Raw genomic sequence first — 123,815 nt, forward strand, 5'->3', positions numbered from 1 at the left:
TGTAAAGAAATAATAGTTAAATAATGTTAGGTTAAGTCAGGAGAGCCTTAAAATAAGGAATGTGGATAGAAATGGAGAGAGGCTTCTAGTCCTTCACCTTTTCATATGTATACTTCCACATTCAATACTGACTTCTATTTGCTTTAAAGGAAACAATCTAAATTTTGATTATTTCTCTTCCATGAAATCATCCCCAATTTTCTTCTTTCTTCTGAACACACAAAACAGTCACCCATCTGACTGACCATTGATTAAGTTCACTAAGCACCCTTCTTAAACCACAGTGCTCAGAGAGGTCTCTTTTCAGTTTGGAAAAGATGAGGTGCTTTCTGAAATGTCACTCCTTGCATCTAATGTTTCTGCTCTCCTTCTGTGCCCATTATTAAAGTTAATATTGTGAATAATGTTCTCAAACTCTTGTCCATTCATAAATGTAAATATGAAGTTCTTAGGACAGCTCTGTGGATAAGCTTCCCAGTGCTGCCTAAAACAAGAACCTTATACATCAGTGCTCATGCTCAGTTTCCTTTTATAAATAATTCTCATCTCAATAAATTCTGGACTAATAGTGAGGGACTAAGAGATTATGAAGAATGAAGTTCATAGAATGAGGTATAAAATACTGAAAGTTCATTTAACTTAAAGTCCAGAATGGTAAGATTTAATCAGTTCTCTTCCACCAGTGAAGTGTGTAATGTCCAGTAAACACTTTAACTTTTCCAATCATTACTGAACTTATCTGTATAATGGGCAAATAGAACTAGTTTTGTTTTCAGATCCTTTCTTGGCTTGAATGTTAAATGCCTTCTTGGCTCACAATATGGTTGATCATTTTCCCTGATGATGATGACAAGAGTGAATTTATTAAGTCACTAGAGAGTTAAACCGATCTAAGAAAATCTAGTTTAATTAATATCCCAGTTGATCATTAGTTGCCTGATAACAATTTAACTTTTCTTAGTCACAATAACCTCCAGTGTAAATGGAAGTTATAAGAACATCTTCATTATGAGTTTGTTGTGAAGATCAAAAGAAATACATTTGTAAAACATTTAAAAATTTTTTTAAAATATATACATAACTGCATTTTATTTTACTGCTGCTGCTCCTGCTACTTCTACCACCAACACAACTGCTGTGACTCCTAGGTTGTACAGAAGAACAGAAAATGTATTAGGTACTCTCTCATTCACCTGGGGTAAACGGTAGAGGTCAAGCAGGGTCCCCATCTGAACAGAGAGAGCTGATGTGGCTCCTCCAATGGCAGCCACAATCTTTCCTGGCTCTCTGCAGTTGTAATTAGGGAGGGGTTGGTATGTTCCAGACAGCCACCACAGGTAGTGCTCCAAGGTCCGTTCTTCACTGGAATAGCAGTTGTACACACGGTATCCCAGGGAAATGTTGGGCAACAGTTTGGGATTCCTGTTAATCTCATGCAGGGTGAAGGCAGCCATGTAGAGTTGCTGGTAATTTTTTTCAATGTTTCTGGTGAATTAATGGTAGATGTTATAGAACATTGATGCAAACTTCACACAGAATTCATTTTAGAAGAGGGACTTTCCCAAGATTTAGACACAAGTAAGAACTGCAATAGCTGTTTAGCTCCTTCCATTTGAATTCAAAATAACCTCTCTCCATACACATTGTTCCAGTATTCTTTTTTTGGTAATTTCTTAAAGGGTGAGGACTACTGGTTTTATGTCCTAATGAAACTCTGCTTGCTTGAGTCATTCACTGATTCTAGAAGAGACATGGATACTTGTTGCTTCTAGAAACCTTAGAGTATAATGGGAGGGAGAAATAAGGTACTGTGATGCAAGGTGGAAAAAGAGTAATTAGATTGGTTCGAGTCACTGATATATATGGACACTGTACAGTAAGACCATATTTCCCTGAAGAAATAAGGGAAGATTTCACAGACATCATCATTGTCTATGAAAACTGAGATTTTGATATCTTGGGATTTGGCAAAGAGGTCCTTTTAAAAGAAGGAAATTACACACCTAAATTCCAATAAGTGTGAGAACAGAATGTGCTGCAGGTCCTATCTAATATCTCCTATAAAATGAGTTTCTGGTTTAGTTTTTCTCTCTCCTTACTTTTTTCTTTTCTCTCATGATCTGAGAAGAAAAATCAGTTCTAAGATTTTGATTTGCTACCAGATCTTCAACTAGGAGCCCAATAGCAAAAAACCTATAGCTTTATTATTTTAGGCCATGTTTAAAAACTGTTCAAACCTTGTACAATATTGTTAATAGCGAGTACCTCTCAGACACTTTGGGCTTGTTTTAATGGGTGGAGAAGGTGAGTGTGACATTATACTCACTTATATTCAATTTCCATCCAATTATCATGGATGTTGACAATATGGAGGCCTTGCCTTCTCCGTGGCTGCAGTTCTCAAGGTAAAAATCAAATAATTCATAAAACATGAAAGGGCATTTGATTTAGAACAGGATTTTTGTTTAATGTTTCACCAATGGGTGGGGACACTTCCCCTCTAGGTCAAACTTCCCACTTTTCCTAGATGCTGAACAACAAATAGAACAAAAACAAGGATAGTAAAGCATTAAAGGGATAACCAATAATTCATATCATTTAATGGCCTTGTTTCTTAGACAAAAATATACTCAACTGTAATGAAATGTTTATAATTTATTAAGATTGATTTGTAGCGAATTTTTATTTATACATACAAAGAAAAGTACAAATGAAAAAAGAGTCCAGAGGGATTAAATAATAACATAAGACTACAACAAGCTTCAGAAAAGAACTTTTATCTGCCAAGGAACCATTCAGTGAAACATATGGTTTGTCTTCAACCAGCAGAACATACAGTAAAGAGCCAATGAACTTCTCCTCTGATGTAACAGAGGGAAATAATGCATGAATCGGTGGAGGAGTCTGAAATTTTTTGCTACAGCACAGGCTTACAAACGGTTATATTTGAGTGTTGCATGCCTGTATACTGAGATCCTGCTTTGGAAAGGAGGGATTTGCAAAGAGAGTTGATTGTGGTAATGGATAAAACTAAGACCTATGGAAGCAGCACAAAGGTCAGGATGTTTGTCAAAATCCCAGAAAGTAAATAAACACCATCTGTCCTGGGTTCCTCCAGTTCAGGAAGAGTTAGCTTGAGAAAATAAAAGAAGCCCCCCTCACACCACCTTGAGAAAACAGAATTCTCCAGACATCAGTGAGAGGGAACAGGCATTTCATAAAGCCATTTGCAAGTCTGAGAACTTGCCAGAGCTCCATCCTGCACAATTCTGTCTTTTCCCAATAAAGTCAAATTTCCCATCCCTCAGTTTCTGGCTCCATCAGTCCTAACTTATTCAGTACCTTTGAGATTCCCTAAGCTAGGACACACTGACCTTCATGACACTATTACTTCTTCCAAAAACAATAGAAAACAGTGATAAATTTATTTACCCACATGAAGGAGTAACATAAGATCATGTTTCCAACTCATAAATGAGGTGGGAGGAGTAGAATTATCCCTAACCCTAAATTTCCTAAAGAAGGGTCCCATGACTTCCTAACAAGGGGTGCTCTCTTGTTGTCAGATAGGCAAAGCTGGAGAGGAGACACTGCTTACCTTCCTGTAAACAGAGCAGATTTCTCCTTGTTCAGGATCTGGACACTCGGCAAGAACTCTGTCCTAGCATAGAAAGGCAGCACGGCCCAAGTACTTCTGTTGCTTCAGGCCATTAACCCTACACTATTTACATGAAGTCAGGATGACCTGGAAGGGAGGGAGAGAAAACACTGACCCTGGTAGGGACTGAGTGGCCTGGGGATGACCTGTTTGATAGGAAATGGGAAGGGGAAAGGAGGGGAGAGGGGTTTTCTTTTTTCAACTCTGATGTTAAGGAGACACAATGAAAGCTGCCAAGAAGATACAAACATGAAGAGACAGGGAGAGGGGAGAGCACCCCAACTCATGCTGAGCAATGAGGACTTTTCTTGCATCCTCGCAGTGGAAATGAGCACAGGCAAAGAGAGAGACACTTACCTATAATCCCTACAAGCCTTGTTAGGAGGCCTCTGAAACCGCTCTGCTCCTGTTACATTGCTCACTTCAGGTGAATGTAGGGGGAGAAAGAAAGCAATGTCCACATCTCCAGGGATGTAACGCATGGGTTGATCTTCATAGCAGTCCTGCCCAGACCCTGGAAGCTGCAGCAGCAGAGACACAGCAAGGGAAGAAACGAGGTGAGAAATGCTTCTCACAATGTGGGGCCACATCTCCCTGGACAGTAAGCAAAATTTTAACTCTGAAGAGTTGCTCATGCTACATCCAAGTCAGCAGATTGAGTCAGGGACTGAGGAGGAACTTTTCAGCACAAGGCACAGCCTGTCTATCTATAGAAGCCCAGGCTCTGATCTCCAGATCACACTGGAGGAAACAGTGGGATATTAGTCAGGTCCATGTGCAAGACCAGGACAAAGATGTATGATGAGTGACCATTATATACTTTTTTTCTGTCTCCAGGTACATTTATTTTTAGATAGTTATTGGGTCCATTCGTCTTACTCGATTTTCCTCAGAGAAGTCTCAGTCTCAGAAGAATTCCGGGGACCAGCCTGCCTGGGGCATCTCCAGCTGAGTCCCTGCATCCAGGGAAATCATAAGTGCAAAATTATATTTTGACCTTTCTTTCCCTTGTGCCAAGTCAGGCTCCATCCCAGAAGTGCCTTTTGTAGGAAAATAGTTTTGTGACCTGACTTCAGCCTGTGATGGAGAAACCTCATGAAATATTCCATTGTAGATCACAAGATTTATTAAATCTTTCAGAGATGACAATTTCCGTAAAAGTCAGTAAAATTGTAGCCTTGATGCTCATAAGTTCCCTGCACCAGGGTCCACGTGAGCCAGGTCCCAGGCTCAGGGCGTAGTGTAATCCATTTAGAAGAGTCATTACAGAAAGTCCAGTGCTCAGAGTTTTCCTCTGCTAGTGGGTCTCCCTCTTTCTGTAGGATTGTAACATCCGTCTGCTAGAGATGAAAGGAGCCTCAGAGGTTCCTCAGTCCAGGATTTTGACGACAGATTTCCTCTCTCCAACAACTAGAACAAAGACACCTGCAGGCTCATCATATCCCCCACCTGAAAAGGTTAAAATCACAGGGTCTACAGACATGCCTTTGCCCTTTGGGTGGTGGGAGTGAAATGGACAAAAGACTGGTCCCCTCATCCCTAGGTCAGGGGACCTCAGGCTTATAGGAAAATGTTGCTTAAACTCAATTATGGAAGTGTTATATTCAGACGGGGCCCCATCCCCCGGTTCATGAGATCCTAGACTTTCCAAGAAGCAAGTGTCTAACAAAGTCACAAAATTGGAAAACATGTGGACACTCTCGTCCAGACACTTCCCCATTGTAAATGAGAAACTGTGTCAGTGATTCCCAAAATTTGTAACCACAAGGCTGTACCAGGATATGGTAAACGAGCTTAAAATTGCACTTCACTAAAGGTTCAGGGCTGATCTCTACTAGCCTGTCTAGTGGGGTCAGTCGCCGGCCAGCTAATAAATGATGCTTTAAATGTAATAATCTGATCAGAGCTATCTGGTGTCTGTCCATTTCTTTGGAGGCCCCAGAGAGACTCTGGATCAGTCTGACAGCCAGTCCCTCTCCCTGGATGGTGAAAGAGGTTATGGATCCTAGAGGGTCACCACCGAGAGATGTTTCTCGGCCCCAGTTTCTAGAAATCTCTTTCTGCCGACCAGGCGATTGAGACCCAAATGTTTGAATTCTGTTCAAAATTGACACAGAGCATCCTGAAATCCAGTTCTGGTTAATAAGATCTTGAGGGGCCCCTGCAGCTGCCTGAGTATCCTGCAGCCGCCTAGTCTGGTGAGTACTGCTGAAACAAGTGGCTAAGTTGGACTCAACATCAAAGCCCTTGTTGATCTCCACAGGACGCTGTGTGATGGTCCGGTCTAATCTGGCTCCCTGGTAATATGTATTTCGTGTTCTGTCTGTGTGTGATTAGTCTGTCTGTTCTGTTGGTTTGCAGTCTGTGTCCTGGGTGTTCTATTATTTCTCTGTTCTGTTGGTTGTGGTTCTTGCCCTGTGTGTCCTGTATGATTGACTGTCTGTTGGTTGTAGAGCCCTGTTAAAGATTTAAGATAAAATTGCCCATTTTTAATCTGTTGCACTAATTTGTAAGCAAAAGCAACAGACTTAAAAAATTATGTAAAAGGTAAAAATGGAGCTCTGCATGTATCTGTATATATGTTTGTTTGCTTTTCATTTTTGTTTTGTGTTAAAAATTAGCAACCTTGTAAGAGATAAGAATTCAGCCTCTGTGTTGCAGACTTAGAAAAACATCAGGCTGAATTGTTTGAAGTGGAAGTCATTCAGAGCAGTAATTCTTTCAAGAGTGGCTCAGGCAAGGAAAGAAGTTTGAACAAAAAGACTATTTCTCTTTCTCTGTCTCTGATTAACTGCAGTAGTCTTGTGGGGAAAAGGGAGAAAAGGGAGAGAAAGGACGAAATAAAACCATAGATTGAAAGAGATTTGATAATTTGGAAAGTTAAAAAAAACATAGAAGAGCAGTGTGCTAACATTTAAAGAAAATAAGTTTTCAAGGAATATCTAGGCATTCTCTGGGAAGGCAGAAAAATGCACTTAGTGGGCTTGGAAGTTTAGAGAAGCTCCCCTTGGATTCTGGGAGGGAAAAATGTTCAAGGTGAAACAAACCTCTCCAAGGGTGGGGGTCCTGGAAAAAGCCCCTAGTCTGTTTTGCTGATTTAAAAGGTTTGTTAAGTTTTAATAATAATGATTAAGAAATTTGGGAAAGGTGGAGCCAAGATGGAAGAGAAGATACACGCAATTTTGTGAGCTCCCTTCTTCCCTCATTATCAATTAGTTAAATCAGCCTCAAACATAACACTGGACTGATAGAAACCACAGGGACTGGAAGCACGACTTACCAGCTGAAGAGAATCTTGAGTTTCAACAAAAAAGGTCGGTTCCCAGGGGAGGAAGAAAAAAGGCCAGCACAGACAGGGTGAGATGCTAGCACACTGCTCTGATCGGGCTGGGGAGAACTCTGGGATCAGAGAAGCCACTGAGATAGAAGAATCTGGCACAGGCTGTTAGCTCTTCTCTGCTTATAAAACAGCAGATCAGAAGAGAAATCAAGCCACTTTAAAATATAAAGCTAGATATTAGAACCACCCCAATCTGGAAGTGACATAACAGATCTTGGCAAGTCTGTGCAGCTGACTTCTGCTGCCTGGGGCTTCACCTGGGGGTAGTTAAGAGTTTAAAAAGTAGGGACACAGCCCAAGGCAACATCTAATCTACATAGGGCCAGGCTTGGCTGGAGGTTGTGGAATTCAGTCACAGAAGTCCCAGAGAAGCGGAACCTTTGAAATAGGGACCAAAGTTTCTGAGCAGACACTTCCAGTTTGACAGAGGGGCTTTTCACGTCAGCTGCTGATGTCCATGCCCCACGGGACCCATTGGCCGGGCTTTGTGTCACCTTTACTGTTTAGTCTTAAACCTCAGGGAAGTCTCTAGGACACACAGCGGGGTCCTTCACTGGGCAACCCTCAGGGTGCAGCTGTACTAATCACCTCTGAGACACTTCCAGGGAGGGGGAGGGAACTCTCTCCCAGAGCTATCTCTTAGATCAGGCACAGGAGGCGCTGCATCCTTCTGGTCTGGGAGGAAGCTGGTAAAGAAATAAATAAATACACTTCTTAACCCAGGGACAGACCCCAAAAGATTTTTTAACCATGAGTAAAAAGCAAAAAAGAACCATTGATTCTTTCCACACAGAGAAAGAGTGGGTATCCAAACTCGAGGAAGTTAACAGCAGAGAATTAAGGGGAATTAAGCAAGCACTGAATTATGGTTACTCTGACATGCCTTAGCCACTTGGTAACACCAAAAATCAGTCATGTTATCCCTTTGTTATGAATTTATCATGATTATTTGATAGAAGGATTTTTTTACAAGCAACCTCCCTATACAGTTTTTATTCTTACCTCCATAAAAATAATGCCATACTCGGGTCCTTGGAATCATCCAAGGGGTAAAATCCTGGGAAAGGACGCAAAAAGGTGACTTTCAGAGACTCCAAATGACTGGAGATGCAAAAGGCCAAAACCTCCCACCTTCAGCTTCACAAATGACTCTACCTGGAGCCATAGGGCATAGCCCAAGAGGTGGTGTCTGACTCCAGGTAACACATCTCCCTCTTTACTGCTCTCAAAGCCTAGCATGCCTCCCTCTCTCTTCTCAAACCAATCCTGTTATGCCAGTCCTAGAGGACTTCCCCTTCCCCCAGATCCTCAGAGGGGTATAAATACATGCTATTTAAGAATAAAATTCTCTTTCAATTCAACCCTACCTCCTGGTGGTCTGTCTCTATGTTATTCAGGTTGGTGCCCAAGGACAAGTAAATGTGGCCTAGTCGTGCCATCAACAGATGGGTATTAAGAGTACCTCAAAGGGGAGCTACAAGGTAAGGGTAGCATTAAGAAAGCTACAAGTGGCACGCCCAAACAGGAACAATTTTGGCTAGGGCCTCACCTTGTATCAGGCCTGCAGGTGGGAAGAGAGACAGAACTCTGCTCTACAATGAGTAGAAAGTAGGAAAATGGGACAAATTGTTGTGAGGGTCCCAGGAGGTACCAGGGAAAGAAGCTTATTAAATAGTAAAGCAAGCAGGATTGGAAATGGATTTTAAAAAGTGGGAGGTAGTAAGTAGTCAGATGGCTTCCTATGATGAGGAAACTCCAGGAGCCATCCCAAAATGGCATCAAGTGATTGGGGTCACTTTAAGAGGTGCAAGCCACAATGCATTAAAAGTAGATATTGAATTGCAAATGGAGAGGGTCGTAAACTGGCTCTCACCAGGACCAGCCATGCCCATAAAATGGAGCCAATGGAAGCTAGCTGTGGGAAAGAATTGGGAAGTAAACAGGAAGTCAAAGGAGGTGGATGTAACGTGGAAGAAGGAAGAGGTAGTTGTACTATTCTGATCGTCTCTCAGTTGTAATCCTTTTCTGTATAACCTTTTCCTCTATGAGCAGGTTTCTTGGGAGGCTTCTGGAGCCTCTAGCCAACCTCTTCTTCTTCCTGAATCCTGGCTCTGAATCTCCTCCAGCTCTTGTCCTTCCCCAGGCAGACTGCTTGTCCAGGCCCAATGTTGCCTCTTTTATCCTCCCAGAGAATGGGCGTGGGATAATGCAAGGGCTTCTGGGAAGAATCACTTCAACCAATGAGCTTGCTTCTTCTAGGATTCCTAAGGTGTAAACTCCCTTTACAGGTCTGAGCCAGAGAACTGTCAGGTCAACCTGAGTTCTCACCTTGTAATTGTCCAGACAACCTGAATTCTCACCTTGTTACTGTCCAGACAACCCGAGTTCTCACCTAGTAATCCTAACAGGTAGTGAGGAAGAATCAGGAAGTGGATATGATGGAACAAAAGGGGGCAGGGATAAGATAAGTAATGAGAAAGTAAACAGAGAGACATATGACTTTGAGGAAAAGGCCGATGATAAGATGCAAGAGGGAAGGTTACCTCCATCTCCAAGGCATGGCCTTCATTCCCCACCCTCCCTGAGGAGATACGTATCCATTTGCTTATCTGTGCCCCTTTGTGAAGGCTTTGGAGATTCCCAGACAAGTTTAGCACAAATAATACTGAAAGCTGTAAAATATAAAAGAAATGAGAATCAAATGCAATATGATGCAGCATTATATGCAGCTGTGTCTCAATGTCTCCAAAGAGCATTTAGTAAAATTCAAGCTTCTGAAAAGCAGGATTAAACAGGGCCCATTTGCACCTTTTCCTGAGTTTGTGGCCCATCTATAGGTAGCTGTTGAGAGGTCAATGGGCAGAGAAGCCTCCAGCCTCTTTATACAGAAATTGTCACAAGAGAATACTACTACTAACTGCCAGAAGGCCATGCCTACTATAGATAGGGAGGCTGGCCTCAAAGAAATGATAAAGAGATGTGAGAATGTTGAGTCCAGTGCCTTTCATACAGTCTAGGACCCTCACAACAATTTGTCCCGTTTTCCTAACTTTCTGCTCATTTACTAGAGCAGAGTTCTGTCTCTCTTTTCACCTATAGGCCTGCTACAAGGTGAGGTCCTAGCCAAAACTGTCCCTGTTTGGGCGCCACTTGGAGTGTCTCTTAATGGTACCCTAACCTTGTAGCTCCTCTTTGAGCTACTCTTAATGCACATCCATCCACAACACAGTGAGGCAACACTTACCCATCTTTGAGCACCAACCCGGGTAACATAGAGACTGATCACCAGGGGGTAGGGTTGAAGCGAAAGAGAACTTTATTCTTAGACCACATGTATTAATACCCCCCCTGAGGATCTGGGAGAAGGGGAGGTCCTCTAAGAACCTGGCATAACAGGATTGGCTGGAGAAGAAGGAAGGAGATGTGTTAGGCTTTGAGAGCACTAAGGAGGGAGATATCTCCCTCCTGTACCTGGGGTCAGACACCACCTCTTGGGCTATGTCCCACTTCCACACAGGGCTCGCCTGCACCTCAGTACCTCTCATCCCTCAGGTTCTTCCATGTAAAGGGCTAGAACTGAACAATGCACTTGGATAATGAATGGACAGTTCCCTATTAACTTGTTTGAAGGTTGACCCTCCCCAGCTGTTCTGTGCTGACTTGATTGGTGGGACAAAGAGGGGAAAGTGATGTGTGTGGGAGCAGTAGGAGGAGGAAGAGGAAATTGAGACGCTGACACTGAGTCAGTCACTCCTGGCATTTGAGGAAGGAAGGTGTGTGTGAGATTGCTAGACCTAACCCCCTGACTTGACCGTAAAAGATCAAGAATAAAGACGTTTAGTGATCCTGACTCTGGCTGATTTCTGGAAAGACAGAGTTCCAGCACTTCCACACGCTTTGAGTCACATTCCTTGCTCCTAGAGGCTTTTTAACCCTTACACTCTCAATAATGGGTAGCTCTATTCACAGTTCCACCAACAGTATATCAGTGTCAGTGAATTCTTTCAATGGCTATTGTGCCTTCTGATTCTAGGACATCAGGGCAGTTTTCTTTGATGATTTTCTGAAAGATAATGTTTAGGCTTTTTCATCCTGATTTTCAGAAAGACCAATAATCCTTAGATTGTCTCTCCTAGATCTATATTTCCAGGGCACTTGTTTTTCCAGGTAGGTATTTTAAATTTTGCGTTATTTATTTATTTATTTACTTATTTATTTATTTATTTATTCATTCATTCATTTATTTATTTATTTATTTATTATTTTGCTTGTCTGATTTTTTTTTATTAAAGCATTTTATTTTCAAAAAAAAATCATGGATAATTTTTCAACATTGATCCTTACATGTTAGGATATTACTAAGTGCTAAGTTGGTACTTAACAATTCTCTAGCTCAAAGTTCACACCTTTAGTTCAAACAAGCAAGTTCATTGGTTGAATTTTTCCTCCACAAGACCCTGAGTTATCCCATGCCCATTCTCTGGAGGATAAAAGGAGAAGTTAGAGTCTGGAAAGTCAGTTCTGAATTGGGTCAAGGAGAAGACGTCCTGTGGATTTGAAAGTCCAGCAACCCCATACTTTTGGAAGGGAAGAAGAGGACAGAGAAAAAGATTCACAGAGAAAAGAAACCTCCTCCAGAGAAGAATTACAACTGAGAGACGAGGGACCTTTACATATTGGCATGTACAATGTGGGGCAAGGACTTTTGCTTATCCTGACAAGGACTTATTCTGAGCCCTTCAGAGGAGCTAGCTCGGACCTTGACACTTACACATAGACTTGAGTTCCAAATTTTTTCCTCCTTACCCCTACATAAACATATTTGTAAAATTATCTTGCCACCCAAGAAAGATTAGATTAAAGAGGAAAGAAAATGAATAAGAAAACAAAATGCAAACAAACAAAAACAAAAAAAAAATAATGACCATGTTATCTTTATGGTCCCCACTCAGTTCCTGCAGTCTTCTCTCTCAATGTAGATGGCTTTCTTCAGCACAACATCATTGAAACTGCTGTCAAGCATCTCATTGTTGGAGTCACATCCATCATAATTGAGCCTCATATAATATTGTTGTTGTCATGTTCAATGCTCTTCTGGTTCTGCTCGTTTCATTTAGCATTAGTTCCTATAAACTTCTCAAGGCCTTTCTGGAATCATCCTGCTGATCCTTTATTATAGAACCATAATATATCATACCAGTCACACACCTTAACTTATTCAGCCATTCTTCACCTGGTGAGCATCCACTTATTCCAGGTTTTTTCCACTATGAAAAGGATTGCCAGAAACATATTTGCATATGTGGGTCCCTTTCCCTCCTTTAAAATCTCTTTGGGCTATAACCCCAGTAGTAATACTGCTGGGTCCAAGGGCATGCACAGTTTGATAATTTTTTGAGAATAGTTCAGAATTACTCTCCAGACTGGTTGGATTCATTCACAATTCCAACAACAATGTAGTAGTGTCCCAGTTTTCCCATGTCCCCTCCAACATTCATCATTATCTTGTCATCTTATCCAATCAAAGAGATGTGTAGAGGTGGTCAATAGTGATTTAGAACACCTTTTCATGTGACTAGGAATCATTTTAATTTCTTCATCTGAAAATTTTCTGTTCATATCTTTTTGACCATTTATCAGTTGTAGAATGGTTTGAATTCTTATACATTTGAGTTTATTCTCTATATATTTTGGAAAGGAGGTTTTTATCAAAATCCTTAAATGTAAAAAAAGTTTTCTCAGTTTATTTTTTCTTTTCTAATCATGCCTGCATTACTTTTGTTTATATAAAATCTTTTTAACTTAATATAATCAAAATTATCTATTTAGTGTTTAATTATGAATTCCAGTTCTTATTTGGTCACAAATTCTTTCCTTCTCCACAAATCTGAGAAGTAAACAGATCTTTGTTATCCTAATTTGTTTATGACAGCCCTCTTTATGCTGTCTAAATCATGAATCCATTTCGACTTTATCTTGGTATATGATGTTAGGTGTGCATTAAAGCCTAGTTTCTGCCATCCTAATTTTCCATTTTCCCAGGAGTTTTTGTAAAATAGTGCTTTCTTATCCCAAAAGCTGAAGTCTGTAGTCTCAAACACAAGATTGCTATACTTATTGACTATTTTATCATGTAAGCCTAAATTATTCCATTGATCATCTACTCATTTTTTAGCCAGTACCAAATGATTTTGATGAGTGCTGCTTTATAATATAGGTTTAGATCTGGCACAACTAGGCCAGCTTCACGGGCATTTTTTTTTCATTAGTAACCTTGAAATTCTAGACCTTTTATTCTTCCAGATGAACTTTGTTATTATTTTTTCTAGATCTGTAAAATGATTTCTTTGGAGTTTGGCACTAAATAAGTAGCTTAATTTAGGTAGTGTTGACATTTATTATTATATTCACTCAGCCTACCCATGAACTTGACATTTTTCCAATTGATTAGGTCTGACTTTAGTTGTGTAGAAAGTGTTTAGTAGTAGTATTCATACAGTTCCTGACTTTTCTTTGGCAGATAGATTACTAAATAGTTTATACTATTAACAGTTATTTTGAATGGAATTTCTCTTTGTATCTTTACCTGCTGAACTTTGTTGGTAATATGTAAAAATGCTGATGATTTATGTTTGCATCCTACAAATTTGTAAAGTTGTGAATTGTTTCTAATAGTTTTTAATTGATTCTGTCACGTTCTCCATGTATACCATCATAACATTTACAAAAAGTGATAATTTGGTTTCCTCTTGCCTACTCTAATTCCTTTAATCTCTGTTTCTTCTCTTATAGCCAAATCTAACATTCTAATATGATAATGAATAATAATGGTGGGAGTGGGCAACCTTGTTTCACGTCTCTTCTTATTGGGAATTGTTCTAGTTTTTTCTTCATTACATATGATGCTTGATGATGGTTTTAAATAAATGCTACTGGAGGCAGACCCAAGATGAAGGAGAAGGCACACGTGACTTTCTGAGCTTCTCTCATACCCTCATTACCAATTATTAAATTCAACCTTAGAAATAGAGCTTTACTGGTAAAACTCAAGAAGAATGGAAGTACAACAATGTACCAGCCGAAGATAATCTGGAAGAGTGTCAGAAAAGGTTTGTCCTGAGGGGTGGGAACAGACCAGGTGCAGGGAGGGATAGGACCCAAAGTGGGGCAGCCTGCATGGTTGGAAGGTTTACAGAGAGCTCTCTTCTGCAGCCTGAATGATTTGCTTTGCTTGCCAAGTAGTAGATCAGCAGAGAAAGTACAGTCTAGGGTAGAGTTTAGGCTGAAGGAGGCCAGAGCCTAACAGGATCTGGCTGTGCCCAAGAGCACCGGACGTGACTCAAAGCAGACTATAACACAGCTCTGCAATGGCATTCTACATCAGGAGCTTTCTGTGGGGGAACATCATAAATCTGCATGGTAGGGAGCATAGACCGGGGTAGCCTCTAATCTGCACAGTGCGTGGCTTAGCCTGGTCTAGTGGAATTTCCCCAACTTGACTACACTCCCAAGGCATACTTCTATTTGGAGGGCACTTCCAGCTTGGCCCTGTGATAACCAAGCCTAGTCACTTCCAGATGGAGTTTCTCCAAGAGCACTCTCGCCATTGACAGGAGAGCAACTGTCCATATACCTATCCCTGCTCTGCAGAGGAAGCTGGTAACCTCCTTGCCCTGAAGGCATACCCTAGAGGCTATAAAAATGAGTAAAAAAATTAAATGGATGATGGATAGCTTCTATACAGAAAGACAGCAAGTTTTCAACCACAAGGAGACTAATAGCAGACAGTCTTCGGACAAAATCCCAAAGAAGAATGTAACTTGGTCCCCAATACAAAAGACTCTCCTAAAAGAAACTATAAAAATCTTAAAAGATAACTAGAAGAAAAATGGATAAAGTAAAGAGAAGCTATTCAAGAGAATAAAAACTTCCTGAAATGTGAATTAGAAAAGGTAAAGAATGCCCAGGAAGTGCAGGGAAACAGAATTTGTGAATTGGAAAAGACAAAGAACTCCCAGGAAAGTAGGATTTGTGAATTGGAAAAGATAAAGAACTCCTAAGAAATTAGGATCTGTGAATTGGAAAAAGAAAATAACTCATTTGTTAAGTTCTTATTGGGTGCTAAGTCGGTACTTAACAATTCTCTAGCTCAGGGTTCACAAGTTTTAGTTCACGTCTTTAAAAGGAGTTATAAAAAGGTGTTTACACACCTTTAAAAAGGAGCAAGTTCATTGGCCAGTAAGGAGTTCCCATAAGCCCCTGGGAGTACCCACAAGCTCATTCTTTGGGAGGATAAAAAGAAGAACATTGAGTCTGAGGAGTCAGTTCTGGATTGCATCAAGGAAAAGACATCCCATGGATTCACAAGTCCAGCAATCCCACACTTTTGGAGGGGAAGAAGAGGATTCGAGATTCTACCTTCACTCTGGCTGGAGGCTCCAAAAGCCTCCCAAGAAACCTGCTCACAGAGGAAAAGACTATACAGAAAAGAACCTCCTCCCAGAGAAGGATTATAATTGAGAGACGACAGGACACTACAATTTGGCTTTCAAAGTGGGGCAAGGATTTATTCGGAGCCCTTCAGAGGAGCTAGCCTGGACTTCACACTCAATAAAAATAAAATTTAGTGAAATGGAAATAATTCCATAGAGCAAAACAACTCATTTAAAAACTCATATATATATATATATATATATATATATATATATATATATATATATATATATATATATATATATATATATATATATAAAGAAATTTTTTTAAAAAGCTAATGAAGAAAATAACTCATTAAAAATCAGAATTGAACAAATAGAAATTTGTTGTGACCCTGATATCTTAGAATCAGCCAGAGTCAGGATAAGCAAAAATCTTTATTCTTGATCTTTTGGGGTTGCTGTCAGGGGATTAGATATAGGAATCTACACACCTCCTCTCTCTCCACCAGCAAAGAATGTTCCCGCTTGTCCTACTCCACCCTCTGATGTTGGTCAAGCTTGTGAGCAAAAGCACTGTGACATCACCGACTTATCAGCTCCTGTATCCATCGACCTTCCAAAGAGGTTTCCTTCTATTTTCAACCATAAAAGTGGCCTAGAATCAGCTATAAATTGCTTCCAGAACACTCCTTTTCCTATGCTTCCAGAACATTTTAATATTCTCTTTCTACTCTTTTGTAAGATATTATCAGTAACTGTGCTGTCCTTTCCTGCTTTTTTTTAAATGTCCTGGTGAGGAGCAGCAAGGGAGGAATACACATTTCCTCTTCAAAAATCACAATCTACTACCTGAGGAATAGCCATAAGCCCTAGTAATGACCGCAAACTAAGTGCTGACATGAGCCCTCCTATGCCCAAAGGAAGAAGACCCAAGACTCCAGTGGAGAGAGAACATCTTCCCACATTGTCAGTAATTCAGTGTGACACCGAGGAACATAAATCAAGGCCTGTACTTCCTTGGGGGGTTGTGTGTATTCTATCCCATATTGTCAATAAGTAGGATTTAAGGTATTGCTTGCAGACACAGTTTGGGGGGAATAAGGGAAAGTGTGGTTCCCATCATCTGGGGCTGGAGCTGGCCCTGAAGATAGTTTCTGATATCTCTTTATCTTGCCTGTTAATCTGAGGACATTGAAAAGCACAGCTCTGGGCCCTTCCAACACTTTGGACATAAAGTCAAAAGTTTATCTGATGAATTGCAACGTGGTGAAACTAAATTTATCTTCATATGACCCCTTTGTCCTCAATTATGGCATCCATGGGAGTTTGAAAAATTCTGAGATTGTGATTATCCTGATTCAGCACAGCAGTCATTGCTGGGGCTTGAAAGGAGTTCCAACTTTCTGACAGCTTTAGAACATTTCTACTAAAGACATTTCTGGTTTGGCCCCAGATAATGCATTTTTACAATCTCCATGAGCATTTTCAAGGGCAAGTTGTCTCAGTAAAATGTGGGCTATCTCCCCATCACTGAGAGAATACTGAATTGCTATCATTCAGTGACTGACAAACTCAGCCAAGGCCGCATTAAGTCCCTGGATGATTTTTGTGTCTGCTGTCTCTCTGCCAGGTTTCCCAAGTATCTTTACCCATGCTGCTCTAGCTGTCTTCATCACTTGTTCATAAGCCATTAATTCATAATTTGATTGATTTCTTAACTGACTAAATACTCCCATTCCAGTGAGAATCTCAAAGGCGATTCTGACTCCGGTATGATCATTAATCTGGACTTGGTCTTGCCATTCCTAAAAAATTGCTGCCTTCCATATTAAATAATCTCCTCCTTCTACTGTGGTTTTTGCCATTGAACACCTGGTTAAAGGAGGCGAGGCGCTTCATGAAACTGAATCTAACAGGGTAAAGGCATGTGGACTATTGGAACCATCACTGGAAGCAACTGATGTAACACTTTCAGTAACTACAAGTCTATAGATTGATATTCTCTCCTATTTTGTCCTGGATTACTTGGATCTGCAGTTTCAATAATGGGCAAAGCAAATTTCATTTCTAAAAAGATGTCTTCTCCTCTTTCTTTAGCTCTCTTAATTGCCTCCTGAACTCACCCATTTGATTCATTTCTGTAAGAATTTAGTTTCCCTTCAGATCTGTTCCTCTACACAGGGATCTGTAGGTTGTGTGAATTATCCTTTTTGTTAACATTTAAACATTCTATAGCTTGAGCTGACTCTTCTTCCTCCACAGGACTCGCAGACAAATATACTTTTAGCACTCTAGAACTTAAAACAACTCCCTCTGGAAGCAGAAGAAAGATTTTCAAAATGTTTCAATTAGAAAATATAATAACTGGAAAAACTCCTGGCCTTGTTTCTCTAAAATATACACTCATTGATTTTTCCCTCTCTCTTCCATTTCTCCACATGAATTATTCCTTCTTGTGCAAACCAAAAACAGCATTTTTCTATAAACTCAAAAAATTCCTGTAACTGTCCTGTAATAATTCCCAATTCTCTTTCCTTTCCCAGCTTCTTTAATACTTTCAGGTAACATCCTAGGTCCCTGTCACCTGATTGCTTTTGCCCCATTCTGATTCAATATGTGCACTACATAGGTATCAGTGGTACAAAACTCAATATTACTTCCACCTAATTCTTGTGTTAGCCTGGAGATAAAGTGATTTTACCTTTTACCTAAATCCTGGAGCTCAACAAGGGGTCCCTCTCCTCTGCAATGGCATTCAGGTCACTGTCTAGTTGAGTCCCAGTGTGGATGCCCGCTCCCCCAACTAGGATGAGTGTGGAAACAAAAGTACAGGAGCCAGCCAGGTACCATCTAAGCATTCCATTTATTGATCTGAGAGCCAGGGTCTGTATTTTTTCTAAGCTCATATTGCAAAAACACTAGAGTCTTCAGGTTACTTAGTGAATGTTTCAAGATTACAGATACACATCCTGCCCTTCCTTGTGGCTTGGCATGAACATTAAACAGAGATTAGCAGTAAGTCTGCCTATTGTAACAATCATAAATTGTAGCACTTGGTGGTAACATTCTACTTATTGTAACAGAGTCATAAATTGTGTACTTCAGGAAGGCCTTGTTCCTATTACATTCTTCAAGCCTGTTATCCCAGAAATATCCCAAGAAATTCTACTCTAATTATTGTTCTATAACAATGACCAGCAAGAAGATTTCAGAGAGGCCCGGAGAGACTTATATGAACTGATGATGGGTGAACAGAGCAGAACCAGGAGATCATTGTGCATGGCAACAACAAGGTTATATGATGATCAATTCAGGAACATGTGGCTCTCTCCAACAATGAGATGCTTCAGACCAGATCCAATGGTTTTGATAAAGAGAGCCTTGTATAACCAGAGAGGATTGTGGGGAATCACCTGCCCAGCAAAACTGATGAGAAACCTTATGGAAAACAGAAAAAATATAGGAAAGTAGAAGAATTCCAAGTATTTGTGAGGAAAAGACCAGAACTGAACAGAAAATTTGACTTTCACTTACAGGACTCAGGAAAATCACAAGTAATTAATCAGCAAGTGGAAATGATAAGAGACTTAACCTGATTTATCTGTTGACATTCTTCCATGTAATTCATGAGAAATTTCTCATTATTAGGGAAGTTAGAAGGAGTGTGTATTAAGAGAGTTCATAGGTGTGAATTGAATAGGAATATGAAAGAATCCTTTTTGAAAGAAATTTACTTAAATTAAAGGGTTGGAGGAATGAATTGGGAGAAAGGGAAAAGGAGAAGTAGAATGGCATAAATTATCTTCTATTAAAGAGGAAACACAGCATTTAGTGGAGGGGAAGAAAGGAGGGGATGGACAGTGAGTGAATATTACAATCAGTCAAACTGGCTGTAAGAAGAAATAACATACACACTCAACATAGCTATAGAAATCCATATTATTTTGCAAGATAGTAGGAGGAAAAATGAATATGAGAAGGGGGTAGGCTGAGAAAAGAAGGGATATTGTGAAAAGTGTGGTGAGAAGTAAACTCCTTTGATGAGGGATAAATTGAAAAAAATGGAATTAATGGGAGAAATACAGTTAGCAACAGTCATTGTAAAAACAATTTTGAAGCAACTTTCATTGATGTAGCAGCTCTTCTCAAATGTATAGATAAAGGAATGAAATATATTAAAACATGAGCCAATCCCCAATTGATATTGATAAAAATATATGATCTATGTTGAAAGGCCATAAAATTAGGCAAATTCATCCACCTAAAACTAACATGGCTTGAAACCCAAAAGGGATTAAGAAAAAAGGAAAAGGAAATATATGTACAAAAATCTGGATGTCACTTTTTTTCTTGGGGAAAGAATTGGAAATTGAGAGAATTCCCATCATATGCAGAATGATTGAAGAAATTGTGGTATGTAATTGTGATGGAATACTTTGATGATTCTCTAGGTATAATGACCAGAAAAATCCGGAAAGATATACATGAAAATATGAAAACTAAAAGATAATGTGTACAAAGTCAAGCAATATAGCAGACTGGTCACCTGCAAATATATATATATATATATATATATATATATATATATATATATATATATATATATATGTATATATATATATATATATTTAAGGGTTTTTTTTATTAAGTCAAGGAATGATGCATGTAGGCATCATGACATTTATAAAATATTTTATGTACCTGCACATGTGGAAGCTCGATGCTTCTGAGCTTGGGGAAGAAAGGAGAGAATGTGAAAGTCAAAGCTTTAAAAATAAAGATAAAATTAGTGTTTTACTTTAAACTGGGGCAAATAAAGATATCAAATTTAAAAAAAAGAAAAATCCTTGCTCCTGGAAGGCCTTTGATCCTTGTTCAGTTTTATGGTATTTTCCCATGATGTCAGGAGAATCACAAGACATTTGGGAATAAAAATGCAGCCCAGTAACCCAGCGCTGGAGGCCAAGATGGAGAAGATCTCCACAATCATGACGGCTTTCCCTTTGGAGCTCTGATATGTGGGGAGGAAAGAGATCCAGACACTGCAAAACACCAGCATGCTGAAAGTGATGAACTTGGCTTCATTGAAGGCATCAGGCAGGTTCCTGGCCAGGAAGGCTATGGTGAAGCTGCCCAGGGCCAGAAAGCCCATGTAGCCCAGAACACAGTAAAATGCAAAGGTGGAGCCCTCATTACATGTGAGGATGATGTGGTGGGATTCAGAGTGTGTGTCTGCTTCTGGAAAGGGGGGAGAGTTCCCCAACCAGATGGCACAGAAGAGCCCTTGAATTCCGGAGCAGATGAGAACAACACAGTAGGGCACTCTAGGATGAAGGAATATCCTCATCCTGCTCCCTGGCCTTGTAACCCTGAAAGCCAGAACCACTATGATAGTTTTGGCCAAAATGGAGGAAACAGCCACTGTGAACACAACTGCAAATACTGTTTGTCGGAAAAGGCAGGAAGCAGTGGTGGGACGGCCCACAAAGAGCAAGGAGCAGAGGAAGCAGAAGGAAAGGGAGGTGAGGAGCAGGTAGCTGAGGTTCCTGTTATTGGCTTGGACTATGGGAGTGTCTTGGAATTTCACAAAGACCCATAGAACCAGGGCAGTGAGCAATGAGAGTGAAAGAGCTACAGCTGTCACTGCCTTCCCCCAAGGGTCATTCACATCCAGGAACGTCACAGTCTTGGGGAGGCAGTGATCTCTCTGCTCATTGGAATATTCATCCTCTGGGCACTTCTGACACTGCTCAGCATCTGCAGGAGACAAACAAGAACATAAAGTTTAGATTAAAATATTTCTCTTCATTCCCACAGTACGAAATACTCAGGAGAGCTGCAGCAAGTCCTTCTGCTTCCATAGAACACAAAACCCCATTCTCTCTTTACTGGGATGACACAGTCACTGGTAACTTACTTGGTATACTGGTCAGATCAAAACTATTCTTGCCCTTGATCACTGGTTGGCTTTGGTTCAAGTTCTCTTTATTCATTTTACATAAGTGATGCCACCTTTTCTTCTTAATGTAATCAGTAAGGACAGTAAGCTTAGACAGTGGAGACCTTTAGCATCAAACATCCAGATTTTGCCTGTGTTGTATTGGGCAACAAATCAAGTTAAAGAGGTGCCTGTATCAATACTTCCTCATTCTTTCCACCTCCCATTTTAGATCTTTCAACAATTACTATTGTTGAATTTATATGAATTTTTAAACATTTTCTTGTTAGATATAGTGCGTGTCTTTTTGTCTCCTCTGTTGAAATAGTATCTTCCTTAATGAAGGATTCACCTCCTCTTTATCACTCTGTCCCATTATTTATGACCAAGTTCTTCTCATACTAAATGACTATTGATTGATTGATTGAATAATGACTTACTAAATATTTGGCAAGTTTCTTACAGAAAACATGTTTCTTTTGTTTTGGAATTCCTCCTTTTCAAAATCCCAAGAGAAATGAACCATTTCCAGGATATATTCAACAATGAAAAGGTAACCCTTTAATCCCTTCATTTCATCAATTAATTAAAAGAAAAATTCTCTTTGGATCCTCTATTGGATTTTTTTTACTAGTATTTCAAATATCGGATTCACCTTATTTTCACCCTACCTTTCAGGTCCATGAGATCTGAAATTAGTATCTAGAATGCTTCAGTGACACACCAGATCCATACTTGCTTTCAGCATTCTGTTTCCTTAAAAACATTTTTCTCCTCATTGTTTCTCCCTCTTTTTTGTGAGTTTCACAACTCTTTTATTGCTCTGTCACATCTGCAGGGAAGACCCAAAGAGACTTGCGAGCTCTGACACAAATTACCAGGAGCTAGGGTTCCTTGCAGTAACTCACCCCTATGACTGGAGATTTCTCCTTCTGAGCATGGGGAGCAGCTGAAGCAACAAGGTGGCTTCCCCTCCAAAGGCAACTTCCTGAATCCAGCAGGACAACTGGCGCTACATACTGCAGAGGGAACCTAAGTTAGTGACAGGAGATGAGAATAAACATTTTTAACTGATAGCTATTTATGTTTCTGAAGAAAAATGCAGCTGATTGAGAACCACGTCTACAGATACAGAATTAAAAGTGTATTTGAATTATGCCATGATCCAACTTATTCTTTCCATTTGTCACCCACTCTTCTGCAACACTCAGTGACAAACCTTTTCCTATAGAACCATTGATAAAAATGTATTTCACACCCTGATCATTTAAAGATAGTCCATATGTTGGCCAATTATAGAGAAGATGACTTCCCTTGTCTCAGTCATAGATGTGGGAGAGATCCCAAAAAAGATCTTGAAGCTTCTTCTTGGGGGTGGCCATTGTACTGCAAGTGCTGTTCCCAAAGTAATGTGAATGTTAAATGCCTAGAAGTATTCCTAATATAGTCAAGGGTTAAACAAGGGTGCCCATTAACACCATTATTATGCAATATTGTACTGGAAATGTTTTCTTCAATAATAGATGATGAAAGAGAAATTGAAGGAATTGGTGAAGGAGTGGTGTACACTTTTGGCAGAACAAGTGCCCGATGACAGAACCCAGAAACATTTGCAATGTAATTTTTGAGCTTCAGATATACCTTGAAGACAGGCTTTTGTGGACAACAGAGGGTGCATCACGGCCCAGCAGAGGTAGGGTACATCTAGGACAGCCTGGAGAAGTCCAGCATTGGGAATTTAGTGTGAGTCACTTAGCCAAAGTACAGCAATAGTGATTACTGTGTCATCATCCAGAAAGCCAGTACATCCGCAGTTCAGCTGTGAGACATCCAGGGCAAACATAGAAGAGTACCTGGGAGTCAGTGAACCTCAGTAAGCCAGCCCAGTGGCAAAGCTTGCAGCACCATTGGCCCCACATAGTCAATGAGAGACCCCTGTTATTCTGCAAAAGAAGCTTTAGGCTATCTCTTGTGTCTCCAAGCAACAGAGCTCAAATTTTAAAAGTGAAAAGAGGAGCAAAAAAAAAAGTTCTGATCATAAAGAGATATCAGTCAGGGAAGATCATAATAGAAGACTGGAAGAGGGTAACAATGAGAAAATGCCTATGAATAAAATCTCAGGGTGAATATGAACTCTTGTCAAGCTCAAAAGGCTCTCCTGAAAAAGCTCAAAAAATATCTTAAAAAAGAGATGACAGAAAAAATGTGCAGGAATGAGAATTATGAAAGAAAATGATGGCGAAAATAAAAACCTAAGCTTGGAAGAGGAAATATGGAAATGTCTAGAAGAAACAACTCTTTTAAAAACGAATTTGGCAAAAATAAAAATATATAGAAATTAATTATTTCTTAAAAATCAATTTGGTTGGGGGGGTAACAAGATGCTGGAGAGAACACATGAGTCTTCCTAAGCTCTCCTTTACCCTGAATCAATTTTAACAAAATTCAGCCTCAGAATTAGTGCTTGACTGTCAGAACCTGTGGATATTGGGTGTACAACATATTGCCAACTGAAAATATTCTCAAAATTCTCCAGAAAAGATCTGTTTTGCTCGTGCATGGGGACAGACTGGGGTTAGGCCAGGCACAGACCTCAGGCAGGCAGTGAGACCACAAGAAACAGCTCATGCTGAGCAGACTGGAAAGGGGCGGGGTGTGGTCTCTGCTGGTGGAAAATCTGGGGGGAGCACTTTAGCACAGTGGCTGCCACTCTGCCCTGGCAGCAAGCCAGTAGATCAGCAGAGAAGCTATAAACACAGGGGTAAAGGCCATAACCCCAAAATGCTGGAGTCTCTAGAGACCTGGCCAACAACCCAACAAATGGAGTGACTCACAATGATCCAAGTGCAGCCACAGTCACTGCTCCCAGTGCAGATACTGCCTTCCCTCTGCCCCTGATTTCAGCACAATGGCTAATCTCAAGGCAGCTTCATTGCCACTTCCTATTGTCTGCAGAGGCAGCTTGAACATAAGACACTGCCCCCCATAAGTAGACTGTAGCTTTTGTGTTTTTTTCTTAAAATGAGCAAAAAGGCAATGCAAGCTTTAACTAAGTGTTGATAACTTCTATAGGGAAAGAGAGCAGATTTCAGACCCTGTGGAAGCCAAAATCAGGTTGGCTCTAGATCTAAAGGTGGATCTGATCTAGTCCCTACCACATAGGTAAATATAATCTGAGAGAAAAAAACAAAAATGCAAGCAAACAATAATAGAAAAAGCAGAAATGTCATGGTCCATATTAATTTCCCAGTGTTCTTTCTCTGGATGTAGTTGCTTCTGTTCATTGGAAGAGATTTGGATCTTCTCATTGTTGAAGAGATCAATGTCCAACAGAATTGATCATAATATAGTATTGTTGGTGAAGTATACAATGATCTCCTTGTTCTGCTCATTTCACTTAGCATCGGTTCTTGTAAGTCTCTTCAGGCTTCTCTGAAATCATCCTGCTGGTAATTTCTTACAGAACAATAATATTCCATAGCATGATTTTCTTCATTCACTTTTTTATTTCTTTTTGTATTTGTCCAATTGAGTTTTTTAGTGAGTTGTATTGTTTTATGAAATTTTTCCCCAATTTGCAAAGTTTTTTAAAAAGAATTATTTTCTTTTTCCAGTTCACAAATTCTCTTTTCTTTGGAATTGTTTACTTTTTCCAATTCACAGATTCTGTTTTCCTGGGAGTTGTTTTTCTTTTCCATTTCACAATTCTGTTTTTCAGGGAGTTGATTTCTTTTTCTACTCCATCTTTTAATGAGCTACATATGTTATCCTGAACCTATTGCAAAGCTTTCCTTTCCCCATTTTTTCTAGCTCTCTTTTACGATCCTTTTATGTATATGTATATGTATATGTATATATATATATGCGTGTGTGTGTATTTATATATATATATATATATATATATATATATATATATGTATTGCATATGTTAAATACATATACTTTAACATATTTAACATGTGGGGCAGCTAGGTAGCACAGTGGATAGAGCACCAGCCCTGAATTCAGGAGGACCAGAGTTCAAATCTGGTCTCAGCCACTTAACACTTCCTAGCTGTGTGACCCTGGGCAAGTCACTTAACCACAGCCTCAAAAAACAAACAAACAAACAAAAACATATTTAACATGTATTGGTCTACCTGCCATATAGAGGAGAGAGTAGGGGAAAGGACGGGACAAGTTGGAATAGAAGGTTTTGCAAGGGTCAGTGTTGAAAAATTACCCACACATATGTCTTGTGTATAAAAAGCTATAATTAAAAAGATTGTTAAAAAAATGAAAATCAATTTGAGCAAATTGAAAAAGAAAATAACTACTTAAAAATAAAATTAGAGAAATTTTTTAAAAGCCATGCAACAAAATTTCCATTTCCATGTCCATGGGCATTTGTATAATTGGCCAAATGCAAAAGAAGATGAAACACTGATGGAAAAAAAATGTAGTTACTAAAACTTAGAATCTGACAGATGGAAACGAATGACTCAAGTAGACAAATAAAATCAATGAAACAAAAGTAAAAATTAAGTGAAAATTTTGAAGAAAATATAAAATATTTCACTGAAGAAACTAATGATGTGGAAAATAGAACCAGGATCGACAAAATAGTAATTACAAAATAGTAAGTAGTAGATAAATCAAACCACAAAGTAAACAAGAAAGAAGTTTAGAAGGTGAATAGAATTTTAGAAAATTAGGTAAGATAGATCTCTGAAGACTATTGAAAAGGGAGAGAGCAGAATAGACCTTTTTCTCAGTGGAACATAGCACTTCTACAAAAACTGACCACTTCTTAGAGCATAAGATCCTCTGAATCAAATATAGAAAGACAGATGTGCAAAATGTATGCTTTTCAGATCATGATGCAATAAAAATACTTCTAATAAATGACCATGGAAAAGTAGACCCAAAATTAATTAGAAAGTAAATAATTCAATCATTAATAATGAGTAAGTCTAACAACAGATGATAGAAAAGTCGATAATTTCTTCCAAGAAAATGTCAATAATAAGATGGCATGCCAATAATTATGGATTGCAGCCAAACAGTAAGTGGTGAAAATTTATGTCTCTAAACGTTCTTGTGGATAACATAGATAAAGAGGAGACCAACGAACTGGGAGTTCAAGTAAAAAAGATAGAGCTAGAACAAGTTAAATATTTCCAATTAAATAATAGAAATTCTGAAAATTAAATTAGACATTGATACAATTGAAAGGGAGGAAACTTGAATTAATAATAAAATTGAGATTTGAGTTTTATGAAAAAAACACAACAATATAGATTAAATTTTGGTTAATATGATTAGAAAAAGTAAAGAAGGGAATCAAGTATGAATCATGAACAGCATGAACTTATCATGAACGAAGTAGAAATTTAAGCAAAAATTAGGAACAATTTTTCCAAAGTTTTGCTAATAGAAATGACATGAATCTAAATGATATGAATGAATCCTTAGAAAAATATAGCTCATCCTGAATAATAGAAAAGGAAATAACATAATTAAAGAGGTTCATTTTAGAAAATATAATTTGAAAATCAGTTAAGTCAATCCCCTCAAAAAAATTTCCTGAACAAGTGAATTTTCTTCATCATTTAAAGAACATTGAATTCTAATATTATGTAAACAATTTGGAAAAAATTATTTAAGAAGGTGTCCTTCCAAATTTCTTTTATGACATAGAAATTGTATTGATGTGGAAACAAAAAAAAAACGCCAAAATAGAAAGAGAAAATTATAAACCTATTTCCCTAATTAATATTGATGCAAAAACCTAGGGAAAAGAGATTCTAGTAGCTTGTCATGAAACATAATACATTATGCCCACCTGGGATTTATATCTGAAATGCAAGGCTGGCTCAGTATAAGGAAAACTATCAACATAACTCTCTATATCGAAAACCAAAGTAACAGATGTCATACAATTATCTCAATCCATGCATAGAAATTATTTGGGAAAATAGAACATCTATTTTTTATTAAAAACACTAGAGAGCATAGGGATAAATGGAGTTCTTTTAAATATTATAAATAGCATCTAGCTAAACCTTTCAGCAAATATTATATGTTTATAAGAATAAGCTCAACACATCTACAATAAGATAGGGTTACCTATTCTCACCACTATTATTCAGTAATGTACTAGAAGTGTTAATTTAAGCAAATAGAATACAAGAAATTTTTGAATGAATCTGGTAATTTGTGCAGGAAAAAAATCTATCACACTTTGTAGATAACATGATGTTATATTTATACAATTCCAGAGAATAAACTATAAAGCTACTAGAAACAATTAACAACATTATCAATTCCACAGGATGTAAAATAAACATAAATATATTATCAGTATTTCTATATGTTACCAATAAATCTTAGCAGCAAGGTATGGAAAGGAAAAAGACAATAATGGTAGGCATATAAAATATTTGGATGTCTGTCTGTTAAGATAAAGGCAGGAAAAATAGGAACAGAATTACAAAACACTTTTCCTACAAATAAAGTGAGATCTAAACAATCAGAAATATATCAAGTGCTCATTTGTAAGCCAAGCTAATCTAATCAAATGTTAATTCTAATTAATCTACTTATTCAGTGCCATTCTAATCCTCCTGCCAAGACCTTGCTTTTTAGAATCAGAAAAATAATTTAAAAAATTCATCTGGAAAAACAAAATGTCAGGAATTAATGAAATAATGAAAAATGCAAACAAATAAGGTCTAGAACTTATAGAAATAAAACCAGTATAACAGTACCTTTCAAAGGTATTTGGTATTGGCAAAAAGCATAGTGGATCAGTGGAATAAAATAAGTATACAATGCAGAATTGTCAACAATTATAGTAATCTAGTGTTTGATAAAATGAAAGACTCCACGTTCTGGGAGAAGAATGCACTCATTGACTAAAAGTGCTGGGAAACCTGGAAACTAGACACTAACCAACATCTAAAGTATTATATTAAGATAAGAAAAAAATGATTCATTATTTAGACATAAATATTGATACTATAAGCAAATTATGGGAATAAAGGCTGATCTATCCCTTGGATATTTGGAGAAGGGAGGAATTTATGACCAAAGAAGAAATGGAGAACATTAAACATGCAAAACAGATAATTTTGAGTAAATCAAATGGAAAACATTCTGCGCAAAAACAAACAAACAAACAGGATAGCCAAGATTTGAATAGAACCAGTAAGATTGGGGATTTTTTTTTTTACTGCACTCTCTCTTTTGAAGGTCTCATTTCTCAAATACATAAATACATAGATTTATATATCTATGTACACATATGTATATATATATATACATATATATGTTATGTATGTATATGAGTCAGTTTTATAAAAATATAAGCCATTCCCCAATTGATAAATGGTCAAAAGAATGAACCAACTATTTTCAGATGAAAAAATTGAAGCCATTTTTCGTCATATGAAAATATGCTCTAAATCAGGACCCGTGGGCCAGAAGAAGCCCTCTGACCAGGTTTGTGTGGCCGGCCTAGTTATGGCAAATGGGCTGAGTGGCAGATACAGAGTGTGAGCTTTTGTTTTTACTATAGTCCAGCCCCCCAACAGTCTGAGGGACAGTGAACTGGCCCCCTATTTAAAAAGTTTGAAGACTACTGCTCTAAATCAATATTGACAATGAAAATCCAAATAAAGGAAACTTTCTCTTGTAATGTGCTGTCATCTCCAGAGACTGTTAATCACTCTCTGGGAGGAGATCTACTGTCATTCACTGCTGCCAATTCTGACCTGGTGTAGAGACTCTTTCTCTCCCTCCAGAGAGCCACCTCAAGTCTGGTCCAGACAAGACTCCCTATCTTGAGTGCCGCCCTCTTTTATCCTCCCAGAGAATGGGCATGGGATAACACAAGGACTTCTGGGGAAAATTACTTCAACCAATGAATTTGCTCCTCTTGAGCATGCAAGCTCCTCCCCAGGAATTCACAAGGAAAACTCCCACTAAAGGCCAGAACTAGAGAATTGTCAAGTACCGACTTAGCACTTAGTGAGAACCTAACATTCTCTGATTGAGTAAGATGGCAGAAAAAGATAATAATTAATGTTGGTAGAGATATGGAAAAACTTGGATGCTAATTATTATTGGTGGAGTTCTGGAATGACTCAACCATTCTTGAGAGCAATGATGTTCCAAGGACTAAGAAAATATGCATATCCTCTTATCCAGCAGAGTCTCTACTGAGTATCTGTCTCAAAGAGATCATAAAAGAGGGCAAAGAACAAATAGATGAAAAAAGGTTTCGAGCAGCTCTTTTTATAGGGACCAGGAAATAGAAATTGAGTCAATTCCCATCAGGTGGGGAAGGGGTAAAAAAGTTATAGCATAGGAGTCTACTGGAATATTATTGTTCTGTAAGAAAGAATGACTAGGATGATTTCAGAAAGATTGAATTAAACTGATGCTGAGTGAAATGAACAGAACCCTGAGAACATTTTACAGAGGAGTAAGATTATGATCAGCTCTGATGGACTTGATTCATTTCAACAATTAGATAATAAAAGATAATTCTAAGAGAGTTTGGTCTTATTTGGTTGTGAGTGAATGTATATGTGAATGAGTGTGTGTGTGTGTGTGTGTGTGTGTGTGTGTGTGTGTGTGTGTGTGTGTGTGTGTGTGCATGAATTGGGATTAAGCAACTTGATTAGAGTCAAACATCTAAGCAGTGTTCAGTGTCTCAAACTGGGTGTAAACTCAGGTCCCCCTGGCTCCAGTGTAGGTGCTCTATCCACTGTGACTAAATAAGATTTGGTGTATAAAATAGTGAGAGAATAGTGGTGTGCTATTAGACATGGTGACCTGGTTGATTTTAGAAAAAGAGGGAAAATTTTGCATGAAATAATAAAAAATAAATTGATTTGAACTAAGAAATATTGTGCAAAGTAACAGCAATGGTTTTCTAATAAAACTTTTGAAGTCTAAGACATTTTGTGTGCTATACCTTCTAAAATCAATTACAAAGGACAGATGAAAGTATAAACAATTTACCTGCAAAGAGAGATAGAACATGGATACTTTTGTTTTGCACACACCAAGCACACACACAAATAGATATATAGATAGATAGATAGATACACAGATACATCTTGTAGGAAAAAAGTAAACAATATGTAATGGAAAGTCATGGTTATATATTGAATCTCTATGTTGTGCTGTGTAAAGTTAAAGGTTTTTTCCTTCTTTGCTAGATAAGTTGAAAAAAATACAAATTAAAATATATTTATGCCTGCTTTCGAAATGGCAAAAAATGGGAATATGAAACGGTGTCCATAAATTGGAGATTTGTTGAAGTACATATTATATTTATAGATATCTGTGTGAATACATACATATAACTTTGCATATATGTATATATATATGCAACTAAATTTCTCTGTGTGTTTAGCAATATACTTATGTAGATATACATAAATATAATAAAGTATTATAGTGCTGTAAGAAATGATAAAGAGAATTGTTGCATAGAAAACAGGGGACACATGTATGAATTTATGACAAGTGAAAGAGAACCAGGTCTTACATTCTAGCCATTTTTCCACCCAACTGCACCTGTCAGCAATGGAGAGTACATCACATAAGTCAAGGTTTCTTCCTGTTTAGGAGCATAAATTAATAATAATGCTCTGACCTTTGAACTCCACAGGTTCCACACTATGACATTTGCACAAATTGTAAAATCTTGTCCGGGCTGAGCTTCTGGGATAAAGTCCCCCACGTACAGAAGATGATCATTATAATAATCAAAGTATCCATAGTTCATAATGGCATACTGGGCCTCTGTACGTCTGTTCTCATCCACAAACACCTGCTCACCAACAATGTTCTTAAACTGGGTGTTCTTCAGGTAGGAGTGCAGCTGAAAGAGTAGAGAAATGCTCATCAGTAAGCGGTACCTCAAGGAAAGGCAATTGGACATGAGAATTTATGGAGTCTTGTGCTCTGATTTTTAGGTGGGGTCAAATCTGGGTTTCTTCTGGGACACAGAAATTAACCTCTGCCACCTGCAGGGTTGCCTGCATCTCCTGGGTTTGTAGTTTCAATTTCACACTCAAATCCTCATTGTTTATCATCCCATTTATATAATGTATTGCCAAGGTCTGCTTGCAAAATCTCTCTAATATATTCCCCTCTTGTTCTCTGCTACTGGAACATCTTCATGACTTCACACCTGGATTATTGCAATATCCTCCTGCTGGTTGCCTCTGACTAAACCTCTACTCTTCTACCTTCCACCCTGCCTGGGAAGGGATTGTTCTGAAGTGCAGGCCAGACCCTGACACTCCCATCCTTGATTATCTCCAGTGGTTTTCTGCCATCTCCAGGATAGACTATCAAACCATTTGTGTGACATTCAAAGACAACCAGGAGCTCAATACCTTAGCCACTGAATAAAGAACACCTGAAGAGGCTGCAGGAGTGGCAGTCATTGCAGCAGTTCTTGTACCACAGATGTTAAGAGGGTTGAAGAGCTTGTCAGAAGGGTATTACAGGGGTCTCTTTTAAAGCCCTGGGGCATGACTTGGTTGTTTTGCCAGTACCCAGATCGAGCACATCTTCCTGGCTCACAGTTTGAGAGTTAGGAAGATAATTATCTGTAAAGTTCTTGAATTGTGAGGGTCTTCATCGTCTGTTCAATCATAATCCTTCTCTGGGAGGAGATCTGTAAAATCTTTTCCTTCTGTGTGCAGGTTTCTTGGGAGCTCTGAATCTCCTCCAGTTCTTGTCCTTTCAGCCCAGAATCAATTCTCTCAGACCCAATGCTGCCCTTATTTTATCCTCCCAGAGAATAGGCAGGTGAGAACTCAATGGGGCTTGGAGAAATACTTCCATCAATGAACTTGTTCCTCTTAGAATTCCTAAGGTGTAAACTCCCTTTAAAGGCCCGAACCAAAGGTCTGAGCTAGAGAACTATCCAGTCAACCTGAATTCTCACCTTGTCACTGTCCAGACAACCTGAGTTCTCACCTTGTCACTGTCCAGAAAACCTGAGTTTTCACCTGGTAATCCTAACAATTATCACACAAGATTCACAGAACAGAATAGAGACTAAGACATTAATAAAGAGATTTCTTCCAAGATCAGACAACCTTAGGAGAAGTGAAACGTCCAGCTCCCTAGAAGAATCCCTGAATATAACTGCACAAAATTCCTGAAGCTTGGGACATTGGCCCCTTTACCCTGGAAACAGGGCACTTCTCCAATGCACAGGTAAAATCAAAGAATAGGCTGGGAAAATTGGCAAATAACCGAAAATGGTCCAGAAAATTGCTGTGATGAACAGGAAGATGAAAAATCTATACTAAGAAGAAAATAAAGTCAAAGCTCCTATATCCAAAGTCCTCAAAGACAGTAAGAATTGGTTTAAAGCCACAGAAGAGTTCTAAATGAATTTTCAAAATGAAGTCAGAGAAGTAGAGAAAAAAGTATTAATAAAAATGAGAGAGATGTAAAAGGAAGCAGAAAAAGACTTAGAAGAGAAAAAAGCCTTAAAATTCAGAATTCAACAAATTGAACAGGAAATATAGAGGTTCATTGAGGAGAATATTTCCTTAAAAATTAGAACTAAGAAGTAGAAGGTAATGATGTTTTCAGAAATTAAAGACAAAACCAAAAGGAAAAAGAATGAAAAACAATATGCAGTATCACAATGGAAAATGCTGACCTGGAAAAGAGAAAGAAGGGAAATCATTTAACATTATGAGACGACTGGAGTTCTACAATCAAAAAGAACATGGATTCTATATTTCAAGAATGTATCAAGTAAATTTCTCCTGCATTCCAGAATTTGAAGGGAAAATAGAGGATGAAAAAAGCTACAGATCATCTACTGAAAAAGATCCCCAAAGGACGTCACCAGGGATATTATAGCCCAATTCTAGACCTCCAAGGTGAAGGAGAAAATAGTGAAAGGATGCAGAAAGAAACACATCTATATATTGAAGCCACATTGAGGATGAACAAAGAATCCTCACCTTCTTAATGGAAAGATCAGAGTGCATAGAACAGCCCAATTTGGAGAAAAAAAGATCTGGCTTACAAGTAAAAATCACCTGCCTGGAAATCCTAAGTTCAGTCCTTCAGGAAAAAAAAAATTGGGTTCCTAATGAAATAAAGGGCCTTCAAATATTTCTGATAAAAGAAGTCCAGAGCTGAATAGGAAATATGTAATATAAGATTATTTACAACTCTAAGACTCTAGGAAGGAACTTTCATTTGAACTTTATATGCTATTTGACAAATATTAGAAACCAACAATAAAATCTTTGAGGAATATACAATCAGAATAGTATTAGAAATTGCAAAGGTTTCTATGTCTCCCGTGTCTCACTTCTTACTAAAATACATACTCAAAAAATCATAGCTAAAAAAGCGCCACATTTTCCATATTACCTGCCATGGATGAGGCAATGCAGATCCTTCATTTCCCAAGGATCTTATCTCAGATTTTTTCATCAGTATTTCATGGAGAGCCCAAGCCACAGCATATAAAGCATTGTAGATATTGTAACTCAAGGCAGATGTGGTCATGTCCACAGGGTAAAAAGGTAAATGTTTCAGGGTGGCATTTGGTAAATATAAATCTTGCTCAGGGATGTCTGGTTGTTCTGAACATTTCAAAAGTGATGGCATATGTGCCTGAATAAAACTCTTCCTCATACTTAAAGGTGATGTAAGTGCCCTGATAAAACTCTCAAACCCAGGTACTGGACTAGTCAAGTGTGAAAAGAAGAGAGTGGCATGGAAAATGAAACCATAATGGTACAAGGCTCTGGTTGTAGTGTCTAAATGAGATGTGGCAATCCACACCTTCTTGGTTGGAAATGAAAATCCTGGTGGGTTTCCCATAATTGTTAATGAGTCTGTGTCAGTATGAATGACAATGACTTTGACTTCTGAAATTAGGATCCTGGACTTGAAGGCCTCAGAGGTCTCCCTGTTTTTTCTGTCACTGAGAGGGATCTTCTCTGTGAAGGACACACAAACTCTGTTCTTTTTCATTTCCTCTCTCATTTCCTTGAGGAATTCCTCACCTCTCATATCATCAAAGACAATCAGACCTATCCAGTTCCATTGAAAATATGCCAATAAGCGGACAATTCCTTGGTGAAGAGAAGAGGATTTGTGGGCCATCTGATAGAGGGAAGGAAACTGGACTTTGTCAGCAAGACTGAGATCAAATGGACCGTAAGTAATCTGGATGAGAAAAAAAATATGGATGAGCAGGTGCATGATGCTGCAGAGAGAACTAAAGTAAAATACACAGTCAAATGGGCATATTTATTGTTAGAAGAAAGTTTTAGATTTTATTGTAGTTTATCATAAATGAAAATTTCTCTCTGAAAGTCTAAGTCTCTGTGAGCTCTCAAAAAGACACTGACTTATTGAAGGTATTCAAGTAACAAAACTTCCTTAAGCTTCCCAAGGGAACCAGAATATATAAATTATTTCTTCATTTGATCTTTGGCCCAGAACAAATTTCTAGAGTAAACCAGCTCTATATTATTGAGGCTGAAGACAAGGTTTTCTTTGTGAATGAAAGAAAACCACATGATCAGAACTGTGTATTTTTAAAATTTGGGACAAAATAATATTCACCTATAGATGTCATTATGGGTTATAATTGTGGTATTTTCAACAAGAAAATCTAACTGGTTTCCAATAGACCCTGTATATGTATTTCTGGCTTTATGAAATCAGAAAACTGAGATTCCTAAAGGAGTTTAGTGAGATCTAAATGAGTGATACAGGAAAGACACCCCCAGTACAATGTAGCTGAGTAGCTGACATCCTCCCAATCACTAAATATGTCCAAGAATATGACTTTTCAAGCATAATGACAGCTCATTCTTCTTCATGTATCATTGCTATAAATAGAACAAACAGGAAACAAAAAATGTTTTTTCAACATTAGAGAAATGCAATTCAAAACGAGTTGGGTGTAGCAAAAGACACCTATCAGATTTACAAATATCCCAAAAACATAAAAGGAAAGCAGAAAACGTGGAAAATTTTTGTATGAAGGGTCTCTGGTAAAATTCAGCAGCAAACTGGGCAAGGGAATTGCAATGTGTATTGTAGATTGACTTCATTTCTCAAATATAAAGTTATCTCCAGGCATATGAAAAAATTCTAAGGCCCTATTTTTAGAGATGTGCAAATTGAAACAATTCTGCAGTACCACATCCCACTTATTAGATTGATTAACATAATGAAAAAGAGAATCATAAAAAATCCTGCAAGGGATATAGTAAACTAGGGCATAACATGTTGGAATTGTAATCTGCTCCAGTTATTATGAGAAAAAATTTGAAAAGATGATCAAAAGGCTTTAAAACTGTTCATATCCTTCCATCCAGCAATATCTTTGATAAATCTATATACCAATATTATTACAAAAGTGAGAAAGGACCAATTTGAACTAAATTCATTAAGCAGTTCTTTTTGCTATGGCTAAAGATTAGAAGTCAAATGCACATATTTCTATTGTAAAATGATATTGTCTGAATCCTGAATGAAGCATACTATTTTTCTTGTTTTTTATTTCTTTCTTTTGAGTTCTCTTTTACAAAAATGAATGCATTGGAAATATTTTTCATAATTGTACATGTATAACTGATATCTGGACGCTTACCAGTTTAAGTAGGGACACCATAAAGGAAGAAAGAGAAAGAGAATGGGGAGCTCAAAATATTAAAAAATTGTTTTTGACATGCTATTATTGGAAAAAATAAAATATGATATAGTAACAAAGTGCTTATAAACATTTAAGAAAATAAATAAATACAATTGTAAAATGATTAAAAACAGCTGAAACATGTCCTAAACTGCACATAAGTGGTCTAATGCTTCTCTAAAGTTCTCATACACATGAAAACTATGGAAAAAGAGAACATGGTTTAACACCATGTAAGACATTCATGACTCTTTATACCCCATTACTCTACTCTACAGATGAGCCCACATTAACTATCATCAGACACAACTTCATATGTATTGTTTGTTCTCTAAGACACATCAGAACGCCTGTTTGAAAATTTGATGATCATTACCACAATCTCTGTCAAGGATATTTGTCTCTGACGAATACAGATATTCGTGGATTGCATAAGAGGGCTGATAAAAACTCAAATCCTCTATGACAAATAGTATTTCAGAGCTGAGGATCACATATATACCCACACGTCACAGTAGGGAAGATTCTGCCTTTTTGTGAAGGAGACTTATTCAACTTATCCAGCCATGCTCTGTCTGATCAGGATCAAAGAAAAATAATCCCAGAATAGAAGAGATTGCCTCTTCTCTTGACCAGACTTCCTGCTGTTTATATCATCTGGCAACAAAGGCTCTAGATGAAGGCTTCTCATGAATCCCTCCCTCAGACAGTTCAGTCATGTTTCCACAAGGACATCTAGAGTTAATTCCTATACTCTTTGAGCTTAGAAGTTTTTGTTTTTACTCTTCTCTAAGTATATGGTCAGGACTATTTATAATTTTAATGTTAGTGATACAACAAAGATCCCAATTGCTTTTTCTCCAAGAGCCTTAAAAACTGAATCTGTATCTGTAAAGAAACAATAGTTAAATAATGTTAGATTAAATCAGGAGAGCTTTAAAATAAGGAATGTGGATAGAAATGGAGAGAGGCTTCTAGTCCTTCACCTTTTCATATCCATACTTCCACATTCAATACTGATCTCTATTTGCTTTAAAGGAAACAATCTAAATTTTCATTATTTCTCTTCCATGAAATCATCCCCAATTTTCTTCTTTCTTCTGAATACACAAAACAGTCACTGATTTGACTGACCATTGACAGAGTTCACTAAGCAGCCAGCTTAAACTACAGTGCTCAGAGAGGTCTCTTTTCAGTTTGGAAAAGATGAGGTGCTTTCTGAAATGTCACTTTTTGCACCTAATGTTTCTGCTCTCCTTCTGTGCCCATTATTAAAGTTAATAACGTGAATAATATTCTCAAACTCTTGTCCATTCGTAAATGTAAATATGAAGTTCTTAGGACAGCTCTGTGGATAAGCTTCCCAGGGCTGCCTAAAACAAGCACCTTATACATCAGTGCTCATGCTCAGTTTCCTTTTATAAATAATTCTCATCTCAATAAATTCTGGACTAATAGTGAGGGACTAAGTGATTATGAAGAATGAAGTTCATAGAATGAGGTATAAAATACTGAAAGTTCATTTAACTTAAAGTCCAGAATGGTAACATTTAATCAGTTCTCTTCCACCAGTGAAGTGTGTAATGTCCAGTAAACACTTTAACTTCTCCAGTCATTACTGAACTAATCTGTATAATGGGCAAATAGAACTAGTTTTGCTTTCAGATCCTTTTTTGGGTTGAAGGTTAAATGCCTTCTTGACTTACAATATGGTTGATTTTCCAGGAGTTGTTCATTTTCCCTGATGATGACAAGAGTGAATTTATTCAGTCACTAGAGAGTTAAACTGATCTAAGAAAACCTAGTTTAATTAATATCCCAGTTGATCATAGCTGCATGATAACAATTTAACTTTTCTTAGTCACAATAACCTCCAGTGTAAATGGAAGTTATAAGAACATCTTCATTATGAGTTTGTTGTGAAGATCAAAAGAAATACGTTTGTAAAACATTTTTTTAATTTTTTAAAGATATACATAAATGCATTTTATTTTACTGCTGCTGCTCCTGCTACTTCTACCACCAATACTACTGCTGTGACTCCTAGGTTGTACAGAAGAACAGAGAATGTATTAGGTTCTATCTCATTCACCTGGGGTAAATGGTAGAGGTCAAGCAGGGTCCCCATCTGAACAGAGAGAGCTGATGTGGCTCCTCCAATGGCAGCCACAATCTTTCCTGGCTCTCTGCAGTTGTAATTAGGGAGGGGCTGATATGTTCCAGACAGCCACCACTGGTAGTGCTCCAAGGTCCTTTCTTCACTGGAATAGGAGTTGTACACACGGTATCCCAGGGAAATGTTTGGCAACAAATTGGGATTCCTGTTAATCTCATGAAGGGTGAAGGCAGCCATGAAGAGTTGCTGGTAATTTTTTTCAATATATCTGGTGAATTAATGGTAAATGTTATAGAACATTGATGCAAACTTCACACAGAATTCATTTTAGAAGAGGGACTTTCCCAACAATCAGACACAAGTAAGAACTGCAATAGCTGTTTAGCTCCTTCCATTTGAATTAAAAATAACCTCTTTCCATACACATTGTTCCAGTATTCTTTTTTTGGTAATTTCTTAATGCATGAGGACTACTGGTTTTATGTCCTAATGAAACTCTGCTTGCTTGCATCATTCACTGATTCCACAAGAAGACATGGATACTTGTTGCTTCTAGAAACCTTAGAGTATAATGGGAGGGAGAAATAAGATACTGTGATGCAAGGTGGAAAAAGAGTAATTAGATTGGTTAGAGTCACTGATATATATGGACACTGTACAGTAAGACCATATTTCCCTGAAGAAATAAGGGAAGATTTCATAGACATCATCATTGTCTATGAAAATTGAGGATATTTTGGTATCTGAGTATTTGGCAAAGAGGTCCTTTAAAAAAGGAGGAAATTACACACCTAAATTCCAATAGGTGTGAGAACACAATGTGCCGCAGATCCTATCTAATATCTCCTATAAAATGAGTTCCTGGTTTATCTTTTCTCTCTCCTTACTTTTTTCTTTTCTCTCATGATCTGAGAAGAAAAATCAGTTCTAAGATTTTGATTTATTACCAGATCTTCAACCAGGAGCCCAATAGCAAAAACCTATAGCTTTATTATTTTAGGCCATGTTTAAAAACTGGCCAAACCTTGTACAATATTGTTAATAGCGAGTACCTCTCAGACACTTTGGGCTTGTTTTAATGGGTGGAGAAGGTTAGCGTGACATTACACTCACTTATATTCAATTTCCATCCAATTATCATGGATGTTGACAGTATGGAGTCCTTGCCTTCTCCGTGGCTGCAGTTCTCAAGGTAAAAATTAAATAATTCATAAAACATAAAAGGACATTTAATTTAGAACAGGATTTTTGTTTAATGTATCACCAATGGGTGGGGACACTTCCCCTCTAGGTCAAACTTCCCACTTTTCCAAATGCTGAACAACAAATAGAACAAAAACAAGGATACTAAAGCATTAAAGGGATAACCAATAATTCATATCATTTAATGGCCTTGTTTCTTAGACAAAAATATACACAACTGCAATGAAATGTTTATAATTTATTAATATTGATTTGTAGAGAATTTTTATTTATATGTAGAAAGAAAAGTACAAATGAAAAGAGAGTCCAGAGGGATTAAATAATAACATAAGACTACAACAAGCTTCAGAAAAGAACTTTTATCTGCCAAGGAACCATTCAGTGAAACATATGGTTTGTCTTCAACCAGCAGAACATACAGTAAAGAGCCAATGAACTTCTCTGATGTAACAGAGGGAAATGATCCATAAATCGGTGGAGGAGTCTGAATTTTTTTTGCAACAGCACAGATTTGCAAACGGTTATATTTGAGTGTTGCATGCCTGTATACTGAGATCCTGCTATAGAAAGGAGGGATTTGCAAAGAGAGTTGATTGTGATAATGCATAAAACTAAGAGCTATGCAAGCAGCACAAAGGTCAGGATGTTTGTCAAAATCCCAGAAAGTAAATAAACACCATCTGTCCCGGGTTCATCGGGTTCAGGAAGAGTTAGCTTGAGAAATGAAAAGAAGCCCCTCTCACACTACCTCGAGAAACAGAATTCTCTAAACATCCCTGAGAGGGAACAGGCATTTCATAAAGGCATTTGCAAGGCTGAGAACTTGCTAGAGCTCCATCCTGCACAATTCTGTCTTTTCCAAATAAAGTCAAATTTCCCATCCCTCAGTTTCCGACTCCATCAGGCCTAATTTATTCAGTACCTTTGAGATTCCCTAAGTTAGGACACACTGACCTTCATGACAACATTACTTCTTCCAAAAAGAATAGAAAACAGTGATAAATTCATTTACCCACAGGAAGGAGTAACATAAGCTCATGTTTCCAATGCACAAATGAGGTGGGAGGAGTAGAATTATCCCTAACCCTAAATTTCCTGAAGGAGGGGTCCCATGACTTCCTAACAAGGGGTGCTCTCTTGTCAGGTAGGCAAAGCTGGAGAAGAGACACAGCTTTCCTTCCTGTGAAAGGGGCAGATTTCCCCTAGCTCAGGATCTGTACACTCAGCAAGAACTCTGTCCTAGCATAGAAAGGCAGCACGGCCCAAGTACTTCTGCTGCTTCAGGCCATTAACCCTACACTATTTCCATGAAGTCAGGATGACCTGGAAGGGAGGGAGAGAAAACACTGACCCTGGTAAGGACTGAGTGGCCTGGGGATGACCTGTTTGATAGGAAATGGGAAGGGGAAAGGAGGGGAGAGGGGTTTGCTTTCTTCAACTCTGATGTTAAGGAGACACAATGGAAGCTGCCAAGAAGATACAAACATGACGAGACAGGGAGAGGGGAGAGCACCCCAACTCATGCTGAGCAATGAGGACTTTTCTTGCATCCTAGTAGTGGAAATAAGCACAGGCAGAGAGAGACACTTACGTGTAAGGCCTACAAGCCTTGTTAGGAGGCCTCTGAAACCGCTCTGCTCCTGTGACATTGCTCACTTCAGGTGACTGTAGGGGGAGAAAGAAGCCGATCTCCACATCTCCAGGGATGTAACGCATGGGTTGATCCTCATAGCAGTCCTGCCCAGACCCTGGAAGCTGCAGCAGCAGAGACACAGCAAGGGAAGAAACGAGGTGAGAAATGCTTCTCACAATATGGGGCCACATCTCCCTGAACAGTAAGCAAAGTTTTAACTCTGAGGCAATGGAGCAACTCCTCATGCTCCAGCCAAGTCAGCTGCTTGAGTCAGGGACTGAGGAGGAACTTGTCAGCACCAGACACGGCCTGTCTATGTATAGAAGCCCGGGCTCTGATGTCCAGGTCACACTGGAGGAAACAGTGGGATATTAGTCAGGTCCATGTGCAAGACAAGGACAAAGGTGTAAGATGAGGGACCATTATATACTTTTTCTCTGTCTCCACGTACAGTTATTTTTAGATAGTTATTGGGTCCATTCGTCTTACTCGATTTTCCTCAGAGAAGTCTCAGTCTCAGAAGAATTCTGGGGACCAGCCTGCCTGGGGCATCTCCAGCTGAGTCCCTGCATCCAGGGAAATCATAAGTGCAAAATTATATTTTGACCTTTCTGTCCTTGTGCCAAGTCAGGCTCCATCCCAGACGTGCCTTTTGTTGGAAAATAGTTTTGTGACCTGACTTCAGCCTGTGATGGAGAAACCTCATGAAATATTCCATTGTAGATCACAAGATTTATTAAATCCTTCAGAGATCATAATTTTCCTAAAAGTCAGTAAAGTTGTAGCCTTGATGCTCATAAGTTCCCTGCATCAGGGTCCACGTGAGCCAGGTCCCAGGCTCAGGGCGCAGTGAAATCCATTTGGAAAAGTCATTATAGAAAGTCTGGTGCTCAGAGTTTTCCTCTGCTAGTGGGTCTTACTCTTTCTGTAGGATTGTAACATCCCTCTGTTAGAGATGAAAGGAGCCTCAGAGGTTCCTCAGTCCAGGATTTTGAGGACAGATTTCCTCTCTCCAACAAGGAGAACAAAGACACCTGCAGGCCCATCTTCCCCACCTGAGATTAATATCACAGGATCTTCAGCTTCACCTTTGCACTTTGGGCGGTGGGAGCAAAGACTTCTGAAGTCCCAGAGACATTTGCAGCAAATCTTTCATGAAATCTCGACTTTACAGATGAGGAAATGACTCCCAGGGGATTAGAATGACTTGCCTGCCCTTACACAATATGGAGCAGAACAATCCTGAGGTTTTACCCAAAAGCTAATTCCCTCCTACTCCCAACCACTGCCCTTAGAGAAGGTCACAGGGGAGCTCCTGCAGTCAGAAAGCCTTTGGAGCAGAGCTTGTGGCTCCATCCTTCAGCCTCCAATCTGAGGGAGAGGCCCCCGGGTGCATGAGATGGGGACATATTGCTCAGTGATTCCACTTCAGGAAATCAGTTTAGTCCTGGGGGGAGGGGATGCTGCTCCTGGCAGCGAAAACCAGTCAGAGCTGAGGATGAAAAATGAAGAGAATCAAATACAAACTACTTTGGTAAATCTGCCTTTGCTATGTGATCCCAGGCCATCTTCCCCACTTGATTACCTATAACAAGATAAAGGAGCATATAGTCAGAAGAGACCTCAGAGACCTTGTGATGCTAGGTTGGTCCCTTCCTTCTCTAGATCCAGGAAATGGGCCCTGCAAGGTTCAGTCCTTTTGGTCAGGTCTAATCCTCAGTGACCCCATCTTGAGGTTTCCCTAGAGGGCTTTGCCGCTCCCCCTCCAAGGCCTTTGACTGATGAAGTAACTGAGGGAAATGAGGTGAAGGACTTGCCTTGGGTCACAAAGTGGTCCCAGTAAATGCCTGAGGCCAGATTAGAACTTGCCTCCTGTCACTTAACTGTCCCTGTCCAATCTGAGTCCCTTCCAATGGAAGATCCACTCTTGGACCTTCAGGGAACTTGCCCCTCCACATGGGGAGGTCAGGGTCCTCTCTGGGGCTTGTTCTTCCCACTTTGGAATAATCTGAGGGAAAAAATAATGTTAAAACAAAGCTTCATTATGACTCCTGTGTGGGGTCTCCTCAAAATGCTCCTCACAGAGGATATTGGGGGAATGAGGGAGGCTTCAGTCACACACACACACACACACACACACACACACACAAGAACCACAACATTTCCTGGGACATTTTGTGAGTAAAGAAGCTGTGGTAGAGACCAGTGGTTTGTAAGGACTTCATTTCCAGGTGGATTCATCTGGGATCCTGCTGGGAGCCCTTTGGACAAGGAGACTTCAGTCAGCCCTCCCCCTCTGGCAGAGAACTCTGGGAATTCCACAGAACTTTGTTTCTTTTGACTTTGACCCTCCTCAGGAACTGCTTTTGTCTGGGGATATTGGAGTGAATTTCTGGTAAAGACAAGGGGGAACTGATGCTCCAGGTTCTGAGGGGACCATTGCAGCCCATCCAGAACACTGACGAGACGACTGCCATCCTGGCTAGAAAAGGGAACAGGAGACACACAGGGGGACTGGCAGCAGGACGGCTCTTCATTTCCTTCCACAGAGAGAAGGCCCAACAGCAAGGACTCAGAACCAGGCATCTGAGGTGCATCTAATATGTTCCCATCATCCTCCTGGAAGGGAAGGACTTTCAGGGCGCTGCCTCCCCAGTGATCACAGCTCCTAAAACAGAAGCAAATGGGGATTCCCGAGGGCCTCAGGAGCGCCCATATCTGACCTGTGTCACTGTATCAATGGGAGTAATACACAAGAACAGGCCACATTGCCCCTGCTTTGCCAGGGCTCCCTGAGCACCTTTTCCCAGGCCTTGAAGCTCAATCCCCTCTCTGGGCCTCTTTGCCATTAGAACCGGGGACCAGGAGCTCCCAAACCTCCCATGTGGCTTTTGATTTTCACACTGACCGGCACAGAGGGAGTTCTCAGCACAGGCTCCTTTGATCCCCCATCATTTACCCCCAGGGGGATCCCAGCTGATCTCTGTGATTGCCTGAGATCCCTGACCTCCCTGGGTGTCTTCTGGAGCAGGAGGGGGTCAGACTCCTGACCTCGGAGGGCTCCTGGCTCCAGGTCCATGATCTAGTTCAGCCTCAGGCAGAACAGTGGGGCCTGTGGGGGAGGGGCCCAGGGCTCTCCATGGTTCTGGCCAAGTCTATTGTTCTCTGGGAAGAGAGAGAGCCAAGCTAAGGGGGAGGGCAGGGGCTAAGTCAGGAGCTCCAGGGGCACCTGGCCTGAACAAAGGGGCAGCTAAGGGGGCAGAACATGGAGCTCAGGCTGGAGCCAGGGAGAACCGAGTCCTACTGCAGCCTTAGGCACCTGCTGGCTGTGGGACCCTGGGAAATCCCTCTGATTGACTCAGTTTGCCCTGATGTAAAATGGGATAATAATAGCACCTACTTCCTGGGGGTGCAGTGAGGATCAAATGAGGTGATTGTGAAGCCCTTAGCACAGGGCCCGGCTCCATAAACAGTAGTAATTATTATTATTATTTGTAATGTTCTTGGTTTCGGTTTCCTTGGGGTCTCTGGGAGCTTCCTTTCACTTCAGTAATCACCACAAGTGCAGCCGGGGTTAAAGTCCAAATCCTTATTTGTCTCTTTCCAAGTCTCGGCTCCTTTCCTGGCCCCGTTAGCTTTCCTGGGGGCCTCTCTCTCTCCTCCATCCCAGAGCTTGAGCTCCCACCTCCTTCTCTGCCTCTGATTCCCCCCGACTCCACAGGTTTGTGCTCCAGCCTCAGCCACCACCAAGGAGGACGATGGGATGAATCTGTCCCTGCCCCGAGAGCTTCTGGTGCTTGTCTCTTCTGGGCCTGAGAGCTCGTCCTTCTGTGCCCCACACTGAGCACACCCCTGTCATGACACCCCTGGGAACCATTCTTTGTTGTAGGATTAAATCAATGCTGACCTGGGTTTAACCACTGTCTCCTCAGTCCCACTCAGGGCCTTGTTTCCGGTTCCGGCCCAACATCTCCTTGTAGGGTCAGACTAATCCCCCTGAGCCAGGCTGAAGGAGGGAACCATTGTCTCTGTCAATCCCACTGACTCAGCCCCTTGCTCTGTTCCCAGTTCTGGCCACAATCATGATTAGTAGTAAATGAGTTAATGTCTGTGAATGGCTCAGCACAGCACCCGGCCCACAGTGGGCACTTTATACCTGGCAGTTACTACTGCAGCCCGGGGGGCGAGCCGGACGCTCCAGGACTTTCCCTGCACACTCGGGTTTCCCAGGATTCGGGGTCTCCCTGGGACGTGGGTCCATTCTAGCAGCTCACCAGCCCTGGAGGCCTCCTCCTCCTGGGACACTCCTTCTGTGTATCCCCCCAAAAGCTGGAGAGGCCTTCGATTCACCCCTCACACATTTATTAGACGCCTAGTAAAAGTGACAGCCCTCCCCCTCTGGGTTACCTTCCTCTGGGGGAGATGTAACATGTACAGAACTAAAGGAAGAAGGGGCAGCTGGGTGGGGCAGGGGTGGGAGCCCTGGCCTGGAGTCAGGGAAACATCTTTCTAAGATCAAATCTGGCCTCGGACATTTACTATCTGTGTGACCTTGGCCAAGTCACTGTTTGCCTCAGTTCCTCATGTCTAAAACGAGGTAAACAAGGGAATGGCAAAGCACTCCAGTATTACTGCCAGGAAAATCCCAAATGGGGCCAGAAAGAGAGGGGCATGATTGAACAATGGCTGAGCAAAAAAAGCAAAATAAAGCCAAAGGAAAATTGAAATACAAAGGGGTGGGTGATGGAAGAAACATTTGTTAAGCCCCTACTGTGTGCCAGGACCTTGTGTATAAAAAACAGAGAACACACCTGGGGGGCAGAAGATGTCTTCTGGAAGCACGTGGCTCCAGAGCTCAAAGGAAACAAAAAGTGTGTAAGAATATATGTCCATGTGCATTTTTACAACTTCATACATATACAGGTACACTATATACACACAGGGGATTTTTCTCACCTTAAAGGGCCAAAAAATGCCAGTTGTTGTTGTTGTTGTTGTTGGAAATTATTCTCATCATACCCACTCAGCAAAGGGAGAAGGGGCTTCTGGGATGGAGCAGCCAGGAAGGGGAGAACATGGTGGCCCCACAGGACCTGAGACTCAGGCAATGCTGGGGATCCCATTGGCTGCAGCTGGGGAAGGGTAGGAAGGCCTAGAAAATGGATCTGGGAAGGCCCCAAAAGTAGGGGCCAGGGAGCCATAGGCTTTCCTTTAGTTCCAGGATAAAGAGCTCCAGTGAAGGCCCAGGGCATTTTTAGGAACCCTCACATCCCCCCCTTGCTAGATGTCCCTGAGAGAGAGTCCAGCTTCCTTTGCCAAGGAGAGGGCTGTCCCTGGCCCTGAGCTGCACAGGGAGGGGCCTGGCCCGTCCTCTGCACAGTGAAGTAGGAAGCCTCAGATTTGAACGGCCGTTTTTATCCTCCTTTGTCTGCAATAACCATGTAGCACTTATGCCTAATAAAGGTTTGTGCGCTTGTATGTTGGCCAAGCTTGAGCAAAAGCACTGTGACATCACCGACTTATGAGCTCCTGTGTCCACCGACCCTTCAAAGAGTTTTCCTTCTATTTCCAACCATAAAAGTGGCCTAGAATCAGCTACAGATTGCATCCCGAACTCCTCTTTTCCTGTACTTCCAGAACATGTTAATATTCTCTTTCTACTCTTTTGTAAGATATTATCAGTAACTGTGCTGTCCTTTCCTGCTTTTTACTTAATGTCCTGGTGAGGAGCAGCAAGCGAGGAATACACATTTCCCCTTCAGAAATCAGGATCTACTGCTTGTGGAATAGCCATAAATCCTTGCAGTGACTGTGAATTAAGTGCTGACATGAGCCCTCTTATGCCCAAAGGAAGAAGACGCGAGACTCTAGTGTTGAGAGAACATCTTCCCACATGGTCAGTCACTCAATGTGACATCGAGAAACATAAATCAAGGCCTGTCCTTCCCGGAGTCACATGTATTACCGCTGCTATTGTCAATAAGTAGGATTTAAGGTATTGGTTGCAGACACAGTTTGGGGGGAATAAGGGAAAGTGTGGTTTCCATCATCTGGGGCTGGAGCTGGCCCTGAGAAGAGTTTCCAATATCTCATTAGCCTGCATGTTATACTGAGAAGGACATTGAAAAGCACAACTCTGGGCCCTTCCAACATTTTAGACATAAATTCAAAAGTTTATCTGCTGAATTGCAACGTGGTGAAACCTTCTGGTTACTAAAATTTATCTTCATGTGACCCCATTGTCCCCAATTATAGCATCCATGGCAGTTTGAAAAACTCTGAGATTGTGATTATCCTGATTCAGCACAGCAGTCATTGCCGGGGCTTGAAAGGAGTTCCAACTTTCTGACAGCTTTAGAACATTTCTACTAAAGACATTTCTGGTTTGGCCCCAGATAATGCATTTTTACAATCTCCATGAGCATTTTCAAGGGCAAGTTGTCTTAATGAAATGTGGGCTATCTCCCCATCCCTGAGAGAACACTGAACTGCTGTCATTCAGTGACTGACAAACTCAGCCAAGGCCGCATTAAGTCCCTGGATGATTTTTGTGTCTGCTGTCTCTCTGCCAGTTTCCCCAAGTATCTTTACCCATGCTGCTCTAGCTGTCTTCATCATTTGTTCATAAGCTATTCATAATTTGATTGATTTCTTAACTGACTAACTACTCCCATTCCAGTGAGAATCTCAAAGGTGATTCTGACCCAGGTGTGATCATTGATCTGGACTTGGTCTTGCCATTCCTAAAAAACGGCTGCCTTCCAGATTAAATAATGTCCTCCTTCTAAGGTGGTTTTTGCCATTGAACACCTGGTTAAAGGAGGCGAGGCGCTTCATGAGACTGAATCTAACAGGGTAAAGGCATGAGGACTATTGGAACCATCACTGGAAGCAGCTGATGCAACACTTTCAGTAATTACAAGTCCATTGATTGATATTCTCTCCTATTTTGTCCTGGATTACTTGGATCTGCGGTTTCAATAACAGGCAAAGCTAACTGCATTTCTAAAAGATGTCTTCTCTTCTTTCTTTAGCTCTCTTAATTGCCTCCTGAACTCATCTACTTAATTCATTTCTGTAAGAATTTAGTTTCCCTTCAGATCTGTTCCTCTACCCAGGGATCTGTAGGTTTTGTGAATTATCCTTTTTCTTAACATTTACACATTCTATAACTTGGGGCAAGTCTTCTTCCTCCACAGAACTAGCAGATAAATCTACTTTAAGCACTCTAGAACTTAAAACAGCCCCCTCTGGAGGCAGAAGAGAGATTTTCAAAATGTTTCAGCTAGAAAATATAATAACTGGAAAAACTCCTGGCCCTGTTTCTCTAAAATATTCACTCATTGATTTTCCCTCTCTCTTCCATTTCTCCACATGAATTATTCCTTCTTGTGAAAACCAAAAACAGCATTTTTCTATAAACTCTAAAAATTCCTGTAACTGTCCTGTAGTAATTCCCAATTCTCTTTCCTTTCCTAGCTTCTTTAATACTTTCAGGTAACATCCTAGGTCCCTGTCTCCTAATTGCTTTTGCCCCATTCTGATTCAATATGTGCACTACATAGGTATCAGTGGTACAAAACTCAGTATTACTTCTACCTAATTCTTGTGTTAGCCTGGAGATAAAGTGATTTTACCTTTTACCTAAATCCTAGAGCTCATCAAGAGGCCCCTCTCCTCTGCAATGGCATTCAGGTCTAGCTGAGTGCCCCATGTGGATGCCCGCTCCCCCAACTAGGATGAGTGTGGAAACAAAAGTGCAGGAACCAGCCAGGTACCATCTAAGCATTCCATTTATTGTTCTGAGAGCCAGGGTCTGTATTTTCTCTAAGCTCATATTGCAAAAACACTAGACTCTTCAGGTTACTTAGTGAATGTTTCAAGATTACAGATACACATCCTGCTCTTCCTTGTGACTTGCATTGAACATTAAACAGAGATTAGCAGTAAGTCTGCCTATTGTAACAATCATAAATTGTAGCACTTGGTGGTAACATTCTACTTATTGTAACAGAGTCATATATTGTGTACTTCAGGAAGGCCTTGTTCCTATTACATTCTTCAAGCCTTTTATCCCAGAAATATCCCAAAAAATTCTACTCTAATTATTGTTCTATAACAACGACCAGCAAGAAGATTTCAGAGAGGCCCGGAGAGACTTATATGAGCTGATGATGGTGAACAGAGCAGAACCAGGAGATCATTGTGCATGGCAACAACAAGGTTATATGATGATCAATTCAGGAATATGTGGCTCTCTTCAACAATGAGATGCTTCAGACCAGATCCAATGGTTTTGATAAAGAGAGCCTTGTATAACCAGAGAGGATTGTGGGGAATCACCTGCCCAGTAAAACTGATGAGAAACCTTACGGAAAACAGAAAAATACAGGAAAATAGAAGAATTCCAAGTATTTGTGAGGAAAAGACCAGAGCTGAACAGAAAATTTGACTTTCACTTACAGGACTCAGGAAAATCACAAGTAATTAATCAGGAAGTGGAAATGATAAGAGACTTAACCTGATTTATCTGTTGACATTCTTCCATGTAATTCATGAGAAATTTTCCCATTATTAGGGAAGTTAGAAGGAGTGTGTATTAAGAGAGTGCATAGGTGTGAATTGAATAAGAACATGAAAGAATCCTTTTTGAAAGAAATTTCATTAAATTATAGGGCTGGAGGAATGAATTGGGAGAAAGGGAAAAGGAGAAGGAGAATGGCATAAATTATCTTCTATTAAAGAGGAAACACAGCATTTAGTGGAGGGGAAGAAAGGAGGGGATGGACAGTGAGTGAATATTACAATCAGTCAAACTGACTGTAAGAAGAAATAACATACACACTCAATATAGTTATAGAAATCCATATTATTTTGCAAGCTAGTAGGAGGAAAAATGAATATGAGAAGGGGGTAGGCTGAGAAAAGAAGGGATATTGTGAAAAGTGTGGTGAGAAGTAAACCCCTTTGATGAGGGATAAATTGAAAAAAATGGAATTAATGGGAGAAATACAGTTAGCAACAGTCATTGTAAAAACAATTTTGAAGCAACTTTCATTGATGTAGCAGCTCTTCTCAAATGTATAGATAAAGGAATGAAATATATTAAAACATGAGCCAATCCCCAATTGATATTGATAAAAATATATGATCTATGTTGAAAGGCCATAAAATTAGGCAAATTCAGCCACCTAAAACTAACATGGCTTGAAACCCAAAAAGTATTAAGAAAAAAGGAAAAGGAATTATATGTACAAAAATCTGGATGTCACTTGGGGAAAGAATTGGAAATTGAGAGAATTCCCATCAAATGCAGAATGATTGAAGAAATTGTGGTATGTAATTGTGATGGAATACTTTGATGATTCTCTATGTATAATGACCAGAAAAATCTGGAAAGATATACATGAAAATATGAAAACTAAAAGATAATGTGTACAAAGTCAAGCAATATAGCAGACTGGTCACCTGCAAATAACTTTGTTTTTCAACAACACAATGATCCAAAAGTACTCTCAAGGGCTTTATGATGAAACTGATGATGTAACACAGGTTTAAATATATATATATATATATATATATATATATATATATATATATATATATATATATAGGTTCTTTTTATTAAGCTAAGGAATGATGCATGTAGGCATTATGATATTTATAAAATATTTTATGCAACTGCGCATGTGGAAGCTCGATGCTTCTGGGCTTGGGGAAGAAAGGAGAGAATGTGAAAGTCAAAGCTTTAAATATAAAGATAAAATTAGTGTTTTACATGAAACTGGGGAAAATAAAGACATCAAATTTTAAAAAAAGATAAATTCTTGCTCCTGGAAGGCCTTTGATTCTTGTTCTGTTTTGTGTTATTTTCCCATGATGTCAGGAGAATCACAAGACATTTGGGAATAAAAATGCAGCCCAGTAACCCGGCACTGGAAGCCAAAATGGAGAAGATCTCCACTATCATCAAGGCTTTCCCTTTGGAGCCCTGATATGTGGATAGGAAAGAGATCCAGACACTGCAAAACACCAGCATGCTGAAAGTGATGAACCTGGTTTCATTGAAGGCATCAGGCAGGTTCCTGGCCAGGAAGGCTACGGTGAGGCTTCCCAGGGCCAGAAAGCCCATGTAGCCCAGGACACAGTAAAATGCAAAAGCAGAGCCCTCATTACATGTGAGGATGATGAGCCTGGATTCAGAGTGTGTGTCTGCTTCTGGAAAGGGGGGAGAGGTCCCCAACCAGATGGCACAGAAAAGCCCTTGAATTCCGGAGCAGATGAGAACAACACAGTAGGGCACTCTAGGATGAAGGAATATCCGCATCCTGCTCCCTGGTCCTGTAAGCCTGAAAGCCAGAACCACTGTGATGGTTTTAGCCAAAATGGAGGAAACAGCCACTGTGAACACAACTGCAAATACTGTTTGTTGCAGAAGGCAGGAGGCAGTGGTGGGACGGCCCACAAAGAGCAAGGAGCAGAGGAAGCAGGAGGAAAGGGAGGTGAGGAGCAGGTAGCTGAGGTTCCTGTTATTGGCTTGCACTATGGGAGTGTCTTGGAATTTCACAAAGACCCACAGAACCAGGGCAGTGAGCAATGAGAGTGAAAGAGCTACAGCTGTCACTGCCTTCCCCCAAGGGTCATTCACATCCAGGAAGGTCACAGTCTTGGGGAGGCAGTGATCTCTCTGCTCATTGGGATATTCATCCTCTGGGCATTTCTGACACAGTTCAGCATCTGCAGGAGACAAACAAGGACTTAAAATTTAGATTAAAACATTTCCCTAGATTCCCACAGCAGGAAATAGTCAGGAGAGCTGCAACAAGTCCTTCTGCTTCCATAGAACACAAAACCCCATTCTCTCTTTACTGGGATGACACAGTCACTGGTAAGTTACTTGGTACACTGGTCAGATCAAAACTATTCTTGCCCTTGATCACTGGTTGGCTTTGGTTCAAGTTCTCTTTATTCCTTTTACATAAAGTGATGTCACCTTTTCTTCTTAACCTAATCACTAAGGACAGTAAGCTTAGACAGTGGAGACCTTTAGCATCAAACATCCAGATTTTTCCTGTGTTGGGTTGGGCAACAACTCAAGTTAAAGTGGTGCCTATATCAATACTTCCTCATTCTTTCCATCTCCCAGTTTACATCTTTCAACAATTACTATTGTTGAATTTATATGAATTTTTAAACATTTTCTTGGTAGATACAGTGTGTGTCTTCTTGTCTCCTCTGTTGAAATAGAATCTCCCTTAATGAAGGATTCACCTCCTCTTTATCACTCTGTCCCATTATTTATGACCAACTTCTTCTCATACTAAATGACTATTGATTGATTGATTGAATAATGACTTACCAAATATCTGGCAAGTTTCTTACAGAAAACATGTTTCTTTTGTTTTGTCATTTTTCCTTTTCAAAATCCCAAGAGAAATGAACCATTTCCAGGATATATTCAACAATGAAAAGGTAACCCTTTAATCCCTTCATTTCATCAATTAATTAAAAGAAAAATTCTCTTTGAATCCTTCATTGGATTTTTTTAACTAGTATTTCAAATATCGGATTCACCTTATTTTCACCCTATGTTTCAGGTCCATGAGAACTGAAATTAGCATCTGGAATGCTTCAGTGACACACCAGATCCACCCTTGCTTTCAGCATTCTGTTTCCTAAAAAATATTTTTCTCCTCATTGTTTCTCCCTCTTTTTTGTGACCTTCACTTTTTTATTGCCCTATCACATCCACAGTGAAGACCCAAAGAGACATGCTAGTACTGCCCCAAATTACCAAGAACTAGGATTCCTTGCAGTAACTCACCCCTATGACTGGAGATTTCTCCTTCTGAGCATGGGGAGCAGCTGAAGCAACAAGGTGGCTTCCCCTCCAAAGGCAACTTCTTGAATCCAGCAGGACAACTGGCACTACATACTGCAGAGGGAACCTAAGATAGTGACAGGAGATGAGAATAAACATTTTTAACTGATAGCTATTTATGTTTGTGAAGAAAAACGCAGCTGTTTTTTGCCATTCTGATTTTGAGAACAACCTCCACAGATACAGAATTAAAAGTGTATTTGAATTATCACATGATCCAACTTATTCTTTGCATTTGTCACCCACTCTTCTGCAACACTCAGTGACAAACCTTCTCCTATTGAACCATTCACAAAAATGTATTTCACACCCTGATCATTTAAGGATAGTCTATATGTTGGCCAATTACAGAGAAGATGACTTCCCTTGTCTCAGTCATAGATGTGGGAGAGATCCCAAAAAAGACCTTGAAGCTTCTTCTTGGGGGTGGCCATTGTATTGCAAGTACTGTTCCCAAAGTAATGTGAATGTTATATGCCTAGAAGTATTCCTAATATAGTCAAGGGTTAAACAAGGGTGCCCATTAACAACATTATTATGCAATATTGTACTGGAAATGTTTTCTTCAATAATAGATGATGAAAGAGAAATTGAAGGAATTGGTGAAGGAGTGGTGTACACTTTTGGCAGAACAAGTGCCCGATGACAGAACCCAGAAACATTTGGAATGTAATTTTTGAGCTTCAAATATGCCTTCAAGACAGACCTTTGTGGCAGACATAGGGTACATCTAGGACAGCCTGGAGAAGTCCAGCATTGGGAATTTAGTGGGAGTCACTTAGCCAAAGTACAGTAATAGTGATTACTGTGTCCTCATCTAGAAAGCCAATGCATCAGCAGTTCAGCTGTGAGACATCCAGGGAAAACATAGAAGAGAACCTGGGAGTCAGTAAACCTCAGCAAGCCAGTCCAGTGGCAAAGCCTGCAGCACCATTGGCCCCACACAGTCAATGAGAGACCCCTGTTATTATGCAAAAGAAGCTTGAGGATATCTCTTGTGTGTCCAAGCAACAGAGCTCAAATTTTAGAAGTGAAAAGAGGAGCAAAAGAAAAAAAAAAGCTCTGCCCATAAAGAGATATCAGTCAGGGAAAATCATAATAGAAGACTGGAAGAGGGTAACAATGAGAAAATGCCTATGAATAAAATCTAAGGGGGGAATATGAACTCTTGTTAAGCTCAAAAGGCTCTCCTGAAAAAGCTCAAAAAATATCTTAAAAAAGAGATGACAGAAAAAATGTGCAGGAATGAGAATTATGAAAGAAAATGATGGCGAAAATAAAAACCTAAGCTTGGAAGAGGAAATATGGAAATGTCTAGAAGAAACAACTCTTTAAAAAACGAATTTGGCAAAAATAAAAATATATAGAAATAAATTATTTCTTAAAAATCAATTTGGTTGGGGGGGTAACAAGATGCTGGAGAGAACACATGAGTCTTCCTAAGCTCTCCTTTACCCTGAATCAATTTTAACAAAATTCAGCCTCAGAATTAGTGCTTGACTGTCAGAACCTGTGGATATTGGGTGTACAACATATTGCCAACTGAAAATATTCTTGAAATTCTCCAGAAAAGATCTGTTTTGCTCGTGCATGGGGACAGACTGGGGTTAGGCCAGGCACAGACCTCAGGCAGGCAGTGAGACCACAAGAAACAGCTCATGCTGAGCAGACTGGAAAGGGGCGGGGTGTGGTCTCTGCTGGTGGAAAATCTGGGGGGAGCACTTTAGCACAGTGGCTGCCACTCTGCCCTGGCAGCAAACCAGTAGATCAGCAGAGAAGCTATAAACACAGGGGTAAAGGCCATAACCCCAAAATGCTGGAGTCTCTAGAGACCTGGACACACCCACCCAACAAATGGAGTGACTCAGAATGATCCAAGTGCAGCCACAGTCACTGCTCCCAGTGCAGATACTGCCTTCCCTCTGCCACTGATTTCAGCACAATGGCTAATCTCAAGGCAGCTTCATTGCCACTTGCTATTGTCTACAGAGGCAGCTTGGACATAAGACATTGCCTCCCATAAGTAGACTGTAGCTTTTGTGTTTTTTTCCTTAAAATGAGCAAAAAGGCAATGCAAGCTCTAACTAAGTGTTGATAATTTCTATAGGGAAAGAGAGCAGATTTCAGACCCTGTGGAAGCCAAAATCAGATTGGCGCTAGACCTAAAGGTGGATCTGATCTCGTCCCTACCACATAGGTAAATATAATCTGAGAGAAAAAAACAAAAATGCAAGCAAACGATAACAGAAAGAGCAGAAATGTCATGTTGTGGTCCATATTAATTTCCCAGTGTTCTTTCTCTGGATGTAATTGCTTCTGTTCATTGGAAGACATTTTGATCTTCTCATTGTTGAAGAGATCAATGTCCAACAGAATTGATCATAATATAGTATTGTTGGTGAAGTATACAATGATCTCCTTGTTCTGCTCATTTCACTTAGCATCAGTTCTTGTAAGTCTCTCCAGTCTTCTCTAAAATCATCCTACTGGTCACTTCTTACAGAACAATAATATTCCATAGCATGATTTTCTTTGTTAACTTTTTTATTTCTTTTTGTATTTGTCCAATTGAGTTTTTTAGTGAGTTGTATTGTTTTATGAAATGTTTCCCCAATTTGCCAAGTTTTTTAAAAAATAATTATTTTCTTTTTCCAGTTCATAAATTCTCTTTTCTTTGGAATTGTTTACCTTTTCCAATTCACAGATTCTGTTTTCCTGGGAGTTGTTTATCTTTTCCATTTCACAATTCTGTTTTTCAGGGAGTTGATTTCTTTTTCTACTCTATCTTTTAATGAGCTACATATGTTATCCTGAACCTATTGCAAAGCTTTCCTTTACCCATTTTTTTCTAGCTCTCTTTTAAGATCCTTTTATGTATATGTATATGTATATATATATATGTGTGTGTGTGTGTGTGTGTGTGTGTATATATATATATATATGTATATATATATATATATATATATATGTATTGCATGTGTTAAATACATATGCTTTAACATATTTAACATGTGGGGCAGCTAGGTAGCACAGTGACTAGAACACCAGCCCTGAATTCAGGAGGACCAGAGTTCAAATCTGGTCTCAGACACTTAACACTTCCTAGCTGTGTGACCCTGGGCAAGTCACTTAACCCCAGCCTCAAAAAAAAAAACCACACACACACACACACAAAAAAAGATATTTAACATGTATTGGTCTACCTGCCATATAGAGGAGAGGGGAAAGGAGGGGACAAGTTGGAATAGAAGGTTTTGCAAGGGCCAGTGTTGAAATATTACCCACACATATGTGTTGTATATAAAAAGCTATTATTAAAAAAAATTGTTAAAAAATGAAAATCAATTTGAGCAAATTGAAAAAGAAAATAATACCTTAAAAATAAAATTAGAGAAATTTTTAAAAAGCCATGGAACAAAATTTCCATTTCCATGTCCATGGGCATTTTTATAATTGGCCAAATGCAAAAGAAGATGAAACACTGATAGAAAAAAAAAATGTAGTTACTAAAACTTAGAATCTGACAGATGGAAACGAATGACTCAAGTAGGCAAATAAAATCAATGAAACAAAAGTAAAAATTAAGTGAAAATTTTGAAGAAAACATAAAATATTTCACTGAAGAAACTAATGATGTGGAAAATAGAACCAGGATCGACAAAATAGTAAGTAGTGGATAAATCCAACCACAAAGTAAACAAGAAAGAAGTTTAGAAGGTGAATAGAACTTTAGAAAATTAGGTAAGATAGAGCTCTGAAGACTATTGAAAAGGGATAGAGCAGAATAGATCTTTTTCTCAGTGGATCATAGCACTTCTACAAAAACTTCTTAGAGCATAAGATCTTCTGAATCAAATATAGAAAGACAGATGTGCGAAATGTATGCTTTTCAGATCATGATGCAATAAAAAATACTTCTAATAAATGACCATGGAAAAGTAGACCCAAAATTAATTAGAAAGTAAATAATTCAATCATTAATAATGAGTAAGTCTAACAACAGATGATAGAAAAGTCAATAATTTCTTCCAAGAAAATGTCAATAATAAGATGGCATGCCAATAATTATGGATTGCAGCCAAACAGTAAATGATGAATATTTATGTCTCTAAATGTTCTTGTGGATAACATAGATAAAGAGGAGACCAACGAACTGGGGGTTCAAGTAAAAAAGATAGAGTTAGAACAAGTTAAATATTTCCAATTAAATAACAGAAATTCTGAATTAAATTAGACATCGATACAGTTGAAAGGGAGGAAACTTGAATTAATAATAAAATTGAAATTTGAGTTTTATGAAAAAAACACAACAAAATAGATTAAATTTTGGTTAATATGATTAGAAAAAGGAAAGAAGGAAATCAAGTTACCAGTATGAATCATGAACAGCATGAACTTATCATGAATGAAGTAGAAATTTAAGCAAAAATTAGGAACAATTTCCCCAAACTTATGCTAATACAAATGACATGAATGTAAAGGATATGAATGAATCCTTAGAAAAATATAGCTCATCCCAAATAATAGAAAAGGAAATAACATAATTAAAGAGGTTCATTTTAGAAAATGTAATTGGAAAATCAGTTAACTCAATCCCCTCAAAAAAATTTCCTGAACAAGTGAATTCTCTTCATCATTTAAAGAACAATGAATTCTAATATTGTGTAAGCTATTTGGAAAAAAATGATTTAAGAAGTTGTTCTACCACATTTCTTTTATGACATAGAAATTGTATTGATGTGGAAACCAAAAAACTCCAAAATAGAAAGAGAAAATTACAAACCTATTTCCCTAATTAATATTGATGCAAAAACCTAGGGAAAAGAGATTCTAGTAGCTTGTCATGAAACATAATACATTATGCCCAACTGGGATTTATATCTGAAATGCAAGGCTGGCTCAGTATAAGGAAAAACTATCAGCATAACCGTCTATATCAAAAACCAAAGTAACAGATGTCATACAATTATCTCCATCCATGCAGAGAAATTATTTTGGAAAATAGAACATCTATTTTTTATTAAAAACACTAGAGAGCATAGGGATAAATGGAGTTCTTTTAAATATTATAAATAGCATCTAGCTAAACCTTTCAGAAAATATTATATGTTTATGAGGATAAGCTCAACACATCTACAATAAGATAGGGTTACCTATTCTCACCACTATTATTCAGTAATGTACTAGAAGTGTTAATTTAAGCAAATAGAATGGAAGAAATTTTTGAATGAATCTGGTAATTTGTGCAGGAAAAAAATCTATCACACTTTGTAGATAACATGATGTTATATTTATACAATTCCAGAGAATCAACTATAAAGCTACTAGAAACAATTAACAACATTATCAGTTCCACAGGATGTAAAATAAACAAATATATTATCAGTATTTCTATATGTTACCAATAAATCTTAGCAGCAAGGTATGGAAAGGAAAAAGACAATAATGGTAGGCATATAAAATATTTGGATGTCTGTCTGTTAAGATAAAGGCAGGAAAAATAGGAACAGAATTACAAAACACTTTTCCTACAAATAAAGTGAGATCTGAACAATCAGAAATATATCAATTGCTCATTTGTAGGCCAAGCTAATCTAATCAAATGTTAATTCTAATTAATCTACTTATTCAGTGCCATTCTAATCCTCCTGCCAAGACCTTGCTTTTTAGAATCAGAAAAATAATTTTAAAAATTCATCTGGAAAAACAAAATGTCAGGAATTAATGAAATAATGAAAAATGCAAACAAATAAGGTCTAGAACTTATAGAAATAAAACCATTATAACAGTACCTTTCAAAGGTACTTGGTATTGGCAAAAAACATAGTGGATCAGTGGAATAAAATAAGTATACAATGCAGAATTGTCAACAATTATTGTAATCTAGTGTTTGATAAAATGAAAGACTCGATGTTCTGGGAGAAGAATGCACTCATTGACTAAAAGTGCTGGGAAACCTGGAAACTAGACATTAACCAACATCCAAAGTATTATATTAAGATAAGAAAAAAAATGATTCATTATTTAGACATAAATGGTGATACTATAAGCAAATTATGGGAATAAAGGCTGATCTATCCCTTGGATATTTGGAGAAGGGAGGAATTTATGACCAAAGAAGAAATGGAGAACATTAAACATGCAAAACAGATAATTTTGAGTAAATCAAATGGAAAACATTCTGCACAAAAAAATCAAAAAAACAAAAAACAAAAACAAAAACAAAACAACAACAACAACAACAAAAAAAAAAAAAACCAGGATAGCCAAGATTTGAATAGAACCAGTAAGATTTGGAAATTTTTTTTTTAATGCACTCTCTCTTTTGAAGGTCTCATTTCTCAATACATAAATACATAGATTTATATATGTATGTACACATATGTATATATATATATACATATATATATATGTTATGTATGTATATGAGTCAATTTTATAAAAATATAAGCCAATCCCCAATTGATAAATGGTCAAAAGAATGAACCAACTATTTTCAGAATGAAGAAATTGAAGCCATTTCTCGTCATATGAAAATATGCTCTAAATCAGGAGTTTTCAAACTATGGCCTGTGGGCCAGAAGAAGCCCGTTGACCAGGTTTGTGTGGCCGGCCTAGTTATGGCAAATGGGCTGAGTGGCAGATACAGAGTGTGAGCTTTTGTTTTTATTATAGTCTAGCCCTCCACCAGTCTGAGGGACAGTGAACTGGCCCCCTATTTAAAAAGTTTGAAGACTACTGCTCTAAATCAATACTGACTATGAAAGTCCAAATAAAGGAAACTTTCTCTTGTAATGTGCTGTCATCTCCAGAGACTGTTAATCACTCTCTGGGAGGAGATCTACTGTCATTAACTGCCTCCAATTCTGACCTGGTGTAGAGACTCTTTCTCTCCCTCCAGAGAGCCACCTCAAGTCTGGCTTCGACAAGACTCCCTATCTCTAGATGCCGCCCTCTTTTATCCTCCCAGAGAATGGGCTTGGGATAACACAAGGGCTTCAGGGAAAAATTACTTCAACCAATGAATTTGCTCCTCCTGAGCATGCAAGCTCCTCCCCAGGAATTCACAAGGAAAACTCCCAGTAAAGGCCAGAACTAGAGAATTGTCAAGTACCAACGTAGCACTTAGTGAGAACCTAACATTCTCTGATTGAGTAAGATGGCAGAAAAAGATAATAATTAATGTTGGTAGAGATATGGAAAAACTTGGATGCTAATTATTATTGGTGGAGTTCTGGAATGACTCAACCATTCTTGAGAGCAATGATGTTCAAAGGACTAAGAAAATGTGCATATCCTCTTATCCAGCAGTGTCTCTACTGAGTATCTGTCTCAAAGAGATCATAAAAGAGGGCAAAGAACACATATATGAAAAAAGGTTTCAAGCAACTCTTTTTATAGGGACAAGGAATTGGAAATTGAGTCAATTCCCATCAGGTGGGGAAGGGGTAAATAAGTTATAGCATAGGAGTCTACTGGAATATTATTGTTCTGTAAGAAAGAATGACTAGGATGATTTCAGAAAGATTGAATTAAACTGATGCTGAGTGAAATGAACAGAACCCTGAGAACATTTTACAGAGGAGTAAGATTATGATCAGCTCTGATGGACTTGATTCATTTCAGCAATGAGATAATAAAAGATAATTCTAAGAGAGTTTGGTCTTATTTGGTTGTGAGTGAATATGTGTGTGTGTGTGTGTGTGTGTGTGTGTGTGTGTGTGTGTGTGTGTGTGTGTGTGTGCATGAATTGGGATTAAGCAACTTGATTAGAGTCAAACATCTAAGCAGTGTTCAGTGTCTCAAACTCGATGTAAGCTCAGGTCCCCCTGGCTCCAGTGTAGGTGTTCTATCCACTGTGACTAAATAAGATTTGGTGTATAAAATAGTGAGAAAATAGTGGTGTGCTATTAGACATGGTGACCTGGTTGATTTTAGAAAAAGAGGGGAAAATTTGCATGAAATAATAAAAAATAAATTGATTTGAACTAAGAAATATTGTGGACAGTAACAGCAATGGTTTTCTAATAAAACTTTTGAAGTCTAAGACATTTTGTGTGCTATACCTTCTAAAATCAATTACAAAGGACAGATGCAACTATAAACAATTTACCTGCAAAGAGAGATAGAACATGGATACTTTTGTTTTGCACACATGTACACACGCACACACACAAACACATACAAATAGATATATAGATACATATATACATCTTGTAGGAAGAAAGTAAACAATAAGTAATGGAAAGTCATGGTTATATATTGAATCTCTATGTTGTGCTGTGTAAAGTTAAAGGTTTTTTCCTTCTTTGCTATATAAGTTGAAACAATACAAATTAAAATTATATTTATGCCTGCTTTCAAAATGGCAAAAAATGGGAATATGAAATTGGAGATTTGTTGAACTACATATTATATTTATAGATATCTGTGTGAACACATACATATAACTTTACATATATGTATATATATATATGCAATTAAATTTCTCTGTGCATTTAACAATATACTTATGTAGATGTTGTAAATATAATAAAGTATTATAATGTTATAAAAATGATAAAGAGGATTGCTGCAGAGAAAACAGGGGACACATGTATGAACTTATGACAAGTGAAAGACAACCAGGTCTTACATTCTAGCCATTTTCCCACCCAGCTGCACCTGTCAATAATGGAGAGTACACCACATAAGTCAAGGTTTCTTCCTGTGTAGCAGCATAAATAATAATAATGTCTCTGACCTTTGAACTCCACAGGTTCCACACTATGACATTTGCACAAATTGTAAAATCTTGACCGGGCGGAGCTTCTGGGATAAAGTCCCCCACATACAGAAGATGATCATTATCATAATTGAAGTATCCATAGTTCATAATGGCATACTGGGCCTCTGTCCGTCTGTTCTCATCCAGAAACACCTGCTCACCAACAATGTTCTTAAACTGGGTGTTCTTCAGGTAGGAGTGCAGCTGAAAAAGAAGAGAAATGCTCATCAGTAAGCGGTACCTCAAGGAAAGGCAATTGGACATGAGAATTTATGGAGTCTTGTGCTCTGATTTTTAGGTGGGGTCAAATCTGGGTTTCTTCTGGGACACAGAAATTAACCTCTGCCACCTGCAGGGTTGCCTGCATCTCCTGGGTCTGTAGTTTCAGTTTCACACTCAAGTCCTCATTGTTTCTCGCCCCCTATATATAATGTATTGCCAAGGTCTGCTTGCAAAATCTCTCTAATATGTTCCCCTCCTGTTCTCTGCTACTGGAACATCTTCATGACTTCACACCTGGATTATTGCAATATCCTCCTGCTGGTTGCCTCTGACTAAATCTCTACTCTTCTACCTTCCATCCTGCCTGGTTAGGGATTGTTCTGAAGTGCAGGCCAGACTTTGACACTCCCATCCTTGATTATCTCCAGTGGTTTTCTGCCATCTCCAGGATAGACTATCAAACCATTTGTGTGACATTCAAAGACAACCAGGAGCTCAATACCTTAGCCACTGAATAAAGAACACCTGAAGAGGCTGCAGGAGTGGCAGTCATTGCAACAGTTCTTGTACCACAGATGTTAAGAGGGTTGAAGAGCTTGTCAGAAGGGTATTACCGGGGTCTCTTTTAAAGCCCTGGGGCATGACTTGGTTGTTTTGCCAGTACCCAGATCGAGCATATCTTCCTGACTCACAGTTGGAGAGTTAGGAAGATAATTATCTGTAAAGTTCTTGAATTGTGAGGGTCTGGTCGTCTGCTCAATCATGATCCTTCTCTGGGAGGAGATCTGTAAAATCTTTTCCTCTGTGTGCAGGTTTCTTGGGAGCTCTGAATCTCCTCCAGTTCTTGTCCTTTCAGCCCAGAATCAATTCTCTCATTCACAATGCTGCCCTTTTTTTATCCTCCCAGAAAATAGGCAGGTGAGAACTCAATGGGGCTTGGAGAAATACTTCCACCAATGAACTTGTTCCTCTTAGAATTCCTAAGGTGTAAACTCCCTTTAAAGGCCTGAACCAAAGGTCTGAGCTAGAGAACTGTCCAGTCAACCTGAGTTCTCACCTTGTCATTGTCCAGACAAGCTGAATTCTCACCTTGTCATTGTGTTGTCACCTTGTCACTGTCCAGACAACCTGAGTTCTCACCTGGTAATCCTAACAATTATCACACAAGATTCACAGAACAGAATAGAGGCCAAGACATTAATAAAGAGATTTCTTCCAAGATCAGACAACCTTAAGAGAAGTGAAACTTCCAGCTCCCTAGAAGAATCCCTGAATATAACTGCACAAAATTCCTGAAGCTTGGCACATTGGCCCTTTTACCCTGGAAACAGGGCACTTCTCCAATACACAGGTAAAATCAAAGAATAGGCTGGGAAAATTGGCAAACAACCAAAAATTATCCTGTTCCTTGAAAATTAATGTGATGAACAGGAAGATGAAAAATCTATACTAAGAAAAAAATAAAGTCAAAGCTCCTATATCCAAAATCCTCAAGGAAATTGAGAATTGGTTTAAAGCCACAAAAGAGTTATAAATGAATTTTCAAAATGAAGTCAGAGAAGTAGAGAAAAAAGTATTAATAAAAATGAGAGAGATGTAAAAGGAAGCAGAAAAAGACTTAGAAGAGAAAAAAGCCTTAAAATTCAGAATTCAACAAATTGAACAGGAAATGTAGAGGTTCATTGAGGACAATATTTCCTTAAAAATTAGAACTAAGAAGGTAGAAGGTAATGATGTTTTCAGAAATTAAAGACAAAACCAAAAGGAAAAAGAATGAAAAACAGTATGCAGTATCACAATGGAAAATGCTGACCTGGAAAAGAGTAGGAAGGGAAATCATTTAACATTATGAGACTACATGAGTTCTACAATCAAAAAGAACATGGATTCTATATTTCAAGAAAGTATCAAGTAAATTTCTCCTGCTTTCTAGAATATGAAGGGGAAATAGAGGATGAAAGAAACTACAGATCATCTACTGAAAAAGATCCCCAAAGGACCTCACCAGGGATACTATAGCCCAATTCTAGACTTCCAAGGTGAAGGAGGAAATAGTGCAAGGATGCAGAAAGAAACACATCTATATATTGGAACCACATTGAGGAAGAAAAAAGAATCCCCACCTTCTTAATGGAAAGATCAGAGTGCAGAGAACAGCCTAATTTGGAGAAAAAAGGATCTGGCTTACAAGTAAAAATCACCTACCTGGAAATCCTAAGTTCAGTCCTTCAGGAAAAAAAATGGGTTCCTAATGAAATAAAGGGCCTTCAAATATTTCTGATAAAAGAAGTCCAGAGCTGAATAGGAAATATGAAACCTAAGATTATTTACAACTCTAAGACTCTAGGAAGGAATTTTCTTCTGAACTTTATATGCTATTTGACAAATATTGGAAACCAACAATAAAAACTTTTTGGAATACACAATTAGAATAGTTTTAGAAATTGAAAAATCTTCAATGTCTCCCATGTCCCATTTCATACTAAAATACATACTCAAAAAATCATAGCTAAAAAGGCACCACTCTTTCCGTATTACCTGCCATGGACGAGGCAATGCAGATTCTTCATTTCCCAAGGATCTTTTCTCAGATCTTTTCATCAGTATTTCATGGAGAGCCCAAGCCACAGCATAAAAAGCATTGTAGATGTTGTAACCCAAGGCGGATGGGGTCATGTCCACAGGGTAAAAAGGTGAATGTTTCAGGGAGGCATTTGGTAAATATAAATCTTGCTCTGGGATATCTGGTTGATCTGAGCATTTCAAAGGTGATGGCCTATGTGCCTGAATAAAACTGTTCCTCATAGTTAAAGGAGAATTAATCATCCTGATAAAAGTCTCAAACCAAGGGAGTGGACTAGTCAAGTGTGAAAAGAAGAGAGAAGCATGGAAAGTGAAACCATAATGGTACAGGGCTCTCCTTGTAATGTCTAAATGAGATGTGGCAATCCACACCTTCTTGGTTGGAAATAAAACTGATGGTGGGGTTCCCATAATTGTTAATGAGTCTGTGTCAGTATGAATGACAATGACTTTGACTTCTGAAATTAGGATCCTGGACGTGAAGGCCTCAGAGGTCTCCCTAACTTTTCTCTCACTGAGAGGGATCTTCTCTGTGAAGGACACACAAACTCTGTTCTTTTTCATTTCCTCTCTCATTTCCTTGAGGAATTCCTCACCTCTCATGTCATCAAAGACAATCAGACCTATCCAGTTCCATTGAAAATATGCCAATAAGCGGACAATTCCTCGGTGAAGAGAAGAGGATTTGTGGGCCATCTGATAGAGGGAAGGAAACTGGACTTTGTCAGCAAGACTGCGATCAAATGGACCGGAAGTAATCTGGCTGAGGAAAAAATATGGATGAGCAGGTGCATGCTGCTCCTGAGAGAACTTAAGTAAAATACAAAGTCAAATGGGCGTATTTATTGTTAGAAGAACTTAAGTAAAATACAAAGTCAAATGGGCGTATTTATTGTTAGAAGAAAGTTTTAGATTTTATTGTAGTTTATCATAAATGACAATTTCTCTCTGAAAGTCTAAGTCTCTGTGAGCTCTCAAAAAGACACTGACTTATTGAAGGTATTCAAGTAACAAAACTTCCTTAAGCTTCCCAAGGGAACCAGAATATATAAATTATTTCTTCATTTGATCTTTGGCCCAGAACAAATTTCTAGAGTAAACCAGCTCTATATGATTGAGGCTGAAGACAAGGTTTTCTTTGGTGAATGAAAGGAAACCACATGATCAGAACTGTGTACTTTTTAAATTTGGGACAAAATAATATTCACCTATAGATGTCATTATGGGTTTTAATTGTGGTATTTTCAACAAGAAAATCTAACTGGTTTCCAGTAGACCCTGAATATGTATTTCTGGCTTTATGAAATCAGAAAACTGAGATTGCTAAAGGAGTTTAGTGAGATCTAAATGAGTGATACAGGAAAGACACCCCCAGTACAATGTAGCTGAGTAGCTGACATCCTCCCAATCACTAAAGATGTCCAAGAATATGACTTTTCAAGTATAATGATAAAGCTCATTCTTCTTCATGTATCATTGCTATAAATAAAACAAACAGGAAACAAAAAAATGTTTTTTCAACATTAGAGAAATGCAATTCAAAACGAGTTGGATGTAGGAAAAGAATCCTATCAGATTTACAAATATCCCAAAAACATAAAAGGAAAGCAGAAAACGTGGAAAATTTTTGTAAGAAGTGTCTCTGGTAAAATTCAGCAGCAAACTGGGCAATGTGTATTGTAGATTGACTTCATTTCTTAAATATAAAGTTATCTCCAGGCATATGAAAAAATTCTAAGTCACTATTTTTAGAGATGTGCAAATTGAAACAACTCTGAAGTACCACATCCCACTTATTAGATTGATTACCATAACGAAAAAGAGAATCATAAAAAATCCTGTAAGGCATATTGTAAACTGGGGACATAACATGCTGGAATTGTAATCTGCTCCAATTATTATGGGAAAAAATTTGAAAAGATGATCAAAAGGCTTTAAAACTGTTCATATACTTCCATCCAGCAATACCTTTGATCAATCTATATACCAATATTATTACAAAAGTGAGAAAGGACTAATTTGAACTAAATTCTTTAAGCAGTTGTGTTGAAATATGTGCATTTGACTTCCAATCTTTAGCCATAGCAAAAATATGGCTAAAGATTGGAAGTCAAATGCACATATTTCTATTGTAAAATGGCTATACTAACTACAGTGTATGATGATTAGGGAATGTAGATAGTTTGATATAAATGAGAAGGAAAAGAAAATCCCTGGAAAGTTCTAGGTATAAAGTTGTAAAGTGTAGGGAGCATAACCTGGAAAGCATGCTACACTGAAATAGTACTATTGTACCATAAGGAACTCTGAGTGATTTAGAAATTCTCATCAATACGATGAATCAAGAAATTCTGAGAGAACTAATGAAGAAACATATGTTTCATCAATAGAAAAAGAATTGATATTGTCTGAATCCTGAATGAAGCATACTATTTTTCTTGTTTTTTATTTCTTTCTTTTGAGTTCTGTTTTACAAAAATGAATGAATAGCAAATGTTTTTCATGATTGTACATGTATAACTGATATCTGCACGCTTACCAGTTTAAGTAGGGACACCATAAAGGAAGAAAGAGAAAGAGAATGGGGAGCTCAGAACATTAAAAAATTGTTTTTGACATGCTATTATTGGAAGCAATGAAATATGATATAGTAACAATTGCTTGTAAACATTTAAGAAAATAAATAAATACAATTTTAAAATGATTAAAAACAGCTGAAACATGTCCTAAACTGCACATAAGTGGTCTAATGCTTCTCTAAAGTTCTCATACACATGAACACTATGGAAAACATGGAAACACCATGTAAGACATTCATGACTCTTTATACCCCATTACTCTACAGATGAGCCCACATTAACTATCATCAGACACAACTTCATATGTATTGTTTGTTCTCTAAGACACATCAGAACGCCTGTTTGAAAATTTGATGATCATTACCACAATCTCTGTCAAGGATATTTGTCTCTGACGAATACAGATATTCGTGGATTGCATAAGAGGGCTGATAAAAACTCAAATCCTCTATGACAAATAGTATTTCAGAGCTGAGGATCACATATATACCCACACGTCACAGTAGGGAAGATTCTGCCTTTTTGTGAAGGAGACTTATTCAACTTATCCAGCCATGCTCTGTCTGATCAGGATCAAGGAAAAATAATCCCAGAATAGAACAGATTGCCTCTTCTCTTGACCAGACTTCCTGCTGTTTATATCATCTGGCAACAAAGGCCCTAGATGAAGGCTTCTCATGAATCCCTCACTTAGACAGCTCTGACATGTTTCCACAAGGACATCTAGAGTTAATTCCTATGCTCTTTGAGCTTAAAGTTTTGTTTTGACTCTTCTCTAAGTATATGGTCAGGACTATTTATAATTTTAATGTTAGTGATACAACAAAGATCCCAATTGCTTTTTCTCCAAGAGCCTTAAATATTGAATCTGTATCAGTAAAGAAATTATAGTTAAATAATGTTAGGTTAAATCAGGAGAGCTTTAAAATAACGAATGTGGATAGAAATGGAGAGAGGCTTCCAGTCCTTCACCTTTTCATATGCATACTTCCACATTCAATACTGACTTCTATTTCCTTTAAAGCAAACAATCTAAATATTTATTATTTCTCTTCCATGAAATCATCCCCAAATTTCTTCTTTCTTCTGAACACACAAAACAGTCACCCATCTGACTGACCATTGACAGAGTTCACTAAGCAGCCAGCTTAAACTACAGTGCCCAGAGGGTTCTCTTTTCAGTTTGGAAAAGATGAGGTGCTTTCTGAAATGTCACTCCTTGCACCGAATGCTTCTGCTCTCCTTCTGTGCCCATTATTAAAGTTAATAATAATAAGAATGTTCTCAAACTCTTATCATTCGTAAATGTAAATATGAAGTTCTTAGGACAGCTCTGTGCATAAGCTTCCCAGTGCTGCCTAAAACAAGCACCTTATACATCAGTGCTCATGCTCAGTTTCCTTTTATAAATAATTCTCATCTCAATAAATTCTGGACTAATAGTGAGGGACTAAGAGATTATGAAGAATGAAGCTCATAGAATAAGGTAGAAACCACTGAAAGTTCATTCAACTTAAAGCCAATAACAGTAAGATTTAATCAGTTCTCTTCCTTCTGTAAAATGTGTAGTGTTGAGTAAACACTTTAACTTCTCCAATCATTACTGAACTCATCTGTATAATGGGCAAATAGAACTAGTTTTGCTTTCAGATCCTTTCTTGGGTTGAAGTCTAAAAGCCTTCTTGGCTCACAATATGGTTGCTTTTTTAGGAGTTGCTTATTTTCTCTGATGATGAGGACAGTGGTTTTGTTCAGTCACTAGAGAGCTAAACTGATCTAAGAAAACCCAGATTAATTAGTATCCCAGTTAATCTTTAGCTGCATAACAACCATCTAACTTTTCTCAGTCACAGTAGTCTCTGGTATAAACGGGAGTTATAAGAATATCTTCATTATGAGGTTGTTGTGAGGATCAAAAGAAATACATATATAAACTTTTTTTTTAATTTTGAAAGATATACACAAATGCAGTTGTTTTTACTGCTGCTGCTCCTGCTACATCTACTACTAATACTACTGCTGTGACTGCTAGATTGTACAGAAGAACAAAGAATGTATTAGGTTCTATCTCATTCACCTGGGGTAAACGGTAGAGGTCAAGCAGGGTCCCCATCTGAATAGAGAGAGATGATGTGGCTCCTCCAATGGCAGCCATAACCTTTCCTCCCTCTCTGCAGTTGTAATTAGGGAGGGGCTGGTGTGTTCCAGACAGCCACTGCAGGTAGTTCTCCAAGGTCTTTTCTTCACTGGAATAGGAGTTGTACATACTGTATCCCAGGGAAATGTTGGGCAACAGATTGGGATTCCTGTTAATCTCATGCAGGGTGAAGGCAGGCATGACGTATTGCTGGTAATTTTTTTCAATAACTCTGGTGAATTAATGGTAAATGTTATAGAACATTCATGCAAACTTCACACAGAATTCATTTCAGAAGACGGACTTTGCCAACATTTATAACCTCTTTCCATACACATTGTTCCAGTATACTTTTTTTGGTAATTTCTTAAAGGGTGAGGACTACTGGCTTTACGTCCCAGTGAAACTCTGCTTGCTTGAGTCATTCACTGATTCCACAAGAAGACATGGATAGTTGTTAATTCTAGAAGCCTTAGAGTATAATGGGAGGGAGAAATATGGTACTGTGAGGCAAGGTGGAAAAAGAGTAATTAGATTGGTTAGAGTCACTGATATATATAGAAACTGTGGAGTGAGACCATATTTCCCTGAAGAAATAAGGGAAGATTTCATAAACATCATCATTGTCTATGAAAACTGAGGATATTTTGATATCTGGGTATTTGGCAAAGAGGTCCTTTAAAAAAGGAGGAAATTACACACCTAAATTCTAATAAGTGTGAGAACAGAATGTGCCACAGATCCAGGCGAGTAATATTTTACTCAGATCCTATCGAATATCACCTATAAAATGAGTTTCTGGTTTAGCTTTTCTCTATCCTCACTTTTTCCTTTTCTCTCGGGATCTGAGAAGCAAAGTCAGTTCCCAGATTTTGGTTTAGGACCAGATCTTCAACCAGGAGCCCAATAGCAAAAAACCTATACCTTTATTATTTTAGGCCATGTTTAAAAATGGACCAAACTTTGTACAATATTCTTCATAGTGACTACCTCTCAGACACTCTGGGCTTATTTTAATGGATGGAGAAGGTTAGAGTGCCATTATTTTCACTTATATTCAATTTCCATCAAATTATCATGGATGTTGACAATATGGAGGCCTTGCCTTCTCCGTGGCTGCAGTTCTCAACGGAAAAATCAAATATTTCATAAAACATAAAAGAGCATTTGATATAGAACAGTATTGTTATTTAATGTTTCACCAATGGGTGGGGACACTTCCCCTCTAGGCCAAACTTCCCACTTTTCCTAGATGCTGAACAACAAATAGAACAAAAACAAGGATACTAAAGCATTAAAGAGATAACCAATAATTCATATCATTTAATGGCCTTGTTCCTTAGACAAAAATATACACAACTGTAATGAAATGTTTATAATTTATTATTATTGATTTCTAGAGAATTCTTATTTATACATCCAAAGAAAAGTACAAATGATAAAAGAATCTAGAGGGATTAAATAATAACATAAGACTACAACAAGGTTCAGAAAAGAACTTTTATCTGCCAAGGAACCAATCAGTGAAACATTTGGTTTGTCTTCAACAAGCAGAAGACACAATAAATAGCCAATGAATTTCTCCTCTGATGTAACAGAGGGAAAGGATCCATAAATCAGTGGAGGAGTCTGAATTTTTTTGCAACAGCGCAGGGTTACAAACGGTTATATTTGAGTGTTGCATGCCTGTATACTGAGATCCTGCTATAGAAAGGAGGGATTTGCAAAGAGAATTGATTGTGATAATGCATAAAACTAAGAGCTATGGAAGCAGCACAAAGGTCAGGATGTTTGGGAAATCCCAGAAAGTAAATACCATCTCTCTGACCCAGATTCATCCAGTTCAGGAAGAGTTAGCTTGAGAAATGAAAAGAAGCCCCAATCACACCACCTCCAGAAAACAGAATTCTCCAGACATCAGTGAGAGGGAACAGGCATTTCATAAAGCCATTTGCAAGTCTGAGCACTTGCTAGCTCTCCATCCTGCACAATTCTGTCTTTTCCCAATAAAGTCAAATTTCCCGAACCTCATTATCCAGCTCCATCAGTCCTTACTTATTCAGTACCTTTGAGATTACCTAAACTAGGATATTCTGACTTTTGTGACAATATTACTTCTTCCAAAAAGAATAGAAAACAGTAATAAATTTATTTACCCACAGGAAGGAGTAACTTATTTTATTTCCAACTCATAAATGAGGTGGGAGGAGTAGAAGTATCCCTGACCCTAAATTTCCTGAAGAAGGGGTCCCATGACTTCCTAACAAGGGGCGCTCTCTTGTTGTCAGATAGGCAAAGCTGGAGAGGAGACACAGCTTCCCTTCCCATGAACAGAGCAGATTTCTCCTTGTTCAGGATCTGGACACTCGGCAAGAACTCTGTCCTAGCATAGAAAGGCAGCAGGGCCCAAGTACTTCTGCTGCTTCAGGCCATTAACCCTACACTATTTACATGAAGTCAGGATGGCCTGGAAGGAAGGGAGAGAAAACACTGACCCTGGTAGGGACTGGGAAACCTGGGGATGGCCTGTTTGATGGGGAATAGGAAGAGGAAAGGAGGTGAGAGAGGTTTTCTTTCTTCAACTCTGATGTTAAGGAGACACAATGAAAGCTGCCAAGAAGATACAAACATGAAGAGACAGGGAGAGGAGAGAGACTCATACTGAACAATGAGGACTTTTCTTGCATCCTCGCAGTGGAAATGAGCACAGGCAGAGAGAGACACTTACCTATAATCCCTACAAGCCCTGTCAGGAGGCCTCTGAAACCGCTCTGCTCCTGTGACATTGCTCACTTCAGGTGACTTTAGGGGGAGAAAGAAGCCGATCTCCACATCTCCACGGATGTAAAGCATGGGTTGATCCTCATAGCAGTCCTGCCCAGACCCTGGAAGCTGCAGCAGCAGAGACACAGCAAGGGAAGAAATGAGGTGAGAAATGCTTCTCACTATGTGGGGCCACATCTCCCTGAACAGTAACCAAAGTTTTAACTCTGAGGCAATGGAGCGACTGCTCCTGCTACAGCCAAGTCAGCTGCTGGAGTCAGGGACTGAGGAGGAACTTTTCAGCACCAGACACGGCCTGTCTATGTATAGAAGCCCGGGCTCTGATCTCCAGGTCACACTGGAGGAAACAGAGGGACATTAGTGAGGTCCGTGTGCAAGACAAGGACAAAGGTGTAAGATGAGGGACCATTATATACTTTTTCTCTGTCTCCAGGTACATTTATTTTTAGATAGTTATTGGGTCCATTCGTCTTACTCGATTTTCCTCAGAGAAGTCTCAGTCTCAGAAGAATTCTGGGGACCAGCCTGCCTGGGGCATCTCCAGCTGAGTCCCTGCATCCAGGGAAATCATAAGTGCAAAATTATATTTTGACCTCTCTTTCCCTTGTGCCGTCAGGCTCCATCCCAGAAGTGCCTTTTGTAGGAAAATAGTTTTGTGACCTGACTTCAGCCTGTGCTGGAGAAACCTCGAGAAATATTCTATTGTAGGACTCAAGATTTATTAAATCCTTCAGTGATGACAATTTCCCTAAAAGTCAGTAAAATTGTATCCTTGATGCTCATAAGTTCCCTGCACCAGGGTCCACGTGAGCCAGGTCCCAGGCTCAGGGCGCAGTGAAATCCATTTAGAAGATTCATTATAGACAGTCCAGTGCTCATAGTTTTCCTCTGCTAGTGGGTCTCCCTCTTTCTGTAGGATTATAACATCCGTCTGCTAGAGATGAAAGGAGCCTCAGAGGTTCCTCAGTCCAGGATTTTGAGGACAGATTTCCACTCTCCAACAACCCGAACAAAGACACCTGCGGCCTCATCATATTCCCCACCTGAAAAAGTTAAAATCACAGGGTCTACAGACACACCTTTGCCCTTTGGGTGGTGGGAGTGAAATGGACAAAAGACTGGCCCCCTCATCCCTAGGTCAGGGGACCTCAGGCTTATAGGAAAATGTTGCTTAAACTCAATTATGGAAGTGTTATGTTCAGACCGGGCCCCATCCCCCGGTTCATGAGACCCTAGACTTTCCAAGAAGTAGGTGTCTAACAAAGTCACAACATAGCAAAACACGTCAACACTCTCATCCAGACACTTCCCCATTGTAAACGAGAAACTGTGTCAGTGATTCCCAAAATTTGTAACCGCAAGGTAAATGGACTTAAAAGTGTACCTCACTAAAGGTTCAGGGCTGATCTCTACTAGCCTGTCTAGTGGGGTCAGTCGCTGGCCAGCTAATAAATGATGCTTTAAATTTAATAATCTGATCAGAGCTATCTGGTGTCTGTCCATTTCATTGGAGACCGCAGAGAGATAAGCCTTTGCCTCAGTCTGACAGCCAGTCCCTCTCCCTGGAGGGTGAAAGAGGTTATGGAGGGTCACCACTGAGAGATGTTTCTTGGCCCCAGTTTCTAGAAATCTCTTTCTGCCGACCAGGTGATTGAGACCCAAATTTTTGAATTCGGTTCAAAATTGGCACAGAGCTTCCTGAAATCCAGTTCTGCTTAATAAGATCTTGAGGGGCCCCTGCAGCTGCCTGACTATCCTGCAGCCGCCTGGTCTGGTGAGTACTCCTAAAACAAGTGGCTAAGTTGGACTTAACCTCAAAGCCCTTGTTGACCTCCACAGGACGCTGTGTGATGGTCCGGTCTAATCTGGTTCCCTGGCAATATGTATTCTGTGTTCTGCCTGTGTGTGATTAGTCTGTGTGTTCTGTTGCTTGCAGTCTGTGTCCTGGGTGTTCTGTGTGATTTGTCTGTCTCTCTGTTGGTTGTGGTTCTTGCCCTGTGTGTTCTGTATGTTTGATTGTCTGTTGGTTGAAGAGCCCTGTTAAAGATTTAAGATAAAATTGCCCATTTTTAATCTGTTGCACTAATTTGTAAGCAAAAGCAACAGACTTTAAAAAGTTATGTAAAAGGTGAAAATGGAGCTCTGCATGTATCTGTGTATATGTTTGTTTGCTTTTCATTTTTGTTCTGTGTTAAAAATTAGCAACCTTGTAAGAGATAAGAATTCAGCCTCTGTGTTGCAGACTTAGAAAAATATCAGGCTGAATTGTTTGAAGTGGAATTCATTCAGAGAAGTAATTCTTTCAAGAGTGGCTCAGGCAAGGAAAGAAGTTTGAAAAAACAAGTTTGAAAAACAGACTTTCTCTCTCTTTCTCTGTCTCTGGTTAACTGCAGTAGTCATGTGGGGAAAAGGGAGAAAAGGGAGAGAAAGGACAAAATAAAAACATAGATTGAAAGAGATTTGATAGTTTGGAGTTAAAAAAAACATAGAAGAGCAGTGTGCTAACATTTAAAGAAAATAAGTTTGCAAGGAATATCTAGGCACACAAAACTGCATAAACTGCACACAAGTGGCCTAATGCTTCTCTAAAGTTCTCATACACATGAAAACTATGGAAAAAGAGCACGGTTTAACACCATATCAAACATTCATGACTCTTTATACCTAACATTACTCTACTGTACAGATGATCCCACATTAACTATCATCAGACACAACTTGATATGTATTGTTTGTTCTCTAAGACACATCAGAAGGCCTGTCCCAAAATGTGATGATCATTACCACAATCTTTGGCAAGAATATTTGTCTCATTGACAAAAAGCAGATATTCATGGATTATAGGAATGATAAAAACTCAAATCCTCTATGACAAACAGTGTTTCAGATCTGAGGGTCACATATATACCCACACATCACAGTAGGAAAGAATTGGCCCATTTGGTGAAGAAGACTTATCCAATTTATCCTGCCATGCTCTGTCTGATCAGGATTAAGGAAAAATAATCCCAGAGGGGAACAGGTTGCCTCTACTCTGCACCAGATTTCCTGTTATTATATTATCTGGCAACAAAGTTATTAGATGAACCCTTTCTCATGAATCCCTCAACTACGCAGTTCAGTCATGTTTCCACAAGGACATCTAGAGTTAATTCCTATGCTCTTTGAGCTTGTAAGTTTTTGTTTTTACTTTTCTCCAAGTATATGGTCAGGACTATTTATAATTTAAATGTTAGTGACACGACGAAGATCACAAGTGATTTTTCAACAAGACCATTAAATATTGAATATTAAAGAAATTATAATTGAATAATGTTAGGTTAAATCAGGAGAGTTTTAAAATAAGGAATGTGGATCTAAATGGAGAGAGGCTTCCAGTCCTTCCCCTTTTCATATGAGTAGTTCCATATTCAAAATTGACCTCCATTCCTTTAAAGGAAACCATCTAAATTTTTATTGTTTCTCTTCCATGAAATCATCCCCTATTTTTTTCTTCTGAACACACAAAACAGCCACTCATCTGACTGAACAGTGACAAAGTTCACTAAGCAGCCAGCTTAAACTGCAGTGCTCAGAGAGGTCTCTTTTCAATTTGGAAAAGATGAGGTGCTTTCTGAAATGTCACTCCTTGCACCGAATGTTTCTGCTTTCCTTCTGTGCCCATTAATAAAGTTAGGATCCTCTCTGAGAAGAGTGTCAGGAATGTTCTCAAACTCTTGTCCATTCATAAATGTAAATATGAAGTACTTAGGACATCTCTGTGCATAAGCTTCCCAGTGCTCCCTAAAACAAGCACATCACTACTCAGGCTCAGTTTCCTTTTATGAATAATTCTCATCTCAATAAATTCTGGACTAATAGTGAGGGGATAAGTGATTATGAAGAATGAAGCTCATAGGATGAGATGTAAAAGACTGCAAGATCATTCAACTTAAAGTCAAAATGATAAGATCTAATCAGTTCTCTTCCAACAGTGAATTGTGCAGTGTTGAATAAACACTTTAACTTCTCCAATCATTATTGAACTTATCTGTGTAATGGGCAAATAGAACTAGTTTTGCTTTCAGATCCTTTCTTGGGTTGAAAGCTAAATGGCTTCTTGGCTTACAATATGGCTGATGTTCTAGGAGTTGTTCAAATTCCCTGATGATGAGGACAGTGGCTTTGTTCAGTCACTAGAGCTAAACTGATCTAAGAAAATGCAGATTAATTAGTATCCCAGTCAATCATTAGCTGCATGATAACAATTTAACTTTTCTCAGTCACACTAGTTTCCACTGTAAATGGGAGTTATAAAAATGTCTTCATTATGAGTTTGTTGTGAAGATCAAAAGAAATACATATTTAAAACATTTTAAAAGTTTTTTTACAGGTATGCATAGATGCATTTAATTTTACTGCTGCTGCTCCTTCTACTTATACTACCAATACTACTGCTGTGACTCCTAGCTTGTACAGAAGAACAGAGAATTTTTTAGGTTCTATCTCATTCACCTGGGGTAAACGGTAGAGGTCAAGCAAGGTCCCCATCTGAACAGACAGAGCTGATGTGGCTCCTCCAATGGCAGCCACAACCTTTCCTGGCTCTCTGCAGTTGGAATTAGGGAGGGGCTGGTCTATTCCAGACAGCCACCACAGGTAGTTCCCCAAGGTGCTTTCTTCACTGGAATAGGTGTTGTACATATGATATCCCAGGGAAATGTTGGGCAACAGATTGGTATCACTGTTAATCTGACGTACAGTGAAGACAGGCATGAGCATTTGCTGGTAATTTTTTTCATTATGTCTTGAGAATTAATGGTAAATGTTACAGAACATTAATACAACCTTCACACAGAATTCATTTCAGAAGAGGGACTTTTCCAACATTTAGTCAAAACTAAGGACTCCAATAGCAGTTTAGCTCCTTCCATTTGAATTCAAACTAGCCTCTGTCCATACACATTGTTCCAATATTCTTTTCTTTTTGTAATTTCTTAAATGGTGAGGTCTACTGACTGTATGTCCTAATGAAACTCTGCTTCCTTCAGTCATTCACTCATTCCAAAAGAAGACATGGATAGTTGTTGACTCAAGACGCCTTAGAATATAATGGGAGGGAGAAATACGTTACTATGATGTAAGAGGGGAAAAGAATAATCATCACTTATATATGGAAACTGTAGAGTAAAACTCCATTTCCCTGAAGAAATAAGGGAAGAAAGCTCATCATTGTCTATGAAAACTGGGGAGAATTTGATATCTGGATATTTGGCAAAGAGGTCCTTTTAAAAGGAGGAAATTACACACATAAATTGAAATAAGTGTGAGAAGAGAAGGTGCCACATATCCAGCCACCAATATTTTATACAGATCCTATCTAACATCTCCCTGACAAATGAGTTCCTGGTTCGGCTTTTCTCTTTCCTCAATTTTTCCTTTTCTCTCAGGGACTGAGAAGAGAAGTCAGTACCAAGAATTTGATTTAGTACCAGATCTTCAAGCAGGAGCCCAGTAGCAAAGAACCTCTATTATTCTAGGCAATTTTAAAAAATAGACCAAACCTTGTACATTATTTGCAATGGTGACTACCTCTCAGACACTCTGGGCTTGTTTTAATGGCTGGACAAGGTTAGTGTGACATTATACTCACTTATATTCAATTTCCATCAAATTATCATTGATGTTGACAATATGGGGTCATCGCTTTCTCCCTGGGATTCAGTTCTCAAGGTAAAAATCAAGTAATTCATAAAACATAAAAGGGCATTTGACTTAGAACAGGATTGTTATTTAATGTTTCATCAATAGGTGGTGACACTCCTTGCTCTGGGTCAAATTTCCTAATTTTCCTAGATGCTGAACAACAAATAGAACAAAAACAAGTATACTAAAGCATTAAAGAGGTAACCAATAACTCATATCATTGAATGGCCTTGTTTCTTAGACAAAAAATATACACAATTTTAAGACTATATTTATAATTTATGAATATTGATTCATAGAGAATTTTTATTTATAAGTACAAAATGAAATGAAAAAAAAAATCCAGAGGGATTAAATAATGGCATAAGACTATAACAAGGTCCAGAAAAGAATCCTTATCTGCCAAAGAACTTTTTAGTGAAACTCATGGTCTGTCTTCAACAAGCAGAAGACACAGTAAATAGCTGATGAGCTTCTCCTCTGATGTGACAGAAGAAAATGATCCATAAATTGGTGGAGGAGTCTGAATTTTTTTTTGCTACAGCTCAGACTTACAAACGGTTATATCTGAGTATTGCATGGCTATATACTGAGATCCTGCTATGGAAAGGAAGGATTTGCAAAGATAATTGATCATGATAATGCATAAAACTAAGACCTATGCAGCAGCACAAAGAAGCCAGCCAAGTACCATCTAAATATTTCATTTATTGATCTGAGAGCCAGGGTCTATATTTTCTCTCAGCTAATATTGCAATGACACTAGAGTCTTCAGGTTACTTAGTGAATATTTCAAGATTACAGATACACATCCTGCCCTTCCTTGCAGCTTAACATGAACATTAAACAGTGATTAGCAGTAAGTCTGCCTATTGTAACAATCATCAATTGTAGCACTTGGCAGTAACAGTCTACTTATTGTAACAGAGTCATAAATTGTTAGGTTCTTACTAAGTGCCAAGTCTGTACTTAACAATTCTCTAGTACTGGTCTTTACTAGGAGTTTAACCCCTTTGAGTCTTGAGTGCTGCCCTCTTTTATCCTCCCAGAGAATGGGTGGGCGATAACGCAAGGGATACTGGGAAGAAATACTTCAACCAATTAACTTGCTCCTCCTAAGCATGCAAGCTCCTCCCCAGGAACTCAAAGGGGTTAAACTCCTAATAAAGACCAGAACTAGAGAATTGTTAAGTACAGACTTGGCACTTAGTAAGAACCTAATATCTCATTATCTCATTAGCACTTAGTAAGAACCTAACAAATTGTGTACTTCCTGAAGGCCTTGCTCCTATGACATTCATCAAGCCTCTTATCTCAGAAATATTTCCAGCAATTCTATTCTAATTATTGCTCTATAATAGACAACAAGCAGGACGATTTCAAAAAAGGCTGGAGAGACTGACATGAACTGATGCTGAGTGAACAGAGCAGAACCAAGAGATCATCGTTCACGGCAACAACAAGGTTATATGATGATCATCATCTGAAGGACGTGGGTCTATTCAACAATGAGGTGCTTCAGATCCAGTGCTTTACTGATAAAGAGAGCCATCTACAACCAGACAGAGGACTGTGGGAACTGAGTATGGTTCAAAAATGAGCATTTTCACTTTTTGTTGTTATTTGCTTGCATTTTATTTTGTCAATAACATTTTCTGGTTTGATTTGATTTTTCTTGCACAGCAGGACAATTGTATACATATGTGTGAACATATTGACTTTAACCTATAATTCTACCATGTTTAACATATACTGGCCTACTTGCCATCTCAAGAAGGGGGTGAGGAAAGGGGGGAAATTGGAACACAAGGTTTTGTAAAGGTCAATGTTGAAGAATTGTTCATGCATATGTTTTTTTTTTATTAATTATAGTTTTTATTTACCAGATATATGCATGGGTAATTTTACAGCATTGACAATTGCCAAACCTGTTGTTCCATTTTTCCCCTCCTTTCCCCACCCAGATGACAGTTTGACCAATATATGTTAAATATGTTAAAGTATGTGTTAAATACAATATACATATACATGTCCAAACAGTTGTTTTGCTGTACAAAAAAGAATCGGACTTTGAAACAGTGTACAATTAGCCTGTGAAGGAAATCCAAAATGCAGGTGGGCAAAAATAGAGGGATTGGGAATTCTATGTAGCGGTTCATAGTCATCTCCTAGAGTTCTTTCACTGGGTGTAGCTGGTTCAGTTCCTTCCTGCTCTAGTGGGATTGATTTGGTTCATCTCATTGTTGAAGAGGGCCACGTCCATCAGAATTGATCCTCATACGGTATTGTTGTTGAATATATAATGATCTTCTGGTTCTGCTCATTTCACTCAGCATCAGTTCATGTAAGTCTCTCCAAGCCTCTCTGTATTCATCCTGCTGGTCATTTCTTACAGAACAATAATATTCCATAATATTCATATACCACAATTTATTCAGCCATTCTCCAATTGATGGGCATCCACTTAGTTTCCAGTTTCTGGCCACTACAAAGAGGGCTCATGCATATGTTTTAAAACTAACTAGCTTTAATAAAGAAAAAAAATAAAAGAAAGAAAGAAAAAGAAGAGCTATTCTATGCTCCCAAAACATCTTAAAAACAGAGCTGAGAAGACCAAATAAAGAGGTAACTCACTATAGATCTCACCCCAAATGCTCCAAATTATTTTAAACTGATAATAAATACATTTTACCCATAAAAAAGATGGACTGGAACATTTTTCTAATCTAAGACAACTTCCCATCAAGGAAGGTCCATTGTGAGATAGGAGCTCAGTAGTGGTATTGTTGAGGGCGGTAGCCCCTTGATATTCCTTGTTTGATCTCCAACTTCCTTTGGGACTTGGACCTTTGATACAAGATGTGGTCAAACTAGTTTGGGCTCTCTGAGCTGGCCAGGGTTTTACAGCCCCCATTCTAATCTTCTCAGATAGACGAAATGGCATCAGGAAATTCCTTTTTTGGAAGAGACATCTGTCTGTCTCCAAAAGATAACAAGAGAATCCTTATCTTATTTACATCACTCTCAGGCTGAATGATTGTGCTCTTGTATAAAAGAGACAACTCAAAAATCTACTTTTTTGCAAAATGGGCCTTGTACCATGCAGCCATTTTGCCCACCGGCTCTCCGGTGTTTCCATTGTAATCAATAAAGACTATGTTTCCATAGAGCATTAAGTAGCAAATTCATTTGCTGCCGAACCAGCCCTTGGTTACTTTGGGGAAGGAAGGAGAGAGAGAAAAGGAACTGACCCATCTCGGTTTAGACCATGGTTTACTCCTCATCATTTACTCCTCATCAGTATTGATGAAGCCAGAAAAGTCACAGCCCTGGCTTGATGCCAGCAAACAAGATGTAATAACTCTGAATCTGCTGCTGTCTTGGCAGAAATATGAGGTATTATTGGCCAAATGTAAGCTAATGCCTTTATGAGAAATCCAGACGCCATCAATCAGAATGTTAATAATGGAAAAGTAGAAAACAATGTGATATATCTATTGGAAAAATTATGACTGAGCAGAGATCATTTTAAACTTATGGGACTTCCTAGAAATCTTCTGGTGCGATATTATCAAGGAAAACTCTTGGTATTTTAGAGGGTAAAAGAGAAATTGAATGAATGCACTGATCATATTCTGAAGAATTCAAGAAGGAAATGTCCAGAAATGGGGTTGTCAAATTCCAAAACTTTTAGGTAAAAGGGAAAATATTGTAAATATCTAGTAAGAAAGAGTTCAAATATAGTGAGAAGAAAGTCAGGACACATAAGATATTGTTGCTTCTTCTTTAAAGGATCAGAGTATTATGAATGTGAATTTCTTAGAGCAAAGGAGCTAGGATTGTAAACAAGAATCACTGCCCAGTAAAACTGATGAGAAACCTTCAGGAAAAAGGTAGCAACTCAGTGAAGTAGAAGAATTTCAAGTATTTGTGATAAAAAGACCAGAACAAAACAAAAATTCTGATTTTCAAATACAGAATTTAGAAGAAGCACAAGTTGTTAATCAGGAAATGGAAATCATAAGGGACTTAACCTGATTTACCTTTTTACATTCTTACATGAGAGCATGATCCTTGTAATTCATGAGAAATTTCCCATTATTAGGGAAGTTAGAAGAAGTGTATAAAAAAGAGTGCATAGGTGTGAACTGAATATGAATATGAAAGAATACTTTATGAAAGAAATAGCATTAAATTAAAGGGTTGGTGGAATATATTGGGAGAAAGGGAAAGGAGAAGTAGAATGGCATAAATTATCTTCTACTAAAATGGAAACAAAGCAAAGGAAGGAAAGGATAGAGAGGGAGTGAATATTACCTTCATTTGTATTGGGTCTAAGAGGAAATAACATACACATTCAACCTAGGTATAGAAATCCATTTTATTTTGCAAGATAATAGGAGGATAAAGGAATATGAGCAGGAGCTAGGGTAAGAAAAGAGAGGAAATATTGGGAAATGTGTGGTGAAAAGTAAAAGGATAAATTGAAAGAAAAATAAATGAATAAACGGGGAAATGCAGTTAGCAATAGTCATTGTGAAAACAATTTTGAAACAACCTTCTTTGATGCAGCCAGCTCTTCTGAAATGTATAGATAAAGGAATGGAATGTGTTAAAATATGAGCCAATCCCCAATTGATATTGATTAAAATATGTGATATCTATTGAAAAGTCCCTAAAATTATGCAACTTCATTCACCTAAAACTAACACTACATAGCTTGAAATCCAAAAGGGATTAAGAAAAAAGGAATAGGAAATATATATACAAAAATATTGATGTCACCTCTGTTCTTGGGGAAAGAATTGGAAATTGAGGGAATTCTCATCCAATGCAGAATGACTGAGGAAATTGTGGTATGTGATTGTGATGGAATACTTTGATGATTCTGTAATCATGATGACCGGAAAAATGTGGAAGGATATACATGAACATAGGAAAAGTGAAATATAAGGTGTACAAAGTCAAGCAATGGAGTGGACTGGTCACCTGCAAATAACTTTGCTTTTTCAACAACACAATGATCCAAAACTACTCTGAAAGGCTTTATGATGAACCATCACACAGTTTGTAAAATATTATTTTAAGGGTTCTTTTTATTAACCCAAGGAATGGTGCATGTATAGTTCTCAACAAGACATTTATATAAATATTTTGTGTAACTGCACATGTGGCTTCTCAATGGTTCTGGGGTTGGAAAAGAAGGGAGAGAATGTGGAAGTCAAAGTTTTAAAAACAAAGGAAAAACTATTATTTTACATGGAATGGGGGAAAATAAAGACATCAAATTAAAAAAAAATAATTCTAGATCCTGGAACTTCTTTGATTCTTGTTCTATTTTATGGTATTTTCCCATGATGTCAGGAGAATCACAAGACATTTGGGAATAAAAATGCAGCCCAGTAACCCGGCGCTGGAGGCCAAGATGGAGAAGATCTCCACAATCATCACAGCTTTCCCTTTGGAGCTCTGATATGTGGGGAGGAAAGAGATCCAGACGCTGCAAAACACCAGCATGCTGAAAGTGATGAACTTGGCTTCATTGAAGGCATCAGGCAGGTTCCTGGCCAGGAAGGCTATGGTGAAGCTGCCCAGGGCCAGAAAGCCCATATAGCCCAGGACACAGTAAAATGCAAAGGCAGAGCCCTCATTACATGTGAGGATGATGTGTCTGTATTCAGAGAGTGTGTCTGCTTCTGGAAAGGGGGGAGAGGTCCCCAACCAAATGGCACAGAAAAGTCCTTGAATTCCGGAGCAGATGAGAACAACACAGTAGGGCACTCTAGGATGAAGGAATATCCTCATCCTGCTCCCTGGCCCTGTAAGCCTGAAAGCCAGAATCACTATGATAGTTTTGGCCAAAATGGAGAAAATGGCTACCGTGAACGTAACTGCAAATACTGTTTCTCTGAGAAGGCAGGAAGCAGTGGTGGGACGGCCCACAAAGAGCAAGGAGCAGAGGAAGCAGAAGGAAAGGGAGGTGAGGAGCAGGTAGCTGAGGTTCCTGTTATTGGCTTGGACTATGGGAGTGTCTTGGAATTTCACAAAGACCCACAGAACCAGGGCAGTGAAGAAGGAGAGTGAAAGAGCTACAGCTGTCACTGCCTTCCCCCAAGGGTCATTCACTTCCAGGAACGTCACGATCTTGGGGAGGCATCTATCTCTCTGCTCATTGGGATATTCATCCTCTGGGCACTTCTGACACTGCTCAGCATCTGCAGGAGATAAACAAGGACTTAAAGTTTAGATTAAAACATTTCTCTACATTCCCACAGCAGAAAATAGTCAGGAGAGCTGCAGCAAGTCCTTCTACTTCCATAGGATGCAAAATCCCATTCTCTCTTTACTGATGACACAGTCACTGCTAATTCACTTGGTATACTGGCCAGATCAAATCTATCCATGCCCTTGATCTCTGGTTGGCTTTCTTTCACATTCTTTTCATTTCTTTTTTGTAAGTGATGTCACCTTTTCTTTTTAACCTAATCACTAAGGACAGTAAGCTTAGACAGTGGAGCCCTTCAGTATCAAATATCCAGACTACTTCTGTGTTGTGCTGGGCAACAACTCAAGTTGAAGAGCTGCCTGTATCAATACTTCCTCACTCTTTCCAGTTCCCAGTTTACACCTTTCCACAACCAATTGATATGGATTTTAAACATTTCCTTGGCAGATACAGTGGGTGTATTCTTGTCTCTGTTGGAATAGAAGCTCCTTGAATGAAGGATTCAATTCTTTTTCATCACTCTAACCCTTTATTTATGACCAAGTTCTTCTCATACTAAATAACTATTGATCAACTGATTAATGACATTAAATAGCTGGCAAGTTTCTTATAGAAAACCTGTTTCTTTTGTTTTGGAAATGAAGCCTTCCCAGGATATATTCAATAGTGAAAATGATAACTCGTTTATAACTTCATTTCATCAATTAATTTAAAGAAAAATTCTTTTTTGGATCCTCAATGGGATTTTTTCACTAGTTTTTGGAATATTGGCTTGACCTTATTTTAAAGGTAGCTTTCAGATCCATGAAACCTGAAATTAGCATCTGGACCACTTCAGTGATCCACTAGACCCTTTATTTCTATCAGAAGTCTCTCTGTTGCCTAAAAATTATTTTTTTCTCCTTATTGAGTGTTCCCTTTTTCTAAGATCTTCACAAATCTTTTATTGCCCCCAACACATCTGCAGTGAAAACCCCAAGAGACATGCTAGCTATGTCACAAGTTGCCATCAGCTGTTTCAATTTTACTCTGCACTATCAGTATGTACATGACTACTTGAGAATGAATAGGACTTGAAGTCAAGAAAGTCAGAGTTTACAGCCTGTGTCAGAAACACAGTTATTATGTGACTCTGGGCAATTAATATCCTTTGGTGTGCCTTTGTTTTCCTTTCAGTGAAAAGGATAATAATCACACCATCTTTATAAGGTTATCATAAGCATCAAATGAGAGAAAGCATATAGCACAAAATTGAGCCTATATTTACATGTTTTTTACAATTTTTACCACCATCATCCTCATCCTTCTCGTCACTAAATAAAGAGTTTACCTTCATTGCAAGGGAGAGACCCATTGTAGGATCTCCTTATAGAAGTAGCCTTTACTCTGCTTTCCTCTTTTGCCTTCTTTCTTGAATTCAAAACCATGTTAGGCCAGGCTCAAATACTATTTGAGTATTGTATAAATGCAGTGCTATTGAATAAGCCATGGCAGCATCCATTCTGCTTTGAGCTTATGAGTCAGTGTTGACTCCACAAGCCCTGTGACCCATGAGGTGATTTACTTATCCCATGCTTCATTTCTTTTTTTTTCCCCTTGAGGCTGGGGTTAAGTGACTTGCCCAGGGTCACACAGCTAGGAAGTGTTAAGTATCTGAGACCAGATTTGAACTCTGGTCCTCCTGAATTCAGGGCTGGTACTCTATCCACTGCACTACCTAACTGCCCCTCATGCCTCATTTCTTAACCTCCTGAGCTGATTCATTATCTGATGTCACTCCATGTGCAATGTGATGAAAACAGGTGATGGCCATGAAGGGGCAGATGCACTTTTAATACTGTGGAAGTCACTCTGCTCCACAATGTGACCCCAGAAAACAAGGCCTAGCTAAATGCCTGACCTTCTTAGGTAGAGATTGTTCCTGCTGCAGGAATTCTCTCTAACCACAATCACAGGTCCAGTTCCAGGGCTATCACTGCTTTCAGCTGTGTTGATTAAAATGTCAGGGGGAAAAAGATATATTGAAAAAGATAGCAGTGCTCATGCATAGGTATTGCCAACACCATATAAAGCAAATACAAGGTAACACTGGAAGAGACAATGGAGATAATGACACTAGCAGTGTTGGTTTCATAAGGGATTCTGGTGAAGTTCCAATGCGGTAACACTTAAAAGCATTTTATAAGTTTTAAAATGCTATATAAATTATGGCTCTTATAAACATTATTAAATGAGTAATATATCTGACTCATAATAATATAAATACTAATTTATAATTATTTTATATAATAATATAATACAAGATATAAAATATATAATAATTATAACAACAATAAAATATAAAATAATTGAAGTCAATTATTTGTATCTTTCTATTAAAGAGGTATCAAGGAATGACTCCTGTTCAGATTTGCCTGAGATTCAGAATGGCTGGAAAACCACATCTCACACAGAGCTGGTGAGAGGAGCAAAGATCACCTACCAATGTGACCTTGGCTATGATATCGTAGGCAACGACACCCTCACTTGCCATTGAGACCTGACATGGAGCAGTGATCCACCCTTTTGTGAGAAAAGTAAGACAGGTCTAAGTTTTTTTTTTTTTTCCCTGGGTCAATAATAGTCTGATTATAGCTAGATCCTGTAGTTTGAGGGCCTAAACAGAATACATTGAGTTTAATGATGATATCCTCAGATTTTCTTTTTTTTCAATTCTAATTTTATTTATCTAATATTTCCCTCAGGTCTATTTTTAATTAGTTTTTTTTTTTAATATTTTTGAGTTCTAGGTTCTCTTCCTTTTCCCCACCTACAATTAAGAAACTGCATGTGAAGTAATATGAAACATTTCCCAAAAAGTCAAGTTGTTAAATAAAATATAGATTTCCTGCACTAATGAAAATTAAAACCCTAAAGGAAAAACTAAAGTTAAAAATAAAGAGAGAGGAAAAGAGAGAAATGAAGAATGCTTCAATTTATATTCAGACTCCATCAGTTCCTTCTCTGAGTATGGATAGGATTTTTCATCATAAGTCCTTCAGAGTAGTTGGGGGTGGTTGTACTACTGAGAATAGCAAAATAATTTACAGCTAGTCATTCCCAGAACATTGCCATTACTTTGTATACAGGACATTCCAGATTGTTTTTCCTGAGAGCCTCCTGCTCATCATTTACCAGAGAACAATAATATTCCATCAGAGAAATTTGTTTCAATTTTTTTTACAATTACTATTGCTAATAGTATTTTCCCCACATTTATTCTCTGTCTCCTTTACCCTGTCTTTGCTCAAAAAGGTTTTACTACTGACCACTCCCTCCCCCAATATGCCGTGTCTTTTATCACCCTACTTCTGGAGAATTGGTGAATATCCTGATAAATCAAAAATATTCATTAAAACATTGAGGGGGCAGGGTGGGTGAATTATACAAAACAACTTTTAGAGAGAAATGCAAAAAAAATAGTTGAATCCCCCTGCTACCTTTTGGGGTTCAAGGTCATTCTATATCCCTGAGAAGCAGACTGAGGATGCTGAAATTGAATATTTTGTTGCTTAGCACAAGTAGTATAATATAGATTCTCTTTCCAAAGATCTTCTCAAATGATTACATAAAAGAAATGACAAAGCAGTAACTGAGTTCCAAGTCTCCAAGGAGATCCATGCTTCAATCAAGGTGTTGAACCAGATAGCTTCTAGAGTTGCTTCCATGCAAATCTAAGATTCTAGGATTGCAACATTCTATTATGAGATTTTATGATTCTGAGTTTTAGTGATTCCATGCCATCTGCTGGCATTTTAACAGCACTGCACAATTTAGTTAAAAAATTAAAGATATTCCAGAGTATATGCCTGAAGTAACAGTAATTCCAAGCAAATGTTGTAGTACAGAATGGCATATGGGAAAAGTCTGCTCTCATTATGATTCAGCTGCCTAGGGAAGGGCATCAGTGCACATTAGCCTAGAGGGTTCCTTCTAATTCCTAATCCAAATCTCCTCTTATCAAGTAGCTGAGGGGTCTTGCAGCCTCCAAAAGAAAAATGGGACACCAAAGGGGTTTCTTTATGAGGTGGGAGGTTGGATGTGATTTATCTCTAAGGTACCTTTTTAATTCAAAAAGCCTAAAAGTGAGCTTCATGGCTGGGAGAGGACTCTTCCAGGCCAGTTGTCTGGTTCGAGAAAGAAATCACAGAATCAGACCTGGAGAGTTGGAGTGATTGTCTAGTCCAACCCATTCCCACGTTGAGCATATTGTCAACTTGGAGCAGCATCAGATCTCGAGTCACAAAGACCCATCTTCCAGAGTTCAAATTTGGCCTCAGACACTTACTAACTGCATGACTCCAGGCAAGTCATTTAGCCCTATTTGCCTCAATGTCCCCATCTGTAAAATAAATGAGAGAAGGAAATAACAAACCATTCCAGTATCTCTGCCAAGAAAATCCCCCAAAAGGTCACAAAGAGTTGTATACAGTGGAACAATGAACAATATTATACAGTTTCTTCCTGGATATCTTCAAGGAGAGAGGAACCCACCCCCTTTCAAGAGAGGTTATTTGACTTTTCGACAACTTTGATTCTCAGGAAGTCTTTCCTGACTTTAAGCTGCAACTGGCTTATTTGAGATTCCCAACCATTATTCTTGATTCTTTCTTCTAGAGTTAAACATAGCAGCTCTAATCCCTCCTCCTCCTTCATATACTTAAAGAGTTGTCATGGCCCCTCCTGCATCTTCTCTTCTCTAAGATGAACATGCCCAGTTATATTCCTTGATCCTCATATGATTTAGATTCAAAGCCCTTCCCTATCCTGGTTGCCTTCTCTGGATATTCACTAACTTATCAATATCTTTCTTAATCCATGGAATTCAGGTAAGACACTTAATGGGATCTGACGAAAACAAAAAACTAAAAAACACTAGTGGAACTATTGACACTCTACTCTTAAAAACTCTACCTTTCTGTACATGTCCTAAGATCACATTAGCCTAGAACTCAAAGCTTTTGGCAAACTGTTAAGCCCAGTGGTTTGCTGTGTAGATAACCATGTCACCAAGTCATCTAATAAATTCCATAGTTTGTCTTGTAAGGAGGGAGGGGAACCCTACAGTAAATCTCATCTATCCAAGGTCCCACATCACTTACCTACTTGATGGGATTTGTAAAATACGACAAGTGCCTCAACCATTCTGCCCCTGCTTTATTGAAGGATTTCTGTAATTTTCTCTTTCCCAGCAACATGGGGCTTATAGAATCCCACAGAGACCATTTATGAAATATTCCTGCCTCCAAGAAACACCATACACACACACACACACACACACACACACACACACACACACACATATATGCCATAAAATGAAGCAAGTGATCATAAGAATGAATGAAAGAAAAAGCATTTATTTATGACATTGTACTAAGTGCTGGATATACAATTTGAAAAGTCAAACAATTGCCATTCCCAAGGAACTCACATTCTAATAGAAGAGACAGCATATACAGGAGAAGAGATTGAGAGTCTGAGCAGTCCACAGTGTAGAGCAGCAAGAGCAACTAGTAACATTATGATCCTGATGTCAGTTACAGAGCAAGTAAAGCTTGATGCTTCTCATTCCACTCTGTGTTTTCTTCCCATTCCTTCCTTGGTTGCCCAAGGGATTTGTACCCATAAGGAAATCTGCCTCAAATAAATACATCTCGGGGCAGAGCCAAGATGGCGGAGAAGATACACGCGATTCTGTGAGCTCCCTTCTTCCCTCAGTACCAATTAGTTAAATCAGCCTCAAAAATAACGCTGGACTGATAGAAACCACAAGGTCTGGAAGCACGACTTACCAGCTGGAAAGAATCTGGAGTTTCACCACAAAAGGTCGGTTCACAGGGGAGGAAAAAAAGAGGCCAGCACAGATGGTTGGGTGGTGGCACACTTCGCTGATCTCACTGGGGAGGGCTCTGGGATCAAATCAAAATGGCTGCATGGTACAAGGCCAATTTTGCAAAGAGTAGATTTTTGAGGACTCTGTTTTATACTAGAGCACAATCATTCAGACGCAGTGATGTAAGGAGGTTCCTGAGAGTGATATAAATAAGATAAGGATTCTCTTGTTATCTTTTAGGGACAGACAGAAGTCTCTTCCAAAAAGGAATTTTCTGATGGCATTTGGTCTATCTGAGTAGATTAGAATGGGGGCTGTAAAACCCCAGCCAGCTCAGATAGCCCAAACTAGTTTGACCAGATCTTGTATCAAAGGTCCAAGTCCCAAAGGAAGTTGGAGATCAAACAAGGAATACCAAGGGGCTACCGCCCTCAACAGTTTTTGTCATTGAACACCTGGTTAAAGGAGGCAAGGTACTTCATGAGACTGAATCTAACAGGGTAAAGGCATGTGGACTATTGGAACCATCACTGGAAGCAGCTGATGTAACACTTTCAGTAAGTATAGGTCCACAGCTTGATATTCTCTCCTATTTTGTCCTGGATTACTTGGATCTGCGGTTTCAATAACTGACAAAGCTAACTGCATTTCTAAAAAGATGTCTTCTCTTTCTTTAGCTCTCTTAATTGCCTCCAGAACTCACCCACCTGATTCATTTCTGTAAGAAATTAGTTTCCCTTCAGATCTGTATTTAGGAGAAGCCTCTAAACAGGGATCTGTAGGTTGTGTGAATTATCCTTTTTGTTAACATTTAAACATATTATAGCTTGGGGCAAGTCTTCTTCCTCCACAGTACTAGCAGACAAATCTACTTTAAACACTCTAGAACTTAAAACAACGCCCTCTGGAGGCAGAAGAGAGATTTTCAAAATATTTCAACTAGAAAATATAATAACTGGAAAAACTCCTGGCCCTGTTTCTCTAAAATATTCACTCATCGATTTTCCCTCTGTCTTCCCTCTGTCTTGTGAAAACCAAAAACAGCATTTTTCTATAAACTCTAAAAATTCCTGTAACTGTCCTGTAATAATTCCCAATTCTCTTTCCTTTCCTAGCTTCTTTAATACTTTCAAGTAACATCCTAGGTCCCTGTCTCCTAATTGCTTTTGCCCTATTCTGATTCAATATGTGCACTACATAGGTATCAGTGGTACAAAACTCAGTATTACTTCTACCTAATTCTTGTGTTAGCCGGGAGATAAAGTGATTTTACCTTTTACCTAAATCCTGGAGCTCAACAAGGGGTCCCTCTCCTCTGCAATGGCATTCAGGTCTAATTGAGTCCCAGTGTGGATGCCTGATCCCCCAACTAGGATGAGTGTGCAAACGAAAGTGCAGGAACCAGCCAGGTACCATCTAAGCATTCCATTTATTGTTCTGAGAGCCAGGGTCTGTATTTTCTCTAAGCTCATATTGCAAAAACACTAGAGTCTTCAGGTTACTTAGTGAATGTTTCAAGATTACAGATACACATCCTGCCCTTCCTTGTGACTTGCATTGAACATTAAACAGTGATTAGCAGTAAGTCTGCCTATTGTAACAATCATAAATTGTAGCACTTTGTGGTAACATTCTACTTATTGTAACAGAGTCATATATTGTGTACTTCAGGAAGGCCTTGTTCCTATTATATTCTTCAAGCCTATTATCCCAGAAATATCCCAAAAAATTCTACTCTAATTATTGTTCTATAACAACGACCACCAAGAAGATTTCAGAGAGGCCCGGAGAGACTTATATGAGCTGATGATGGTGAACAGAGCAGAACCAGGAGATCATTGTACATGGCAACAACAAGGTCATATGATGATCAATTCAGGAACATGGGGCTCTCTTCAACAATGAGATGCTTCAGACCAGATCCAATGGTTTTGATAAAGAGAACTTTGTATAACCAGAGAGGATTGTGGGGACTGAGTGTAGTTCACAATAGAAAATTTTCACTTTCTTGTTGTCATTTGCTTTCATTTTATTTTGTTTCTCACTTTTTTTCTGTTTGGATTTGAATTTTCTAGCACAGCAAGATAATTGTATAAATATGTATCATAACCTATATTTCTACCATGTTTAACATATATTGGACTACTTGCCATCCCGGGAAGGGTTTAGGAGAGGGGGGAAATTGGAACACAAGGTTTTGCAAGGCTTAATGTTGAAGAATTGTCAATGCATATTTTTTAAATTTTAGCTTTTTATTTACAAGATATATGCATAGGTATTTTTTCAGCATTCACCCTTGTAAAACTTTCTGTTCCAACTTTTCCCCTCCTTCCACTCACCCCCTCCTCTAAATGGCAGATAGAGCAATACATGTTAAATATATTAAAGTATATGTTGAACACTATATATGTATAGATATCATACAGTTATTTTGCCCATGCATATGTTACAAGCTTTAATAAAGAAAAAAAAATAAAAGAAAGAAAGAAAGAAAGAAAGAAAGAAAGAAAAAGGAATGCTACTCTATGTTCCCTAAAACATCTTGGACACAGAGCTCAGAAAGCCAAATAAAGAAGTAACTCATTTCAGTTTTCACCCTAAATCCTCCAAATGCCTTTAAAATGATGATAAATGCATTTTAGAGTTTATTACTCAGAAAAAAAGATGGAGTGGAATATTTTTCTAATCTATGACAACTTGGAAAGGTCTATTGTGAGTTAGGAGCACAATAGTGGTATAGGTCAAGCCAGAAAAGTCCCAGCCCTGTCTTGATCCCAGCAATGAAGGAATACCAACTCTGAATCTGCTGTTGTCTTTGCAGAAATATAAGGTATAATTGGTCAAGCTAATGCTTCCAGATATAATCACTCGAAATATACATAATGAAAAAGTAGAAAACAATCTGATATATCTCACTGGAAAAATAATGGTGCCACAGAGATCATTTACAATTATGGGACTTCCAAGACATCTTCTGGTAAGATAATATTGAGGAAAACTCTAGGTATTCTAGAGGGAAAAAGACAAGTGGAATGAACACACTGATGGCTATCTGAAGAACTCAGGAAGAACATGTCCAGAAATAGGGTAGTCAAACTCCAGAACTTTTAGGTAAATGGGAAAATATTGCAAGTATTTAGAAAGGAAGAATTCAAGGATAGTGAAAAGACAGTTAGAATACATAAGATATTGTTACTTCTTTTTTAAAGGATCAGAGAATTTGGAAGTAGAATTTCTGTAGAGCAAAGGAGCTGGGATTGTAACCAGGAATCACCTGCCCAGTAAAACTGATGATAAACCTTAAGGAAAACAGAAAAAACACAGGAAAATAGACGAATTCCTAGTATTTGTGAGGAAAAGGCCAGAGCTGAACAGAAAATTTCACTTTCACTTACAGGACTCAGGAAAAGCACAAGTAATTAATCAGCAAGTGGAAATGATAAGAGACTTAACCTGATTTATCTGTTGACATTCTTCCATGTAATTCATGAGAAATTTCCCATTATTAGGGAAGTTAGAAGGAGTGAGTATAAACAAACAGAGTGCATAGGTGTGAATTGAATATGAATATGAAAGAATCCTTTTTGAAAGAAATTTCATTAAATTAAAGGGCTGGAGGAATGAATTGGGAGAAAGGGAAAAGGAGAAGTAGAATGGCATAAATTATCTTCTATTAAAGAGGAAACACAGCATTTAGTAGAGGGGAAGGAAGGAGGGGAGGGAGAATGAGTCAATATTACAATCAGTCAAACTGGCTGTAAGAAGAAATAGATATAGAAATCCATATTATTTTGGAAGATAGTAGGAGGAAAATGAATATGAGAATGGGGTAGGGTGAGAAAAGAAGGGATATTGTGAAAAGTGTGGTGAGAAGTAAACTCCTTTGATGAGGAATAAATTGAAAAAAATGGAATTAATGGGAGAAATACAGTTAGCAACAGTCATTGTAAAAACAATTTTGAAGCAACTTTCATTGATGTAGCAGCTCTTCTCAAATGTATAGATAAAGGAATGAAATGTTTTAACCTATGTGCCAGTTCCCTATTGGTATCGATTAAGATATATGATCTATGTTGAAAAGGCCATAAAATTAGGCAAATTCATCCACCTAAAACTAACATGGCTTGAAACCCAAAAGGGGATTAAGAAAAAAGGAAAAGGAAATATATGTACAAAAATCTGGATGTCACTTTTTTTTTCTTGGGGAAAGAATTGGAAATTGAGAGAATTCCCATCAAATGCAGAATGATTGAAGAAATTGTGGTATGTAATTGTGATGGAATACTTTGATGATTCTCTAGGTATGATGACCAGAAAAATCTGGAAACATATACATGAAAATATGAAAACTAAAAGGTAATGAGTACAAAGTCAAGCAATACAGCAGACTGGTCACCTGCAAATAACTTTGTTTTTCAACAACACAATGATCCAAAACTACTCTCAAGGGCTTTATGATGAAACTGATGATGTAACACAGATTTATATATATATATATGGGTTCTTTTTATTAAGCCAAGAAGTGATGCATGTAGACATTATGACATTTATAAAATATTTTTGTAACTACACATGTGGAAGCTCGATGCTTCTGGGCTTGGGGAAGAAAGGAGAGAATGTGAAAGTCAAAGTTTTAAAAATAAAAATAAAATTAGTGTTTTACATGAAACTGGGGCAAATAAAGATGTCAAATTTAAAAAAAAGAAAAATCCTTGCTCCTGGAACTCCTTTGATTCTTGTTCTGCTTTATGGTATTTTCCCATGATGTCAGGAGAATCACAAGACATTTGGGAATAAAAATGCAACCCAGTAACACAGCGCTGGAGGCCAAGATGGAGAAGATCTCCACAATCATCACAGCTTTCCCTTTGGAGCTCTGATATGTGGGGAGGAAAGAGATCCAGACACTGCAAAACACCAGCATGCTGAAAGTGATGAACTTGGCTTCATTGAAGGCATCAGGCAGGTTCCTGGCCAGGAAAGCTATGGTGAAGCTGCCCAGGGCCAGAAAGCCCATGTAGCCCAGGACACAGTAAAATGCAAAGGCGGAGCCCTCATTACATGTGAGGATGATGTGTCTGGATTCAGAGTGTGTGTCTGCTTCTGGAAAGGGGGGGTATGTCCCCAACCAGATGGCACAGATAAGCCCTTGAATTCCGGAGCAGATGAGAACAACACAGTAGGGCACTCTAGGATGAAGGAATATCCGCATCCTGCTCCCTGGCCCTGTAACCCTGAAAGCCAGAACCACTATGATGGTTTTGGCCAAAATGGAGGAAACAGCCACTGTGAACACAACTGCAAAGACTGTTTGTCGGAAAAGGCAGGAAGCAGTAGTGGGACGGCCCACAAAGAGCAAGGAGCAGAGGAAGCAGGAGGAAAGGGAGGTGAGGAGCAGGTAGCTGAGGTTCCTGTTATTGGCTTGCACTATGGGAGTGTCTTGGAATTTCACAAAGACCCACAGAACCAGGGCCGTGAGCAATGACAGTGAAAGAGCTACAGCTGTCACTGCCTTCCCCCAAGGGTCATTCACATCCAGGAAGGTCACGATCTTGGGGAGGCATCTATCTCTCTGCTCATTGGGATATTCATCCTCTGGGCATTTCTTACACTGCTCAGCATCTGCAGGAGACAAACAAGGACTTAGAGTTTAGAGTAAAACATTTCTCTACATTCCCACAGCAGGAAATAGTCATGAGAGCTGCAGCAAGTCCTTCTGCTTCCATAGAACACAAAATCCCATTCTCTCTTTACTGGATGACACAGTCACTGGTAAGTTACTTGGTATACTTGTCAGATCAAATCTATACTTGCCCTTGATCACTGGTTGACTTTGGTTCAAGTTCTGTTTATTCGTTTTACATAAGTGATGTCACTTTTTCTTCTTAACCTAATCAGTAAGGACAGTAAGCTTAGATAGTGGAGACCGTTAGCATCAGACATCCAGATTACTTCTGTGTTGTGTTGGGCAACAAATCAAGTTAAAGAGGTGCCTGTATCAATACTTCCTCATTCTTTCCACCTCCCAGTTTACACCTTTCAAGAATTACTATTGTTGAATTTATATGAATTCTTAAACATTTTCTTGGTAGATACAGACAGTGTGTGTATTCTTGTCTCCTCTGTTGAAATAGTATCTCCCTTAATGAAGGATCCACCTCCTTTTTATCACTCTGTCCCATTATTTATGACCAACTTCTTCTCATACTAAATGACTATTGATTGACTGATTGAATAATGACTTACAAATATCTGGCAAGTTTCTTACAGAAAACATGTTTCTTTTGTTTTGGAATTCCTCCTTTTCAAAATCCCAAGAGAAATGAACCCTTTCCAGGATGTATTCAACAATGAAAAGGTAACCCTTTAATCCCTTCATTTCATCAATTAATTAAAAGAAAAATTCTCTTTGAATCCTTCATTGGATTTTTTCACTAGTATTTCAAATATCGGATTCACCTTATTTTCACCCTGTCTTTCAGGTCCATGAGATCTGAAATTAGCATCTAGAATGCTTCAGTGACACACTAGATCCATACTTGCTGTCAGCATTCTCTCTGTTTCCTAAAAAGTATTTTTCTCCTCATTGTTTCTTCCTCTTTTTTGTGAGTTTCACAACTCTTTTATTGCTCTGTCACATCTGCAGTGAAGACCCAAAGAGACATGCTAGTACTGCCCCAAATTACCAGGAGCTAGGATTCCTTGCAGTAACTCACCCATATGACTGGAGATTTCTCCTTCTGAGCATGGGGAGCAGCTGAAGCAACAAGGTGGCTTCCCCTCCAAAGGCAACTTCCTGAATCCAGCAGGACAACTGGCAGTACATACTGCAGAGGGAACCTAATATAGTGACAGGAGACTGGAATAAACACTTTTAACTGATAGCTATTTAGTTTTCTGAAGAAAAACGCAGCTAATTTTTACCATTCTGGTTTTGAGAACCACCTCTACAGATACAGAATTAAAAGTGTATATGAATTATCACATGATCCAACTTATTCTTTCCATTTGTCACCCACTCTTCCGAAATACTCAGTGACAAACCTTTTTCTATTGAACCATTCACAAAAATGTATTTCACACCCTGATCATTTAAAGATAGTTCATATATTGGTCAATTACAGAGAAGATGACTTTCCTTGTCTCAGTCATAGATGTGGGAGAGATCCCAAAAAAGATCGTGAAGCTTCTTCTTGGGGGTGGCCATTGTACTGCAAGTGCTGTTCCCAAAGTAATGTGAATGTTAAATGCCTAGAAGTATTCCTAATATAGTCAAGGGTTAAACAAGTGTAGCCATTAACACCATTATTATGCAATATTGTACTGGAAAAGGTTTCTTCAATAATAGGTGATGAAAGAGAAATTGAAGGAATTGGTGAAGGAGTGGTGTACACTTTTGGCAGAACAAGTGCCCGATGACAGAACCCAGAAACATTTGCAATGTAATTTTTGAGCTTCAGATATGCCTTCAAGACAGGCTTTTGTGGACAACAGAGGGTGCATCACGGCCCAGCAGAGGTAGGGTGTATCTAGGACAGCCTGCAAAAGTCCAGCATTGGGAATTTAGTGTGAGGCTCTTAGCCAAAGTACAGCAATAGTGTCTACTGGGTCCTCATCCAGAAAGCCAGTGCATCAGCAGTTCTGCTGTGAGAACTCCAGGGCAAACATAACAGAGAATCTGGGAATCAGTGAACCTCAGCAAGCCAGCCCAGTGGCAAAGCCTGCAGCACCATTGGCCCCACACAGTTAAAGAGAGACCCCTGTTCTTCAGCAAAAGAAGCTTGAGATAATCTCTTGTGTATCCAAGCAACAGAGCTCAAATTTTAAAAGTGAGAAGCAAAAAAAAAAGTTCTGACCTGTTAGGTTCTTAATAAATACTAATGAGATAATGAGATATTAGGTTCTTACTAAGTGCTAAGTCAGTACTTGACAATTCTCTAGTTCCAGCCTTTCCTAGGGAAGAGCTTGCATAATTAGGAGGAGCAAGTCCATTGGTGGAAGTGATTCTTCCCAGAAGCCCTTGCATTATCCCACACCCATTCTAGGGGAGGATGAAAAGGGCAGTTCTGGAGGAAAAAGGGAGTCTCTGCTCTAGACCAGATTTGACACGGTTCTCTGCAGGAAGGGAAGTCACTTCTCTGGACGAGAGTTAACGGCAAGTGTCTGGAGACAACAGTTCTGAGTTGACACAGCAGATCTCCTCCCAGAGACTGATCTGCAGCTTCTGGAGACAACAGCACGTTACACTGACCATAAAGAGATATCAGTCAGGGAAGAGCATAATAAAAGACTGGAAGAGGGTAACAATGACAAAATGCCTATGAATAAAATCTCAGGGGGGAATATGAACTCTTGTCAAGCTCAAAAGCCTCTCCTCAAAAAGCTCAAAAAATATCTTAAAAAAGAGACGACAGAAAAAATGCGCAAGAATGAGAATTATGAAAGAAAATGATGACAATTTGAAAATAAAAACCTAAGCTTGAAAAAGGAAATATGGAAATGTCTAGAAGAAACAACTCTTTAAAAAACAAATTTGGCAAAAATAAAAATATATAGAAATTAATTATTTCTTAAGAATCAATTCACTTGGGGGAGGTAACAAGATGCTGGAAAGAACACATGCATCTTCCTAAGCTCTCCTTTACCCTGAATCAATTTTAACAAAATTCAGCCTCAGAATTAGTGCTTGACTGTCAGAACACCTGGATATTGGGTGTACAACATATTGCCAACTGAAAATATTCTCGAAATTCTCCAGAAAAGATCTGTTTTGCTCATGCGTGGGGAAGGACTGGGGTTAGGCCAGGCACAGACCTTAGGCAGGCAGTGAGACCACAGGAAATAGCTAACCCTGAGCAGACTGGAGGGAGGTGTGGTGTGGTCTCTGCTGGTGGAAAATCTGGGGGGAGCACTTTAGCACAGTGTGGGCTACTCTGCCCTGGCAGCAAGCCAGTAGATCAGCAGAGAAGCTATAAAAACAGAGGTAAATTCTATAATCCCAAAATGCTGGAGTCTCTAGAGACCTGGCCACACCCACCCAACAAATGGAGTGACTCAGAATGATCCAAGTGCAGGACACTCACTGCTCCCAGTGCAGATACTGCTTTCCCTCTGCCCCTGATTTCAGCACAATGGCTAATCTTAACCCAGCCTGTGGGTGCTGTCTCCACTGCTACTTCACTGCCACTTCCTATTGTCTGCAGAGGCAGCTTGGCCATATGACACTGCCCCCCCATAAGTAGACTGTAGCTTTTGTGTTTTTTTTTTTTCTTAAAATGAGCAAAAATGCAATGCAAGCTCTAACTAAGTGTTGATAACTTCTATAGGGAAAGAGAGCAGATTTCAGACACTGAGGAAGCCAAAATCAGGTTGGCTCTAGATCTAAAGGTGGATCTGATCTGGTCGCTACCACATAGGTAAATATAATCTGAGAGGAAAAAACAAAAATGCAAGCAAATGATAACAGAAAAGTGGAAATGTCAAGTTGTGGTCCATATTAATTTCCCGGTGTTCTTTCTCTGGATGTAGCTGCTTCTGTTCATTGGAAGAGATTTGGATCTTCTCATTGTTGAAAAGATCAATGTCCATCAGAATTGATCAGAATATAGTACTGTTGTTGAAGTGTACAATGATCTCCTGGTTCTGCTCATTTCACATAGCATCAGTTCCTATCAGTATCTACAGGCTTCTCTGAAGTCATCCTGCTAGTCATTTCTTACACAACCATAATATTCCATAACATGATTTTCTTCATTCACTTTTTTTATTTCTTTTTGTATTTGTCCAATTGAGTTTTTTAGTGAGTTGTATTGTTTTATGGAATTTTTTCCCAATTTGCCAAGTTTTTTAGGTCAAGTAGATATAAAATCGATGAAATAAAAGTAAAACTTAAGTGAAAATTTTGAAGAAAATATAAAATATTTCATTGGAGAAACTAATGATGTGGAAAATAGAACCAAAAGTGACAATATAGTAATTACAAAATAGTAAGTAGTAGATAAATCCAACCATAAAGTAAACAAAAAAGAAGGTTAGGAGGTGAATAGAATTTTAGAAAATTAGGTAAGATAGATCTCTGAAGACAATTGAAAAGGGATAGAGCGTAATGGACCTTTTTCTCAGTGGATCATAGCACTTCTACAAAAACTGACTACTTCTTAGAGCATAAAATCTTCTGAATCAAATATAGAAATACAGATGTGCAAAATATATGCTGTTCAGAACATGATGCAATAACAAATTACTTCTAATAAATGACCTTGGAAAAATAGACCCAAAATTAATTAGAAAGTAAATAATTGAATCCTTAATAATGAGTAAGTCTAACAACAGATGATAGAAAAGTGAATAATTTCTTCCAAGAAAATGTCACTAATAAGATGGTATGCCAATAATTACGGATTGCAGCCAAATAGTAAGTGGTGAAAATTTATGTCTCTAAATGTTCATGTGGATAACATAGACAAAGAGAAGATTAATGAACTGGGGGTTCAAATAAAAAAGATAGAGCTAGAACAAGTTAAAAATTTCCAATTAAATAATAGAAATTCTGAAAATTAAATTATAGATGGATACAATTGAAAGGGAGGAAACTTGAATTAATAATAAAATTGAGATTTGAGTTTTATGAAAAAAAAACAACAAAATAGATTAAATTTTGGTTAATATGATTAGAAAAAGGAAAGGAGGAAATCAAGTTTCCAGTATGAATCATGAACAGCGTGAACTTATCATGAATGAAGTAGAAATTTAAGCAAAAATTAGGAACAATTTTTCCAAAGTTTTGCTAATAAAGATGACATGAATCTAAATGAAATGAATGAATCCTTAGAAAAATATAGCTTGTCCCAATTAACAGAAAAGAAATAACATAATTAAACAGGTTCATTTTAGAAAAGGTAATTGGAAAATCAGTTAACTCAATCCCCTCAAAAATATTTCCTGAACAAGTGAATTCTCTTCATCATTTAAAGAATAATGAATTCTAATATTATGTAAACGATTTGGAAAAAATGATTGAAGAAGGTGTCCTACCAAGAAAGAGAAAATTATAAATCAATTTCCCTAGTTAATATTGATGCCAAAACTTAAGGAAAAGAGATTCAAGTAGCTTATCATGAAACATAATACATTATGCCCAAGTGGGATTTATATCTGAAATGCAAGGCTGGCTCAGTATAAGGAAAACTATCAACATAACTCTCTATATCGAAAACCAAAGTAACAGAGTGTTAGATTCTTACTAAGTGCTAATGAGATAATGAGATGATAAGTTCTTACTAAGTGCTAAGTTGATACTTGACAATTCTCTACTTCTGGCCTTTACTGGGAGTTTTACTTCTGTGACCTCCTGGGGAGCACCTTGCATGCTTAGGAGGAGCAAGTTCATTAGTTGAAGTAATTTTCCCCAGAAGCCCTTGCGTTATCCCATGCCCATTCTCTGAAAGGATAAAAAAGGGAGGCACTTGAGAGATAGAGAGGGTCTTGTTTGGACCAGACTTGAGGCAGCTCTCTGCAGGGAGGCAAATCACTACTCTGGACCAGAGTTGACGGCAACTGTCTGGAGATAACGGCTCTCTACAGGAAGAAGAATCTGTCCCAGAGATTTGAGTTGACACAGCAGATCTCCTCCCAGAGAGTAGTCAACAGTTTCTGGAGACAACAGCACATTACAACAGATGTCATTCAATTGTCTCAATCCATGCATAGAAATTATTTGGGAAAATAGAACATCTATTTTTTATTAAAAACACTGGAGAGCATAGGGATAAATGGAGTTCTTTTAAATATTATAAATAGCATCTAGCTAAACCTTTCAGCAAATATTATATGTTTATGAAGATAAGCTCAACACATCTACTATAAGATAGTTTTGCCCATTCTCACCACTATTATTCAGTAATGTACTAGAAATGTTAGTTTAAGCAAATAGAATATAAGAAATTTTTGAATGAATCTGGTAATTTGTGCAGGAAAAAATCTATCACACTTTATAGATAACATGATGTTGTATTTATACAATTCGAGAGAATCAACTATAAAGCTACTAGAAACAATTCACAACATTATCAGTTCCACAGGATGTAAACTAAACATAAATATATTATCAGTATTTCTATATGTTGCCAAGAAATCTTAGCAGCAAAGTATGGAAAGGAAAAAGACATTTACAATAATGGTAGGCATATAAAATATTTGGATGTCTGTCTGTTAAGATAAAGGCAGGAAAAATAGGAATAGAATTACAAAACACTTTTCCTACAAATAAAGTGAGATCTAAACAATTAGAAATATATCAAATGCTCATTTGTAGGCCAAGCTAATCAATTCAAATGTTAATTCTAATTAATCTACCTATTCAGTGCCATTCTAATCCTCCTGCCAAGACCTTGCTTTTTAGAATCAGAAAAATAATTTTAAAAATTCATCTGGAAAAAACAAAATGTCAAGAATTAATGAAATAATAAAAATGCAAACAAATAAGGTCTAGAACTTGTAGAAATAAAACCATTATAACTACCTTTCAAAGGTATTTGGTATTGGCAAAAAACACAGTAGATCATTGGAATAAGTTAGGTACAGAATTGTCAACAATTATATTAATCTAGTGTTTCAAAAAATGCAAAACTCCACATTCTGGGAGAAGAATTCACTCATTGACTAAAAGTGCTGGGAAACCTGGAATATAACACAACAGAAACTAGACACTAACCAACATCTAAAGTATTATATTAAGATAAGAAAAAATGATTCATGATTTAGACATAAATGGTGATACTATAAGCAAATTATGGGAATAAAGGTTGTTCTATTCCTTGGATATTTGGAGAAGGAGGAATTTATGACCAAAGAAGAAATGGAGAACATTAAAAATGCAAAACAGATAATTTTGAGTAAATCAGATGGAAAACATTCTGCACAAAAAAACCCCAGGATAGCCAAGATTTGAATAGAACCAGTGAGATTGGGGAATTTTTTTTTACTGCACTCTCTCTTTTAAAGGTCTCATTTCTCAAATACATAAATACATAGATTTATCTATGTATGTACACATATGTATATGTACATATTATGTATGTATACGAGTCAATTTTATAAAAATATAAGCCATTCCCCAATTGATAAATGGTCAAAAGAATGAACCAACTATTTTCAGATGAAGAAATTGAAGCCATTTTTCATCATATGAAAACATGCTCTAAATCAGGAGTTCTCAAACTTCGGCCCGTGGGCCAGAAGAAGCCCGCTGACTAGGTTTGTGGGGCCGGCCTGGTTATGGCAAATGGGCTGAGTGGCAGATACAGAGTCTGAGCTTTGGTTTTTACTATAGTCCAGCCCCCCAACAGTCTGAGGGAAAGTGAACTGGTCCCCTATTTAAAAAGTTTGAAGACTACTGCTCTAAATCAATATTGACTATGAAAATCCAAAGAACGGAAACTTTCTCTGATTGAGTAAGATGACAGGAAAAGATAATAATTAATGTTGGTAGAGATATGGAAAACCTTGGATGCTAATTATTATTGGTGGAGTTCTGGAATGACTCAATCATTCTTGAGAGTAATGATGTTCAAAGGACTAAGAAAATGTGAATATCCTCTTATCCAGCAGTGTCTCTACTGAGTGTCTATCTCAAAGAGAGCATAAAAGAGGGCAAAGAACACATAGATGAAAAAAGGTTTCGAGCAACTCTTTTTATATGGACAAGGAACTGGAAATTGAGTCAATTCCCATTAGGTGGGGAAGGGGTAAATAAGTTATAGCATAGGAGTCTACTGGAATATTATTGTACTGTAAGAAAGGATTTCAGAAAAACCTAGAAAAACTGAATTAAACTGAGGCCCAGTGAAATGAACAGAACCCTGACAACATTTTACAGAGTAGTAAGATTATATGATGATCAGCTCTGATGGACTTGGTTCATTTCAACAATGAGATGATAAAAGATAATTCTAAGAGAGTTTGGTCCTATTTGGTTGTGAGTGAATGTATGTGTGAGTGTGTGTGTGTGTGTGTGTGTGTGTGTGCGCATGAATTGGGATTAAGTGACTTTCTTAGAGTCAAACATCTAAGCAGTGTTCAGTGTCTCAAACTGGATGTAAACTCAGGTCCCCCTGGCTCCAGTGTAGGTGCTCTATCCACTGTGACTTAACAAGATATGGTGTATATAATAGTGATAAAATAGTGGTGTGCTATTAGACATGATGACCTGGTTGATTTTAGAAACAGAGAGGAAAATGTGCATGAAATAATAAAAAATAAATTGATTTGAACTAAGAAATATTGTGCACAGTAACAGCAATGGTTTTCTAATAAAACACACAGATAGATAGATAGATAGATAGATAGATAGATAGATAGATAGATAGATACACAGATACATCTTTTAGGAAATAAGCAATATGTAATGGAAAGTCATGGTTATATATTGAATCTCTATGTTGTGCTGTGTAAAGTTAAAGGTTTTTTCCTTCTTTGCTAGATAAGTTGAAAAAAATACAAATTAAAATATAATTATGCCTGCTTTCAAAGTGGCAAAAATGGGAATATGAAATGGTATCCATAAATTGAAGATTTGTTGAAGTACATATTATATTTATAGATATCTGTGTGTGTAGCGAGCTGTCGTCTCTAGAAGCTGCCGGATCACTCTCTGGGAAGAGATCTGCTGTGTCTTCTACTCAAATCTCTCCGACAGATTCTTCTTCCTGTAACGAACCGTTGTCTCCAGGCAGTTGCTGTTAACTCTTGCCAAAGAAGTGACTTCCCTTCCTGCAGAGAGCCCCGTCAAGCCTGATGCAATGCAGAGTCTTCTTCTTGAATCCTGGCTCTGAATCTCCTCCAGCTCTTATCCTTCTCCAGGCCGACTAACTTTCCCACTGTTGTCTCTTTTATCCTCCCAGAGAATGGGCGTGGGATAATGCAAGGGCTTCTGGGAAGAACCACTTCAGCCAATGAGCTTGCTCCTTCTATCAAGTCAACCTGAGTTCTCACCTTGTAATTGTCCAGACAACCTGAATTCTCACCTAGTAATCTTGACATGTGTGAATACATAGATATAACTTTACATATATGTATATATATGCAACTAAATTTCTCTGTGTTTTTAACAAGATACTTATGTAGATGTGCATAAATATAATAAAGTATTATAGTGCTGTAAGAAATATTAAAGAGGATTGCTACAGAGAAAACAGGGGACACATGTATGAACTTATGACAAGTGAAAGAGAACGAGATCTTACATTCTAGCCATTTTCCCACCCAGCTGCACCTATCAATAATGAAGAGTACACCACATAAGTCAAGGTTTCTTCCTGTTTAGCAGCATAAATTAACAATAATGTCTCTGACCTTTGAACTCCACAGGTTCCACACTATGACATTTGCACAAATTAAAAAATCTTGACCGGGCGGAGCTTCTGGGATAAAGTCCCCCACGTACAGAAGATGATCATTTATATAATCGAAGTATATATAGTTCATAATGGCATACTGGGCCTCTGTACGTCTGTTCTCATCCACAAACACCTGCTCACCAACAATGTTCTTAAACTGGGTTTTCTTCAGGTAGGAGTGCAGCTGAAAGAGAAGAGAAATGTTTATCAGTGAGAGGCACCTGAGGGAAAGGGAATTGTGCATGAGAATTTTTGGAGCCTTGTGTTCTTATTTTTAGGTGGGGTCAAATCTGGGTTTCTTGTGGGTCACAGAAATTACCCTCTGACACCTGCAGGGTTGCCTGTATCTCCCAGGTTTGTAGTTTCAGTTTCACGCTCAAATCCTCATTGTTTCTAACTCCATTTATATAATGTATTGCCAAAGTCTGCTTACAACATCTCTCTAATATATTCCCCTCTTGTTCTCTGCTACTGGAACATCTTCATGACTTCACACCTGAATTATTGCAATATCTTCCTGCTGGTTGCCTCTGACTAAACCTCTACTCTTCTACCTTCCATCCTGGCTGGGAAGGGATTATTCTGAAGTGCAGGCCAGACCCTGACACTCCCATCCTTGATTATCTCCAGTGGTTTTCTGCCATCTCCAGGATAAACTATCAAACCATCTGTGTGGCATTCAAAGACAACCAGGAGCTCAATACCTTAGCCACTAAATAAAGAACACCTGAAGAGGCTGCAGGAGTGGTAGCCATTGCAGCAGTTCTTGTACCACAGATATTAAGAGGGGTAAAGACCTTGTCAGAAGGGTATTACAGGGGTCTCTTTTAAAGCCATGGGACAGGGCTCGGTTGTTTTGCCAGTACCCAGATGGAGCACATCTTCCTGGCTCACAGTTTGAGAGTTAGGAAGACAATTATTATACAAGATTCACAGAACAGAATAGAGGCCAAGACATTAATAAAGAGATTTCTTCCAAGATCAGACAACCTTAGGAGACGTAAAACGTCCAACTCCCTAGAAGAAAACCTGAAAATAACTGCACAAAATTCCTGAAGCTTGGGACATTGGCCCCTTTACCCTGGAAACAGGGCACTACTCTAATGCACAGGTAAATTGGCAAACAACCAAAAGTTATCCTGTTCCTTGAAAATTAATGTGATGAACAGGAAGATGAAAAATCTATACTAAGAAAAAAATAAATCAGAGCTCCTATATCCAAAGTCCTCAAAGAAAGTAAGAATTGGTCTAAAGCCACAGAAGAGTTATAAATGAATTTTCAAAATGGAGTCAGAGAGGGAGAGAAAAAAGTATTAATAAAAATGAGAGAGATATAAAAGCAGTCAGAAAAAAACTTAAAAATCAGAATTCAACAAATTGAACAGGAAATATAGAGGTTCATTGAGGAGAATATTTCCTTAAAAATAGAACTAAGAAGTAGAAGGTAATGATGTTTTCAGAAATTAAAGACAAAACCAAAAGGAAAAAGAATGAAAACAGTATGCAGTATCACAATGGAAAATGCTGTCCTGGAAAACAGAAAGAAGGGAAATCATTTAACATTATGAAACTACACAAGTTCTACAATCAAAAAGAACATGGATTCTATCTTTCAAGAAAGTATCAAGTAAATTTCTCCTGCTTTCCAAAATATGAGGGGAAATAGAGTATGAAAGAAACTACAGATCATCTACTGAAAAAGATCCCCAAAGGACCTCACCAGGGATACTATAGCCCAATTCTAGACCTCCAAGGTGAAGGAGAAAATAGTACAAGGATGCAGAAAGAAACACATCTATATATTGGAGCCACATTGAGGATGAAAAAAGAATCCTCACCTTCTTAATGGAAAGATCAGAGTGCATAGAAAAGCCCAATGTGGAGAAAAAAGGATCTGGCTTACAAGTAAAAATCACCTGCCTGGAAATCCTAAGTTCAGTCCTTCAGGAACAAAAATTGGGTTCCTAATGAAATAAAGGGACTTCAAATATTTCTGATAAAAGAAGTCCAGAGCTGAATAGGAAATATGAAACCTAAGATTATTTACAACTCTAAGCCTCTAGGAAGGACATTTCATTTTAACTTTATATGCTATTTGACAAATATTGGAAACCAATAAAATCTTTGAGGAATATACAATCAGAATAGTTTTAGAAATTGAAAAGTCTTCAATGTCTTCCATGTCCCACTTCTTGCTAAAATACATACTCAAAAAATCATAGCTAAAAAAGCGCCACTCTTTCCGTATTACCTGCCATGGATGAGGCAATACAGATTCTTCATTTCCCAAAGATATTTTCTCGGATTTTTTCATCAGTGTTTCATGGAGAGCCCAAGCCACAGCATATACAGCATTGTAGATGTTGTAACTCAAGGCGGATGTGGTCATGTCCACAGGGTAAAAAGGTAAATGTTTCAGGGTGGCATTTGGTAAATATAAATCTTGCTCAGGGATGTCTGGTTGTTCTGAGCATTTCAAAAGTGATGGCATACGTGCCTGAATAAAACTGTTCCTCATACTTAAAGGAGAATTATTCTTCCAGATAAAACTCTCAAACCCAGGGACTGGAGTAGTCAAGTGTGAAAAGAAGAGAGTGGCATGGAAAGTGAAACCATAATGGTACAAGGCTCTGGTTGTAGTGTCTAAATGAGATGTGGCAATCCACACCTTCTTGGTTGGAAATAAAAATCCTGGTGGGTTTCCCATAATTGTTGAAGAGTCTGTGTCAGTATGAATGACAATGACTTTGACTTCTGAAATTAGGATCCTGGACGTGAAGGCCTCAGAGGTCTCCCTATTTTTTCTCTCACTGAGAGGGATCTTCTCTGTGAAGGACACACAAACTCTGTTCTTTTTCATTTCCTCTCTCATTTCCTTGAGGAATTCCTCACCTCTCATATCATCAAAGACAATCAGACCTATCCAGTTCCATTGAAAATATGCCAATAAGCGGACAATTCCTTGGTGAAGAGAAGAGGACTTGTGGGCCATCTGATAGAGAGAAGGAAACTGGACTTTGTCAGCAAGACTGGGATCAAATGGACCATAAGAAATCTGGATGAGAAAAAAATATGGATGAGCAGGTGCATGATGCTGCAGAGAGAACTAAAGTAAAATACACAGTCAAATGGGTCTATTTATTGTTAGAAGAAAATTTTAGATTTTATTGTAAAATTAATCATAAATGAAAATTTCTCTCTGAAAGTCTAAGTCTCTGTGAGCTCTCAAAAATACAATGACTTATTGAAGGCATCCAAGCAAGGAATCTTCCTTAAGGTTCCCAAAGGAACCAGAATATATAAATTATTTCTTCATTTGATCTTTGGCCCAGAACAAATTTCTAGAGTAAACCAGCTCTATATTATTGAGGCTGAAGACAAGGTTTTCTTTGGTGAATGAAAGAAAACCACATGATCAGAACTGTGTACTTTTTAAATTTGGGACAAAATAATATTCACCTATAGATGTCATTATGGGTTATAATTGTGGTATTTTCAACAAGAAAATCTAACTGGTTTCCAGTAGACCCTGAATATGTATTTCTGGCTTTATGAAATCAGAAAACTGAGATTCCTAAAGGAGTTTAGTGAGATCTAAATGAGTGATACAGGAAAGACATCCCCAGTACAATGTTGCTGAGTAGCTGACATCCTCCCAATCACTAAATATGTCCAAGAATATGACTTTTCAAGTATAATGATAAAGCTCATTCTTCTTCATGTATCACTGCTATAAATAGAACAAACAGGAAACAAAAAAATGCTTTTTCAACATTAGAGAAATGCAATTCAAAATGAGTTGGATGTAGCAAAAGACACCTATCAGATTTACAAATATCCCCAAAACATAAAAGGAAAGCAAAAAATGTGGAAAAATTTTGTAAGAAGTGTCTCTGGTAAAATTCAGCAGCAAACTTGGCAATGTGTATTGTAGATTGACTTCATTTCTTAAATATAAAGTTATCTCCAGGCATATGAAAAAATTCTAAGTCACTATTTTTAGAGATGTGCAAATTGAAACAATTCTGCAGTACCACATCCCACTTATTAGATTGATTAACATAATGAAAAAGAGAATCATAAAATATCCTATAAGGGATATTGTAAGCTGGGGACATAACACGCTGGAATTGTAATCTGCTCCAATTATTATGGGAAAAAATTTGAAAAGATGATCAAAAGGCTTTAAAAATGTTCATATCCTTCCATCAGCAATACCTTTGATCAATCTACATATCAATATTATTACAAAAGTGAGAAAGGACTAATTTGAACTAAATTCGTTAAGCAGTTGTGTTGAAATATGTGCATTTGACTTCCAATCTTTAGCCATAGCAAAAATATGGCTAAAGATTGGAAGTCAAATGCACATATTTCAATTGTAAAATGGCTATACTAAGTACAGTGTATGATGGTTTGGGAATGTAGATAGTTTGATATAAATGAGAAGCAAAAGAAAATCCCTGGAAAGTTCTAGGTACAAAGATGTAAAGTGTAGGGAGCATAACCTGGAAAGCATGCTACACTGAAATAGTACTATTGTACCATAAGGAACTCTGAATGACTTAGAAATCCTCATCAATACGATGAATCAAGAAATTCTAGGGGAACTAATGAAGAGACATATATTTCATCAATAGAGAAAGATATTGTCTGAATCCTGAATGAAGCATACACTATTTTTCATGTTTTTTATTTCTTTCTTTTGAGTTCTCTTTTACAAAAATGACTGAATTGGAAATGTTTTTCATGATTGTCCATGTATAACTGATGTCTGAATGCTTATCAGTTTAAGTAGGGGCACCATAAAGGAAGAAAGAGAAAGAGAATCAGGAACTCAAAACATTAAAAATTGTTTTTGACATGCTATTATTGGAAGCAATGAAATGTGATATAGTAAAAATTGCTTGTAAACATTTAAGAAAATAAATAAATACAATTTTAAAATGATTAAACACAGCTGAAACATGTTCTAAACTACACATAAGTGGTCTAATGCTTCTCTAAAGTTCTCATACACATGAAAACTATGGAAAAAGAGAACATAGTTTAACACCATGTAAGACATTCATGACTCTTTGTACCTAACATTACCCTTCTCTACAGATGAGCCCACATTAACTATCATCAGAGACAACTTGAAATGTATTGTTTATTCTTTAAGACACATCAGAAGGCCTGTTCCAAAATTTGATAATCATTACCACAATCTTTGGCAAGAATATTTGTCTCATTGACAAATACACATATTCGTGGATTGCATAAGAGGGCTGATAAAAACTCAAATCATCTATGACAAATAGTGTTTCAGATCTGAGGGTCACATATATACCCACACATCTCAGTGGGAAAGAATCTGCCCATTTGGTGAAGGAGATATTCAACTTATCCAGCTGTAATATGCTGATGTCTCCAGAAGCTGCCGATCGCTCTTTGGAAAGAGATCTGCTGTGTCAACTCAAATCTCTCGGACAGATTCTTCTTCCTGTAGAGAACCATTGTCTCCAGGCAGTTGCCCTTAACTCTCCTCCAGAGAAGTGACTTCCCTTCCTGCAGAGAGCCCTGTCAAGCCTGATGTAGTGCAGAGTCTTCTCCTATTTCTGGAGTGCTGTCCTCTTTTATCCTCCCAGAGAATAGGCATGGGATAATGCAAGGGTTTCTGGGAAGAACCACTTCAACCAATGAGCTTGCTCCTCCCAAGCACACAAGCTCTTCCTTAGGAATTCACAAATCAAACTACCAGGAAAGGCCAGAACTAGCGAATTGTTAAGTACCAACTTAGCACTTAGTAAGAACCTAACATCCAGCCATGTTCTCTCTTATCAGGATCAAGGAAAAATAATCCCTGAATGGAACAGATTGACTCTTCTCTTGACCAGACTTCCTGCTGTTATATTGTCTGGCAACAAAGGCCCTAGATGAAGGCTTCTCATGAATCCCTCACTTAGACAGCTCAGACATGTTTCCACAAGGACATCTAGAGTTAATTCCTATGCTCTTTGAGCTTAAAGTTTTGTTTTTACTCTTCTCTAAGTATATGGTCAGGACTATTTATATTAGTGACACAACAAAGATCTCAATTGCTTTTTCTCCAAGGGCCTTAACTATTGAATCTGTATCTGTAAAGAAATAATAGTTAAATAATGTTAGGTTAAGTCAGGAGAGCTTTAAAATAAGGAATGTGGATAGAAATGGAGAGAGGCTTCCAGTCCTTCACCTTTTCATATCCATACTTCCACATTCAATACTGACCTCTATTTGCTTTAAAGGAAACAATCTATATTTTCATTATTTCTCTTCCATGAAATCATCCCCAATTTTCTTCTTTCTTCTGAACACACAAAACAGTCACCCATCTGACTGACCATTGACAGAGTTCACTAAGCAGCCAGCTTAAACTACAGTGCTCAGAGAGGTCTCTTTTCAGTTTGGAAAAGATGAGGTGCTTTCTGAAATGTCACTTTTTGCACCTAATGTTTCTGCTCTCCTTCTGTGCCCATTATTAAAGTTAATAATAATAAGAATGTTCTCAAACTCTTATCATTCGTAAATGTAAATATGAAGTTCTTAGGACAGCTCTGTGGATAAGCTTCCCAGTGCTGCCTAAAACAAGCACCTTATACATCAGTGCTCATGCTCAGTTTCCTTTTATAAATAATTCTCATCTCAATAAATTCTGGACTAATAGTGAGGGACTAAGTGATTATGAAGAATGAAGTTCAAAGAATGAGGTATAAAATACTGAAAGTTCATTTAACTTAAAGTCCAGAATGGTAAGATTTAATCAGTTCTCTTCCACCAGGGAAGTGTGTAATGTCCAGTAAACACTTTAACTTCTCCAGTCATTACTGACCTTATCTGTATAATGGGCAAATAGAACTAGTTTTGCTTTCAGATCCTTTCTTGGGTTGAAGGTTAAATGCCTTCTTGGCTTACAATATGGTTGATGTTCCAGGAGTTGTTCATTTTCCCTGATGATGATGAGAGTGAATTTATTCAGTCACTAGAGAGTTAAACTGATCTAAGAAAACCTAGTTTAATTAATATCCCAGTTGATCATAGCTGCATAATAACAATTTAACTTTTCTTAGTCACAATAACCTTCACTGTAAATAGAAGTTATAAGAACATCTTCATCATGAGTTTGTTGTGAAGATCAAAAGAAATACGTTTGTAAAACATTTTTAATTTTTTAAAGATATACATAAATGCATTTTATTTTACTGCTGCTGCTCCTGCTACTTCTACCACCAACACTACTGCTGTGACTCCTAGGTTGTAGAGAAAAACAGAGAATGTATTAGGTTCTATCTCATTCACCTGGGGTAAACGGTAGAGGTCAAGCAGGGTCCCCATCTGAACAGACAGAGCTGATGTGGCTCCTCCAATGGCAGCCACAACCTTTCCTGGCTCTCTGCAGTTGTAATTAGGGAGGGGTTGGTATGTTCCAGACAGCCACCACAGGTAGTGCTCCAAGGTCCTTTCTTCACTGGAATAGGAGTTGTACACACGGTATCCCAGGGAAATGTTGGGCAACAGTTTGGGATTCCTGTTAATCTCATGCAGGGTGAAGGCAGCCATGTAGAGTTGCTGGTAATTTTTTTCAATATATCTGGTGAATTAATGGTAAATGTTATAGAACATTGATGCAAACTTCACACAGAATTTATTTTAGAAGAGGGACTTTCCCAACATTTAGACACAAGTAAGAACTGCAATAGCTGTTTAGCTCCTTCCATTTGAATTCAAAATAACCTCTCTCCATACACATTGTTCCAGTATTCTTTTTTTGGTAATTTCTTAAATGATGAGGACTACTGGTTTTACGTCCTAATGAAACTCTGCTTGCTTGCATCATTCACTGATTCCAGAAGAGACATGGATACTTGTTGCTTCTAGAAACCTTAGAGTATAATGGGAGGGAGAAATAAGGTACTGTGATGCAAGGTGGAAAAAGAGTAATTAGATTGGTTAGAGTCACTGATATATATGGACACTGTACAGTAAGACCATATTTCCCTGAAGAAATAAGGGAAGATTTCATAGACGTCATCATTGTCTATGAAAATTGAGGATATTTTGATATCTGGGTATTTGGCAAAGAGGTGCTTTTAAAAAGAGGAAATTACTCACTTAAATTCCAATAAGTGTGAGAACAGAATGTGCCGCAGATCCTATCTAATATCTCCTATAAAATGAGTTTCTGGTTTAGTTTTTCTCTCTCCTTACTTTTTTTTTTCTCTCATGATCTGAGAAGAAAAGTCAGTTCCAAGATTTTGATTTGCTACCAGATCTTCAACCAGGAGCCCAATAGCAAAAAACCTATAGCTTTATTATTTTAGGCCATGTTTAAAAACTGTCCAAACCTTGTACAATATTGTTAATAGTGAGTACCTCTGAGACACTTTGGGCTTGTTTTAATGGGTGGAGAAGGTTAGCATGACATTATACTCACTTATATTCAATTTCCATCAAATTATCATGGATGTTGACAATATAGAGGCCTTGCCTTCTCCGTGGCTGCAGTTCTCAAGGTAAAAATCAAATAATTCATAAAACATGAAAGGACATTTAATTTAGAACAGGATTTTTGTTTAATGTTTCACCAATGGGTGGGGACACTTCCCCTCTAGGTCAAACTTCCCACTTTTCCTAGATGCTGAACAACAAATAGAACAAAAACAAGAATACTAAAGCATTAAAGGGATAACCAATAATTCATATCATTTAATGGCCTTGTTTCTTAGACAAAAATATACACAACTGCAATGAAATGTTTATTATTTATTAATATTGATTTGTAGCGCATTTTTATTTATATGTACAAAGAAAAGTACAAATGAAAAAAGAGTCCAGAGGGATTAAATAATAACATAAGATTACAACAAGCTTCAGAAAAGAACTTTTATCTGCCAAGGAACCATTCAGTGAAACATATGGTTTGTCTTCAACAAGCAGAAGATACAATAAAGAGCCAATGAACTTCTCTGATGTAACAGAGAGAAATGATCCATAAATCGGTGGAGGAGTCTGAATTTTTTTGCAACAGCACAGACTTACAAACGGTTATGTTTGAGTGTTGCATGCCTGTATACTGAGATCCTGCTATAGAAAGGAGGGATTTGCAAAGAGAGTTGATTGTGATAATGCATAAAACTAAGAGCTATGCAAGCAGCACAAAGGTCAGGATGTTTGTCAAAATCCCAGAAAGTAAATAAACACCATCTGTCCCGGGTTCATCCAGTTCAGGAAGAGTTAGCTTGAGAAAAGAAAAGAAGCCCCTCTCACACTACCTCGAGAAACAGAATTCTCCAAACATCCCTGAGAGGGAACAGGCATTTCATAAAGCCATTTGCAAGTCTGAGAACTTGCCAGAGCTCCATCCTGCACAATTCTGTCTTTTCCAAATAAAGTCAAATTTCCCATCCCTCAGTTTCCGGCTCCATCACACCTAACTTATTCAGTACCTTTGAGATTCCCTAAGCTAGGACACACTGACTTTTATGACAACATTACTTCTTCCAAAAAGAATAGAAAACAGTGATAAATTTATTTACCCACAGGAAGGAGTAACATAAGATCATGTTTCCAATGCACAAATGAGGTGGGAGGAGTAGAATTATCCCTAACCCTAAATTTCCTGAAGAAGGGGTCCCATGACTTCCTAACAAGGGGTGCTCTCTTGTCAGGTAGACAAAGCTGGAGAAGAGACTTAGCTTCCCTTCCTGTGAAAGGGGCAGATTTCCCCTAGCTCAGGATCTGTACACTCAGCAAGAACTCTGTCCTAGCATAGAAAGGCAGCAGGGCCCAAGTACTTCGGCTGCTTCTGGCCATTGACCCTTCACTATTTACATGAAGTCAGGATGACCTGGAAGGGAGGGAGAGAAAAGACTGACCCTGGTAAGGACTGAGCAGCCTGGGGATGACCTGTTTGATAGGAAATGGGAAGGGGAAAGGAGGGGAGAGGGGTTTTCTTTCTTCAACTCTGATGTTAAGGAGACACAATGAAAGCTGCCAAGAAGATACAAACATGACGAGACAGGGAGAGGGGAGAGCACCCCAACTCATGCTGAGCAATGAGGACTTTTCTTGCATCCTAGCAGTGGAAATGAGTACAGGCAGAGAGAGACACTTACCTATAATCCCTACAAGCCTTGTCAGGAGGCCTCTGAAACTGCTCTGCTCCTGTTACATTGCTCACTTCAGGTGACTGTAGGGGGAGGAAGAAGCCAATGTCCACATCTGCAGTCATGTAACGCATGGGTTGATCCTCATAGCAGTCTTGCCCAGACCGTGGAAGCTGCAGCAGCAGAGACACAGCAAGGGAAGAAACGAGGTGAGAAATGCTTCTCACAATGTGGGGCCACATCTCCCTGGACAGTAACCAAAGTTTTAACTCTGAGGCAATGGAGCAACTGCTCCTGCTCCAGCCAAGTCAGCTGCTTGAGTCAGGGACTGAGGAGGAACTTGTCAGCACCAGACACGGCCTGTCTATCTATAGAAGCCCGGGCTCTGATCTCCAGGTCACACTGGAGGAAACAGTGGGATATTAGTCAGGTCCATGTGCAAGACAAGGACAAAGGTGTAAGATGAGGGACCATTATAAACTTTCTCTCTGTCTCCAGATACATTTATTTTTAGATAATTTTGAGTCCATTCCTCTTACACCATATTCCACAGAGAAGTCTCAGTCTCAGAAGAATTCTGGGGACCAGCCTGCCTGGGGCATCTCCAGCTGAGTCCCTGCATCCAGGGAAATCATAAGTACAAAATTATATTTTGACCTCTCTTTCCCTTGTGCCAAGTCAGGCTCCATCCCAGAAGTGCCTTTTGTAGGAAAATAGTTTTGTGACCTGACTTCAGCCTGTGATGGAGAAACCTCATGAAATATTCTATTGTAGGACATAAGATTTATTAAATCCTTCAGAGATGACAATTTCCCTAAAAGTCAGTATTATTGTAGTCTTGATGCTCATAAGTTCCCTGCATAGCCTAGTCCCTGTCCAAGTGAGCCAGGTCCCAGGCTCAGGGTATAGTGTAATCCATTTAGAAGAGTCATTATAGACAGTCCAGTGCTCAGAGTTTTCCTCTGCCAGTGGGTCTCCCTCTTTCTGTAGGATTATAACATCCATCTGTTAGAGATGAAAGGAGCCTCAGAGGTTCCTCAGTCCAGGATTTTGAGGACAGATTTCCACTCTCCAACAACCCGAACAAAGACACCTGCGGCCTCATCATATTCCCCACCTGAATAGGTTAAAATCACAGGATCTACAGACACACCTTTGCCCTTTGGGTGGTGGGAGTGAAATGGACAAAACACTGGCCCCCTCATCCCTAGGTCAGGGGACCTCAGGCTTATAGCAAAATGTTGCTTAAGCTCAATTATGGAAGTGTTATGTTCAGACCGGGCCCCATCCCCCGGTTCATGAGATCCTAGACTTTCCAAGAAGTAGGTATCTAACAAAGTCACAACATTGGAAAACATGCAGACACTCTTGTCCAGACACTTCCCCATTGTAAACGAGAAACTGTGTCAGCGATTCCCAAAATTTGTAACAGCAAGGCTGTACCAGGATATGGCAAACGAGCTTAAAATTGCACTTCACTAAAGGTTCAGGGCTGATCTCTACTAGCCTGTCTAGTGAGGTCAGTCGCTGGCCAACTAATAAATGATGCTTCAAATTTAATAATCTGATCAGAGCTATCTGGTGTCTGTCCATTACATTGGAGGCCCCAAAGAGATAAGCCTTTGGATCAGTCTGACAGCCAGTCCCTCTCCCTGGATGGTGAAAGAGGTTATGAATCCTAGAGGGTCGCCACCGAGAGATGTTTCTCGGCCCCAGTTTCTAGAAATCTTTTTCTGCCTACCAGGTAATTGAGACCCAAATTTTTGAATTCCGTTCAAAATTGGCACAGAGCGTCCTGAAATCCAGTTCTGGTTAATAAGATCTTGAGGAGCCCCTGCAGCTGCCTGAGTATCCTGTAGCCGCCTGCTCTGGTGAGTACTCCTGAAACAAGTGGCTAAGTTGAACTCAACATCAAAGCCCTTGTTGACCTCCACAGGACGCTGTTTGATGGTCCGGTCTAATCTGGTTCCCTGGTAATATGTATTTCGTGTTCTGTCTGTGTGTGATTAGTCTGTGTGTTCTGTTGCTTGCAGTCTGTGTCCTGGGTGTTCTGTGTGATTTGTCTGTCTGTCTGTTGGTTGTGGTTCTTGCCCTGTGTGTCTTGTATGATTGATTGTCTGTTGAAGATTTAAGATAAAATTGCCCATTTTTAATCTGTTGCACTACTTTGTAAGCAAAAGCAACAGACTTAAAAAATTATGTAAAAGGTGAAAATAGAGCTCTGCATGTATCTGTGTATATGTTTGTTTGCTTTTCATTTTTGTTCTATGTTAAAAATTAGCAACCTTGTAAGAGATAAGAATTCAGCCTCTGTGTTGCAGACTTAGAAAAATATCAGGCTGAATTGTTTGAAGTGGAATTCATTCAGAGAAGTAACTCAAGAGTGGCTCAGGCAAGGAAAGAAGTTTGAAAAAAAAAAGACTTTCTCTCTCTTTCTCTGTCTCTGGTTAACTGTAGTGGTCTTGTGGGGAAAAGGGAGAAAAGTGAGAGAAAGGAAGAAATAAAAACATAGATTGAAAGAGATTTAATAGTTTGGAAAGTTACAAAATATATAGAAGAGCAGTGTGCTAACATTTAAAAAAATAAGTTTCCAAGGAATATCTAGGCATTCTCTGGGAAGGCAGAAAAATGCACTTCGTGGGCTTGGAAGTTTAGAGAAGCTCCCCTTGGATTCTGGGAGGGAAAAATTTTCAAGGTGAAACAAACTTCTCTCCAAGGGTGGGGGTCCTGGAAAAAGCCCCTAGTCTGTTTTGCTGATTTAAAAGCTTTGTTAAGTTTTAAGAACAATGATTAAGAAATTTGGGAATTGGTTATTTGAAAATTTGCTTGTGATTTTAAACTTTTTAATCTGTTTTGTGGTATGGAATTGTGATGGAATACTTAGATGATTCTGTAAATATGAGGATTAGAAAAATCTGGAAAGATATTTACACACATCGTGATAAGGTTTAGAATTGGGAATTATTAAATGAAATGAGGGTTTAATTGAGGTCTAGTGACAGGTTCAGGGTACAAAGAGTCAAATGGAGTTCCCCTGCAATCCCTTTGGATTCGGTGCAAGGATACAGAGTTAAATGAGGTCTAGTGGAGGCACAGGAGTGAAATGTAAAGGAATTTACAAACACAAAAAACTAGATTGATAAAAGAGGTTTATTTGGGGGTTTGGAAGTAAAGTTAAAAGTCTCATTAGTAAAAGATGAAGGTAGAGTTAAAAGGGCACTGGAAACAGTGTTCTAGTGGGCAGAGAGTCTTTGGGGCCAGGCATGTGTAGACCCTTTGCAAAGAGAGAGCTCCAGTCTGCATCTTTTATAAGGGGCTTTGTCTACAGGCTGAAGGAAGATTGTGGGTGGAGTCCCAGGTTGGTTCCTGGCTGGGTTTCAGATGGCTAGATAGAATTTGAATTGAATTCAGTGTGTTTCAGGACTGAGGCATCCCCACCCAGATAACAAAGAAGAAACTGTTTGTGCTTGGGGTGGAGTCCCCTCACTGAGGCAGAATCAAAGGAGGTTTTCTCCTTTAAGGATTTTTTGGAGTTTGGGGGTTTCCTCTACAATATGAAAACTGAAAGGGAATGTTTACTAAGTCGAGCAATAGAGTAGAGAGGTCACCTACAAATAACTTTGCTTTTTCTTTTTTTTTTTTTTTTTTTTTTTTTTTTCTTCTTTGGGTATAGTAAAAGCTTTTTATTTTCTTTTTTTTTTTAATTATATATATATATTTTTTTTATAATATTATCCCTTGTATTCATTTTTCCAAATTACCCCCCCTCCCTCTATTCCCTCGCCCCGACGACAGGCAATACCATACATTTTACATGTGTTACAATATAGTCTAGGTACAATACATGTGTGCGAATATCATTTTCTTGTTGCACAATAAACATTAGAATCCGAAGGTACATGCAACCTGGGCAGACAGATATTAGTGCTAACAATTTTCATTCCCCTCCCAGTGTTTCTTCTCTGGGTGTAGCTACCTCTGTCCATCATTGATCAACTGGAAGTGAGTTGGATCTTCTTTATGTTGAAGATTTCCACTTCCATCAGAATACATCCTCATACAGTATTGTTGTTGAAGTGTACAGTGATCTTCTGGTTCTGCTCATTTCACTCAGCATCAGTTGATTTAAGTCTCTCCAGGCCTCTCTATATTCCTCCTGCTGGTCATTTCTTACAGAGCAATAATATTCCATAACCTTCATATACCACAATTTACCCAACCATTCTCCAACTGATGGACATCCATTCATCTTCCAGTTTCTAGCTACAACAAAAAGAGCTGCCACAAACATTTTGGCACATATATGTCTCTTTCCGCTCTTTAGTATTTCTTTGGGATATAATCCCAGTAGTAGCGCTGCTGGGTCAAAGGGTATGCACAGTTTGATAACTTTTTGGGCATAATTCCAGATTGCTCTCCAGAATGGCTGGATTCTTTCACAACTCCACCAGCAATGTATTAGTGTCCCAATTTCCCCACATCCCCTCCAACATTTGTCATTATTTGTTCCTGTCATCTTAGCCAATCTGACAGGTGTGTAGTGGTATCTCAGAGTGGTCTTAATTTGCATTTCTCTGATCAGTAGTGATTTGGAACACTCTTTCATGTGAGTGGATATAGTTTCAATTTCTTCCTCTGAGAATTGTCTGTTCATATCCTTTGACCATTTATCAATTGGAGAATGGTTCGGTTTCTTATAAATTAGGGTCAGTTCTCTATATATTTTGGAAATGAGACCTTTGTCAGAACCTTTGTTTTTAAAAATATTTTCCCAATTTGTTACTTCCCTTCTAATCTTGTTTGCATTAGTATTATTTGTACAGAAACTTTTTAGTTTGATGTAATCACAATCTTCTATTTTGTGATCAATAATGATCTCTAGTTCTCCTCTGGTCATAAATTCCTTCCTCCTCCACAAGTCTGAGAGGTAGATTATCCTCTGTTCCTCTAATCTATTTATTATGTCCCTCTTTATGCCTAAATCATGGACCCATTTTGATCTTATCTTGGTATATGGTGTTAAGTGTGGATCCATATCTAATTTCTGCCATACTAATTTCCAGTTTTCCCAACAGTTTTTTCCGAATAATGAATTTTTATCCCTAATGTTGGAATCTTTGGGTTTGTCAAAGATTAGATTGCTATAGATGTACCCTTTTTTGTCCTTTGTATCTAATCTGTTCCACTGATCTACCGGTCTATTTCTTAGCCAATACTAAATGGTTTTGGTGACTGCTGCTATATAATATAGCTTTAGATCAGGTACACTTAGACCACCTTCTTCTGAGTTTTTTTTCATTAGTTCCCTTGCAATTCTTGACCTTTTATTCTTCCATATGAATTTTGTTGTTATTTTTTCTAGGTCATTAAAATAGTTTCTTGGGAGTCTGATTGGTATAGCACTAAATAAATAGATTAGTTTGGGGAGTATTGTCATCTTTATTATATTTGCTCGGCCTATCCAAGAGCACTGAATGTCTTTCCAATTATTTAAATCTGATTTTATTTTTGTGGCAAGTGTTTTGTAATTTTTCTCATATAATTCCTGACTTTTCTTTGGTAGATGGATTCCCAAATATTTTATACTCTCAACATTTGTTTGGAATGGAATTTCTCTTTGTATCTCTTGCTGTTGCATTTTGTTAGTGAAATATAAAAATGCCGAGGATTTATGTGGATTTATTTTGTATCCTGCCACTTTGCTGAAATTTTGAATTATTTCTAGTAGCTTTTTAGCAGAGTCTTTGGGGTTCTCTAAGTATACCATCATGTCATCTGCAAAAAGTGATAGTTTAATTTCCTCATTTCCTACTCTAATTCCTTGAATCTCTTTCTCGGCTCTTATTGCCGAGGCTAGCGTTTCTAGTACTATATTGAATAGTAATGGTGATAGTGGGCAACCTTGTTTCACTCCTGATCTTACTGGGTAATGTTGCAGTTTATTTCTATTGCATATTATGCTTACTGACGGTCTTAAATATATACTCCTGATTATTCTAAGGAATAATCCATTTATTCCTATACTCTCAAGAGTTTTTAGTAGGAATGGATGTTGGATTTTGTCAAATGCTTTTTCTGCATCTATTGAGATGATCATATGGTTCTTATTAATTTGATTATTAATATGGTCAATTATATTAATAGTTTTCCTAATATTAAACCAGCCCTGCATTCCTGGAATAAATCCTACTTGATCATAGTGTATTATCTTGGAGATGATTTTCTGAAGTCTTTTTGCTAATATCTTATTTAAGATTTTAGCATCAATATTCATTAAGGAGATTGGTCTATAATTTTCTTTCTCAGTTTTCGATCTACCAGGTTTAGGTATCAGTACCATGTCTGTGTCATAAAAGGAGTTTGGTAGGACTCCTTCATCCCCTATTTTTTCAAATAATTTATATAACATTGGGGCTAATTGTTCTTTAAATGTTTGGTAGAATTCACATGTGAATCCATCTGGCCCTGGGGATTTTTTCCTGGGGAGTTGATTAATAGCTTGTTCTATTTCTTTTTCTGAAATGGGACTATTTAAGCAATTTATCTCCTCCTCTGTTAATCTAGGGAGCCTATATTTTTGGAGAAAGTCATCCATTTCACTTAAGTTATCAAATTTATTGGCATAAAGTTGGGCAAAGTAACTCCTTATTATTTCTCTAATTTCCTCTTCATTGGTGGAAAGATCCCCCTTTTCATTTGTAAGACTATCAATTTGATTTTCCTCTTTCTTTTTTTTGATCAAATTTACCAAAGGTTTATCTATTTTATTGGCTTTTTCATAAAACCAACTCTTGGTTTTATTTATTAATTCAATAGTTTTTTTACTTTCAATTTTATTGATTTCTCCTTTTAATTTTTGTATTTCGAGTTTAATTTTTGGTTGGGGGTTTATAATTTGGTCTTTTTCTAGCCTTTTAAGTTGTAAGCCCAATTCATTAATCTTCTCTTTCTCAATTTTCTTCAAATAAGCCTCTAAAGATATAAAGTTTCCCCTTATTACTGCTTTAGCTGCATCCCAAAGATTTTGATATGATGTCTCATCATTATCATTATCTTGGGTGAAATTGTTAATTGTTTCTATAATTTGCTCTTTCACCCAGTCATTCTTTAAGATGAGATTATTCAGTTTCCAATTACTTTTTGGTCTATTTACCCCTAACTTTTTACTGAATGTAGCTTTTATTGCATTGTGATCTGAGAAGAAGGCATTTATTATTTCTGCCTTCCTACATTTAATTTTGAGATCTTTATGTCCTAATATATGGTCAATTTTTGTATAGGATCCATGAACTGCTGAGAAGAAAGTATATTCCTTCCTATTGCCATTCAGTTTTCTCCAAAGGTCTATCATACCTAGTTTTTCTAATGTTCTATTTACTTTTTTAATTTCTTTCTTGTTTGTTTTGTGGTTTGATTTGTCTAAATCAGAGAGTGCAAGGTTGAGATCTCCCACTATTATAGTTTTACTGTCTATTTCTTCTTGCAGTTCTCTTAACTTTTCCTTTAGAAAGTTAGATGCTATACCACTTGGTGCATATATGTTTAGTATTGATATGGCTTCATTATTTATGCTACCTTTCAGCAGGATATAGTTTCCTTCCTTATCTTTTTTAAGGAGATCTACTTCTGCTTTTGCTTGATCTGAGATAAGGATAGCTACCCCTGCTTTTTTGGCTTTACCTGAAGCATAATAGGCTCTGTTCCAACCTTTTACCTTTACTCTGTATGTATCTCCCTGCTTTAAGTGTGTTTCCTGTAGGCAACATATTGTAGGGTTCTGCTTTTTGATCTAATCTGCTATCCGTCTCCGTTTGATGGGATCGTTCATCCCATTTACATTTACAGTTAAAATTACTAATTCTGTGTTTCCTGCCATCGTATTATCCCCAGATTATACTTTTTTCCCTTGACCCCCCTGATCCCCCTCCCCGATATTTAATTTACAGACCCCCCTTGTGACGCGCAACCCTCCCTCTTTTTTTTTTTTTTTTTTTTTTAGGATCCCTCCCCCCTCCCTCCAAGTCCCTTCACTTATTCTCCTTTTCCTTTCCCCTTTTCCTCTCCCCCCTTTTAATGAGGTGAGAGAAAATTCTCTGAAAAACAAATATGTTAATTATTTACTCTTTGAGCCTCTTCTGATGAGAGTAAGATTCACACAATGATTCTCCCCCTCACTAAGTTCCCTCAGATATGGTGTATTTTCTATGTCTCTTCCTGGGATGTAGTTTCCCTCTTTTTATCACTCTTTCCCCTTTTTCTGAACCGACCTCCTTCCCTTTACCACACCCCCCTTTTTTTCTTTTATATCAGTAAAATCAAATTATCCTTGAGTATTTTTTATATACCCACAACAGAGTTACAGTTCTCAAGGGTTCTGTGTACCTTTTTCTGTTTCTCTTCAGTCTTGTGGATGTAGATCAAATTTTTTGTTTAAGTCTGGTTTTTTTCTTAGAAACATATAGAATTCCTCTGTTTCATTGAATGACCATCTTCTTCCATGGAAAAAGATGCTAAACTTAGCTGGGTAGTTCATTCT

General features: G+C 38.3%; 2 protein-coding genes across 2 annotated transcripts; both read right to left on the bottom strand.

The window, feature by feature from the left end:
* Positions 1–20,125: 20,125 nt before the first annotated feature.
* LOC141539156 (vomeronasal type-2 receptor 26-like) lies at positions 20,126–44,100 on the bottom strand. The gene is made up of 6 exons (XM_074261924.1): positions 44,029–44,100; positions 40,980–41,143; positions 38,162–38,453; positions 31,179–31,251; positions 22,283–22,393; positions 20,126–21,193 (listed from the first exon to the last, which is right to left on the bottom strand). Exons 1-6 carry the CDS (start codon positions 44,098–44,100, stop codon positions 20,265–20,267), a joined length of 1,641 nt encoding a protein of 546 aa, XP_074118025.1. The 3' UTR covers positions 20,126–20,264.
* A 6,565-nt stretch (positions 44,101–50,665) lies between these two features.
* Positions 50,666–69,391, bottom strand: LOC141539691 (vomeronasal type-2 receptor 26-like). The gene is made up of 4 exons (XM_074263225.1): positions 69,131–69,391; positions 61,646–61,873; positions 52,846–52,969; positions 50,666–51,758 (listed from the first exon to the last, which is right to left on the bottom strand). The coding sequence occupies exons 1-4, from the start codon at positions 69,389–69,391 to the stop codon at positions 50,824–50,826; spliced, it is 1,548 nt and encodes a 515-aa protein (XP_074119326.1). The 3' UTR covers positions 50,666–50,823.
* Positions 69,392–123,815: the final 54,424 nt, after the last annotated feature.

Source organism: Sminthopsis crassicaudata, chromosome 1 (genome assembly GCF_048593235.1).
Source record: "Sminthopsis crassicaudata isolate SCR6 chromosome 1, ASM4859323v1, whole genome shotgun sequence".
NCBI lineage: Eukaryota > Metazoa > Chordata > Mammalia > Dasyuromorphia > Dasyuridae > Sminthopsis > Sminthopsis crassicaudata.

Coding starts and splice junctions, on each gene's coding strand:
- LOC141539156 (XM_074261924.1), bottom strand. CDS start 44,100: ATGGACCTGGAGCCAGGAGCCCTCCGAGGTCAGGAGTCTGACCCCCTC. Junction 31,252..38,161: donor ACCTCTACCATTTACCCCAG/GTGAATGAGATA, acceptor CTACTCTTTCAG/CTGCACTCCTACCTGAAGAA. Junction 22,394..31,178: donor GTTTGTGGATGAGAACAGAC/GTACAGAGGCCC, acceptor TTCCCTCTGCAG/TATGTAGCGCCAGTTGTCCT.
- LOC141539691 (XM_074263225.1), bottom strand. CDS start 69,391: ATGCCTGCCTTCACCCTGCATGAGATTAACAGGAATCCCAATCTGTTG. Junction 52,970..61,645: donor GGAACCTGTGGAGTTCAAAG/GTCAGAGACATT, acceptor TCACTATCTTAG/GTTCCCTCTGCAGTATGTAG. Junction 51,759..52,845: donor AGAAATCTCCAGTCATAGGG/GTGAGTTACTGC, acceptor TGTCTCCTGCAG/ATGCTGAACTGTGTCAGAAA.